This window comes from Amblyomma americanum, chromosome 2 (genome assembly GCF_052857255.1).
Source record: "Amblyomma americanum isolate KBUSLIRL-KWMA chromosome 2, ASM5285725v1, whole genome shotgun sequence".
NCBI classification, from domain to species: Eukaryota; Metazoa; Arthropoda; class Arachnida; order Ixodida; family Ixodidae; genus Amblyomma; species Amblyomma americanum.
This window is the reverse complement of record NC_135498.1, coordinates 88,421,146-88,565,324: the sequence shown is the minus strand read 5'-3', so window position 1 is coordinate 88,565,324 and position 144,179 is coordinate 88,421,146. Positions and strand designations below refer to the sequence as shown.

Below are 144,179 nucleotides of genomic sequence, written 5' to 3'. Positions count from 1 at the left end.
AGAACATCAATGACTATAGACACCATATCCTGGTTGCATGTTTTCTTCTTTGTAATAATACATAAGACAATAATATACATGAATCGCCATGTGGTATTTGCGTACAGCTGCTGATTAATTTACAATCCTATTTTTGCTTTCACACTATTTCATTTTCAGCTTCAAAAGGTGATCAATGACTGTGATGTCAAAGTTCAGTATTCGGTCGTTGCACTTTCTACAGGAGGTGCAGCGGCAGTATGGCATGGCGGACGAGGCAGTGATAGTGCTGCTGCTAAAGAGTACATCTGAACAGGGAATACCTTTTGTGAGAAATTTAGCGGATAGATAAGCAGCTGTAAATCAGTATCACAAGTAATAAACTACTTAAAGGTCAGTTGGTCAACATTATAGGCTTGAGCTAAATTGCCGTAGAGATGTGTATCAAATCGCTTTTCTTTGATTTTTTGCGGCGTGTTCCCAAGGAGCACTGAATTTTATTTGGAGCATGCTGGCGTTATACCAGGCACAGCAACTGCTAGTCTATCAGCAGCGTATGTTGGTCAAGCAAGTGGTAATAGAGGAGGCAATATATCTTATTGTTCCGAACGGCTGCTGAAGAATATTTCAAGTTTCTTGGGGCAGAATATTAACAATCATAATATTGCTTTTTTGACTAGTAACAGATATGTATGGCACCTTATGATCGAGTGACCCCATGCCAGTTCTCAAAACCACATTAGTAGGTTATGCAGGCATTTTGCTCATTCCTTGTAAGGAATGAAAATGTAAATGTAAAATTATTGCCATTCACTTTACATTTTTGTAATTGCGATGGAAACAAAGAGATGGGTTTTTGTTTGAGATGAGAATGAACTGCAAGTGTAAAACATCCGTACCAAACAACTGCGACCCGATAAGGTTGCCGTGAAACGCATGAAACTGAAGGAATAAGCTTCTTTTTTTTTCTGGCAATGTCGGTCACAAGAAATTACCACTGTTTCTTCCACAGGTGCATACTTTTAAAGCAGTGCACTGCCTTTGTGTAGTCGTGGTTGCCTAAAATTGATTCCCTGTGAATTGGAGTTGCTATGAAGGATGTAATGAACAAAATTGTCGACAGGAAAGCACTGAGAGGCAGCAGGCCTTCAAAAGCCGTGTTTGTATGCACCATGGAGACCGATCACCTGCTCGCTTTTGAAGCCAAAGCTACGACAGCATGAAAAGAAAACTGACTAGTAATTTTTAGCACATTCACAGTAGCAAGCAACGGCGCCATTCCGTACGCTTGTGCCCAGTGTCGCTGAATCATTGTGAACAAAGCTCCTGTATGGGAGCCGAACATCTCAAGCTCTTAATTAATTCATTTAAGGCCAGTGCTTGCATTCTTTCGTTTCCATCCCATCCGCGACCAAACGATTGTCACAGCTAGTGCTCTTCGAGTCACATTTTTGCTGTGCTGTGGGCACACAGTATGCAATGTAAGCCTGTTCTGGTTGTTTATACCCAATTTATAATCCTGTATGCTACTTGACATTTCTGCCTTTCAGTAAACAAGTCAAAATGAGGCCTATTGCATATGCCCCTTCCTATTGTTTTTCTAACACTGGCACACTACACGTTCGACGAAATAAATGTTAGTGTACCAGCCTTACTTCAAGCAAGTTAACACGCACTGGATTCTCATGAATTGCTCATTCCTCGCGAACATTACTGACATTTCGTAACGAAACTATAAAGTGTACTGATAGCAAAAACCTTTCTTGTTAAAGGGCATATGGGGTACTCATACAAGCTGTCATCTAAAAAGCTGTAGCTATCCCATCTTTCAGTACAAGCACAAGTTATAGTAAACGCACAAAACTGCAATATTTGAGCAATGCGAGCTCAAAAAAAAGTTTGGCTCATAACAGCATGAACAGCGGGTGACAAATGCCATAACAGGAGGACTGTCATCTCCAGATGTGAGTTGCAGGTAGTGTAGGGTCTGCTAAGGGGCGTGTTCAGAGTTCACTTAAGAGCTAAGAAGTTACATTATATTTCAATTCCTTATAGGCAACCTGTGATGAAGTCTGCTGCGTCGATTGCGCTGCTGCAACACAGCCTAGCAAGAGAGCATGCATTTTATAGTTGCAACCACGGTGCTTTTCCATGCCACCTGGCTACTGTTATAGGCATAAGCATGTGCGCTCTGTCGAAGCCGCATGTGATGTGTGTCAGCTAAGTGGGGTACGATGGGGGCACCTAGGCAAGGGATGTTATCAGCCAAATGTACACATTCATAATCATTCCTAATGTGGTGTTGCATTTGTCACTGCCAAAGCAGCTGACAGCAGCATTTTTGAGACGCACATTTGAACAATATATTTTTTTTTCACAAGAGGCATTATCTTACAAGGAAGGCCTGAAAACTCGTCTGCCACCAAGAACAATTGTTTGAAAAAAAAACGCACATTGGTGACACGGGCGTGACCAAATTCTACAAGGTGCCAACTGCACCTGTGAAGTGAAAAAGAACCACCGTGCGTTGCTTGTGTCTGTCGATAACGTGAACTGCACTAGCACAGCAGAAGCTGGAGGTTTGTTTTCAACCTGTGAAGCTCAAGGAGGTGAGATGCGAATGTGCAGAGCGACCATGTGAAACAGGCAGATTGCAGTGCTGCCTGGGCACTGCAGGCTGCCTATGAACACAACATTGACAAATGTTTAATCCTGGATGCACCCATTTCAAGTGTTTGTCAATGCACCTTGCAACTCTCAAGTCAGTTCTGAAAGAACTATTGAAGTCGCTTAACTTTCTGTTTTCATAAAGCAGCTAAAAGTTTTAGAATATTTATGGTATAGGTATTTGAAAGGATTCCTGAGCAATATTAATTAAAAGTAGGATTCGATTTTTACGCACCAAAACAGCATCACATAGTGCTTCACAGTTTCAAGCTTTGTGCTCAGCACTGTAATACACTACATCGTAGTGGTGCGAGTAGCTTCGTTATACAGTCATTGCTATATGGGCATCAAGTTAAGTACTCTCCTTTTACTACTTTTGCTCTTCTATGTTCACCTTCTCTGGCATGAGTTCCTTGCCATGTTAATTTCAATCATCTCATTGAATGAAACTTCAACATGAATGGGCCTCTGTGGTAATGCAGCAGCAAAGCCATTCCGTTGGACAAACCAGGTTACAGGTTTAATTTAACAGTACATCTTCCTGGGCTTACAAACTAAACATTTTGACAGATTTGCCTGTCTGGGAGGCAGTTAACAAAAAAAAGTCGCCATTGACCGCCTCACCACAGTGCGACAACGTGACTAACATCCTTAACCGCCCTCCCTCCTCCCCCACGCCTTTCACATCACAGCTTTCGTTCCTTTGATCCCCTCCATACTTAAAAGACGCTAGCTACTGCCCTCAGTCGGCCCTGATGAAGGAGCCGAGCCGGCTTCGAAACGTTGGGTTAAAATTAAAGTATTTGGTTGGAGATGTGCAGTTTATTAGTCTTCTGGGGCTAGTTAGTGGAGCATTGCCTAACAAAAGGCAAAAACAGCACTGAATTTAACACACCCCACAGAAAGACGGACAGGACGGGCGTTGGCTCCAACTTTGTTTACTGAAGGCCACATGCAGCATATATATAGCCCGAAGAAGGTGAACGCATGCACATTTCCCGGCATATGGCAAAAAAAATCATAAACACCACACAGACTGAAACTACTCATTATTGGGTAGTTTTAAACAATCTATGTTCACTTGCTCGCAGGGAGATAGAAGTGCTACTTACGCACTTGTCACCTCTCTCTTTGATAAAGAAGGCTTCAGCCAGTTCGTGAGCTAATCTATCTTTACTTCCAGCTAGAATTGATCTCCCCAAATTGTGGTTCAGTTTTTCCCATTTTTATCAATGCAAGAGTGGCAATAGACAGGTAGGTTTTCGAAAAAATATGATGCGTTCCCTAACGACCTGTTGTGTTCCCCAGCACGCTCGTTTACGCAGCGTCCAGTCTGGCCGACGTACACCTTGCCACATATAAGGAGGATCTCGTAGACTACTCCTGTGGCACACCTTATGTAGGGCTTCGAGTGTTTTTTTCCACAGCTGAATGTTTCTTTAGCACCGCTGCTAACCTTGAGGCACATCTTGACCAATTTGCAGGGGGCGGAGAAGACCATTGGAACTAAGTACGTGTTGCCAACTCATTTTAGAATGTGGGACACTTTGTGAATATATGGTATCACCACTGGTTTGGCTTTGCCGAAATCTTTCCGGCATTGCCTCTTTGCCCTACTCTTAAGTTTCTGCAGCAGTGCCTCGGTCATGGCAGCCAAGGCGTGGTTAGGAAACCCTGCTTTATACGCAGTCTATTTACCTCACCCTGGAAGCTTGCCCACATCATGTGAGAGCACGACTTGAGGAGTGCTGACTCCATGGAAAGGGTAGCAATAGCCCACTTAACAGTTTTTGACTGGGCCGAATCAAACGGTAAAAAATCCTTCTTGGCCCTAGAAAGGTAGCGGCAGTGTTTTCTGGCGCTACCCTCTCGATATCCCTGCTCTCTGTTTTTCTGCAAATCTTCCAATCTTCTTCCCTATTTCCTTTATTATCTTCTTCACTATTTCCTTTATTTCCGCTGGCCACAGCTCAGCCAGAACTTAACATAGTAGATAGAAATTGTTGCTGCAGTCATAGATATTTTGCTTCTGCTTTGTTTTTTAATAAAACCACAGCAACGACAAGAGACTTGACTTTATTTTCTTCAGACTCCATTTTAGCGTGTTACACGAGGGACTGGTATTGACAAGATACAGGACGTTGCAGCAGTCACCAAGTTTGATGGGTAGAATATAGCAGCAGTATGGTACGGCTATGGTAGTGGTATGAATTTTTCTTGCAGACTCAGTACGAAAATGCCAGTCTGCAGATAATTTTAAAGCACATCGAACAACAATAGGTGAAAACATTGAGAGCAACATAATCTACATTTACTCACTAAACATGCTGAAAGTAGTTCACTCCAAAAAATGCAGCACAGTTGTTATTAGAAGATATCATGCGTAATACAGCAACAGCCCCAACACTCGACATGCAATAAAATTTTGCTCGGTCCGGAGCCATGTCAGCATATGCAGTAACAAAAGAGCTGACGGGAGTGCTTTATGAGCATACGAGAAACTAGGAAAAGTAAATATTCCACATACATTGCTTAAAGCTGGTGGATAGTAAGCTAGAAAAGAAAAAGTAGACCACCTCATATAATGCTATCAACAATAAGCTACACCTGGTAAAGCAGATTCTCAGCGAATCAAAGTTGTGTCGGCACTAAAGAATGCTTTATTAAGCTTGTCTTAAGCCACCTTCACACCGGACATATGCACGTTACGCATAACTTCAGGCCACCGTGGTGGCGCAGTGGCTATGGTGCTCGGTTGCTGACCCGAAAGACACAGGTTCCATACTGGCCGCATAGGTCACATTTCGATGGAAGTGAAATGCTAGAAGTCGTTGCAGAGTGTGACGTTAGTGTATGTTAAAGAACCCCAGGTGCTTGAAATATCTGGAGTCCTTCACTACGCCGGCCCTCATACCCTGAGTCGCTGTGGGACTTTAAACCACAAACCACATAACTTCATGCTTATGAAACAAGGAAAGCCTGTTTGTGAATGAAGTTGCAAAAATGGTCATGGTAAAACATATTCATGCAGAAAGCTCCAGGGACTAAGAATGTCTCATTTCCTGCTTTGCACTGGTATTTTTCACCCCATAATTTCAATATATGCCTGTATTGCCCACATACAATCATAATGTATGTGTCTGTTAAGATATTTTTAATTTAAGAAACATACTCAGTGTGTGTGTGTTGTATGTGTGAAGTGATGTGCGTACGTGAATAAGCAGCTCTTGTCAGAGCTACCTGTAAATGAGAGGAGTATGGGCTGAAAGCAGTTCGCTTTTGAACTGCAAGCTGAATATTTGGGAAGTTTTTCTTGCAGCTTTTTTAGTACACTAACAATGGTGCTGCAGCATTTTTGTTGCCACACATTACAGATGTTAGTTTGCAGTACTCTTTGTTGGGTTTAAAAGATTGCCAGAAAGTCGCCACAACCTTGTGGTATCCTCCTCCACAGCGAGTCTGTTCTCATGTGTGTGTGCAGGCTTCAGGTGGTGAGGACAGTGCTTTCACTTCACTCCTGTGTGCAGGGCATCAGCACTTTAAACTGGGCAACTGTACTCGTGCTCGGTGCCTCCCTTGACTGCACAAAGAGAATGAGGCTAAGCAAAGGAAAGTCATTCTTTTTGATGCATTTGTTCATCTTCTTGCCTCAACTTGCACTTAGTGCTGGGTCAGCTCGCCACCTTGTTCGAATCAGCAAGGTGACATCGCTTTCACAGCACTGCAACCTGCCAGAGAGAAGCAAAAGAAAAAATTTATACCTCAAGGTCGGTATGATGTCTACGAAAATGTGAAATCTGCTAGCTTCGCTCGGCAGCTGCGTTCGATCTCGCTGGGCTGTAAATGCACCGCATGCGAGCAAGCGCCGCAGGACCGCATGATCACAATCGAGACGGAGCTCCAGAAGATCTAACCTTCAGCAGTCTCCTTTAAGCTCACCGTTGACACAGCCTGTCCCAGCCAAGCATGGATGCCAGCGCCGGGACAGTAGCGCCAGTAGAGCAAGAAGAACATTTACGATATTTGCGGGCATATGTTTGGGATGGGGACGGAAAAATATGGTCGTAAGAGAAGACAGGGTCAGCCTGCGTATCACCAAAAATAAAGTAAACGCACTGCACACCAATGAGTACGACAGGATCGCGCGACAACTATCGAGACAGAGTTTCGGCATAGCTCACCTTCGGTTTTCTTTTTTTTCAACCTGTACACCGCTCGTGCTGGTTTTGGGGCTGTGCCTTAGCGCGATACTCAGTCCTATGCACATTGCTTCCCGATGACACTATCGAAACCAGTCAGCCCGCCAGCTGCCCCGTCGGCCGACGTGAAGATGGCGCGACGAACGCAGACGATGTAAAAAGTGGATTGCTGTTGAGAAGTTTTAATGCAGCAGACCATTTTATTAGCAGTGCATTTCAGTTTATGCAATATGTGGTATGCTCGAACAAACGTAAGCGGCGTAATCGTTTTGTTTTGCTTGTGTTTTTGTGTTTAGTGACGTCACCGGAACTTCCGCTGCTGCACCTTCGGGCCTTTGGAAACACGCCTGCCCCGCAGCGGTGGCTCAGTGGTTAGGGCGCTCGACTACTGATCCGGAGTTCCCGGGTTCGAACCCGACCGCGGCGGCTGCGTTTTTATGGAGGAAAAACGCTAAGGCGCCCGTGTGCTGTGCGATGTCAGTGCACGTTAAAGATCCCCAGGTGGTCGAAATTATTCCGGAGCCCTCCACTACGGCACCTCTTCTTCCTTTCTTCTTTCACTCCCTCCTTTATCCCTTCCCTTACGGCGCGGTTCAGGTGTCCAACGATATATGAGACAGATACTGCGCCATTTCCTTTCCCCCAAAAACCAATTATTATTATTATTATAACACGCCTCGCCGGCAGCGCAGCGGGGGCAGTCGGCGGCGGCGCGGCGATGCCTCGGCGCACGCCTCTGCCGGTGACCTTACCGGCGAGCGGCTCCGTGGCTGGTCACGTGGTTGGTCACGTGATGCGAAACAGCTGCGGCTGCCGGCGGCGGCACGCCGGCAAAACCGAGCTGCAACAGCTGTGCGCATAGGTTCTTGCGCACCAAGACAATGTGAGGTTTCCATGATGCTGTTGCGCTGCAGGATTCCTCTCCTTAATTTATATTTATGCCGTTCTGGGTTCACGCCGTCGCATCTATGTGCGTCATGCGGGGACGTTGAATCCATAGATCATTTCATCATCTACTGCCGGCGGTTTGCACGTCAGAGAATCCAGTTTTTGCAAAATCCTCTCGCTCAATTAGGGCTGCCGTTTACTCTTCCCGTGCTCCTTTCGTTCGGTGCAACAGTCAAAGGGCATGCCATTAGGCAGGTGTGTCAGCTTCTTCACAAGTATATTATTGAAACCGGGAGACTTTTGTATTAACTTCTAGGTGCCTTTACTTTCCTCTCAAAATATTTTCTTTCTGACTTTAAAATTTAGTTATTCCACCCACACCGCTTTGTTTCCTTGATTTTCATTCCGATTTCCTCAAGATCTCTCAAAATTTGTGATTTTCTTTTTCTCTTAGATTGCGCTGTATTTATGAGCCGCTTGAGTTAAACCTGGATGAGTTTTTCTGGTTTTGATCTGAACCAATCCCTGGCCAATCCCCCACCGTGGGTATGTGCCATCGTATTTGAGGTAACAACAACAACGGAGCAGCGAAAGACTGACTTTGCAATTCAACTGAGCATGTTTCACTCGGCCAGCTGTAGCTATCGCGTCACTCCAGGTTTAACCACAGCTAAACCACCGGCAATGTTTCTCAGACGCGCACGAATGATAACGTATGATCAGCCTTGAGTAAGCGTGTCATGCGGGCGCCATCTTTGATCCATCACCTCAGTCATTTGGCAGCATTAAAGAGCGTCTGTCTCACCAACATTGAGTGCATGGGTTTCAAATTATAGTAGGCAAGATAATAGTTGGTCTTTAACCCAAGAAACGCACTCCAAAGCTTTATTTGGCTCAAAGATATCCGGCATATTTTCCGTCAACTCAATAAGACCAACTTCATGCAGGCAAAGCGCGTAAATTTACTGAAACAATTGAGAAGCTACAGCAAATTCGAGTTTGTTGCGTTCATTTAGAGGGTAGGCCACATTAATGGCGACGAAGGGCTTCACTTGCACGGATGTATTTATATACAGGCAAAACATATACAGCATAGTACAAATGTTTACAACACAAAGGCAGTGACTTGCTGAACATAACTAGGACCGCTCAGGTCGCCCGCTTCCTAACAGCATGTCGCTTCAGCCGACGCTGACACTCGAAGCGAGAGTCTGAGCGACTGCAGGGACCCTTACCGCTACTCCGTCATACTCTCAAATTGAACCTCTGTCCCCCAAGTTTTCGACACACGGCACAAGTATGCAGAAAAGGCGAGCAGCATATAATCACCCGACCGCGGCGGCTGCGTTTTTATGGAGGAAAAACGCTAAGGCGCCCGTGTGCTGTGCGATGTCAGTGCACGTTAAAGATCCCCAGGTGGTCGAAATTATTCCGGAGCCCTCCACTACGGCACCTATTCTTCCTTTCTTCTTTCACTCCCTCCTCCTTTATCCCTTCCCTTACGGCGCGGTTCAGGTGTCCAACGATATATGAGACAGATACTGCGCCATTTCCTTTCCCCCAAAACCAATTATTATTATTATATAATCACCATGCATTAACCTCCACCGCTGCACCAAATTTCTGCCCCCCAAACAAGCCAGAGAGCCACTCTAAAGGGACTTTCGCTGTGCAGGGTAGCTGGCTTCCTGTTTAAGGCACACCAATCGATGGTCTGCTGTTTATAGATATGTATCTAGTAAATGAATCACTGTTATAAAACTTTTTTGTTAACTAAACATCATCATAACCATCATGAGCCTGACCAAACCCACTGCAGAGCAAAGGCCTCTTCCATGTATCTACAATTAAATCTGTCCTTTGCCAGCTGCGCCCACCCTATGCCTGCAAACTTCCTAATCTCATCCGCCCACCTGATCTTCTGCCGCTCCTGCTACGCTCGCCTTCTCTTGGAATCCACTTCGTTATCCTTAAGAAACATCGGTTATCCTGCCTTCTTACTACATGCCTCGCCCAAGCCCATTTCTCCCTCTTGATTTCGACCAGGATATCATTAACACGCGTTTGTTCCCGCACCCACTCGGCCCACTTCCGGTCTCTTAACGTTACACCTATCATTTTGCTTTCCATGGCTCCCTGTTCTGTCCTTGACTTAAGCTGAACCCTTTTTGTTAGCCTCCACGTTTCTGCACTGTAGGTGAGTACCGGTAAGATGCAGCTGTTGTATATTTTTCTCTTGAGGGATATTGGTAACCTGCTATTCATGATCTGAGAGAACCTGCCATATGCGCTCCACCCCATTCTTATCCTTCTAGTTATTTCCCTCGCATGATCCGGACCAGCGGTCACTACCTGCCCTAAATAGACGTATTTCTATACCACTTCCAGCCCATCGTTGCCAATTGTGAATTGCTGTTTCCTTGCTAGGCTGTTGAACATTACTTCGGTTTTGTGCATGTTAATTCTTAGACCCACCGTACTGCTCTGTCTGTCTAACTCATTGATCATGATTTGCAGTGCATCTCCTGAGTGACTCAGCAAGGCAATGTCATCAGCGAATGCTAGATTATTTAGGTATTCTAGATTAACTCTTATCCCCAACTGTTCCCAATTCAGGCCTCGGGATACCTCCTGTAAACAGGCGGTGACTAGCATTGGCGAGATCTTGTCTCCTTTCCTGACGCCCTTCCTGATTGGAATTTTATTGCTGACTTTATGGAGGACTATCATAGCTGTACAGTTCCTATATATATATATATATATATATATATATATATATATATATATATATATATATATATATATATATATATATATATATATATATATATATATATATTGACATAAGGCTCATCTACACCCCGTTTCTGCAATCCCTGTATGACTGCTGAGGTTTCCACTGAGTCGAATGCTTTCTCCTAATCAATGAAGGCTATATATAGGTGTTGGTTATATTCTGCTCATTTCTATATCATCTTATTGATAGTGTGAATATGATCTATTGCGGAATATCTTTTACGAAAGCCTGCCTGATCATCTGGTTAATTAAAGTTTAAGGTTGCACTGACTCTATTAGAGATTACGTTAATAAATACCATGTAGGCTACATACAGGAAGCTGATCGGTCTGTAATTTTTCAAGCCCTTGGCGTCTCCTTTTATATGAATTAAGATTATATTTGCATTCTTCCAAGCTGTTGGTACGGTCGAGGTCATAAGGCAATGTGTATAAAGGGTTGTTAGTTTTTCTAGCAGAATCTCCCCTCCATCTTTCAACAGACGTGCTGTTACATGATCCTCGTGTTACACTTTTCCCCTTTGCATTGCTCTTAAGGCTTTCTTTATTTCCTCTTTCGCTACTGGCGGGATGACGCATTGCTGTGCGCTACTGTTTCTATCATTAACGTTCTGATTACATTGGCTACAGTATAGATGTGTGTAGAACTCTTCGGCTACCTTAACTATCTAATCCATATTGCTAATACCATTGCCCTCCTTGTCTCTTAACGCTTACATCTGGTCTTTACCTATGCCTAGTTTACTCTTCACTGCATTTAGGCTACCTCTGTTCTTTAGAGCATGCTCGATTCTCTCCATATTAAACTTCCTAATGTCGGCTACCTTGCGCTTATTTATTACCTTCGATAGCTCTGCTAGTTCTGTTCTGTCTGTAGGGTTAGGCGCCCTCATGCTTTGGCGCTTCTTAATCAGATCTTTCGTCTCCTGAGATAGCTTTCCGGTATCCTGTCGAACCGTCCTACTGCCTACTTCTACCGCGCACTCCGTAATGATATCTGTGAGATTATCGTTAACTGTATGAACATTAAGATCATCTTTCGTTAAAGCTCCACATTTGTTCTGCAGCGATATCCTCAATTCCTCTATTTTCCCTCTTACCGCTAGCTCGTTAATGGACTTCCTCTTCACTAGCTTCTTCCGTTCCCTCTTCAAGTCCAAGCTAATTCGAGACCTTACCATGCTGTGGTCGCTACAAGGCACCTTTCCGGGGGCCTCCACATCCTGAACGATGCCAGGTTGAGCGCATAGTAAGAAGTCGATTTCATTTTTAGTCTCACAATTGGGGCTCTTCAAGGTCCACTTCCTGTTCTCTCGTTTGCGGAAGAAGGTATCCATGATGCGTAAATTATTTCTATCTGCAAACCCTACTAATAGCTCTCCCCTGCTATTCCTAGAACCTATCCCATAGTCGCCTACTGCCTGGTCGCCAGCCTGCTTCTTGCCGACTTTCGCGTTGAAGTCGCCCATCAGTACAGTGTACTGTGTTTTCACTTTGTTCATTGCCGGTTCGACGTCTTCATAGAAGCTTTCAAGAGTCTGGTCATCATGACTAGATGTAAGCGCGTAGGCCTGCACCACCTCCAGCTTGTACCTCTTATTAACCCTAATTACGACAGCTGTGTCACGGATCTCCCGGAGAGCACTCGGACCGAAAGAATGGACTAGGCGACAGGTGTAGCCACACAGACGTACGTTTAATACACCCTACGCGACACAAATCCTAGCTCACAAAACTGACTAACAAAACTAACACTAAACTCAAAGACTCTCAATACACACGACCCGAGAACACTCCTACTAGCGTCTACTACTATCATTCTACTGTTAGTGGTCGGCGTTCGTGCTCACTGTTGGTTCGATGCGGATGCAGCGTTGCATGGGTCCAGTAGCCGGCGTCGAGGTGGCGTTCGAAGTGCTCAGGCTGGCGTCGCTGGCGGCGTCGTTGGCTGCGTCGTACAAGCACCCGGTCCAAGCGCACGTGGAGGTGGTGCCAGTGGTGTTGGTGTTGGCGGCACCACCCGGATGGGTGACAACAGCACTGGAGACACCCCTGGCCGTAGCAGGTGGTAGCGCCCTCCATTGACTCCCCGAAGCGGGCTCAGGAACTGCAGGAAGTCCACGGTGCGAAGCCGTAGAACTCGAGCTCACCGGAGCAGTAGCCGGCGTTGCTCTCTTCCAGCCGAGGCGTCCCTGACCCGCCGGAGCCTGGTTGGTTGGTTGGTTGGTTGGTTGGTTGGTCGATCGGTCGGTCGGTCTCAAACAAAGCTGGCACATACCCACTGCGGGGGAGTGGGTACATACCCACTGCGGGGGAGAAAAGTAATAAGAATAGTGTGTAGGCTGATAGATTGGACGACGCAAGGACAGCGGTCTTGTTAACTTGGAGATCGAAGACGGGACAATGGCTTAATGTGCATAATAGCATACAATGCCTGTAACGCTTCAATTTCGTACTGACTGAGAGCGGGAAAAAAAAAATTTGAATGGGAGTCGCTGCGTTTCTTGACAAAAATTTTGCACAGCAGAGCGTGCACTCCTGTCGCTTCGTCCAAGCAAAGAAGCGCCAATCGAAAGAACCGCAGAGGACACAGGAAAACCCAGTTAGTTCGTGATTTTGTAGCCTTGGCGTTAGTCCACGTAATCCTTGTCGTCGTCTTCTTCGTCTCTTCTCCACAAATCATTTCTTCCCACCTCAGCGAATACTTCTTCTTCATCTTCTTTATTATTCGGTTAATCCACGTCGTCCTTATTGCCATCCTCAACGTCTTCTTCAATCCTTTTTCGTTCATACTTTCATTTCAGACTCCCTATTATATGTGACAAGCTGCCAACCTTTCGTTAATACTATAGAGCTCCTCTACGTTGCCAGCTATATCCTGATTGATGAGGAATCCCACACCTAGTCCTCGTCTATCCGCTAATCCTCGATAGCACAGTATGTGTCCGTCCTTTTGTACTGTATACGCCTCACCTGTTCTCCTAACTTCAATAAGCCCTATGACATCCCATTTAATGCCCGCTAGTTCCTCGAACAGCACTGCTAGGCTAGCCTCACTAGATAAGGTTCTAGCGTTAGGCATTGCCAGGTTCAGATTACAATAGCGGCCTGTCCGGAGCCAGAGATTCTTAGCACCATCCGCTGCGTCACAAGTCTGACCGCCGCCGAGGTCAGTTGCTTCGCAGTCGCTGGCGACGGAGGGCCGGAGGTTAATTGGTCTGTTCATTGAAGGTTCTGGCCAAGTACTGCACCAGGGTGGCCAAATCCTGCTCTGGTGAGGGAGTGCGTTGTCGGTTCTGGTCACCGAGATCAGGCCGCACCCTAGGCCTGGATATGCAATTCTATCGACACGCGCAGTTTTTTTTTCAAGCCAGGTGGAGAATTGCGCGGCACCCGGATTCGAGCCCCGGACCCCTTGCACACGAGATGGATGCTGTACCTCTACGCTATCGCTACATCGTTGTTAACGAAACATATATCATTAAGTCATAACTCGCCAATGCTGGGCTCAAATGCGCCTTAGTACAGCATGAAAAATTTAAAGCCATATGAAATAGTAGAATAACACAAGAGAGTGCCAAGAATATCCGTGAAAGGCAATCTTCAAAATAGCTCTTTCAGTGCCAACGAATTCTAATGCGCCTTAGTACTGCATGAAAAATTTAAAGCCATATGAAATAGTAGAATAACACAAGAGAGTGCCAAGAAGATCCGTGAAAGGCAATCTTCAAAATAGCTCTTTCAGTGCCAACGAATTCTAAATTCGGCAGTTTGCGCAAGCTGGCCGACTGAGGATTCGCCAGGCTGTACCCATGAGGGAGGAAAAACACGTTTCTGTTCTGCAATTTCCGCGTTCACGTTGTGCACACTTTTCCCACTCTGGAAACAAATTCTACGGTCTGACGCGATTTGAACCAAATTCGATGAACGTTCTTCACTGGGGTTTATTTTCCAACATTTAGGGAAATACATCAGCTTTTCCCGCCATTTGGTTCGTCTACCCCACACAGTCAGCTTTAAGTAAATGGACAACTCGCAAGCAGAATTGATTGGTTCTTTCTGGCTGAAACGGAAGTAGCAGCCTTGAAATGGCATTTCAGTCTCCGTCGACTAAAGAGGAATGTGCATTTGCGGCAGCAATTGCGAACGTGCGAATTAGTGGAAATGCTCACATGACGGCCATCTAGTAGGTGAATTATTTTTTCATTTTTTTTGTTGATGCCCATCAATATTTATCACTGACAGCGCTGTCGCCAGTGACGACAAAGCTGATGGATAGAACACTACGCCAGTCGCCTGTTCTACCATCAAAGGCAAAAGTTGACTGTTGGTGCAGGGACAACACAACGGATGCCTTTACAAAATGCATCCCCAGGTTGTTGTCGGAAATGCAAAAAATGTTCGCTCTTTATTTCAAGAGTGCCCAAATCTCGCCAAATATTGAGGGTGCACAGAATACCAGATGACTCTTTTAGCATACATTGTGCGTCATCTAATGGCAGAAAATTGTATTAGTCATCGTTTGCTGACTTCCTTGAGGTTGAGTTGAGGTGTTGAATGCTACAGGTGGGGTTAGGCTTGCTTTATCTGCCGGCAATTGCTCCACCGTAGCGTCCCTTCTATATTAATAATGTCCTAAAGCCTGTCGCATCTACCCCGCTATGCGCACAGTCTCTTATAATAGCACACATTCTCTCCCGCAGCCACCATCTATGCACACAATGAATCCACACAGTCCACATCATAGTCCACTCCAGAAGTCACCATCTATGCACATATTCAGTCACAGTAGAACATAGGTCATTGCAGTGCCACACTCCATACACACATTCACTCACAGTATAATGTAGTCCACTCCGGAAGACACTATCTACGCACACATTCAATCACAGTAGGTCATAGTCCGTTCCTGCTGTCACTACTTAGAAACAAAATCCGTGTCCTGCAGAAATGTTAAAAGAAGGCATGCAGCCTCCCTTCTGCATGTCTGGTTTCCACTCGGGTAGACAATGTCCTGAACTGTACTGTGACGGGTTCCTGTCTTCTGGAAAGAAGCGAACATCACATACCTTTCCGCATTTTACTCTGGGCAGTATGTAATATAATGTTCGATATCCCCGCACACACCACATAAAGAACAGGGCGGAGACGATGCTATGCCCGTCTTATGCATCCAGGCAGGATTGCGAGCAGAGGCCGTGCGAATTCGATGTAGTAGAGTCGCCTGGGATCTTCTCAGTCCCTTGGTCACACATGGCTTGTGGGGCGCCCTCCACAGGGTACCGAAATGATCGAGCACCGTTTTCCTGTAGAGATTTTCCCATCTTGAGATACTTTTTTTTGATGGACTCCTTGAGAGAGCTTTATGGGCGAGATTGTCTGCCATCTCATTACCGTTGACTCCTATGTGAGAAGGCACCCATTGGAAATATAGAGTAAAACCTCTGCAGTGCAGATTCTGCACCAAGCGCAGAGAGCTTATAGACAAGGCATCGGTGGGGAATCCGCCCTCTAACCTCTGAAGGGAAGATTTTGAATCAGGATAACAACAGGTTGAGCCGGACAAGACCCCAACTTCCGTAAAGCCGCCTGAATAGCAACACTTTCAGCCGTTGTGGAGGATACGACAGCAGTAAAGCGTACGGACCACTTACAGTCCAAAGAAGGAATGTAAAAAGCCGCTTCGCTAGCTTGTTTGACCTTGTCCACAGAACCATCCATGAAAATTTGAAGATGGCGGCCATACTCTGTTTCCAAATGTTCAAGTACAAGCGAACGCGTTGCTGCCAAAGGAGACCTGCGCTTTGCGCTCACATGGGGAATGGTTACCTTACAGTCGAGGGTCGGAAAATACGAGGAGGGTTTCAACCATTTCCTTTGCCTTCGGACATTAAGGCCTAAAGAACTAAGAGTGTTGAGTGCCAAGTAACCCTTCGATTCATATCTCTTGCAAAGCCGCTGGAGAAGGGATCACCCAGCTACCGTCTCTCTTAGGCGGCCAAGATGCATTAGTAGTCTCTGAGAAGCGACAAGGCTAAGAGGCTTCGATAGAGACTCATGAAGTACTGCCTCATTCGCTACCGCCTGAGGAACGCCAATGGCTCTTCTTAGGCCCTTTCTGTGGACAACTTCGAGACGTTCAAGTTGTGATGCCGAGGGGGAAATTAAAAGTAATTGATACATTATGCGACTGACCACCAGCGCTTCATGAAGTTTGACCATTGAAGAAGGAAGGTATCCCCATTGCTCACGTGCAATTCTACGGATCACATTGAGACGCGAAGATATAGATGGAACAATCGCGTCTACAGCTTTTCGCCAGTGTAGATGGGAGTCAATAATGACGCCCAGGAAACGCGTGTGGTTGAATTGACGTATGCAAGAGTGACCGAGGTCTATCTTCAACCGCGCCTGACGTCTTCCTACACCTGGAAACATAACAAAGCCGGATTCTTCCGCTGACAGAGACAATCCCACACCTTGAATATAAGCTTGTGCCGAAAGTAAAGCCTGTTGAGCTATCAGGGCTAATCGCTTGTGTTCGTAGCCAGTAATCCAAATACAGATGTCGTCAGCATATATTGACATATGCACTTGCCTGCAACTTTTTTTCAACGATTCGGGAAGGCCAGCCATTACGACATTAAAGAGCGCGGGGGAAAGAACACTTCCTTGCGGCACACCTCGTGATAGAACCCTTTCGGTGCTTAACGTACTCCCTAACCGTACACGAACCGCGCGATCACTTATAAACTTGTAAATGAATCCTAACATATGGCCCTGTATTCCCATGCCTTGCAAACTGTTTAGAATTGAGCTCTGAAGCACGTTGTCGTAAGCGTTCGCAACGTCAAGAAAAACGGCTAAGGTGGAAAGGCCGAAAGCTCTCTGGTGTTCAATGCGACTCACCAAGTCTAAGACGCTATCTTGGGCACTAAGACCTCGGCGGAATCCTGTCATACATGTTGGCAGTGCCTTGCTGTCCTCAAGCCACCGCGATAAACGTTCATTTATCAGCTTCTCCATGAACTTAGCTACACAGGAGGTCAGTGGCACAGGGCGATACGAGGCAAGGTCTGTCATGTCTTTGCCAGGCTTCAGTACTGGAGCTACATGTGCCACCTCCCATGACGGAGGAACATCGCCAGTCTCCCAAACTGAACTGATGAATTTGAGGAGCTCCTTCCTGAATTGCTAGGGCAGATTATTCAGCATTTGGTGATGCCGTCGGGACCTGGTGCACACCGGCGCCGCAGGCCACTGAGCGCAGTCTAAAGCTCACGAAGCGTGAGCGGGACGTCCATCATAGACCTGGAGGAAGCAGGTGGTGTATATATATGTATTCCAGAATTTGCACGTACGAGTGCGTCTGCGATTTTCTCTGCCAAGCACGCAATAGGCTTCTACTTGCGTATTGCAAGAGCTTCAAAAGGCTTCGAAGGGCGAGATTCTCCAGCAAGGCAGCCAATAACTTGCCATATTCTCGTCATCGCTGAGAACACAGTCAAACTATCGCAGAATGAGGCCCATTGCGACCAGTACAGCTTGTTCGTGTGCCGTCTAATGGCAGAATTCAGCATATTTAGGGTCGTCTTCAGTTCCCTGTCGTCCTTCTTCTGCACGAGTTGGCGCTCCGCCCTTCTCGCTGCGCAAAGGTTCTTGAGTTTTAAATACGAGGCCGGGAAATGATCAGGTAACTTGACCGCCGTAGTTGCTGCTAGTTTACTAGAAATCATTTTGTCAACAACATCACCAGAAATAAGTTCTAGGTGCTCTCTTTACTTGTCCCAGTAGACCACATTGCTAATTTTAGGACCATGCATACGAAAGTCGGAAGCAAACACAAAAAGCGGATAGTGATCACTTCCCATGCGGTCAGGCGCTGTTGACCACCTCACGCGGACGTCAGTTGAGTGCAGTGTCAGGTCTATAGCTGTCGCTGAGGCTGGAGGCCGAAAGAAAGTGGGGCTTCCGTCATTGGCAACACAGAGGTTCAAACTGTCATTAACGTCTACTAGTTTGCGTCCACGAGAACCCGTGTTCCTGTCACCCCAGACAGCATGATGGGCGTTGAAATCACCGCAGATGATTCGAGGAGCTATGCAGCGGTCGCAGAGCTGCTGTAGAAACAAATCCAATGCTACTTTCTTTCACGGGGACACGTACACTGATGCAATATAAAAGGTTCGAGAGCCGAGCTGTATTCTCAAAGCCGCTACCTCAATGTCATCCGTGCAATGATCGGCAACGCATACAGAAAAATGTGCACTTTTCCTTCTTATGTAAAGCGTGGCACTTCCTGCAGGAAATGTCTTTATGCTGCAGTTTTTATGGGCGACATATCCAGTCAAACATCTCCCGTTTGGCAGGCCAGCTTCTGACAGGGCCAATACTGGAACACAAGTCTCTTTCAAGAATAGTTTTAGTTCAGCTAGCCGGCTTAAAATCCCAGTGCAGTTCCACTGCAATATAAACGGCACTTTTCGGTGCATATGAGATCCACGAGGTTTAACCCCATCTATAATAGATCGCAAGGAAGTTCGCTGCGAAGGTGGTAATTAGAGACTCAAAATAAAGCACCACCTGTGGGAAGTTCTTGAGGTTACTAGGCGCCATTGCTGGAACATGTGAAAGCAGGGCTCCGAACAAAACATGAAGGTCAAAGATACCTTGATTTTTGAGCTCCGTATTATGCGCAACGCACTCACAACATCGACAAAAGATGCCGTTTTTTGTCACTTGTGCATATGAGAGTCCCCCTTGCCGTCGAGTCTGGCTGTGATCCGGTCGCTCAGGAGCATGGAGAGTTTTTGCTGGAGGTCGAACAACCGACTCGCACGCAAGGGACCTTGGCGTCTTGCTGGACTCCGGTCTCTTAGGGACATTGTTGGGTAACGCAACAACATCAGACTGCAACACTGGGAACTCGTCTAATCCTCGGACAGGCGTCTCAGTCGGTTGGGTTTTGGGACCAGCAATAAAGGATATTCGACGGTGCAGTGCGATCACACGAAAGAGCCAGCCTCCGAAACTCACTGGATGATCACCACCGCAATTGGCGCAAGCAAAATTGGCCTTGCAGGTTTTAAAGCCGTGGTCGCCTCCCCACCGCTTACAGCGTCGATCCTTTGTGCAAACTTTGGCCACGTGCCCAAACCGTTGGCATCTAAAACACCGTGGAGGAGCTTCAGTTAAATGTCAACTGCGTGTTTTGTGAATCCCAGATCAATTTTTTCGGGGCGCTCTGAGCTGGGAGCGAATGTCAACACGATAGAGTTGGTAGGTTTCGCAGCCCCTTCTTTTCCTGGAGACTCCACACGACGCACAAGTCATTTCACGTGCAGTACACCTTGTGGTCTCAGATAATCAAGTAGGTCGCGTTCTGAATACCACTTTGGTACACCCTTAATAACACAGGTGTTCTTCATGTAGGAATAGGAAAACTGCACGTTAACTTTGATGCCAAAAATCTGAGAGCTCTGGAGGAGCTTGTCAACCTGCTCTTCCGTCGAGACATCCAGCTGAAGAGCCCTGTGCATGGTGAACCGACTACGAATCGGAGCTGATCCCAGCAGTGATTGAATGGCCGCGAAAGTAAGATGGGATTCCTCTCTCTTAAATCAACCCCTTTCTCTGTGGGCTCAACCATCACCGGGATCCCTACCGTTCGATGCTTGCGATGACTCAGCAACTTGAAGCCCTCGTTCTCTACGTCAGCCATATCGGCCACTGACTCGTCACCGTTTACAATCGTTGACTCATCCCCACTGAACGATGAGGTCTCGCTGGACGGGTGGTCGTCTCCATGTTCTGCTCGCTCCAAGCCTGAGAAGCCATGGCCGCCTCTTCCGAGCCAGCCTCCTTAGATTGGCGTGGTCCCTTTAGGCTTGCCGGCGCCGGAGCAGCCGTACTCTTCCCATAGGGACAGTACCACCTTGAAGATGCTGCCGTCCTCGAATATTCAAATAAAGCTAGGTAAATTAGGCAAAATTAGGTAAACAAACAGAGCTGAGGCGACAGTAGATCGAACAACGTCTTCGTCTTCCTCTTCCTCCTGCTGACTTTCTCATTTCTGACCTGTCGCTGTTTGGGAGCGTAACTCTTAAGCGCCCGTTCGTGGGTTAAGCCGCGTCGCCGCCGTCGGTGTAACCGAGCCAAACAATAAATAAATAAATAAACATTGTGGCGACTAGGATTTGAACCCAGGGTGGCCCTAACATATCAGCTTCGCTGGCCACTGCACGAGAGCACTAGGCTATCCCGGAATGTTTTTCTTTATTGCATGGAAATAGTACCAGGCCACCTTACCCCTGCATGACCCCTCCTTCCAAAACATCAAAAGTCTGGGAGGCACACACATGCATCCAGATAGAGGAGCCAGCTAGGCGGCTCTTGCAGGGCAGCATATACTCCCAGCGCCAAAGCGCATTGCTCACGAAACAAAGATTTCGACGACCTTGGTGACTCGGCGTGGCGGTTCATCATGCGGCCCTTCCAGAGACTGGATAGTCCCAGCAACATAAATAGATCATATGGCACAATACAGTTTTTCTCCACAGGCAAAAAACGAATACTGTAGGGTGTGAAGTCAATGTCCTTCTTAACTGTTCGTTGTAACATATCCCAGAACACAGCATCAATGCACAGAATAAAACAATGGTCGACTGTCTCTGGTGTACTGCACAGGTGGCAGTTCACCGACCATGGCGCAAGCCTCTCCTTAGCATGAAGCCATGCCTTCACAGGCAGCGTAGATTTGTGCAATTTAAAGAAGAATGTTTTTGCAACAGAAGAAACGCACATTCGCCAAACACGTTTCAAAACACTGGCGTCAAGGATCTCCAGAAAAGGTTGCCGATTCAACGGTACAGGGAGCAAATACTCTGTAAGTGCCTGAGTCATCTGCCTTCTGGAGAGGCTATAGAGGTAGTCTAAAGAAAAGCGCACAGTGAGGAAATTGGAGGCGTCAGCAACTTCCTTAAGGAATCCCCATAAAGGCCACTCATGAGTGTGCCCGTCGGTTAGAATAGGAAAGGCAAATGAGCACTGAGACGCCTAATAACCACGGCTACTAAAAAAGGGTGGTTTGAATATTTGGAAAAGAAAAAAACGCGAAACAGGCTAATGCACTAATAAGTGAACAAGGTCGATTCCACCAGACTATAGAAATAGGTTATCGCGACGCATGGGTTCCCATTGGGAACGCCATAGAATGTAGCAAATATTCTCTGCATCCCTGCACTTTCTTCCTCTCACAGTGAAGAACCTGCAACACATAGGCAAGTTTTGCAAATAAAAAAATGTTGCAGACTTGAATCCGAGCAAACACTGACAGTTGCCTACCCATCCAAGCCTGGGTTTGTTGCCTCATGAAGACTATCTGTGAATCCCAGTAGGCTCCACTGTTGAGAATTTGGTGAAGAGGAACCCATAAGTAGTGAAGGGTCCCGCAGTCCCAGCTTATGCCATCATAATGACTTGGCGTTGTACCGAAGTGGCCCAACCAAAAACCCCTTGGATTTATCTAGATTAAGAGCCGCACCTGATACCTCGCAAAACTGGTCAGTCAACTGTAATGCTTCAAGCACACTCTTTTGAAGCGAAAAGCTTAACCACGCTAGTCAACACCACGCATCGCGCGAGCCGGCGTATGTCGGAGCACGAGTGACGTCATGCATGGCGCAGGTGGCCACCGCCGACTCCGTCGCTTGACCTTTCGCCGCTGCCGCGCGTGGCGTCACGCGCGCCGCAGGTGGCCACTGCCGCGCGCTATGCGTCATCGTTTGACGTTCGCCGCAAGCGCGTGTTTATCGCGGAGGCCGATTATATAACCGCTTGCCAGGGAATAGGCGTGCGCATTCAACATGGAAGGAGAAGAGAGTGATACTACGGATACAAAAGTGCTACCACGGGAGTTGGCTGAAAAGGAGCGAATAAATGAAAGGCTGAAAGCTCAACGAGCGTCCGAGACACCCGAACAACGAGAAGAACGTCTCGCTAAACGACGCAGCAAAGCATAACCATAAGCTAAACCATAAGCATCACCGAACCTTTTCGCTTCGAGATATCCCGGCTTAACCTTAGCTAAGCCCCAGCCAATATTTTGTCTGAACAAAAGAGGGTGACATCATCTCCATAGGCTAAAATCTTAATTTCACATTGCGCCAGGGAGAAACAAATAGGCTATTGCGCAACTCATAATGCCACGTGTTAAACTGCGACACACTCTCGCCCTGTGCATTGCACATCTTCGTCTTCTTCAACTAATGTTACAATCGAACTAATCGTAACCAGACATGCCGACGACCCAGCAAAGAAAAATAAAGACCCTACAGAGAGTGAGACACCAACAGAGCTGCGTTGAAATTTCGTATTAGGGAGAATCGTAATCGTCCTTATAATTCTTTCCTCTTTCGCAAGAAAGCGTACGCATAGTCTTTGTCAAAAATATACAGCCCAAACGGGTTTGCTTCCAAGCCGTGTAGCGAGGCACATTTGACTGTCCTAAACTTGGGAGCGTTGAGGCGTTAAGTGCCTTCCTTCCGCCTTCGTCAGATTATGGTCCCTGAGAGAGTCCGCGCTGCAGGGCTCAAAAGCAGATCTTTTAGGCTGCATACTTTTGACAAAGATTGTCAACCAATAGAACAGCTGCTAATAATCGGTGCTTTGCCGCCGTATAGCTACAATTTGTCCGGTTTCCCCAGTTGTCGACGTCCTAAACGTAATGTACACAAAGTGCGCCAAGCAAGCACGTTATTCGGAGTATTACTGCAACTGTTCGCACATAAGTGATGCAAACGAGTGCGTAATTACCGTATAATTTCGTGTAAGGGCCATACCCCTGTTTTGGTCTAGATAACTGAGAAAAAATGAACTTCGAAGATGAGGCCCGTAAGCGAATATATATATATATATATATATATATATATATATATATATATATATATATATATATATATATATATATATATATATATATATATATATATATATATATATATATATATATATATATATATATATATATATTCGCTTACGGGCCTCACCTTCGAAGTTCACACCGGAATTTTCGGGAAAAAAAGTGCGGCCCTTTCGAGAGTTCACACGGTGTATGGAAAAAGCTAAGGATTTGAAACATAACCGAAAGCTGCCATTGAAAATGGGGTGGACTGTTGAGTGTCGATGGCCTTTTGTACCAAGCGGAAAACTTGCATTTTTACGGTTTTTTGGTAAACTGCAGGCTGCAAACATGTCATCGTTGAAGCTCTGTGTATCGAAGCCTAAATTTCACAGATGGCATTCACAAAACAACCTACACGCCCTTGCCTGGAGCAGGACATGGAACGATATCATTATTCTTCCATGACACCATAACAATAAGAACAAAACCTTATGGTGTGACGCACGAAGAAACTACGCGGCTAAAACAGGAGCCACACTGAGGTGCCCAGATAATTAGGCCATTAACCTTCTCTTTCATATCATTAAACCAATAGCTCCAACCTAAGATAAAACATCCCACCTTTGCTCTCGTTATCACCTCATCAAGCAGCAGACGAAACATTTTTTCTACATGCTTGACGCCATCAGAGGTGAGTCCCGACGATGAACTGAGAATGTGACGATGAATTCTAGGAAGTCGAGATTCGCAAAAATTGTTTACTGAAACTACTCCCGAAAGGAAGAAATCAATTTACCTCTCTTCCTACGTATGGGTAAAGCATGTTCTCTCCCGCTTATGAACAGCCTCAACCTTGGTGCCACCGTGGTGTACACCTTGGTGTACACAGTGTTATCAATAAACTCTTGAGCCCTCATTACAATGCCCACGTAGATGCAACCTAATTTTTCTTGAAGAAACCATGATCATGACGGCCACGTCGTGAAATTCAATGGGGCACTCAATAAATTTGCATGAACTATAATATCCCAGAAAAGAAATTCCTGTGAAGCCAGAGAGGGTTTCATCCGACAGCGCTCCTATTCCGTTCAAACTGTCGCCTGATGGCACGCAAAACGTGGTTTTCAGTTCAGGCCTGTCACCTAGTGTGAGTGAGTGTGTTCGTGCATCAGAACATATGACCTGCTAACATCAGAAAACAGGCCTTCTCGGCGACATAGTGAGGATTTTTTTGTCGCCAGCCATCACGAATAACGCGGGAATATTTGCCCTCTCCACCAGAATTACTGTGAGAATGGGCTGGTTGATTCTTTTTGATGTAACCGCTACGTGCTATAAGGTTCAGTGCTCTGACCGCCCAACTGGATATTTTTAAAATTGTTCACGTACCCAAATCGCGCAGTAATGAAACGAGGAACCTTGAAAAGGGAGCTTGTTGATGTGCGTTAGTGTGCTTGCCTAATGACCTCGCTGGGAAACATATAAAATAATAATAATAATAATTGGTTTTGGGGGGAAAGGAAATGGCGCAGTATCTGTCTCATATATCGTTGGACACCTGAACCGCGCCGTAAGGGAAGGGATAAAGGAGGGAGTGAAAGAAGAAAGGAAGAAGAGGTGCCGTAGTGGAGGGCTCCGGAATATTTTCGACCACCTGGGGATATTTAACGTGCACTGACATCGCACAGCACACGGGCGCCTTAGCGTTTTTCCTCCATAAAAACGCAGCCGCCGCGGTCGGGTTCGAACCCGGGAACTCCGGATCAGTAGTCGAGCGCCCTAACCACTGAGCCACCGCGGCGGGGTATAAAATAATGCCCTGCAGGAAATCTCGGTCACACTTCGCCAAACACCAACGGTTCCAGCAGATTCATGCCGACTTCGGCATGCGAGAGCAATGGGCCCACCAGACTCCCCGCTTCAGGCATGATGCTATAGCTCCGCGCTAGAGAAATTAAACACAAAAAATCCCTTCATTCCTGCATACTCGCTTCTAAACGGCTATATGGGCTATGAGCAGCAAAAGGAGAACGACGTTCCAGTGAAAAGTATAAGCCAGTTAGGAGAGACAGGAAAAGGGGCCCTAAATTTCCTACTCACTCTTCATTCCCACAGCAATACAGAAAGAAAAATTTTTTATAGCGATAAGTGTGGCATGTATAGTTAGCACTAGAAGCTGAAGAGTGCGCTGCAGGGGCTCAGTTCTCGGCAAGCGCGGCTCCGGTAGGCCGCTTATGATAACTAGTTGTAGCATAACGACCTTGGGGTGGCTTACAGCAATATTAATGCGTCTTAGAACACGCAGTTAGGAAAAAGTAAACCGAAGATAGTGGCTCGTGTGGAGTGTATGGTACGTATGCAGAGACAACGGAAGAGATTTTGCTCGAATGTTGCAGTTATCATTCAGATGATACAGTCGTGATCAGCAACCCTTTGGCCCTAAGTACAGGGGCAGTGAACGCACAGCGGGAAAGAATTCGCGGCAAAGGAACGTAAAAAAAATTGGAGGGACAGTTAAGCCCCGTCTTAATGATACAACATGCTAGAGTTAATAGGTTAGTGCCCATATGTGTGGAATTGGTCACTTCACACTTTGCATTCATAGATAGCTGGGAGTCCCCATACCACTCCTGGCGCAGTTGTGCAGAGGTTAAGCGATGCGTGACCACCCTGCGTTGGCAGGTGCTGCACAAGTGGCTCTTGAGCGAGCCAGGTTGCTTTTCCCAAGCAACCAATCATTAAATTAACTGCATCTGCCGCTGTGGTCCCTTTGTTCACAATCCGGTGGGCAAGTTTTGATGGCACTGCAAGTTCACGCGACCTAGGTGGCCCATCGCTAAAGTTTCGGGGGAGAAGCAAGCCCAAGTAACGCAATTCGTTATGACAATGTTATCTGAATGGTATCTGAGCTATGCATCTGAGCTAATGCATCTGAGCATCTGAGCTGCATCTAAATGTACCTGAGCTTACGTTTCTACAAACATTCCGCAACGTAAAGCTAACAATGTCATTACGTTTCTGCATTAAGAAGGTAACGTTTACACAATGTTAAATTTAATGTGCAGTTGCGTTGCAGGTAACGTGCAGCTGTAACGTTGTTACAGCGTAAGCACCATATTACGGGTGGCGATGGCGGTCATAATGGTTAGCGTAACCGCATCTTCAGCTCTTGCCCATTGTTACTGGTTCCTGGCGATGAACATCAGAAATCCAGCAACCATGTGCAAAAGCTGCTGAGCAGTTTCTTGCATAAGTGATTTGAGGAGTGTCAGATGCTAGCAGAAGGGAGTGCTTGTACGTGTAAAATGTAGGCAAGCTAAGCAACAGCAGCTACCATGAGCTCCGCTGATGATGTGCCACCGAATGAAATGGTTGCACAGCACAGTAGGGATGTGAGCTGAAAGCAATTATGGTAGCATACCGCTGCAGCTCGGCACGGAATTTACACAAGGCCCACCTGATTAAAGTGGTAAAGATGGCATGAAAGCCATGCAGCATTTATTGTCTGTTGGTCCAGATATACCCGCCCCTTGATCTATGCAGTGAGCAGGAGCATTAAGCCCATAAAGTCTTCAGAGTAACACTTGTCCTGCACAAATAGCAAAACACAAAAAAACTATCACTGATGCACTGAGAAGAAAATGCATATATGGCAGCTCTTCCCTGAAAAATGCCTAACAAGCTGCTGCAACATTTCGGCCACACTGAAACTATGCTAGCATAGCTGTTTGCAATATATTTTAGTACACTGAAAGAAAGTAGCAGTTCCAATTAAGAAGCTAGTCTCTTGATTAGCATTTTTTTTGTCCTGAAAAGAGTCTCATTTATGATTTGACTTGTGAGGTTTAACGTCCCAAAGTGACTCAGACTATGAGGGACGCCGTAGCGGAGAGCTCCAGATAATTTTGACCACCTGGACCCCATGTACTGTAAAACGTCAGTGCACAATATTTCACTGACATTGCATAGTAAATGGACCTCTAGCATTTTGCCTGCATCGAATTGCGACCGCCGCAGGCGGGATTTATCCCACATCTTTCAGGTCAGCAGCCGAACACTGTAACCACTGAGTTACAAATACACCAAAATGAGGAGGCAGATAAACACTGGTGTGTCAAGAAGGGTGCTGTGCGATGTCAGTGCACGTTAAAGATCCCCAGGTGGTCGAAATTATTCCGGAGCCCTCCACTACGGCACCTCTCTTCCTTTCTTCTCTCACTCCCTCCTTTATCCCTTCCCTTACGGCGCGGTTCAGGTGTCCAAAGATACATGAGACAGATACTGCGCCATTTCCTTTCCCCCCAAAACCAATTATAATATATATATATATATATATATATATATATATATATATATATATATATATATATAAGGAGGCACTTCACCACTGTAAATATATACAACAGGATAGGGGGTATTCAGATGTCACGGGCGCCATTTTGCTCTCCAGCACGTAGCTTCAGCGGTACAGGCCAGATCTGTTGAGGATAAGCCGACTAGACACGCGTAGCAGCCTTTAGGCATGCTCCGCGAGCAACTAATGATGGCCATTGTCATGTCGGTGAATACTCCTGTATACAGATGAAAGAGAAAACCTCAAATAATTAACTGCCTCAGGAACCTTTAATCTCGCTTTCTTCAGATAACCTTGTTTACACCATGCCAAAGCTACAAATGTTTGTTTTTCTTCGAATAATGCCTCAAGTTCCACAATTCTGCTTTGTTAAACAGATATTCCGGTAATAAACAAAGCTTATATTTGTTTGATCCTTTATCTCCAGCAGTTATTGAATAAATCACGGTCAGAACTGTGACGCACTGGAAGGCGCTAAGAAACTCTGGGCCTAGCTGTTTGAGCCGTGGCTGGACTAGCTGTACTGCTTACGGAGCTGTTACGCCTTAGATATCACAGCAGTCAGGACGACTGGTGAACCCTATGCATGCATTCTCATACAGAGGTCAGCCAAACGGCGGAGAATATGGTGTGGTTTTGAATGGTGAACTTACCACAATAATCAAGAAGTGAACAAGTGAAAAGCAAGAGGTAGGGTAACCAAAGAATATAAAACCTCGAGAAGAAAAAGATATAAAGAAAAACAAAGCTTGAAGCTCTCAAACCTCATAGTGAACATAGAAGGAGCAGCACCATCAAACCTAGCAAATAATTCGAAGCTAAGCAGCAGAAGAAAATATATCAAGGCCAGGATTGGGCAAACATAAAATCATGGAGGAAACCTAAAAACAGCAACAAGCAAAGATAGTATGCAGAAGCGAAATATAAGCAGTAGGAGACAGACAGCAAGTAAGCTCCGATTTGTTGATGGTGCTGTTAAGTATCTACGAATATGAATTGCAGTGTATGCTTGAGGACCTAAGCAGAGAAAGAACTGCGGGCATAAAAAGAGTAAGCAGAAACCACAAGTGAAGTCCAATAGTCTTTGAAAGGAACCAACAGCCTATGATGAGTAGAGGAACTTTAGAAGTGGTAAGGGAGCTCTATGTAAGCCAAGTAGAGTTTGTAAGCCAACTAGACCATGAGAAAGAAATTATCAGGAGATACAGAATTGCCTGTAGTGAACTCGATCGGCATTCCTGTGTTCTGAAGCAGCCTAATGATGTTGCTCAAAAGAAAAGCCACATCTTGAAACTTGGATGCTAACAATGAGGCTTGAGATTAAATGCAAGAAGAATAGTAGGCCACAGAGAAGAAAATGTTAGCAGTAAGACTGGACTATGGCAACACTGATTTCAGAAAAAGCCTGAATTTTCAATACTCTGGGAGAAATTAAAAAAACAAAATGGACCTGGGCAGGGCATACGATGCAGAGAATGAATCACCAATGGTCTCTTAGGGCAACAAGATGAACTTCATGATGAATTTTAATGGCACAAGGTTATCTGCACTTCTGTCAAACCACGCGTGTTTTGATATTTGAAAACATGCTGCTCTATTGCACTACTCCGCCAAAAGTTTAGACATGAACATCAAGATCCATGATCACTTTGCTAGTAATTCATGCCACCGGTGCTTGCCCATCAATTTTCAATGACCTGGACCACATTAATAGGAAGACCTGGGCGGCAAGCATTGCAGAGTTGTCAACTTTGAGTGCTACGAGAACAATTTGGCAGTAAATTTTCAGCACAAAAACAGTCTCGTAAAAAGGACACCATGGTCTGCTTAACATAGTAGTCAGGTTTGTATGTGCCCGCTGTACACTAAAAAAATGTACAAATCGACTATCCACTCATGCAGCAAGAAAGCTTAGAAAAAGCAAAGAAATAGAAAATGGGCTTACTGTGGTTAGTTCGCCCTTCCAACCCACACCACATTCTCCATCGTCTGGCAGACCTCTGTATGAGAATGTGTGCATATGCTTACTGTAGTGCATATTATTTAACTGTCCCAACAGGACAGAAGAGCTTGTCAAAGGTGTAGGTTGAATTAATGGAAATCACTTGGTCTATAAAATTTCTGCACATAATGCAGATACTGAGTGGTGAGCTAAACGGTCAGTTTAAAACCTAAAATGAACATGCTGCAATATGTACAAAAATGCCTTGTAAAAAATATATACAAAAAATAATTTATGTGCTCTCTTTTACATGACATCAGTTAATCGCATCATAGTGTTGGTAGTACTCAAAATGCATGTGCAGAACACATACATGCACTATTTTTGTTCATACCTTACAATGACCTGTTATGTGCTGGGCAAGATATAGCTAGTGACTAATGTTCTGTTGCAGCCTTTCTTCTGGTGCCATTTGAATCATGTGAAGTGCAGCTGAAAGAAGTTTCATACATAAGTATACTTCATGCAACACAACAAAAAGTGCACAGCCCCATGCTGAGTAGTGGTTTAAACAATAATTGTGAGCATTTTACTACTCTATTTAACATGTGATGCAAGTCAGTGATGCTGGAGGCATAAAACTATATATTGTGAGGTACCAAGAGCTAACGTGAGCAATCAAGATATGCTCCTGAATAAACTAAAGTTATTCTTAGGAGCATTCAGAGAAACATAATTTTGCAAAATGTCATTAGCCAGAATAGTATTTCATGAACCAGTTGCAAATGTAAAGAATTTGGCTTTAAGAACACGCTGTGCATTCTGTAATGCCAAAACAGTGGCATGCAAGCAATTTGAGTACTACACCCCTAGTTTTATGGCGGGTCGATAATGCCCAGTTTTCACTCAAGGTAGTGAAAAATATTTGCTATAACACAGACCTCTGCTTGCTGAAAGCAACAAATGAATGCCGAGTTTTTAAGGAAGGAAAGAAGTTACAAAGTTAATCCTGCAGGTTTTGAACTTCAGGCTAGTTATATGAAAATATCGATCCCTGATACGCAATGATTGAAGATTGAACAAATAGCATTTAAATTGTCATAGTAGAAACGCTCTTATTCGACGTTTGACTTTTCAAAAACCTGCTTTTCATGGCAGCTGCCAAGTAGCCCTGATAAAGTGAAACCAGTAATGACACACAACCGAGCCCTTGTAGGCAGAAAACGGCACATTTTCAAATTTATCCTCGTGATTAGCTTTAAATTAAGTGTTAAACAACACAAATCCCTTGATTTCCTTCATGACTTATCACTGGTGTATACATACGAAGATAACCGTACAAGATATGATGATCTGCACCTTGTAAGGTAATCCTAGGGCTTACTCGAAAGGTAACTCTCCATAAAAGAAGTGCATGGTAGAGAGAGAGTAGGCAGACGGTTCCTTGACACTCACAACACTCACAAATTGAACAAGGAAAGAGGAAAGCCTCAAGGTGCTTGCCGATTTTTCAACAAGAAGACTTGTCTTCACCTGTGAGCAACCTACCCAGGCGAAAGTTAGAATTTCTGAAATAGAGGGTTGTCCACTCTTAATGCGAACACGCGAGCACATGGCCATGCTTGCTATTTGAAGGACCACTGCATCCGACATTGCCGCACATCGAGGCGAAGTGACAGATGACATCACAATCATCAGCCTGACTATGCCCACTACAGGGCAAAGGTCTCTCCCATGTCTCTCCAATTAACCCAGCCCTTTGCCAGCTGCGTCCACTGTATGCCTGCAAACTTCTTAACCCCATCCGTCCACCTAACTTTCTGCCGCCCCCTGCTACGCTTGGCTTCTCTTGGAATCCACTCCTTTACCCTTAAGGACCAGTGGTTATCTTGCCTTCACATTACATGCCCTGTCGAAGCCCATTTCTTCCCCTTGATTTCAACTAGGATATCATTAACCCGCATTTGTTCCCTCATCTAATCTGCCCGCTTTCTGTCTCTTAATGTTACACCTATCATACTTCCATAGCTACCCATGTTGTCCTTGACCTGAGCTGAACCCGAAAGTTAGCCTCCACGTTTCTGGCCCGTAGAGGAGTACTAACACTACATTCAGGTTCATCTTCTCCTTTGCCATTTTGCAGCGATGAGTGGCTTTGTCACACGCAATGAACCTCTAAAGAGTGCGGCCACGCGCTCGCATGTTTGCATTAAAAATGCAAACATGCATATTCCAGTACTGGCGTAATTATTTAAAAAGTTCTCAAACGTGGTCAGAGGTTTTCCTATATTGCTGCTTTATCATTTCTTTCACCCTACTCCTCCAGCCCAACGCGTCATTTCATTCATCGTTATACTTTTACCTTATTCCCTGCACCTCCTACAATCACTTCTCAGGAACCCTTGGCTTCCACACTTCTCCCCCCCCCCCTTATTTCTGCCTTTTCTCTGAACCCGCCCTCATTTTCTCTTTTCCTTTAAATTTTTGGCAGGCAATTACCGTCAATGCTGCTTAAATGAGCTATGGCTTAAATGTTTAAAGTTTTTACTTTGAGGAACTGAAAGGGACGAAGTTGTTCTAACTCCCTTTTCCCTGGCATTGGACTGACTGGTGGCTCCACTCTAAATTTTAATCAGTTCTTGATGCACTTCTATGTCAAAGTGCTAAGAAGTAACTCACAGCATCTAGCATGATGTGCCACTTGTTTGCCATCCATCCATCCCTTGGCACTTCGAGGTTCCTGAACACATTGAGTACCAGTCAATATTTGCACTGTATATGAAGTTGCTCATGATGTGGTGCATCTTGACAGAAAGCATGAAACTAAGTGAATGGGATAAAGAAGTTTGCGAGGATAAGGTGGCCACTGTTGGCACATGACAAGGTTAACAGGGGAGGTATGGGAGAGGCCTTTGTCCTGCAGTGGACATAGGCTGCTGCTACCGATGATGATGACAAACACTGTAGTTTTGGCCCGGGGCATGCCAAGTGCAAGGGGCCATGACTCAGTGGCTTCAAAATGATGTACGAGGGTTTACTGGACAAAGAATAGGAATTTATAGACTGAATGACCCTTATGTGTCTGGGTGCATGCTCATGAACGGTGATTGCAGCTGTGGACGCAGCTGTCTACCGAAGTTTTGAGTCTATGTCGAGATAACACATTGGGTAACATACTCCCTGTGTTGCTACTGAAGGCAAAATTGTCAGCGAGCGGAGTTGCCTTGCTTTTCATTGTGGATACCTACTGCTCAAAGTAAACAAAACTAGGGTATGGGAGATACAGCATCTCACATTATGATTTGATCCAATGCAGTGAGAATGAAAGAGACTAGAGACTTGTCTTATTATGTGTGCACTCCTTACCTTACACCAGAGGCAAATAAATTTGTGAGCAGTTTACCTACTGCTTGCCACTCTGCTAGAAGAAATGAATCCAGGTCATAGAAAGTCTACAAACAGAAAATTGATGCTGCATGTGCATTTCTCTGAACTGTCCTGAAATATGTAGAAATAACCAATTTTTACTGCCTGATTACATATTGTAACCTTTGCAAGGAATATGAGGTTGATGAAGTCCATCAACCTCATATTCCTTGCAAAGGAAGAAAAAGTCAGGAATGGTAACTTTGGTACCTTGGTACCTGGACAAACAGCTGGCCCACTGGGCGTCCCCAGGGGCTCTGTTGCCAGGCGCCCCTAGCAACAGTAGCCACTTGTCCAGATCCAAAGGAACCACGCGAATCGTTAAAGGTTATGTGTAAGGAGAGCAGATGCATGAACACTAAACAGCTTTTCAGCGTTGTTGCAGTGGGATGAATGGTTCCATGCTTCTAGACTATATCTGGTAATAAACAAATCAGAAGACCACCTCGTGCGCAGAATCATCTCGAAGCACATCGCACAAGCAGTACCAAGATGGAAAGTTTTTGCTTAATTGAATCCAAAAGTTTACGCTGATTGACTAATGTTACTTCAAACAGAGACGGAAAGCGCATGCACGTCGTACTGATGTTATCGTGAACATAACATGCGACGATACGCAGGGTTACAATACAAAAAAAACACTGCCCGGTTAAATAAGGAGGAAAAACGCTTTCCATATTTGTGAACAAAATGCTCACCTCGTCACAAGTTCGCCAAACCGGCAATGTTGCCGTGTGGCGGCCACCAGTCACTCGCGATCCACAGAAACAAGAAATACAGTGCCGCTGACTTTCCCTGAGCAGTTTCAGACGATTAAACCTCGAACTGCTCGCACCGACAAACGTGCACTTCGACAGGTGTAAGCGCGCCATTTACAGAGTTACATAGAAGCACAGCCAATTCATAGCGCCATTCGCGTATTTGCGTCCATGCTCGCGTCGTTGACGTCGCAAAGGCGCGCTAAGTTATGTTTTTAAGCAAAGTTATGTATGTAATTTTACGGTAGCTTTTTAGCGTACCACCTCAATGCCAATGGTTTGATACATTAAATTTTTTCTTGAACGTTGCATGAACGTTGTTACCATCACGGCTGCAGCTTAGCCAGAGCAAAGTCGAAGCGCTGGCCAAGCCCACAGTCGGAACGCAGCATAGAGTTTCTTACTATTAACTAGAGGTAAAGCTGGCGGCGCTGCACCTGAAACTCCATGGGCGCGCAAAGCATCATGGGGCGATGAGATACTTGGTGCGGGACAGTAGGTTTTTTCAGGAACACAGAGTGGCGTTACTGAGATGCCCCATTCCGCATCCACGGCGCGCTCCGCGCGCAGATGACTTCGGCGTAAAAGTAGTGTGCAAAAGCCATGGTAGCGAAAACGCAACAACACGTGACGCCAATAAAAGGTTTTTGTTTTCCGAAATGCTGTGGAAAAGCGTTTTAAAATGTTAGAGCGACAACATTTTTTTTTTTCAAAAAACATTCTCTTTTAAAAGTGCGCCTGTTAAGCACGAAATATTGGCTTTTGTGGTCTGCAATGCTTGACCAATAGGATAGCAAGCCATCGCTTATTTTGAGCAAATTTTGCATTTGCATGCTTTTCTGTTCGTTTGTTACGATTTATAGACTGGATATTGAATGATAGTACATTCCTGATTATCGAACAACGTTTGTTTTTTCATTATTTTTTGGCCGAAAGTTGAAGTTCTGCAGTCGGCAGCTCTCCGCCCCACGATGCTTAGAGCGCCCATGGTTGTACAGGTGGTCTCGAGGAAGCTTCATTCAAACTCCCCTAGGCGGGGCGCCATCTTTCCCTCTAGTTAATAGTAAGAAACTCAATGGAACGCAGTGAACAGGGAGCAGCATGGGGAACAGGTGCTTTGGAGCAGTTTTTGTTCTGTGTTCGCTGCATGTGTCCAGTGCGTTGTATCGTCGTTAGTGTGTGCGTGTGTGTGGCCCGTACGCCGTATTGGATTTTACAACCGTACTTGGTGTCCCATGCGGCATCGATGCATAGTAGAACGACCGTGCAGAATGTGCGTTACAGTGCCAGTGGCCCTGCACGAAAGAGGAGACTTGAAGCCAACGGAAAAGCTGCTCTCCCTCGTGGGACTGCAAGAATCTGGCGTGGAACAGTTTACGCGTATTTCATAGGATGATTCCGTTTATCACGCCAAAAAAATCTGCACAGGCCAACAGCACTGATGAACTGCTGCTGCATTATAATATAAACACCTGTCTAATGTTTGATACAAGCTTGTTGGATGTGAACGTGCCCATGTGAGGTATTCGTCGTTGAGCAGGAGGTGGCACCAGTCGACACCTGAAGACGATTAGTGTTTGCCCACGCCCTGGCGCCTCGCATCCAACCGCATGCATGGGCGTTAATTATTTATATCTGAACTTCACACGTAGTTGATCTGTCGCAAATATTACAACCGCATCGTTCTAACGTGCCGTCTGAGGAACACCCTTTTTCATTTTATTATAGAGGGGGCGGGGGGGGGGGGGGGGAATGAGCGGCTGCTCAAATGTCATTCTTTATTATTTTGATCTTGAGGGTTGACCATACTCGCCTGTTGATTGCACTGTAAGCTACACATTCATTGGGCAGAAATTTATTTGCTATTGCGTTGGCACACGGTTAATGATTGTCATTGTACTGTGGGGCAATGTTCAAATAAAACACATCATTGTGCACTATCCTTGCAGGATGTCTAATGGGGTAATAAATTACTGAGCAGTGAGTATGCACTGTGATAAATGCGAGGAACGTTACTGAATTGCTTCACGCTTGGCATGTACTGTTGTCGTCAGTGGTTACGTATGCCTCGGCGCCTGCTGTTTTTCATTGTAGGGGTGATAGGCATGTCAAGCTCGACTTAGCAGCTTTAACAGCTCTCTACTTGTCAAATTGCAAAATAAACTGAACATAATGCGTGCTTGCTCAGGCTAGACTACATTTCATTTCAATTTTTTTTTTACTGTCAGGGCCAATTGGCATTACAGAGAGGAGTGGGCGCCTAACAAAAATACGTGCGTAATGGGCCGATTAATTAAGATCATTCTACCGAGCAGACTTGAAGGCGTCGGGTGCAGAGGTGAACATGACGGAGGCGGAGACAGTTGGAAATGTAGAAAAATAGAGATCTGCTCGAGTTGGTATACGACTTAAGCTGAACACTAGCCAAAAACTAAGGTGCAGAGGACTGAGACCAGAGTTAAAACTGTAGTTTAACACAGAAAAGCACCTTCAAGCAAGCAAAAATGAGCACACGCAAGTAGTTATGTGAACACAGAATATGGACTCCTTAAGGACAGAAGAAAAGCCAAGGCACATTGCTCACTGTGATGCTGCTTAAAAACTAGATGTCTAGTTTTCCCCTTCATATCTGCATGGTCCTTCCATTCCGAGCAACCGAGCAACTGAAGTGTCAACAAAAGGGAGCATCTCCAATCACTCTAATTACATTGGAGGTAGACATCTCCAGATGTCAGAGGCTTGGTGTCTCCTCACCTTACAGGCTAGCTAGTTTGGTCGATATAAACTCTACCGCATGTAAGAGGTATGTGGTAGCCTTGTAGGTGGAGTATTTCGTAAGTCTTGCAGCATGTTGTACAGTGCAGGTATTTTTAATTATTTACATTGCAGTGATACGTTAGCACAGGCTAGAAAGTTTGTAACTGAGGAGAAAAACAAGCTTCATGCCATGTCTTAGCCGCATTCTTAGTGCCATATAAAATACACTGCAAATAAGCAAACGCCTAATTTTTTGTTAGCTTTTTCTTTCTGAGCCTTGATCTTTTGCAAGTTGGCAAGGTGCTACGGTCTTCTGAGGCTGTCAGATGGCCCACATGTTTGTCAAAACTGCTGAGTACGGAAAGAATCGTGTCAATTAATGCAAGCGGAGTAAAAGAGGGACAGAAAATTCATGCTTTCAGAGTACTTTCCAAAAAAAAACTGCTATTATTTCGTACTCAGGATCCTGACACTGCATTCTGTCATTGACGATGCACATGATCCTTATCATTGCAGCAATTATTGCTGCTTGCTGCTTTTTGACAGCGCTTCATTTATCTGCAGGAAGAGCAGGCGTGACTGGGTGGTAATTGGTACCTACTGAATTAAACATTGCTGTGAGCAATATTTTATTGTGCCTTTGCTTTTCATATCCATGAAGGAGTTCGTGTTTTTTTATTGATGGTTGTGTAACAAAGATGTGACTACTGCATTGCACTGCGTTCTCAGATTTCTTTGCCAATGCTTTTTGTTTTCTCGGTGGTTAGTTTCCTTACTAAACAGCAACTGGAAGTTTCGCTTTGAACCTGTGCACTTTCTTCACGTTTGCACTCTATTTACAGCTGGTGTTCAATTTCAATTGGAAATGTTGTCTAACCGTTGTGAAACTGTGTCTAAACGTTTTCTAACTCTTGACCTCATTACGCTGCATTCCCCTTAGAAAGAAAATGTTGCTGTAACATTTTTATTAAACATTGCGTTATTATGTGTCTACCAACGTGGTAAAAACGTTTTTTATGAACACTTGTCAACGTTCATCTTTTAACGTTATACTGACGTAAGGCCTTTGTTAATTTACGTTGCGCACAATTAGTAACAATCACTAAAGTTGAAGCAACATTATGCGTTACTTGGGAGGAAGCGACATGGATAGGTGTTGCATGTTGGGTTTGGTGTCCTGAAGCCACACATGAACTATGGGGGACGGCGTAGTGGAGGGCTCCGGCTTAATTTCGACCTCTCGGGGATTTTTAACGTGCGCGTTCATCGCACAGCAAACGGGCGTTTTTGTCTTTCGCCGCCATTTAAATGCGGCCTCCGCGGGTGGGATTCAATCCCGCGACCTTCGTATCAGTATTTGAACACCACAGGCACTCAGCCACCTCGGCGGTTGCGAAGAGAATATCATAGGTGTCAAACTTGATGCAGCCTAACTGTTATAGGAATTCACAATATAACAAAGTGTGAATTTCTAGACAGTACTTCTGAGGTGCCGAATTTTTTCAATCAATAAAAATCAATACTGGCTCTCGTGACTTTCCCCACTGCCCATTTCAAGGGGGCACTCTTCCAATCCATACATCCGTCTCGCCGCCTCCAGTTCAAGATTTAGTTCCTCATGGCATCGGTCTTTGCTTTGCTGGGCTTTATAAATGCAAAAACCATGGTCACATGTAAGCCCGACCCGCGCCAGGACACGCTCAAGGAGCCCAGTTTAATTTACTTCGTTGCCGTCAGCTCTAAGTATGGGGCAGACCGGTAGAATGGAGTTAACAGAAGTATCAGAGGGCTCTTATGTAAACAGATCCGAAGCGCCCGCTCTATGAGGGTTCTATTTTTACCCGCCAGGTAGCGGCACAGGTCCGCTTTGATGAACTTCGGCGGTTTTCTATTCCATAGCCTCCTCTATTTTTTCGTGCCTGCTCAACCGCGAGGGACGCCGTTGTTAGGCACCGTACGCGCTAGTACGCGAAGCTGCCGACGAGTGGCGCGCGCAGCCCTGGATGGAGCAGACGACGCGGCAGGAGTAGCAAGCAGGGTAAAGCGCGGCGCGCCATTCTGCTACTGTGTATACTCCTCTCCTTTTAGTAAGAGTGATATGCGGGCACGATAGTTAAAGTGCTAAGTTGTTTCTGTTGAGCCATGCGCACATGTACTTTAATAAAAGCTGCTCATCAAGTAAATTATGAAAGCGGCGGCCGGGCACACATACCGAACGTTACTGCAGTACCGAGAATTCCTGTTTTCACCTTTATCGACGGTAATTATTTGTGTGCTTCTTTGTACAAAACACGTATTCTCAGCAAAAGTCGTATCTGATCGAATATATAAGCAGAAACATTAAAGAAGCAATTTTGTGAACGGTGAGTGAATGGAAAAGCTTTAACTGTCGTAGTTAGAATAAAACATACATGCACAAAAAAGTTTTCACAACTTTAAAATCTTTCTAGATAGAGGCTTTGATGTGAGCGGCTGCACTACGTCGTTCTTGTCAGTCACTGATAACGCATAGTTCGTAAAAACAGGCCGGAAAAACTTTTTGCAGATGAGTTTCAGAAGCTGGTTGTGGTGGCCATTGCAAGCAAGCTCACATTTCAGTGCTCCATGTTCTGCAAGAGCATCAACTGCATTGTTGACTGCAGCTTACAGGGGTTTTGATAAGAACCTTCTTTTGTTGAGCAACACCTCGACGTAGTTCTTGAGGGCGTACAGAACATACACAAACTGCGTTGACGGATAAAGGAGACCTCCTCTGTCCTGATGACGGATCAAAGTGTCACTGGGCGCAGATGAGGCTGGTTGCGTAAGAAGAGCATTGCAGTTGCTGCAATCAATTTTTTTAACACATCCATTAGGAGAAACCAGCGAGCATCGTGTCCGTAAACATGACTGTTGGACCCACAGCTGCAAAGCTCATGTCACACGTGTGTCCTGCTTGTTCCTCGAGGAGTTCGAGCGCAGCAGTGACCGGAAGTGAGAGGACCTGGACAGCCCTTGAAACATTCATTTTGGATGTTTGACGGAAAGACGTGCTTACGCATTAAAAACGAGCAAGTTTGCTCCCTTGTTGCACCTTATAGAGGGCTTCGAGGTGGGAGGAGGAAACCTCGCCGTCCTTACCGAGGTCACGGGAAAGGAATTGGGATCTCACGTTCTTAATTATTTGACATTGGTCGAATGCGAGAAACAACTTTCGTGTCGGATCTTGAAGGTGCTGTATGCAGTACGTGCGTGAAATTTCTATTACACAGCAGTTGAAAAGCAAGAACGTTGATTTTGTTATTATCGGCCACAATCCGTACAATCTTAAAGCCAATTCTTTCCACTTCTTTTAGGACGTACTTTATCAGGGAAAACAGCTTCTGGCCAGTGCAGTTTCTCTTGAAGAAATACCCCACAGGTACCCGGATGCGCACCGAAAGCCCTACTAGCACAAAACACAGGAGTTGGCTAAAACAGGATCACTACTGGCTCTGTCCTCCGTGCTGTTCCCCAGGTCTACTTCCCCCACAAATGAATCTCCCTGCTTGTTATATTGAAGCCTCTGCTGAATACGCATCTCATCAACTACTAACGAGCACACCTTGGCCTGCTCGGCTTTTAGGCCCGTTACCTCCGCCTCAAGGCGTTGCTTAACAAGGGATGTGAAGCCTACCTCGCCTGAATTGCCTCCGAGCAATCTTTGCAAAGTAGAGATGCATGGCAGTTTTAGGAGACCTTCTTTGCGAACGTGCTCATACGCCCGTGTTGACAGGTTCCTTAAAATTATGCAACGACGCACAACAAGCTCGGACCAGGTTGGGCTGATTTTTGAAAAGTTTTTGAATTGGTCGACCAGAAGGCTTGCACCTAAGTGCTTTTCACTCGCTGCTTTGACGACGCCCGCAAAAGCAGCAAGATGACAGTCCTCTTTCAGTTGCCTTAGTTCCTCCTTGTACTTGTCCACTGTTTGTTTCAGTCGCTCTATTGGTGTTTTCAAGTCCCGCTCTTTTCGTCGCCACTTCTGGGGTTCGACAACCGAAATAGAACTGCGGATGTCAGCCTGTGTCGCGTTGTTTTTTGCAGATCTCGGTGTTGAGGCTTCCGGCTCGACCACGTGCTCATTGTTACTGATTGAGTCATCTACGTTTGCAGAGCTTTCAAGTGCAGGATACGACGTAGTTGGTGGTGCAGACCGACCGACGACGTCGACGTTGTGACAAAGGCTACTCGCATCTGTCGGCTTGGAAGCAGCACGAACTAGGGCCGCGGGGCACGGAATGGACGCTTCCTGTTTTCGCACGGCAGCATCGCTGCGCGGTCTCTTCGCAGGTGATTGCGGATAGTCCAGAAAAACGCTTCGAGTCGCACCTTTTTTAAGCTTCCGGGTTTTGCATTCTTCCTTGTAGTCGCTTGAAAGGAAATGCTTCCTGCAGACGACCGAATACCGAGATGTGGTATTCGGCACTCAGTCCTTTCTGGAGGTAACTTTTAACCATTGTGCTCCTACTTCGTTGTCGCTTGGAATCTCGTGGAAGGAAATACCTTCGGTCTTCCGCTTTGCGTCAGACTTGCATCCCGACACACAGCAATAAGCCATAACACATATTAATTTAGGTTGAAAAAATGCCAACTAAGAAAGACACCAACCACGACGTTACAAAACAACCTACTCGGTTTCTTCGTCAGGTACTGTGGGCGAGTTGCAGAGAGCGCCCTTTCTTGGGTTAAGCCGCTCTCTCTCCCTTGGCGGCACGTGATGCAACCTGAGGAGCAACTGCGCAACACTGGATACCCTGGAACATGGTTAAAGCTGTGAGTCACGCTGTAGGACTATGGTGACGTTCACTGGGAAGCTGCAGAGCGCTGGTTTCGTCGAAGTTAATTGTGTGTCTTAGGAATGTTGTCTTAGAGAACTGCGCTTTCTCGCATAGTCGCCCACGTCGTTTTTTGTTGCTGAATTTTTTTCTTTTATATATTTTTGATTTTGCTGAAGTAGTTTGCGTTGCAGTCGGCGCAAGGAATTTTGTAGATAATGCCTTGGGCTTTTTTTCTCTGTGGCCTATTTTGGGAACACCTGGTAAGCAGGCGCAGCAGTGCTTGTAGACTTGGGCGCAACCTGGAGACCCCCTTTTCTCAGGATTCGAGAGATCGTTACGCTGGCATTTAGGCATAAGGCCGAGTGACGCATTTTATGTAGTGGCGTTGATTTCTCGGGGCAGTGAACACAGTGCATGTTCCCTCAGAGTCAGCAAGGAGTGTTCTGCGGTCGCGCTCCTTTCCCTGTTAATGAACAGGGCAAAACACTGCGAGGCATATGAACAAGGTTGACTTCGAGAGAACCATTGCAAAAATTTCAAAGAAGAAAACACACAAGAAAAAACTTGGTGTTAGGACATTCTTTATTATCTAGCAACGTTTATTCTTTCATTATTTTTGGCCAAACGTCGTGCTTCTGCACTCACTAGCTCTCCGCCCCATGATGCTTAGAGCGCCCATGGTGTCTCAGGTGGTCTCGAGGAAGCTCCGTGCAAACTCCCATAGGCGGGGCGCAAGTTTTCCCTCTAGTTAATAGTAAGAACCTCTGTGGTGAGCACGGAATCTGCATAAGTTAGAGCGTTATCTCCACTATTCGTGGGCTATTTCGCTGAGAGAACAATCCGGTTTTGCGACGCCGACATGCGTTAGTCGTCTGCGTAACACTAGGTCGCGCGCGAGCCGCAATCGCTTGAGATAACTCTGTTGGAGATAATACTCTTCGTCGTAATCAATCAAGGACACGCGTACCCATCACCGTTTCCATCGGTTTCCGCACTTACACCTAACGTGATAAGACGAATAAACGTTGCAGTCTTGACAGCAAAAGCTGCCTAGACCTGAACGGACGAGGGAACAGAAGCCGAGGAGAGGCGTCCTACAGGAGAGCGACCTGCATCCCAATAGCATCGTGTACCCGCCACGTGTCGTCAGCGCGCCGCCAACCACACACACTTCTGACCTGATAAGACACTTATATACTGCAACAGTTTTTTTTTTTGCATTTGCGCTAACTCCGACATTCATTTTATTGCACACACGACTTTATGTCAGCAGGGCTTCTTTTCTTTAGCCCAGTCTAACCTTTGTCATCTGTCGCCATTATCAGCCCGGCAACATCCTTTTTCTTTATTTTTTCTCTGCCCACACTAATATATGTCATCATTATCATCATCAGTCAGACTATGTCTATTGCAGGGAAAGGCCTCTCCCACGTCTCTCCACTTAACCCTGTCTTTTGTCCGCTGTGTCCACCCTATGCCTGCAAACTTCTTAATCCCGCCCGCCCACCTAACTCTGCCGCCCCCTGCTACGCTTGTCTTCTCTTCGAATCCACTCCGTTATCCTCAATGACCAGTGGCTATCTTGCCATCGCATTACATGTCCTGCCCAAGCCCGTTTCTTCCTATTGATTTCGACTAGGATGTAATTAAACCGTGTTTGTTCCCTCGCCCACTGTGCCCACTTCCGGTCTCTTAACGTTACACCTATCATTTTTCGTTACATAGCTCGCTGCATTGTCCTTAACTTAAGCTGAACCCTTTTCGTTAGCCTCCACGTTTCCGCCCCGTAGGTGAATACTGGTAAGATACAGCTGTTGTACACTTTTCTCTTGAGGGATATTGGTAAACTGCCATTCATGATTTGAGAGAACCTGCCATATTCGCTCCACCCCATTCTTATCCTTCTAATTACTTACGTCTCATGATCAACGCACATTCTGTGAACAAACCAATTAACTTTGACAGTAGCCGCCTGCAAACCTCTGATCAACGTCCGCAATTCGGTTTGTCCTGTAGTGTGTTGAACACCCAGCTTACGAACTGCTGTACAGACACCTTCAGTCCTCGATATCTCCGCTCCCTATACTAGCCACCGTTACCTTGCATATACGGGAAATGGCAGGTCAGTGGAGGATGCAGAGGAGGAAAAGCTTTTTTCAAGCATAGTGTGCTGCTTGTTATCCTGAGTGGAGCCCTCAGTCTATGGCTCCATGTGCGGCCGCGATCCTGGTAGGCCCGCTAGAGCAGCTGTCTCTGGTCTTTCGGGTTCGTACGGGTCAGAGCGGTGTCAGGAAGAAAGGCTCTCAGTCCATGGCCCCGTTGGCCACCGCTATCCTCTCGGCACGCCCGATGAACCGGCGCTGGTCGGTCGGCTCTGTGCTGGGCAGGGCATCCTCCCAAGAGGAAGGGGTTGGGCGCGAGGGTTATGGGTGGAACGCCGCCGGGTGGTGATTTGCACGCCCAGACGGGATGGTAGAGTGTAGGTCGGTGCGTAGTGGAAGAAGGAGAAGCATACTTCTTCGGCTGACCTCCAGTCCCTCGTGTTCCTAACCATTAACCAGCCGGCTCTTTTTGTGAACAAGAAAAGACCACGCTGAAGATCAGATACGGAGCTGCCATTATCTGTTTGTTCCCGTTACGTACCGGCGCGAACTAGCGTTATGCATGGCTTTGTGAACGCGCATAGTTTACGCAATGGACGATATAGCATCACTACAGCACTTGCCACAGCAGTGCATGGGCAGTTCCCGAGTATTTTATTGTGATTCAATTCCCATTTTTCTATTCTTTTCGCAGATCTGGGTCGGCGCTTCCCGCGCACAATCTTAAATGCACTCGCTTATATTGTTCATACCAGCAGGAACTCAGGCACACGTGGTTAATGGGAAAGATCATGTATGTGAGAACAATGCTACCCCTTGAAGATCCCAAGATCCCTTGGGGGATGGGTAAAACTGCCATCTAGCTACGAAATGCCGCTCCTAAAGTGCTTCCGGCATTATCGACAGCTTATGATATCAGGAGAGCTGCACCCTTCCTCACGTTTGAAATTGCTAAAGTGCCCCGCAAGGCTTGCCTAGTGTCGCTGTTACACAGGAAGTTGCCTGGAAAGTGTGGAAAGGCGCTGCCAGCTCTTCCTAGAATCGAAATAAAGGATGCAGCAGCTCTCACATAAAATCTCTGAGCCAGCATTCCTGCAACCGCAGCCCTCGTGGCTCAGTCGAGTGTTGCAACGACCGCAAAAGTGGTCGATAAGACGAGAACGATGACAGGACTCACTGTCAAGATCTTCTGCGTACAAAGTGCAGCTTTCGTGCGTCTCATGCATCGCACGCAGGTGCCAAGGCAGCATTTATATTCGTACGTTATCGCTGCATGTCTCGTGCATACATCGACAGCCGTTTCTAGATAACGCCGACACCAGACTGCCCGCCTCACAGTCCAGGGACAAATATATGCAATGCAAATAACTAATGCAAAGAAGACATGCCAGGGGTCTAGCCACATGCGACGTTTACCATTTAGTGCTCTCCTCAACCTGCCCCCCCCCCCCCCCCCGCCCAAAAAAAAACGAAGGCCCGATACCATTAAACTCCATGTTATGAATCCAGACAGCGCTTGCTTGCTTTCTTCCCTTCTTTCTTTTTTCTTTCTTTCGTCCTTTCTTTCTTGCTCCTTTCCCTTCTTTCTTCCTTCATTTCTTTCTTTCTCCTTTCTTTCTTTCTTCTTTCCTCTTTCTTTCTTTCTTCATTCCTTCCTTCGTTTCTTCCTTTATTTCTTGCTTCCTTACCTTCTTCCTTCCTTTCCTCCTTCCTTTCTTTCCTTCTTTCTTTCTTTGAGCGCCTAACTGGACAATTCATTAGAATTTCTTTAACATTAACACATCACCTTCCCTTCATGCGGGAAGGTGAATCTGCGCTGCGGCACATGTCTGGTCGTTTCTTCTCCTTCTTTCACCACACTTTCTGTCTGCTGTTCTGTCTGCACAAGGCAGTGAGGGCGGCCCCGTTGGTGCCACTCGACAAGCCGGTGCACTTGCATCTTCGTTTTTCTGTACAGCCACCGAGAACACCCTTAAGTGTTACGTTGCCATATATGGCATTCCTAAGCTGTAAGGATAGCGGTACGGGTAATCAAGCCGGCCAATTAGCTGCACGGCACTCTGCTTTCGCGTAAGTTGCATGACAGTAACAGAAATGATTCATAATGGAGACAAGTTTCGCAGCATGAATAAAACGCACACAGAAGACAAGAAACAAACACGACAGAACTGTGCTTGTTTGTTCCTTGTCTTCTGTGTGCGTTTTATTCATGCTGCGAAACTTGTCTCCATTATGAACTGCAACCAACTAGCCCAAACCACCGTGTTACTTCAACAGAAATGACCGTCGCGTTTGTCAAGCGTTTCCATGGAGGCAAGCTACGCGCACTACAAGTGGACCCTGTGTTGCTAATAGGCTGGTCGCCTTTCTTGCTCTGGTGGTCTTATGTGAGCGGAACGCCGCTTACGCTGCTCGCCTCAGCGCTTTCGCTTTCTGTGGAGGGAGAGCATCTTCAGTGCCTTGGTTCTGAGGCTGCTAGTAGAGCTCGTCTCGAACCACGGCGTGACTGCATGGCCGCTCACGAATGGGGCTGATTAGGCTTCTTTTCTTGCTTGGTGCAACTTTCAACATTCCTACGCCCTTTAAAAGGAGATAAAGCCGCGCTCACTGTACTCCACACTTTAATCCTGGTAACGTATTAATCTGCTTATAAAGAGGGCAAAACGCTTGTCTAGAACACGTCCTGGGAGTGTTACGGGCTCAGCACGCGGTATCTAGCGATAACATCTGGTTAAAAATGAAATGGATGTAAGCATGTGCAGTTAAACACAAAGAATTTTATTGTGATTTTTTCTTTCCTGGTCGCAGCAGCTTTCAGAGCTGCTGAACACTGAGTACGGTCGTTCCAGACAAGTGTTTTGCCCTCTGTACCTTGGTACAGTCGTCAGCACGCCTGCCCATAGCGTTAGAACGCTGCCCTGTCGTACAAAGGAAGGGAAATTTTTAAGCTGGTATATGGTTCTACGGAGAAAATGCTTGCGCGCTGGAGCGAAGCTGCACAGGCACAAAATTTTCCCTGGCATTTGCCCTGTATTAGCAATGGATGAGCCAATTAAAGGTTTCAGTTTGTTTATTCCCCAGCACGCCACTCCAGCGCTCTAGTCAGGCGTGCTGACGACTGTACAAGTGGAAGCAGTAATGGAAAATAGTGGCGCTTTAGACGTTCAATTTCGCTCCTCTGTAATTAAAACTGGAGTGTTTTCGAAGTGCGGTATACGCGGCTTTTGCTATATGCTGCTGACTTTGGCCTGTTTCCCCGAACGATAACGAAACCCAACGAGCTGTATTGTTGCGCTGCCGATCCGTCGGTCTTCCACGTATGGCATCTGCGTTTCCCGCCGATTTCGCTAACCTCGGCAGCATCCGGTACTGAGGCTGTCACTCTTGCTCTTGATAAATGCGTTCATAGGCAACCTTCACAATGAGATGTGAATGCCTCCTGTCTATCGGCGGACGCTGCGCGCGATAACGCTAGGTTCTGTCGGTTATTCCTGAAGATTTATGGGATGATAACGGCAACTTTAAGCACTGCGTTATACATAAATCTGAGCGCTTAAAACAGCGTCCGGCGTGGCGAGGGTGCTGAACTTCGCCGGGTTGACTTTGGAAAGTGCCTGTTCAGACATCGCCGGAAACTGATCATTTCACTTTGTTTCATTTTTTTTTAAGGAGAATAGTCTGGCTGCTAATGCCACGTTTGTTCGCTCGCATGTTTGTCTCATAACTGTGAAAACCAACTGCAGGGGTCAGTTTGTTGTCTTCCTTTATAGAGGTAAATTTTGGGCATTGAGCGATCGGAGAAAGCTGCAACTGCAGGGTCTTTTTCCTTATATAGCATACAAAAACAGCCCCTACTGCGCTAACAGTAGTGCCCTCTGTTTAAGTCAGCACCACTCAACTCCGTTTGGAAGGTCGGCTTTCACACACCACAATGCCATGTCCGCTAGAGGGACTACACTGAACCAAAGCTACACTAAGTAAATATTCCAGATATGTTATTCACTTGAGACATCTACATTTAGATTTAGAATACGAATAATTGAAATTGAATTGAATATTGCATAGTCTACTATTCCACGTAATATTCGAAATTATCGAATATTCAAACAAGCTTATTAATTTCAAACAGTGGTATAGACCAAGTATCAGTACATCGAGTAACAATATTTGCAGTCCAATGAGATGCAAGCTGTGCCAAGAACTTACTATCCAGTTCAACATATATGCAGTGTATGTCACGCTGTGGCGAATAACAGGGTCGTCAGTGAAATAAGCAATAAATCACAAGAAATGATCGTAGTCATGATCACCCCGGTCACGTCTACATACGACGAATGCTTAGCTCCCATTTATTGCCAATCAGCCACCTGAACTGCACTCGCCGCTGATGACGCTATCCCAGCGAATTTTCTTATCTGATTTCCCCGCCTGATTCGTTGCACCACCCCCCCCCCCCTCTCCAGGTTCGTTACTGTCCCCTCAGTATACACTGTCTCATCCAACAGTTAAGCCTGTTATACGTCAGTGGTGCAGGCAGAGGCTTATTACTTTTCAGTCATTTTAGGTTGCCCCAACCTAATATATGTCTCATCCACCAAAAACATCGTTAACATGATCTTCAAGTTGTTTATGCATGCAGCGTGCAGGGTGCCTCCGAAACTATCCTCAATTGCATACATATACATACAGTGCTCACATATAAGTTGGAGTACATTGTGGCTTTGCCCAGAAACGCCGTTCAATTGAAATTAAACAGGCTGCAGATAGCTAGGAAAGACTTCATCAAGGTCTTCCAAACCAGATCAAAGCGAGATGCGGCCTATATGCGGGACATGAGACCACCTGAATCCAGCAAATCGCTCAGATATGGCAGAGGAAACAGTAGACAGAGACCGACTAAGAAACTGCCAGACATTTCTCCATCGGAGTGGGGAGAAATGACTGCAAAAGAATTACGGGGGTGCTTAATTATCGTGTTGACATCAGAGTGCGTTAGAAATAGTTCTCCTCGAGTTTGCTCTTTTCTCTCCAACCTCTTACCTGCTATTCATATTTTCTTATAATCTTTGGCACTTAATTCTTTGACCATTAAAGGTTTTGGGCTCACTTTGCTGAACAAACTTACTCAGCAAATTCTCTGCGTGACTTGCTGAGTCATTAGTAATTAGTCATTAGCAGTCACGCTTAGTCATTCTCATTTCTGCTGAGTCATTCTTAGCCATTTTTAGTTTCCCTGAGTCATTTGTGGTCATATTTTGGGTGTTCTTCCTGAGGCAGCCACCTTCCGGCCTCTCCCTTCTCTCCCTTGCAAGCGGCAAGGGGATTTCCCTCTTTCCACTTCGCAACCTGCCAAACGAGGAACGTACCTTGCATGTACCACCCCAGGCAGGTGGTGGCAAGTGTACACAACACGACAGCGCCGGACACGTTTTCTTTATGGTAGGGTTTCTAACACCCCCCCCCCCCCCTCCATGTGAGTGCGAACACATGGCCCACCATGATCATTTGATCGCACTTTACGCACTCTTATAGCGCGCACCCTCCGGCTGGCACCGCAGCCACGGCTCGCGTCATGCGGGCCAGCTGACCACACGTAACGCGTATAACCAATTCAACAAAGGAAAGGCGCACAGAAAGCGCTTCCCCGGTCCTCGGGATTGCTGTAAGCTTCACAGTAAATGTAATGAAGGCACAGTAAATGAAATGGGCTTCGCTTACTATACCGCGTGCAGGGTTATTGCTCAGTTTTGCGCATTAAACGCAGAGACCGTAAACGTCGCATACTGAAAAATTCTGAACAAGCGCATTTTTGAAAGGAATACAGTAAATGAACTCAGTGTTTTTTTCAAATGTCGCAAGATTTCAACTATGACAATCAATATATATCTGCGGATCTCCTTTTGGCCGAAATTTTTTCGCTATTAACGTTTTTGCTATCGTCGGAAGCGTTCCAAAATGGCTTTCAACAACAGTCAAATACTGGATGCGAGCGGTGGACGAACTTTAAGAGAAAAATATTCGCCTATGCATCGGAAGACTAGACCGTTCATTACCTTCAGTACTTCCGTAACATTACCTTACAATATTTCATAGTTCCCTCGCAAGTAAAATTCATGTGCAAGAGAGCGAGAGAGAAAGAGAGAAAGAGGAACGGTTAATGAACATAGTTTTGGGGTGGACTCTGATTCCAGGAGCCCATTGAATTTTGCCGCGGCTCTTGCCCGCTTCACTGCAGCCATAGTTGGTCCTCCGAACGTGAGCTGGACAGCGCCGCCTCCCAGTCCTCAGTTGTTGGGTTATTGAATCTTGCTATAGCTGGGTTTTCTGGGATGCAAGAATCCTGTACTTGTTTATTTTTAGCCAATCTGTGCTGTGTCGTCGTCGTCGTTAGCTTCGGCTGCCGCGGACGTGAAAGCCATCGCTGCGACTGACTCTGCGCATGCGTCGACGTTGATCGCGAGCGTTTGCATCAACGTCCCGAGCGCGTGCTTCCTGTGCTGAGAAGGAGGAGGAGGCATAAGCTGTATTGAAGAAGAGGTTTTAGGCGCGGGTTGTAGTAGGGCTCTCCTCCAAGCGGTGGGCTCCTCTTCTAGGCCGGACGCTGCAGGTGGCCGACCGACGATGTCGTTCGGTGACCTCTTCGACCTGCTTCGTGACTCGGAGTTCAACCTCCGGGTCCGAGCTGAGCAACGCGGCCTCCCAATGCGATTGGGTACACAGCGCTGCAGGCTCTCCGATAGTTTGTCTTGATTACATGAACATAGGATGCGTGGTGTGTCTGCCTTTTGGTGCCCGCAGAGAGAACAGACGGGGCTGAACTCCTCTAGGAACCATTTAGAGTACATGTACGGATTAAACAAAGTGCCCGTTTCGAGCTGCCGCCAAACAACCTGTGTTGAACCTGCCTCACTTTTGCGGCGTCTCGCCTCCTGCCTACATGCAGCGCCCTAAGTACGTGAATGCGTAATTAAAGACTTTGACCACTGTCGGCCGTATTGACTCTGCCGCGCTTCCGTTTCTGGTACCTTTACTGCTCAGGAAAATGCAGACGTACGGGCGTAATCGCTTTCACACTGCCTGAAAACTCCGGAGGATATTTTCCCACCGGCATTTGGCGACGCGCGTGCCACGACCGCGCATCCCAGCCAGTGACGACGAAGATTGCACGAGGCACTGGTTGCGTGCACGTGTGGTCACGTGATCGCGGGAGAGCGCGCGTCCCGTCCGAAGACAGCGGAGGTATTGCGAGGCATGCGCGTTCTCGCACCCACAATGGCAATTTTCCTTCTCACTGTGGGACAGCGGCTATATATTGCTACCGCCAAACCGCCGCGGTGGTCGCGTTTCGATGCAGGAGAAACGCTAAGGCGCTCGTGTGGTGTGCGATGTCAGTGCACGTTAAAGATCCCCAGGTGGTCGAAATTATTCCGGAGCCCTCCACTAGGGTACCTCTTTCTACTTTCACTCCCACCTTCCACGATTTCCTCACTGCGAGGTTGAGACGTACACGGAGATGTGAGATAGTTGCTACGCATTTTTCTTCTCTCAAAAAACAATTTTCCATTTTCAACGTCATACCAACTGCTATCGCTGTAAAACTGACCAAGGCACGCGCTGTACACGGACACTCAAACAAGACCTCTCCCTTACCGCAAAGGAATATAGTCAGTAGCGGATGTCACAGCTGCCCGTGCAGTATAGTTTCCAAAACGCCCTAATACCAACAGTCAAGAACTTGTTAACGTCACCGACAAGACTGTACAATACTGCATTCGAGAAGGGATAACTGTCGTGTTCGAAGACAATCCCAACGAAGACAAGAACCTGGCGTAGCAGCACATGGCGCCTTTTAAGCTGAACGCAAACAGAGTCGTCCAGCCAACTATTTACAAATCCATGAAATCATCGTCATCATCAGCCTGACTACGCCCACTGCAGGGCAAAGGCATCTCCCATATCTCTCCAATTAACCCTGTCCTGTGCCAGCTGCGCCCGCCGTATCCCCGCAAAATTCCTAATCTCATCCGTCCACCTCATTTTCTGCCCCCCCCCCCCCCCCCTCCTTTTCCGTGCTATTCTTGCCATCTCTTGGAATCCATTCCGTTACTCTGAAGGACCATCGGTTATGTTGTCTTCGCATTTAATCAACTATAACAGCCGAAAGCTTAAGCCGGGAAAGCTGCATTGGAGAGCTTCAGATTAACTTAAATCCTACTGGATTGCCTCTCGTGCGTCCAAAGCTCGGTAGATAACGTTTTTGCCTTTTTAGTGCGTAACGAAATGTCCACTGCGACTGCTCATTGAACCCGCAGCTTGGCGCCCGACATCAGCACGTTATGTCCGGTGATCCACCGCGCCAGATGCCTTTCGATGGCCATATCCTATGAAATCCCTTCGTACGCTTACTCGAGTGGCCTCTTAATTGTGGGTTTCTGCGTTTTATCGTGCGAATGGGACTGCTCGACAAAAAGTGGCTGCTGCGTTTTTCATCTGCAAGAGGTGATCAAGAGAAAAGTTATCGACGCTCTATGTGAGGCTAATCATGCCAGCAGCCACACGTGCAACTTCAATTCATATCAACATTTTCTTTTGCCACTTATCGAGAAGCTTATGCGAAAAGTCGGGCTTACTCTCGCCTCATCTTTGATAGGCTCTTCAGATAACCTACTTTGCCCCCTTAAGTACCTCCGTGTCAAAGATCAAGTGAATCTTGTTCCATATGGCACGACAGTGAAGTAACCATAGTCGTAAAACGCCCCTTTTATCTGTTCACCTTTCTCCGTTCAGCACGTTGTCTCAGCATACAGGGATATCTCGCTACGCACATGGCCTTATTTCTCTATACAATTCTAGGTAACCTCCTGTGTTTCGACATGCACTCCATATACAGCCAAATTTTGCTGAAAAAGGCGCCAATTGTGAACTTTCCGCCAGGCGTTATCGCTTGTCACTCAAGATATTTGAAATATTGTCTCTGTTGAGCATTTTCTGTCAGCAACTCCCCCAGTGACGTAGCGACACAGTTTTTTTTCGTGTGCGTGGAGTTTTTTTTTTTCTGGGAAGGACAATAGAGGGAAGCCAGATAAAACGTCCAAGCTGAGAGAGTGTGCTCTGGTGTTCGAACTTTATAGCCTCATGGCTACATACGCGATCAGAAATGTTACACCAATCGGCTAGAAAGTTGGCATCTCCCTACTTCCCGAGCTGCTGGATGTGGCCACAGAAAACCTTGCAGTAACAATCCATTCGATTATAAAGCAATGCGCAGTCATCACTCAGAGGCGGTGCTAGGATGCTCCTGGTGGAGTGGTGCAAAAAAGGAAGGGCGGGCCGCGGTGGCTCAGTGGCTAGGGCGCTCGGATGCTGATCCGGAGTACCCGGGTTCGAAACCGACCGCGGCGGCACCGTTTCGATGAGGGCGAAACGATAAGGCGCCTGTGTGCTGTGCGATGTCAGTGAACTTTAAAGATCCCCCCGGTGGTCGAAATTATTCCGGTGGCCTCCACTACGGCATCTCTTTCTTCTTTCACTCCCTCCTTTATCGCTTCCCTTACGGCGCGGTTCAGGTGTCCGCTGAGATGTGATACAGACACTGCACCATTTCCTTCCCCAAAAACGAATTTTCATTCCATTGAATTTTTTTCTCAAGAGTAAGGCTTATTTGCATTTTCTCCTCATTAAGATAGAATACAAAAGAGCTCACTTATAACGGCCGCAGATATAACGCACGCCCACTTATTACGAACGCGTGTGGTGCTACCGTCAGAATATGCATTAGGACCATGGAAATTCGTCTCACATACAACGAACAACTGTAACTGCATCACTCGGTTATATAGCGAACCACGAGGCGCCGTAAACTCGTCCCCGAAGTTGAAAAACTCGCGCTCCCAACAAACGCGGAGACCGGAGAGCGTCTGTCAGCCCCCGCGACACTGCCCCGGCAAGAACATGACGACCGACGAAAGCAATAAAATGCCGGTATTGAACTGTAGTTAACCACGGGCTAAGCGCGCCCCGATCAAGATCAATCATCGCTCGAGTGAGCACCGGCTGGGCAGAGTGAAAATAAGAAGCGTGGTGGGCGCGACACAGGGTATAGCGTCGAGAGCGTAGCTATCGTCGTGGATCAAGTAACGGCAGCGATTTGGGAAGTTTGAATGCCTTGCTGGCCCCGCTGTGGTATGCGTAGCCTGACCAGCCGGTTCCAGCTTTCGTGCACGTGCAGTAAGCGCCAGATATTATAGATAGTGCAGCTGATACATTCTGTGCGCATGTCCGCTGAGCTATTTTCGTCGCTGCATGGGCACCTTAAGATAGATGACGCTTTCGAAAACGTGATATGACGCACGTATATTTGCGTCAACACGTCTTTGATGCATAGCTGGCCGGATGTCGCCTCGGATGACCACGTTCGTACGGATGACAACACCGCAGAGCCGTGCTATGACGTAGTTGTCGTACGCAAAGTAAGGGCATTCCCTTACCGCTGTAGGTATCTGATCAATGTGGCCGACCTGCCAGCAGCTGCCGTGGCCGCTTCAACTACGATTGCTTACAGCCCGTCCCTAAAGCAGATTGCTGCCGCAACGGTTTTGGTGACGAGAACATGACCGGCCTGTAGAGCCTCGAAAGCGCCACGGTATCGATCAACTTTGTATATAGGCGCAGGACGAAGTTTTTTAGAAATAAACGTCCGTTTTGCCGGACTTAATATTTGTGGCTGTAATACGGTGGTGGTGGTCGTGGTTTTATTAAAAATAATAGTAAAAAGGAAGGAAAAGATTTTTGCTAGCCCCGGCATCTGCCATCGATACTGAAGCACCTGAGCTGGGGCAGCGGACATAAAGGATAGAAGGCAGAATGGAGAAATGAAATGAAAGAGGTGAGGGGACAGGAAGAGAGGATAGGGGGAGAAGTAATATGTACGCACTATTTACACAATAAGAAATGTGTCAAGGTTTTGCGCGTGATTAGTTCATTTTAGAGGAATTAAATCACACACGCGCACAGCACTGTGTTGGTTACAACTGGAGTGGGGCGTCCAGTTATTAATCGTTCAAGGTAGAACTCGCGGAGCGTTCGGTCACTGCGTGTAACTACCTGACGGAGAACAGACGGAACGTCAAGCCCGTGAATACGATGAGTAAATTTTTTACGAGCATCGGATATAACGAACGCAATCGGCGCGAGCGTCAGGTTCGTTATAAGTGAGCTCGACTGTAAATAAAATGCGCAACGTGCGGTTGGCGGCCTTTCACCTACTTGCTCGCCAGTTAGCGGGCTTAATTAATGAGGACTGCCTTCTCACCAAACGTCCCCGTCATCTGAGTATGAAGGAAGCGCTCGGCACATATTTGGTATTGAGGGTGGTGGCCAGCACCCCTCGGCTCACCTCGGCGCCGTCATTGAACATATCACACGTTCGGCGGGCATGTTCAAAGTGTGAATAATTTCGACACGACTGTTCAATTTTTTTACCGTGTGACCTCGAAATGTAACCGAACAGCTGCGTTGCCCTATCTATGTCTGCTATAGATGGGCGTATGCACTCGCCGGAGCAGTTGGGGTGCGCTGTGGTATTCCTTTACTCTCTGTGCTTTATGTTGGCACGTGTCAGACCTCACCTCGCCTTCCATTCGACAATTTTTTCGCAGCATCTGAAACGAGAAAGGCCACATACTTGCAGTGCTAAATCGTTTGCTTCAAAAAAAGGTGCACATTGATTAAAACAGAGCGGCGATTTTCAGTTCATCTTTATAAACAAAACTTCTCCTTTGGAAAGAAAGAACGCAACGATTATTGCGCGTACTGTCCTGTGGGAAACCCGCTCATAACACTTATTAGGCCTTATATCGACAAGGCGCCACAACCACCTGAATGTACAGTCATGAGCAGTATTAGAGGGAACAAGGTTTCGGCATTCGTTTATTGATTACTCCATAATCTTGTGTGACAATAGCAGTTTTTTCCTGTTATCTAGCTAGTTCTCTTCCTGCCACATAAAATCCAAAAGTGATTATCAAATTTAGCGCAGAAAAACCGACATTCTCAATTTTAGGCTAAAAGTTTGTTCCCTCTCATTTCGCTCACGACTGTAACAATTAGATGCACTCAAGAAGTGCACAGCCGCGGAACCAACGGAAAACGCATGGCGAGGCGTACTTCTTCAGCGCATAGTGAAAGCTGGCGACTGAAAAAGGCAATCCAAACCATCAGCCATCGGGAACGAGAGTGCAGCGTCTGTAAATTGCCGCCGTTGAGCCTGCCGCCTGTCGGCAAGGTCGGCATTCAGCAGAAGCAACGGGTCTCACGGTGTGTGAGAACAACATCGGGCGGGCGTTTTCCAGAACGATCAGCGCAGCAGGTATTGCTCGATGTCGATAACGGCGCAGAAGCGTGACCTCTAAACATGCGAGATGGTTGGTTTTCCCAAATGCACTAAAGTGCATATTTCTGTTGCGCTTCGTTAATATTCAAATCAAACACAAACACAACAGAGAATTCTTGAGTAAGTTTAAGAGACAAGGCGCATTCTAAAGTCTCATATGTGAACGCACTGCCATAGAGGGCTTAAAAGGCTGAGGGGCAAAACAAGCACGGAAGAGGCAAGCGGAATGAATGATTGTGTGACGAGAACTACGCGCAGCCCTGAACAACCTTACCTTTTTCCGCAAGCCCCAAACGTATTTCGCGCAGTCACTGCGGGTCAGGAGTATGTGGCTAATAACAAGCGATATTGTTAATTCTGCTAAGGTATAAATTTCTTATTCTTTACCCAGGCCCCTGTGTACGTAGAAATATGAGGGCGAGCTGCACTCAAAGCCTAGGCATTATAATAGGTTTTGCACTGCTCCGGCTCTGGCTAAGAGAGAGAGAAAGTAATTTAATGAAAGGAAATGTGGAGAGAGGTTGGCCTGCGGTAAGCTCACCCTGGCTTGCTACTCTACACTGGGTAAAGGGCAAAGGGAAGCAAAAGAATAGTGAGGGTGCAAACAGGGGGTGATGATTCCATAATACAATGACATCACCGCTCCGGCTGATTTAGTTACGTCGCAAGGGGGCCGAATTCAACACGTGCACAACTTAGGAAGCCTGACTTTAGTTGCCTATTTCAGATACACCGATGATTATTTTGTTGTCGCATTTTTTTTAATTAAGGCTGACAAGACGCAGTATTTCGTGTTGACAGAATGTGCAAAAGCGCTCCCGCTGCTGACGCTCACTTGCGAGAACCTTGCGAGCTTACAGTTTCTGAACACGAACTAACGGTATGGCAGTCAGCATACGCACTTGCGGGCAGTACCGAACTAGGAGTTCAAAAGCGTTTTTTTTCAGCCCAATTAGAGCTCTGGAAGATCAAGAGACTGTTTTCATGCCTTGCTTCAGGAACGCTATTCAGAAATCGCATCAGACTTCCCGGGTTCGAACCCGACCGCGGCGGCTGCGTTTTTATGGAGGAAAAACGCTAAGGCGCCCGTGTTCTATGCGATGTCAGTGCACGTTAAAGATCTCCAGGTGGTCGAAATTATTCCGGAGCCCTCCACTACGGCACCTCTTTCTTCCTTTCTTTTTTCACTCCCTCCTTTATCCCTTCCCTTCCGGCGCGGTTCAGGTGTCCGCCGAGATGCGAGAGAGATACTGCGCCATTTCCTTTCTCTAAAAACCAATTATTATTATTATTATTATTATTATTATTATTATTATTATTATTATTATTATTATTATTATTATTATTATTATTATTATTATTATTATTATTATCAACATTCTCCGGACCCGCCCCGGTGGCTCACTGGTTAGGGCGCTCGACTGCTGATCCGGAGCACTCGGGTTCGAACCCGACCGCGGCGGCTGCGTTTCGATGGAGGCGAAACGCTAAGGCTCCCGTGTGCTTTGCGATGTCAGTGCACGTTAAAGATCCCCAGGTGGTCGAAATTATTTCGGAGGCCTGCACTGCAGCACCTCTTTCATCCTTTTTTCTTTCGCTCTCTCCTTTTTCCCTTCCCTTACGGCGCGGTTCAAATGTCCGCGAGATGTGAGACAGATACATTCGCCTTTTCATTTCCCAAAAGCCAATTTTCAATTTTCACCAGACTCCGAACAGCATTGATGCCCAGGTAAGGAGCATGCAGGCAAGAGGATATCCAGATCAGTTCCCATCAGCGACATCTCACTCACTTCAGAGATTTCGTAGTAAGAAGCGACCCCTTCGAAGTTAACACATGAGGAAGCAATCGGTGCGCGTAATTTGACAGAGAGGAGCTCTTTGTGCTCAGTCGCTATTTACCTCCATAATCCTTCTCACAAGCTCAATAGGGTCGAATTAATTTTGGAGTTAAGGTTGTTGTGTAATCTGCCCAGAAGCCCCAGGGCATTTCTAAAAAAGAATTGGCGGTGGATTATCTCTGGTTAAACCTGGAGTGACGCAATAGCTACAGCTGGCCGAGTGGAACCTGCTCAGTGGAACTGCAAAGTCAGTCTTTCGCCGCTCCGTTTCACTGGGCGTTCCTTTTTATCTTCGTCCCACTTGACACGGCGCATGCGCACTGCTGTGGCAGCTCGGTTTCGCCGGCGCGCCGCGCCGCGCCGCCGGCAGCAGCAACTGCTTCGCACCACGTGGCTGGTCACGTTACCAGCCACACGACCACGTGGCGGTGAAGGCTTGAAATGCTACCGTAATGTAGCTATCGCTACAAAAAGATCGTTGAAGTAGAAATGCACTGAATGCTGTGTGTGTAACGCTTGCAGGAAAACTTGTTGAATTCGTTAAATGTTTTGTACTGAATTCCCTCCAGTTATGTTGAGTGCTATACACAGGCCAAAGCGGGCGGTGCTTGAATGCAGGCCTTAGTGAGCATAAAAATGCTCTCCTGCATGTAAGCCACCGAGATCCTCCCTCCGAGCCTAGATGAAGTTGATCTCGTGTACCTTTGTTCAGTGGAACGCAGGCTCTAGAGGCACGAAGGTAAAACATAAATTCAGGAAGCGTTCACTGTGGCTTGCTAAGTTGTGTCAGCGTTCCACCATTATGACACAGTGTAAAATAGATCTACCCCGCCGCGGTGGCTCAGTGGTTAGGGCGCTCGACTACTGATCCGGAGTTCCCGGGTTCGAACCCGACCGCGGCGGCTGCGTTTTTATGGAGGAAAAACGCTAAGGCGCCCGTGTGCTGTGCGATGTCAGTGCACGTTAAAGATCCCCAGGTGGTCGAAATTATTCCGGAGCCCTCCACTACGGCACCTCATTCTTCCTTTCTTCTTTCACTCCCTCCTTTATCCCTTTCCTTACGGCGCGGTTCAGGTGTCCAACGTTATATCAGACAGATACTGCGCCATTTCCTTTCCACCCAAAAACCAATTATTATTATTATTACTAAAATAGATCATATACCTAAAAGGAGGGATTGGCTTTGCTGACTGCTCCCGGACGTCATATTTATGCCCGGTCTGTCTGTAAACCCCGAACAAAATTAGGTGTAAAATAGATCATATACCTAAAAGGAGGGATTGGCTTTCCTGACGGCTTCCGGACGTCATATTTATGCCCGGTTTGTCTGTAGAACCCCGAACAAAATTAGATATTAAATTTTTATCTTATCTGTTGTCGCTCGCACCAAGCTTCGTGTGCTTAGTTTCCTTGCGCTCTCCAAGCTGCTCGATTTTTCGCTACGAACCAACGCCTACCAGGCCACATTCTTGAACTTACAATGCCTATAGAGAGTGTCTGAGGAGATCATGTATCTGGAGCGAGCTTTATTTAGCTCATCTTTGGTTAAAGGCACGAAACACGCAGACACAAGGAAGGCAGACGGGACGATGCCTGTGCGTGTTTCGCGCCTTCAACCAAAGATCGACAATTACCAACTAGCATAGCAAGACGCTCTTTTATTTAGCTCGCGAAGGGGATGGCCCCGTCGCCATCATTTCAAACGACGGCGGTGATTGCACTCATTTTCTTTTTCTCTTTAGTTTATCGGCGTAAGCCTCAGTTGGTGGCGTAACCCTGGCTGCGCCAACTCTGTGCTAACGGAGGATGGAGGCTTCGCGGGGCTGATCCCGTGCAGCAGGTTGCTGCCTGGAAAGTTTACCTGAGACTTAGGCAACGACTTATGCGCAAGACACCGCCGCTTCTCTGTGAGTTGGGACATCACCGTCGAGCGTTTGCACCGCAAAGTATATGCAACACGGCGCAAACGGCCAACACCCCTGCGCCTAAGTTAGCAGTGGCTGCACGCTTGTATTCCTGCAGTTCGCGCAGCGTTCCGGTGTGACGCAGCGTCTGGCCGTGTCAAGGCTTTCTGATATTTGCGAAACGTCCTCTCTTTCACTCCGGTACGACGTTGACTGCGACGCAAAAATGGTGTCCTATGCTCTTACCTCACTTGGCACTGCCAGTCACATATTTTAATTTGCAATGCTTGTGAGCCACCCTGCCGATCAGGTATACAAGCCAGGGCGGTACCCTGGGAGGCGTTCACAAACCCCGCGCCAGAAGGTAACAGGCACACGGTGAGAGAGCAAGTCGCAACGCACACGCCCTGGAAACTGGATGCCGAGATGCTTGGCTTTTTTAGAGCACGCGTCTCGTGACAGCGAGATAGGTGCCTCGCGTACTACACAGGGTTTTACGCGTTATAGATTTCAAAAAATATGACTCAGGAATCTAAGAACCAGCAACGGTTAGCGACGGGTGAACCACACGGGCGCTGAACGAATGTACACTGTTGCCGCATTAAAAAAATGCAGGCACTGGTGTTAGTGGCCAGGGACATAACGGACAAACCTAAACCATATACTTGAACCGCCTGTCAGCGGCGGTGTGGCTGGAAAATGGCCTCAAGATATAAGGGCTAAACATAAACATGAGCTAACTTTTTCGTGTGTTCCTGTTTCAACGCGATAGCATTACAGTTGTCACACCAAAATACCGTCGATGTACAGACAAGATTCGCTGATTGGTCGAGAGAGGTCTTGCGACCTTGCGACGTCGTCAGAACCTGCCCTGACGGGCCACCCTGATTGGTCAAAAGAGGTCGCGTGACCTTGTGACGTAATCACATACTGCCCACCGGTTTGTGAGCAACCTATAGTTTCTGCACAGAAACGTAGACAAAGAACCAAAATAAAAAAATAAGAAGGAAAAAGATATAAGCAAACGACCCCTTCGTCACAGCACAGCGGTTACCAGCTACTGCAGCTAGCAGTAAAAAAACAAAAAAAGAAATAAGTTAACAAAAAAAGTAAATAAACAAGTCTAAATCACTCGTACGTCACTCCGGCCACAGCGCTAGACGCAATAACTCTGATGTTTCTCGAGTGACCCTACACAGCCCTTGCCTCGCTTTCGGCGGCATGGGGCGAAGGTGTTGCGTATAGAGGCGCTCTTTGTAGATGCCGCATGATGGGACCCTTTTCCGGATACTATTCGGACGTACCCAGGGCTATTACGCGATTTACGTTTCAGTGCCAGACCGACGCCCAAATGTACACGCCCCGCGGTTATCTTAGGATCCCTGTCTAATAACAATAATAATTTATTTTTGGTGAAAGGAAATGGCGCAGTATCTGTCTCATATATCGTTGGGCACGTGAACCGCGCCCTCGCCGACAACGAAGCATTATTTATTGTGGGGCGTTGTATACAATTCGAAGAGAACCTTGTCGTATGCATGGTGGATCATTACCTTCCGAAAGAAAGAAGATGCGACGCGTGGCAGTCATTACCGCTTTCCTCCAAAAACAAAGGAAAAAGACCGAAGTTCTGGTCTGGCGCGTGCCGTCCCTAGTAACATTACGCTGCACAGGAAGAACTTGTGCCTCGCAACTGAAGTATATGTAGACAGGTATCCTTTAAAATCCCACCGCTCCGAACAGAAGTAAAGGGTCGTGAGTATTAAACAGGGTTTTATCGGCAGAGCATCAAATTTTACAAGAACAGAACAGCAGTACGGGAACATACGCGAAAAACTGTCCGCTGCAAAGACCGTTCCAAACGGCACGCCTGAATCTGTGTAGGGAGGAAGATTTCAGCTGCTCAAAACATATGCGCTGATCGAGCAGTTTCCCGAGTGTATTTTAAACCCGGACGGCAGTAGTATTTTCTTACGGGCTGTAGTTGGTGCTGCATGATGATATGCAGGTCCTTCCTATACGCTGGTGTGACGCCCCCGCGTAGGCATATGTGCTCCGAGGGTATTGTACACAAGGCAGCCGGAAAAGAACACTGCCAGAAAACTGCCCAGGCAAGCGCAGCTAAACATGGAGGAAATTGGCATCCATTACGAGCGAGGGCCACGCCCTGACGATTACACGACTTTCCTCCGATTGTTCGTCTCCGACAAAAAGCCGCGTACTACGCAGACAGTCCCGTCTACAACGGTTGCGATGCGCCGGCTGTGCTCCAAGTCAGCTTCACATTCTGGCTATGAAAAAGACGGCATGCGTCGACTTGGGAGTGTAGTTAGAGTTCAGGCTGAGAAAGAGAGGGAGAGTAAATTTTATTGAGAAAGAGTATCGGTTGCCTTCTTAATCGAATCCTTTAATAGAATGCTTCATGCACTGCAGCTTACTCTCTTTCATTCCCACTTGGTGGTATTCGTGTTCAGGGTGTAGCGGTCCTTCTGAACGGCTGAACCGAACATCCCGGGTCCCGCAGGTGGGGGCTGGACAGCGCAGCTTCCAAAGAAGGAATAGGGCGGCTGTGGATAGGGGAGTAGGCGGGGGGAAGAGTGGGCACTCTCACACAGAGTGATACATGGTTTTGGCTCAGAGCCGCACGAGGGATTTAACTTCGGCGTAGTTCTAGCAATACAGACGTGTTTTCCAATAAATTTCAGCTGATTCGAACGTCCCCGCCCGAGGCCGTATACACTCGACCCCTCGACGCTTCGTTCCTTTAAACAACTTTGACCAATTAATACCATCAGGGCCTAGCGAAATGACGCATGGTGGCAGCCGTTAGTAACACCCGGGATCATCCCGTGAATACCTACATTATAGTCCCTGAGGGCACATATTCAACAGCTCATTCGGTTGAAAATTGGTTTTTTGAGGAAAGGAAATGACACAGTAACTGTTTCACATACCTCGGTGGACACCCGAAAAGCATCGTAAGGGAAGGAAGGAGTGTAAGAAGAAAGAGATGCCGTAGTGGAGGTCTCCGGAATAGTTTCGATTAGCTGGGGATCTTTAACGTGCACTGACATCGCGCAGCACACGGGCGCCTTTTTGCGCTCCGCCTTCGTCGAAATGCGGCCCTCGTCGCCATCTTGCCAGTCTTCCTGTTACATGCCACATGCAGTCATAGACAAATGTTTTCGTGATGCGGCTTCGAGGAAATATATTCCTGTGCTGAGGGGCTAAGCAGGTGAATAATAATAATAATAATTGGTTTTAGGGGAAAGGAAATGGCGCAGTATCTGTCTCATATATCTTTGGACACCTGAACCGCGCCGTAAGGAAAGGGATATAGGAGGGAGTGAAAGAAGAAAGGAAGAGAGAGGTGCCGTAGTGGAGGGCTCCGGAATAATTTCGACCACCTGGGGATCTTTAACGTGCACTGACATCGCACAGCCCACGGGCGCCTTAGCGTTTTTCCTCCATAAAAACGCAGCCGCCGCGGTCGGGTTCGAACCCGGGGACACTCTAAGCAGGTGAATAAAAAGCATTGAAGCATGTTGGGACATTCGTACCCTATCCCTTCAAGTACCAGCTGATGTTCTAGCGAGGGAATACAAAAAAAAAATTACCGGCTCCACTTTAAGAACTCTATTGCGAGAAATGCAAAATCATTGCAATTAAATTCCATTTTTATTGATTTGTAGTTGGTGGAGTTGTAAGTACAGTGCGCAGAACGTAGGTCCAGAACGACCGAACTGTTGTTCCGCAGCTCCCAAAGCCGCTGCACCCAGGAAGGCAAAAAATGACGATGAAACCCTACGAGTTTAACTGCATATGCTTACATCCAGACCACTCTTAACCAAATGTTATCGCTAGATATCGCATGTTTAGCCCGAAACACGCCCAGAGCGTGTTCTAGAAAAGCGTTTTGCCCTGTGTACTATAGTGCTGACCGGTACTATAGTTAGCGTTGCGTATTTTCCTTCCATTTATGACGTGACAACCTTTCGAGCAATCGCGAGCTCGCATGAATAATTTTTTTTTCCGCTAATCAGTAAATTTTTGTTCATGACTGGAACATAGTCCTCCAATTTTTTACGCACATCGCACCTTTCTGACATCACCGTCCACACCCGCCTAAAGTCCGCCCTCTGATGGAGCCTGCATCAAATTCCTGTGCTTCTCGCTATGCCCCGCATCAGAAAGGAACAACAGTTGTCAGAGCTAAATAGGGCACTGAAATGTATGCAGTACTACAATGGGCATCGACTGTAGGCCCAAAGAGGAGCCTCAATGAACACTAGTTACTCCGCACCTTCCGTAAAGTCGGCCGTAATCAATGTGCGTCTTACCTTCTTCCTTCGAGGGGTGCAACAACTTGATCTCAGTGCAGCCGTTGAGTAGATTAATAAGCCTTTAGCGATTCCCCCCCACCGCCCCCAATCTGGATTAGCATGTCAGGTTAACCACCAGGCACGTCTCCTGTTATCATTAAAATTTTGCTCTCTCCTCTGCAGTCGTCTATTTTCTACAAATCAAAAGCGGACCTCCAAAGCTTGCAAGCTGAGGTGGCAATCCGAGAGTATGCATAACCCAAAGATAGCCACGCGAGGATAAATTCTACTACATGTTCTCATCGCTGATCAGTCTGAGAAGTCGAGAAGCGTTTGTCCGGATTTCCTCGTCTTGAAAGTGGCTGACGTAATGTTAGCATGAACTTTTCCCTGAAACTATGCACGTCAAACCGTTCAGGAAGACCTGTCCGCATGAGCATTTCATTGGGGACAAATACAAGGCTGCATGCTTCACTGCTTGGAAATGATGGCAACAAATTTCCATTACGCGTTACTCTCCTACGTTTGCAGACCTCGGATCAACTCTGCATAACGCTGTACGCTAAGGTAGACGCACCCCCTGAAGAATCGCCCATTGCTGTTGCAAGCAGATATCACTGAACTTAGATATCACTGAACTTAGTGCTGTTAAGTCATCTAGCTTAACCAAGCAGCCACTTCCACCAAATGCACGGAAAAAGCACAGGCAATTAAAATTCGCACCAGCCGCAGTCGATGCGTACTGGCGAAATATAACAGAAAACGCCAGGAATGTCAAAAAAGAGTTTTATTTGATCTTCTTGGTAAACATACCGCACACAAATCTCTTCGGGTACAAAAGAAGGAATGAATGGCAACGCGACCAACAACACTTGTCTGTAGGTCAGCGCGAGAACAATTCAAAGGGCATAAAACCAATTCCCGAGAGACAGAAGTACAAAAAAAAAAATCTTCAAACAGCTAAATTTCAAATATTTAAATCACATGCCACATCTTTTTTGGGCCTTTCAAACGAGATTGTCAAAGATGAAGCGAAAAAAATCGCGACTCTTCCGCAACCTCAATTCAAGGAAAACTAATACAAAAAAAAAACAAGGCGGTAAGCACACACACGGACAGTCTTTGGGCACAAAAAAAAAAACGGAGCTTGCGAGAGAGAACGTGCTGGGACACCACAGGGCGCGAAGAGACTTCGCCCGTGGACCCCAGCTGGAATCCTCGCGGGTGGAAGCCCACCGCGGACCGCAGGGGAGCCGGAGGCACGGTGCCTGGTCTAGGAACAGTGGCCAAGGCCTCCGCGCCCCGGAACCGCGGCTCAAAGATCGAGGAGATCCATGCTCACTCCTTCAGGTACTTGCGGAGGGCGGTGACGCCTTCCAGGGAGCACGTCTGAACAGAAAGGGGGAGAGAAGAGAATAAGGGAAGCGATGAGCAGAGAAGAAAACATTGTGGTAAATGAGTAAGCTGTTCCCAGAGGCTTAGTTAGAAGGCCGCGGGAGCTACGAGTCTGCTAGAAGAATGCATCTAGGGCTTCAGCAAAAGAGTCTCTAGGCAAACTTGTACGGACCTTCTTGTGAACTGTAGCCTTAAAGAAGCTAAGAAATCAGGTGATACCGTCGCAAGTTTGCAATGGAAAATACAGAGCATTAGTTAAATTCTTTCACGCTGGATTGTTTTCCTGATCAAACTTGACTTACTATTGACAGATAGTTCTATCTGGCATTTCATCACAACTGTTGTTTAATTCTACTTTATGGCCTCGTAAAAATTAGCGTACGCATGCTGCGGTCAAATTACTACGTTCGCTTGTATGAAGCCCATGATCGAAGCCTGCAGCGTCCCTTCAGAAAGTGTCATGCTGGAATGCAAGAGTAGCCGCTACAACTCCCAGCGGGGAGCGTTCGAAGGCCCCTTACCACGTGGAGCTGGCCATCCTTGGACCTCCCGGACAATGGTGACCTCCTTGTCACCGAACTGCTTCTGGACGAGCTTGCGTCATCCAGCGTCACTAGAGACTGCAAGGGGTGAAAGGAGGAGGAAAGAAATGAGCACGTGTCGCTACACAAGCGCTACAGGGAAATCGCTTGAGGAAACTAAATCGTGGGCAAATGCTCTCTAGCAGTGGTGTAACCTAGACACGTCAGTCACGGCCAGGGTAGCGCGCACGCTATGGTACGTCAGCAATGAGTCACAGACACGTACGACTTTTACTTTCAGCTGTCAGTAACGCAGAGTCATAGTGGCAGCAAGGGTGCACTAGCATGCTGCTATAGCTCTTTACGAAACTATGCGCTTAGAGGTCGCTTGGTGGTCCGTAGTTTAGAGCGCTGTTTGGGCAAATCGAGAGGTAGCGGGTTCGACACCGACTTTCCTCAAAAGTTGCACACTTTACTATTGCCCTCTAGAAGGAGAAACATTTCGCTCCGATTTACGCGAACCGGGAAATCCAAAAACGTCGTAGATTCGGGAAGGAATCGTAATATTATACCAACCAGCCTGCGGGCGATACTCCATATCGAACAAAGACAAAAGGGAGCGGGGCTCCAGTAAGTGAAGGTCGCCAGAGGCCCTTTACGAGGAGAAAAGGACGCAGAGATTGCAAGGCGGCCGTCTTACGGCCCCGTGGCTAGTAAGCACATCTCAGATAGACGCTGAGCCGCGCACACTCGCAACGACAAAAAGGGCAAGGAAGCAAGCACGTGAAAGCAGACTCGTTATCACCGTACACTGCCCCGACTGCTCGAGAACCTCCCGCGAATGAACGCAATGATCGACAAGGGGGGCGATTAACCACTCGAGTGTACGCAGAAGCGGCAAAACAACCCGAAAGGCGAGTGGAAAGCAAAGACAATTGCAGGAGGGTCGCTGCGACGATGACAGATTAAGAGCGCCCGTGAAAGGGGCGTCACACACACACACACACCCTACAGACAGGCGCCCGGGATGGCGGAGTGTGCAGTTAAACAATGGCCATTGTGCTGACGGCGGATACTGAGAGAAGCAGCTATTATCGCCTACCGCCGCATACCTGTCCCTGCGAGGGTTCACCTTCGCTTTGGTGTAGACCCTCGCTTCCGTTCGTCGCCGAGGGGGCGCGGAGACGCGACGGCGTCCGGTAGAAGCAGAAAGTCGAGCGGCGTCATTTTATCGGCAGCAGCGGCCGTTGATCGCGCGCTCTTTCGCTATCAAGGAGGGAGAACGAACTGTCCACTCCAATTCAAGAGCCGCCGTACGCACTCCACGGCAAGCGGTTCAAGCGGTCGCCGTCACAGCGAGTGGCGCCCACCATAAAGACTGTTTCACATGCAAGCGACAAAGCGAGTTGAGCGATTGAGCGGCACGTCGCGCCGAAAATCTGTCAGCTCGTAGGAACCTTGTCGCTCTTGCCGCTCGACCCGCCGAGACTGCTCGGAGCAGATTTTTTAGTCGCGGCGGCAGAAATCGCGAGCGTTTTCGCTTGCATGTGAAACAGGCTTAAGACCCTGCACGTGGTGCTGGAGGCGGTTAGGCACGTACAGGTGTCTCAAAGGAAGGTCCAAGAACCTGCGGGTATGGTTTTGGCGAGAGCAGCAGCGATAGGTGACGTTAACGAGCAAACTGTTACGTGGCAGAGATACGCTGTGCATGATCCATAGCAATGGAGGGCTGGAATTAGGTCATCTTCAGCAGACGAGGATTTTCGCACTCCGCATCCATCAAAGAGCGGCGCTACCGATTCGGGGATCGCACCTGAGAACCGGAGAAGGGATAATTTGTCATGGTTTAAGGCCAGCTCGCGAATGTGCCCTGGCAAAGTAAGCCCCTTGCGCAGAGAGCCTCGACAGCTGGGAAACGGGAGCCACAGGCCAGACTACAAATGTGCACCTCACTCACAGATAGATTAAAGAGGGGCGAAGGTTTTCACGATCCTGCTGGCAACGCTACGGGTTCATGTGCAGAGACAACGTCGCCGGAAGGGGGGGGGGGGGGGGGGGCGTACAACGGCGACCTTCGGTACAAGTGGAATTCCGATTGCGTAGCCGTCTCGAAGAAAGCGCTCTCAGTGACAAAAACTGGCACACTCGAGTGGCGATAAGGCGAAGTCCTGGCCGGCAGCTACTTTCACCGGTTGCCCATCCGGGGACGAGGGATATCGGCCCGGTTATCGCTACTAACTGGCGCTTCCGAAGAGCGACGCTCGTACCGGCCAAGGAGTGCATTACAGGCACCTTAAACAAGTGTCGACGTTACCGAGCACTCGTCAGCGCCGATAACGGGAGGTCAAGAAAAAAAAATAAAAGGGAAAGTCCGCGCGACGATAAGAAGCGGAAAGTCGCCGTCGACACATGAAGTAGTTGCAGTTTCTGCGGGGGCGCATAACCGATTCGAGATGAAAAGGTAAAAAAAAGAACAAGAAAACGCGGCGTGTCAACTTGACCACCGCCCAGTGCACACACCGTACGCAAGCACTGGCGGTGACCCCAGATTGGCGAGTGCAGCGTCTTCCCGGAACAGATATGGAGCTGGGGCCGCGACAAAGCCAACGAAACCGCCCACCGATGAGATTTTTTTCTGCCGCCTTCTATCGGTCGCAGAAGCACAGTTCTGGGCGGGTAGCTTTCCAGTGGCACATTCCTTCATCCAGCTGCAACAACAGCGTTCAGCTGGAGGCGGGCTCCCCCACTCCAACAGCTCGGAAAGAAGGCGCCCAGCGCACACAAAGAAGGAAGAAAAAGGGCAGGGGGAGGGGGGTCAGACATTCCAGGACAAAGTTGCTACCGCGCCCCTGCCGCGTACACGTCAGCCGAGCAAAAAATTGCGCAAGGGCGAGACCCGCCACAGATTGAGGTTCAAAGGGCGAGTCGTGGAGAATAGGGTGCGACCATTGTGTTCGGCCCAGACGCGGCGGCGCCGACAGCCGTCGCGAGGGGGACAAGAGCCCCGATGAGTAACTGCGCCCGAACACGCGGGTCGAAGGGACGATGACATAACGACGACGAGGAGAGAGAGAAGACAGTAGCTGCAGACAGAGGAAGGAAGACAGCGCCAGCTCATGGCATCAGCGCTCGATAAAAAGGGGGACATGGGATGCGCGAGTCATTAGCGGCGCTTGTTCACCACCCACTCTCTTTCCAGTGCTTGTGGCTTCATTGAATCCCATTTCCGCTCGTCAAACTTAAAGACGAGACTTAACACGGCGAGGTTTTCCACACTCGGCGGGAGTGGGGAATGAGCGCATGACGGAACGGCTCTCACGAGTACCGGACGCTGCCGATAGCAGCGGACTTTGTGTCGATCACTTTTCGAGAGGTGCACCTCGACGGCACTTAGCCACGCGGCAACCAACACGCGAGTAGCGGAGAATGCCCCCAGTGTCCCCCCAACAAAGACGACACCGACAGTAAAACAGCGCAGTATGAACGTCTAAAAAAAATTAAAACACACTGAGTTCCGCACAGCTGTATCGTACGTTTTCAATGGACTGACCATAGGCGTGCGCACGGTGGAAGGGGTGAAAGGGGGGGGGGGGGGGGTTGGCCGCCACCCATAATCATGTAACAGGCACCAAGCCTGCCAATACCTTTACTCTGTCTGGCCTGTGCCGTCATCGTTTACAGTGCCATGGAGGTTTTTTGACGATACTGGCGGCCAAGGACACGTGATGTTGCGTTCCAAAAACTGTCCACTTGCCGGGTCACTTTGAGGCACTATTTTCAGGTTCTCTGTTGCAGTTAACAAAAAAAAAGATGTGTCGCATATTTTCGGTGGTTTAGAGAGAATGGAAATTCCGTCGGAAGCGCGTTGTTACACTTACGCGTCAGCGGCGCAGGGACTGCCTTCCTCTGCCGATGTTGCACATGGAAGCAGAAACTAACGCTGAATAACATTTTGTAAATTGTGCAATTCAATCCCATCGGAATAATTTTTTTTACAGCCATTCGTTATATGTGCGCTGCGGCGAAACTTTGCTCCCCCAAATGTAAAATCCTACGCACGCCTATGGGTCTGACTTCTTGTGCACAGCGCCAGTTCCCGCGAAACTCAAGTCACAGCTAGGCAAGGCTTTCGGCATTTTTTGCAGCGGAATATCGCAGCCGGCAGGAAAAAAACATTCGATACACAGGAAGCGGCCGAGGGGGCGGAAAACAAAAGAAATCAACGGGCCACGAGGCAGCCGGCGCGGAGGAAAGTGCTGACCATCGGCATTTGCCGCGCGTCCCGAGCCAACGAGGCCACGGACGATTGCGCTGTCCCGCGACCGACGCGGGCGAGCGCACGCAACGACCATTTACGCACAGACTCCAGATGACCACGTGCGCCGCCAAACAGTTGCGGCCTTTGTCCGGAGTGGACATCGATGGCCGGCAGTCGCTAAAATTTAATAAAGACTGCGCCACTAGAGCGAAGGAGTTGCCATGAAAGCGGCCGATCATGGCAGTCGCCTCTTTTGCCCCGGGCAATGCCGCGGGAGATACAAGACGGACGACGAAGGAATTGACGGAGGCAGGAAGAGATACCGAGAAGAGATGCTGACAGGCCCCGTCCGCCTGTAGCGATAGGCAGAGCATAGAGATGTATAGCAAAGTATAGAAACAGAGATTAAGCTCGCTGAAGCGTAACATACGTCAGGTGGTGCACGTATATACGTTTGTAGCCGTGCTTTCCTTTAGTCCCGTGGTTCTCCGGCAGTCACGAATGTGCTCCATGTTGAATGCTACTGGCGAACTATAACGAGCAGACGCGGACAGTGTGGGCGAGCTGCCACGGTTTTCGCGATATTCGCACGTGTGGAACAATGTGGACGTCACACTCGTCTGACGCGCTGTCGGGCCGCAAATTAACACCATTACGAGCTTCTCCGCTTTCTTCGGAAGTGCACGACCCTGCACAAGTGCCATAAAAGCAAATGGAACTCGCACAGTCCTCAACGGTTACTGCTGGCGCATGCGCACTGCAGAGATAAGCGACCCAAACGAAAACAGCTGCGTTTGTTCACTCTTTCCACGGCCTGCACTGTCCCTGTTCCAACAATCTCCAAATCTTGTGGCCTTTAAGAACTGAGATCAGAAGAAAAACAAGTGTGGAAAAACTGACCATTTCTTTAAAGAACTTTCGTTTGGACCTTCAAAGAGGCTACAGACGTCACCATAGTGATGAACATCAGCAAACAATATCGCAGTCCTCGAAAAGGCGGGAACCTATATGCAAGGTTAAACTGTAATAACACGGCTACTCAGATCATCTGCTGCACCGCATCTATACAGAGCTCTCGTCAACGAAAGTAATATTCGTAATGAACGATCAGCAGAGCACTGGGAAAGCGACGGTTTCGTAAAGCTAGAAGAATCAGAAAATACACATACATTTTCAGGCGAAACAGCGAGCGCTACCCATCTCTTCAAACGTTCCGTCGCAACTTCGCCGCTGATGCGGCTAATTAGTCTTAAAACGCACCACTGTGAAGCGCTTTTTAGATGATCGCGCAGCGCTTTGGGCAAGAAACGAGCTCGAACAACGCTGGCCATCCCGGCCGACTCTCGGATCAAGAAACTCTGAGGGAGGGGGGGGGGGGGGGGTCATTTAACTCGCCGGCGGACACACTCGCAGTGCGCCGCGCAGTCGTGCACCTGCGCAGTGATTCGGGAAGCGCTATAAATACGCAGCGCAGCGCCCGACGGCCAGGACGAGCCGCGGCCAGAAATACTGGCATTCGCGAGTGGAGCCCAACAGCGGCGCAAGCCTTACGCTGCGGAACCCGCGCTTTCACCCGACTGCTGCACAGATACTATGGACCCTTTAGCAAGCCGTGCTACCGTTACCACTTATGGAGTAACGGGAGCCCGCCCACTGCCAGCGAGCACGCGCTGATTGGTCCCGATGCGGCAGGCGCGCGCGCAGCTGCCTAGCACCCTACAGCTTCCGGATACATGGCGCCACCTGGCGCCCTCAAGCCTGTCTGCGCATGCGCACTGACAGCGCGCGTGATCCCGGTACTCCGATAACGGTGCAACACGACACACGGTGTGCTAACGGTGTCTACTGCCTCAGTTTCCGGAAGCGCTGCAATCAACACGGACACAAAGAGAGAGACGAGAAGGAGCGCTCGTCCTCGGCTGTCTGTCAGTGTTGATTGCAGCGCTTCCGGAAATGACGTAGACGCGAACTAACTAGCCCGATCCGTCACTCTTCCGAGCTGTCTTAATGTCTGGCGAGAATGAGAACTTGAATGAGAATGAGGAAAGAGCCCAGTTAGGCCAGGAGGGAAGAAGAGATAAATGAACAAAAACTGGCTACCCTTGTCCAGACGTCGGTATTCTTGTTCCAAGCTAAGAGCAGGACACGATAAACTGCACGATTTCGACAGAAGCGAGTTCCCGGAGCCTGAGGCAATGATGTGTTATCTTTTATAGTCTGGACAGCAGCTTCCACAGATCAGGAAAATGAGCACCGGTGCGCAGACTTTTGAAGGTATATGCGCGGACAGAGGTGCCTTCTCTGTTCTTACGCCTCAAAAAATTGAAGCAAGTCTGATGCACTGTGGGAGAATCCATTTACAAGCTGTCCACCCTGCGACCGCAGCCTGTGACGAAATACTTCGGCCCAATGCGGCTAACATTGTGTCAAGACAAGCACACTTCCAAGAGTCACTGCCGTTCCTCGCTTGTCATCTTGCGAAGTAATAGATACATTTAGCATAGCGCGTACCGCTACCGCTTCCAGTTTACACACGAGCCGCCAATGAGCATGCTCAAATCACCCCGAGGGCGACAGATGGCGCCACGTTCCCGTCAACAGCGCGTACGTCTGCCGCATCAGGGCCAATCAGCGCGCGTGCAGTGGCGGTACGCGCTACGCTAAATGTATCCAATATGCCACTTGTGGTGCGCGGAGAGTCTCTCCGCTGTGCTTTCGGCGCCCAATGGGCTTCGCACCGTCCCTAGCCAGAGCCGGAGGAAGGGGTCGCGCACCTTGACCTTGGTCCCGTCCATGCGGTCCTCCTCGAACTCCTTGCCGAGCGTGAACTTGAGCTCGGTCGTCTTGAGCATGGTGTGGGGTCTTGATGGACCAGTCGTCGCCCTCGGCCTTGATCTCAACAGTCGGCTTGGACGTTTGGCCCAGCTTGCGCCACGCCAGCCCCACGCCTGGCCAAGGAGCAAGAAGGGAAAACAAAATCAGTCAATTACGAATGCTCACTACACAGTTGCCACACACCTCACAAGACTGGCTCCACGAGCCACTTTGGCATGCATGAGCGAAGTTTTCAGCCCGCCATGTTACTGAGAGTGGGACGGAAGAGTTATATGCGTGTTGTGTTGTGTTTAATGGCGCATAAGCAACCAAGGCTATCATATGCCAAGCTCAAGGTATCAGGAATTGTTTTATGCAGATTTTTACAGATAAAATCTTATGGCGGTGTAGAAAGCTTGAAAAGGTATTTCCTTCTACCCAGTATGAAGAGCAAAAGCAAGATTTATAAATGGCTAACATTAAAAGTTGTAAAAGAGGTCGGGTAACCTCATCACCCGTCCTTGGCTGGGCAAATGCGTTCTCGCCCTAGACATATTGGAACACGCCGTTTATTGAAAGCCACTGCCGTCCCACCTCTCTCTTCTGTGTCCCACCGCGGGCACCAACGTACGCACGAATGGACAGGTTAACCCGAGTTCCTGTCTAACAACTCTCGTACTGATCTGTAACCGCATACACAAGAAAATGTTTCATGAAAATGGTGTCTACGTTAAGTTTAATCACCGCCCCAAGGTCACCTTAATTCCCAGTTCAGACGATGTCCTGAAAACGTTTCAGAAGCTATCATTCGAAGACGTAAAGTAACGGAAGATATGGCAGGTCGGTGGGGTTTTTGTGGGTCGCTCCCGATGCCAATCGGCTTCCCTTTGCGTGCACAAAGGAATGAGTCAGCGCACAAAGGCGCTTCGAAGCGAGTCCGCAATCGGGGCCGAATGGACAAGCTCATCCCACACCCAGGATCCGCCTCTAACACCGGCCGTTAACTTTGCCACCAAAGCGGGCGCCACAGTGCGGCAGTCCCTCCATCATGATTTCTGTTTTGTTTTGCTCTGAACACGCCACGTGTTCCGGGGCGCTATTCATATATACGTGGAAAAAAAGACGGAGGAAAACAACCATTGCAAAATAAAGAAAAAGTAGCCACGTGTTCCGGGGCGCTATTCATATATACGCGGAAAAAAACCGGAGGAAAACGACCATTTTACAATAAAGAAAAAGTAGCCGCTTGACATAACGTCGCATGGTGAGAGAGTTAATACATTACGCTAGCTTTCCTTTTTTCGTGGCAAGTCTCGTTCACTTTGTACCCAAACCGGCATTCGCCGCTGTGACAGACTTGTCTGAAGGCGCGCAAACCGCAGCCACAGAGGCCACGTGCGTTCTAAACAGAACTGAGCTATCCCTACATTATAATTAGTTCGAATTAAGGCATACAAAAATATAACTAATCTCCAGAGTGCAGATGTTCGGAAAACGAGCGACACGGAGTCCAACATGTTCCGCAGTTGTGGGCAGCACGAGTCGCATAAGCCCCCCCCCCCCCCCCCCCCCCCCCCCCCCCCCCTTCCCGTCACAGCTGTCACGTTATGAAGACACATGTACAGCGGGAAAAGTCGGCTGTCGAGGGCTACATGAGGTGCACCCTTAATAATGATAGCGCCTACACGTGGTCACTCAGACATTCTCCGCAGGCGCTACCGAATGAATGCCAGACCAGTCACTGAACCAGCACACCGACCATGGCTTTCCACCGAGGTTCTTGCAGTGCTAAGAAAAACGCTGCTCAATATGTTCGAGCAGGCCAACGAGCACGACGTAAGCATGTAACCTCGTTACAACGAAACTGTTTATAACAAAATAATGGATATAACGAAGGAATGACTGTTCCCCTTGGAACCTCTAAACACGGGCTATAATGAAGCTACGGCTACAACGAAGAGGCCCCTTCAACTTCGTTATAACGAGGCTCAACTCTAGTTAAAGTTAAGGCGTAATGGGGCTTCATGGCAACGAGTCTTTGCAGTATGACCGCCGCAATGGAAGCCGCGGGTACATCCCTCCCCACCCCCATGTTTGCGAAGCAAATGATAAAAGAAGGACGTTCCGCGCTTCACGACAGCCGAAAATAAAAGTCCAGTATCTCAGTTCTCCGGAGCAGCTCGGCCACTTGACTCAGATGGCGGACAGCAAAAGAGAAGGCAACAACCGCAGGACCAGCGCCGTCGGCAGCAAAAACACAGCGCGAACCGCTAATCTCCGCGGCCAAAGATAGAGCGTCTCGCGAAGCAGGAGAAGGGAGGAGAGGTGACAACGGGAAGAGCAAACATGGAAGCCGGAGTATCTCGCTATCAGCGCGTGCTCCTGTGTACATCCTCCCCCGCCTCCGGACAAGACAAACAGCTCGTGCCGCCGCTCATCAGCATGCGGCGCGAAGGCCACGGAGGCGACGAGACGGGGAACCACCTCCTCCCCGATAAGGGGACGCGAGCACGTCGCCGAGGCGCACTTTGGAGCTGCCCCTCACTCTCGCCGCGGAGTAACCGAATATCTCTGCCGCCGCCGGATTCTGGGCTCGAAGCACGTGCTTGCGGCGGTGACGGCAGCGGCATGCAGGACGGCTCACGTACGCGCTTCCAGAAAAGAAAGGGGAGGCGTCGGCGTAGGGGAGTCGCGATCGTCTCCCGTAGCAGCAGGCGCGTGACGAGAAAAGAGCCGGCGCCGAACGGAAGGAGCCCGTGGCTGTCCGACCGCCTCCGGTCGCACGGGAAAGGACAAGTCCACCGGATGCGAAAGGACGTTGCTAACAGGGCCTCCGCGTGGCCGCTGCGGGTACACGTGCACTCCGTGGGGACGCAGTCCAGAGTGCGCAGCAAGGAGGTGCACCGGTGTCGTTTGATGCGGGTGAATCTGAAGCGCGCTATAGGTAGCACATTACGCACAAAGCCGGACGGTGCACTGACTGGTCCGTCTAACTATAGCACGAGGCTCAAATGGACAGGATGCGCAGCCATCTTGTAAAGAAGCGTTGCAATAGCAGGGCCAGCACTGCAGAACGGATGTACAAGACAGACCTGGCGACGAATATGACGCCTCACTGATGAAAAAAAAAAAAAGGAACATCGGAATACAGGGGTAACTGCACAGAAGTGTCCCTAAACGGACTACGTCAGCCCCCCTACCATCCACCACCCCCCATTCGAAACCGAACAGCCTTCAGCGATTTTAACTAGTGTAACTTTTTCTTTGTTTATCACGCCGAGAGTGTTCTTGCAATGTGCTTACTCTAACAATAGAGAGTGCGCTACCGCTATCACGGACCCGGCATGCGTCGGTCTGAGGACAGGCGCACGCAAACTGTTTGAAAATTGGAATTTACTCCCACTATGAAAATTGGAATTTACTCCCACTAGCACTCTCTTCGAGTGTGCTTGCGCTTCGACGTGACTCCCTTCGAGGATGGTTAAGAAGCATGCCAAGGCCCTATAAGGTAATTTATTCATGAGAAACCGAGAAAGAGTGAAAGCGACGAAACAAACAAGCCTGGGCCCCGGAAATCACGCAGACGGCACAATGGGGGGGGGGGGGGGGGGGGGGGGCGGCATTTAAGAACTGCAGGTGCACACACGCACGCTCGACGGGACACGAACTGGAGTTTCCTCGTTTGCAAAACTGTTCTCCAAGCGAGGCAGGGACGCCATTGTGGCGCCGATGATGAGCACAGGAAAAGCGAGGTCGTTGATACGCTATCGCACGCTGTACCGGCGACACCCAAGGCCCGTTTAATAACGCCCAGACCCCACAGAGCACGCCACGCGACAGCATGCGCCACATCCGGCGAACAACACCGCGACAGCGCAAGAGCAGCGCAAAAAAAAAAAAAAGAAAAGAGAACAGTCGACAGCGCGCAGCTGCACAAAGCCGGCGCAGCTGCTTCGGCTCCGCTATAATTAACGAACGCTGGCAAACAGCGCCGAACGAAAACACTATATACGGGTATGTACGAAGGGCGCGCGCGACTAAGCGGCAGAGCCCCGATCGGAAGGGCTCGCGACGGGGGTGCCTCGTGTAGGGAAATCCAGCGACTGCAGCGCACAGCTGCAGGTGGATTTTCTGCCGGTCACGTAAGAAGCTGCAAAGACGAGATATGAGAGCGAATTGCGTCTGCTATTAATAAGTAATGGATCACAACGTGAACACGTGACCCCGGAACTGTGACGTCAATGGGTGTCATTGTTGCGCCGCCATTAAAATTCGGCCGATGCAGCCGGATCGAACCCACAACCACGCACACCATAGCCGCTGAGCCAGTGCAGCGGGCAAGCGTGTAACCCGACTGTCGAGTGCTTTCAAACACGTCCGCCGAACCTTGCGCAGCACAGCGCTTGCTCTGCGCCCGGGTGCGGAGGCCGCTAGTTATCACAGCCACGTGAACAGAGCAGTGAGGGTTCACGTGCAGCCTCCGTGATACGCTGGAGTGCTGGAAAGTGAAAGTAAATAGAAGCGCCTTCAGGAGGAAAAAGCTCTTGTTTCCCGACAGTTATCAGACAACCAGGACAAGGCGTTAAGATTGGGGGAAGGTGGCTATAATCTGCCACACTGAAATCTGAACCCTCGGCGGAAGCAGAGACGAAAGAGCTGCAGGTCTATGAAGAACGCGGAAAAGGAGGCTGAAGAGGCCTCAGCGTCGGCGACACGCGGTCGAGCGAAACAGCTCCGCTCGTGCAACCTAGACGGCTGTGAAACACGAACGACCGAAAATTAAGGAACACCTCATTTTCTCATCCCGCTGAACGTTTCGATTCACAGGTATATACACAGTTGAACCTCGCTATAACGAAGTTGAAGGGGTACGGCGAATACTTCGTTATAGCCGTAGTTTCGTTATAGCCCGTGTTGACAGAGCTTTCCAAGGGGGAATCGTCATTCCTTCGCTATATCCATCATTTCGGTACAAATCGCTTCATCATAACGATGTGCAACCGTAATTCACGATACCCCCGTATACTCGAGGTTGCTCACCAAAGCATCAACTGGTGCACGACCGAACATCAGATGGGCGACTGTATCAAGTAGTACCGGGAAATTATTTCACTATAGTGCGAGTCCCTTGCATACCCCAGAAGGGAAGGGGTAGACGGCGGCCAGGTGAGTGTGTTTACTGCTGACAGGCACAGTAACCAGTCGAGAGGCGGAGAAAGGGGGGGGGGGGGGGGGGGGGCGGGGCGTCGCTCACAAGCGGGCAATGCAGAGACAGAGGACAATGAGCATTGTGTGCGCAGTCAGCCGTTCATGCAATGCCGCCGACGCCAACAGTGCTGCAAACAGACGCCGCGTCGGGGCTTGCTTACGAGCGTGTGTCTACTACTGCTACGGCAAAACCTGTGCAGTGACTACCCTGGATGCATGCCCGACCTGTAGCGTTGGAAACGCAGAGCCCTACGGTACCGAATCGATTGTGTAATTTTAATGCAGCAAGGACATCTTGACCAAATACTTCGTGCATTCGGTGTTAATGAGGCAATACCATGGAGGTGTTGCTTGTAAAGAAATCTACTATTTACAGACACTGATGCGCAGTTCCAGGAGTCTAAAAACAATAAAAGGAGAAGACGTGGGGGTGGACTGCTAGCCCAGTAGCCTGATTTTCACCCTTACTTTTGCAAGGTGCCACGGTTTAGCCGTGATCTTGGCACTGGAGGACAGGCTGATGCTGGTAATGACGTTGAACGCGATTTAAAGTGTTAGCCGTTGATAAGAGATAAAAACTAAAACTGCCTCACTAAAAAAAGGATAAAACAATAAAAACTAAACATTGCATGATGACTTCAAAAGCTGGTGTGCTGTAAGATGGCTCGTGTACATTTCTGGAAAACGTTTTCTGCTGTTCTCTATTGACTCGGTAGGCCGCTGGGCCGGAGCTCCCGGGTTCGAACGCGGCCGCGGCGGCCGAGTTTCGATGGAGGCGAAGCGAAAAAGGCGCCCGTGTGCTGTGAGATGACAGTGCACGTTAAAGAACGTACCCCAGGTGGTCGAAATTATTCCCGTGTCCTCCAGTGCTGCACCTCTTTGTTCCTTTCTTATTTCACTCCCACCTTCCTCCCTTTCCTTACGGCGCGGTTCGGGTGTCCGCCGAGATGTGAGACAGTTACCGCGCCATTTATTTTCCTCGAAAACTAATTTTCCAATTTTCATTTTATTTCTCCAGTAGAAGTTTCGCGAGTCCGTCAAGCGCAGAGAGCAAAGCTCCACTCTTTGAACGCTGACGTACTGGTACGTCATTAAGAAGTTCCAGAACGGAACAGTACGGCGGTCAGTGCGGTGAACGGTCGCGTTGCGGCTGTTCGAGGTGAGACCGGTTGCAAGGAAGGCAGCCCGAGTGAAGAGTAAAGACAACGAGCTGCACTGCGCCCAATGCAGTCCTCAAACGAAAGGCACGCTCCAGCTTCCAACAACTGCCGCAGTAATGTGTAACTAGACGCTGACGCCGCAGGCTAAGGACAGACGCGTACAAGGTAGCGTAGATCAGTTCGCGCGAGTTTGTCGGATTAGGCACGCGCCTGGTACGGGACGTAAAACGAGCGGAGAGTGTCCTTGAGAAAATAAATTTCAAGACCGTTTTTATGGAGGGAAAACTCTAAGGCGCCCGTGTGCTGTGCGATGTCAGTGCACGTTAAAGAACGTACCCCAGGTGGTCGAAATTATTCCGGAGCCCTCCACTACGGCACCCCTTTCTTCCTTTCTTCTTTCACTCCCTCCTTTACCCCTTCCCTTACGGCGCGGTTCAGGTGTCCAAAGATATATGAGACAGATACTGCGCCATTTCCTCCCCCCCCCAAAAAAAACAATTATTATTTAGACCGCCGCGCGTACGTTGTTGCGTTGTACAGCTGTGCTTGCTGCGTGCATGGTGTCAGTATAGTTCGCGATAAAATGTTCCTAAAATGGGTGAAGGAACTGAAAGAGTGGCTAGACAGCGTGTCTAATAAAAGAAACGATTCAGAAGTAACGGAGGCGCATCTACTACCGAAGATGCACGAGCTTACAAGCGAATTAAGGGAGAGCTTGGGTGCGCTGCAGTACATGGTCCGATATCAGAGCACGGAAGTGGGGTGGGGGCAGCTGTCGCACGGGAAGCAACACGATACGAAACAGGGGATTCCAATAAAACTGTGCTGCTAGACAAAAGACGAATAATGAACTTCAGTGATTAATTGGACAATGTCCGTCTACGTTAAGGCCAGCGGAACAGCAAGGCGGCGAGCCTTTGTGAATTGCGCGCCGAGCGTTGCGAAACGGCTATTTCGAAACGGGTTCGCGTGTCTGAGACACACAGAACGGCGGTGAAATTGATACAGATTGTATACGGGAACGTGGCCCTATATATACGCCGCGCAGCGGGAGTTGACGTCGAAAACGTCACGCTGATTGACGGTCGCCTATAGCCAATATAAGGCAACAACTTCGTAGAGTTCGCGAAGTATCGCGGAAAGGACTAAATTCGCGTGGCGCTGGTTTGGTCAGTGTGGCCTGCCTGCTGCTGCTGCTGCTCTGAATGGGGAGGGGGAAAAAAGCGAAATACGACAGCGCAAACGAGGACAGAAAGTGAGAAACAGATCTTCCGCCCTCTCCCAGGTGGCTGTAAACGACAGCTATATACCGAGCCCACTCCGCAAGGGAGCTGTCGTTCCGGGGTCTACGTGGCGTTAACTGTTGACGTCACGCTGGCAGGCTGAAGACAGCTACACTCCAAGCATAACGGAGTAAAAAGGAAGTAAGCTGTCGTCTAGCGCACACCCTTTTATAAAAGGGAGTGCGCTAAAGGACAGCTCACCCTTTTTTACATCATTACTTTTTTTTTTGTATAGGCATATTTGCGTTCAGTGCACGCAGAAAGCGAACGACGTCGAGTGCAAAAGGCTGTGCGCGCATGCCAAGGAGGAACCGCAATTTGAAATAAAAAACGAAACAGAAGAAGGCGCACTTAAACTTCATCTCAAAAGTTGTTCGCAGCACTGTGAAAGGTAGAGCTCTGTCGTCCGATCAGGGCCGAGGAAGACAACAAATAGTCCCTCAAAATATTTGAGCAGTGTCGTGACATTTCTTTTTTTCAAAACGCCGTTGCAGTAATTGAAAAGCTAGTTCGTGGATGGTGTTTTGAAAGTACAGCGAGCGTTTCATACTCTGGTTGAAGTTGCAGAACCAGTCCGCACGAACACCGCACTGCGGAGGATTGCAGCTGGACAGTGGTGCTCTTTCCATCCAATGGATGGAGCCACCAGTGGCGGGGGTAAGGGACAGTAGGAACATGTTTCGCAGGGCACGCCGTCCTGGTCGGTTCAGATCGCCGCAGCCTTCACAGCGCTCCAACCAACTCGTGAGATGGAGTACGTAGCTAAAAGAGCGACGCAGATTGCCATTAACGCCGCCCTTTCGCGCGCCGGGGCCAAAGGCCCGGCGTAACAAACAGCAGCTGCCGAAGAGTCAGGCCAGGTGCGTCTGGCACTTGTCGCGGTGGGGAAAAAAATAAGACAGACAGACAGCCGGTATGGACGCCTACCGGCGGAACAGAAGAACTAAGACTGGCCGCGCTGCAGCTGCGCAACATGAAGGGGGGGGGGGGGGGGGGGGGCAAAACTGGGGAAAGGAGAGTACGCGACGAAATGCGTATGCGTGTGTGCGCGCGAACGGTGCTTGCTCCCGCCACGATTTTTGGTGCTGCTGCTAGAGCGGCAGCGACGCAGCTGCAGAGAAGAGTCGACGAAGACGACGCCGAGCTCCGGCGTGACTTACTAAAGGCGCGCTCACACTGGCGGGAAGCTTCCCGCGCCGGCACAGCGTCAACGTCGACGCTGCCTCGCAGCTCCTCGGAATGACGCTCACACTACGCGCGTTTTCTCGCTGCGGTTGTCTTGGAATGTGGAGAGAGGAGGCGCTGAGGGAGGACCCGAACGAGCAGAAAGAGAAGGGGATAGTCACGTGACACTAGAGAAGACTGGAAAGCGCACCCTGCTAGCTCCCCTCCCGTCGCCCTGGCAAAGCAGCCGCCGAGTGCCCCGGCCGGCCGGCCGGCCGGCCGGACGCGCGCAGCCTCCGCCGCCGCCGAAGGGGTCACTGAGCTGGGACCGACGTCACGGTTCACGGTCGGCGCCCATTGGCTGTCCTTAATCACCGGCACGGGAAAAATAGGTACCGAACCCATCGCTCCGCGGGACGGGAGAGCAGGCTGTCCGCGGGAGAAAAACCGGCTTGGGCGGGAAGCGGCACGCGGGAAACGCCCGGCGTTGCGCGTTTTCCCGCTAATGTGAGCGCCCCTTAACGCGCTCAATATGAGTTGCAACGCGGCGTCATCGACCGGAGCTGGCTCCCTCGTCTGCATCCTCCAACAATCGCTCGGAATTCTGGGAAGAACTGCCATTCCAGGAAACGACCACACTCCCTCTCAGGAAACAGCTTGGTATAACTGAAATGCATTCTGTTTGACTGCGGTATTCTACTGCACCCCAACGACCATCGATAAGGTCGTTATATATTTCCTGTTATTGGCCCAATTAAGAATTGGACGAAATATTTGAAACTGAATTCAATTTCATGCGGAATTCGCTTGCATTAATTTGAATTCAGTTTCAAATATTTCGTCTTGAATTCTTAATTGGGCCAATAACAGGAAATATATAACGAACTTATCGATGGTAGTTGGGATGCAGTAGAATACCGCAGTCAAACAGAATGCATTTCAGTTATACTAAGCTGTTTCCTGAGAGGGAGTGCGGTCGTTTCCTGGAATGGCAGTTCTTCCCAGAATTCCGAGCGATTGTTGGAGGATGTAGACGAGGGAGCCAGCGCCGGTCGATGACGCCGCGTTGCAACTCATATTGAGCGCGTTAGTACACGCGGGGCCGAGGGCAGCGTCCTACATTTCCGAGGCTGGAGTCGGATGAATGAGGGCCAAGCGATCGCGGCGATATTTGATGAAACGCCTCGCCGCTACAGTCTAGAGAGGGAAATGAAGCGTACTCTCATCACGCGCAAGTCCCTCCAGCCCTGTAGGAACAACGAAGAAACGCCTGAAATCCGGGAAGCTCGGAGCACTTATGGAAGAGGCAACAAACACGTGGTGTAGTTGAGAAGAACGAGGCTCAAGTGTAAGAGGAGGCGATGAATTGGGAGGGCGTGAGGGTTAAAGCAGTGGGGGGAGAAGTTGACTGGCGGTAGGGAAAGTGAGAATACTACGATTCGCACACACACTCTGACCACTACTGCATGGCAAAGATGTCCTATAGACATTCCTCTCTTCCCCAAGACAGTTACCTCTGAACAAGTGCAGCTGCATATATCTTTTTCTCACGCGGCCACTCCTTTTTGTCAGTTCTTCAATATCTTCGGCGACGCGACAGCTATTTCAGAAGCCCGCTGGCCGTCGCGATATTTAAAGGCTGTACTATATATAGAATAACGCAACTAAACCACCAAACGCCTGGCGTCCGCGTTCCCGTCTCCAGGCAGAGCAAACTTGCTCTGCACAACCATCTCGCATGCGTTCTTCAAAGTTGAAGCCGCAGCTGCCAAAAGTTCCACATTCGTCACTGATTACGACAAGGGCTATCACAAGAAGCTGAAAGCCGGCCCCTAACAGTCTCCTTGCGTTGGCCTGGTGGCGGTGCGAAGTAAAGGTGACTGTGCGACCGGTGGTCAGATATGCGGTCTGAAAGCACAAAGGTACCAATACAGCGACACTGCAGGGATGTCGATAATGTGTGGGCACACGTGGCGACGACAATGTACATCCGCCCGCGCTAACGACCGTTGCGCAGCCGCAGGCTTGTCTGAATAAAGCGGAGCTCATGCTAGGCGAGTGATAATCCTGAATGGGCGGAAGCCGTGAAACGGCGAAGTATCGCCTGCCAGCTGCGCCGGAAAGGGATCGTAAATGCCAGACGTGTGTGATCCGGGACAGTCGAACCATACAACAGAATGTGCAGTTACATAGCGAAACATTTTTGCCGCTTGCTGCACCGCTCGACATGGGAACCACAAAAAAAAAATTAAACGGGAAGGAGGGCATGGCAGTCTCTTAAATCAGCACTTCCGGCCTAAAGTTGCCATGAAAAGCTATAGTCACTGGCACCCGACGAAATGGATGCCTTCCTCCGGGAGGGACAGCTATACGGGCCCGTTATTTCGTCCCACGTGAGAGGCACAGCTTCGAAAAACGATCATCACGGCGATCGCAAATCATCCCGAAGTCCCGGTGCACGAGCGTTTGTGCGTGATAAACCTCCACCGAAACGCTCGCCGCAACCGCGGGTCGAACCAGCGACATCGCGAGAGCTCACTACCGGCGCCACATCCAGTTCCTGTCCTATGCCACAGCCATGGTCGCCACGCCCTCTTTGGCTATGGCACGACTCCTTTCATTCGCTAACCTGATACTAAACCGCTCCTTCCTGCAACGCTTAGCATGAGCAAGCTGCGACAAGCTTTAGCTCTAACGCCCCCATAGAAGTTCACGTATTCTAAATATCGGAACTTCGGACCACGCCAACCCGCCGCGGTGGCTCAGTGGTTAGGGCGCTCGGCTACTGATCCGGAGTTCCCGGGTTCGAACCCGACAGTGGCGGCTGCGTTTTTATGGAGGAAAAATGCTAAGGCGCCCGTGTGCTGTGCGATGTCAGTGACGTTAAAGATCCCCAAATGGTCGAAATTATACCGCAGACCTCCACTACGGCACCTCTTCTTCCTTTCGTCTTTCACTCCCTCCTTTATCCCTTCCCTTACGGCGCGGTTCAGGTGTCCAACGGTATATGAGACAGATACTGCGCCATTTACTTTCCGCCAAAACCAATTATTATTCGGACCACGCCAACAACGACAACCAGTTTTTCGGCTCAAAATTAGTCGATATAGCTGGCGCTAGACTCAGAAATAAGGAAAAGGGAAGAATTTATGCGCGCTGCGAAGCGCATTCCTCTGCAACTTGGTTACTTCTCAAGCAGTGTAGATCGAAGTAAACCTACCAACTCGCTCACGTATTGATACTTGTCAAGTTGTCCCTGCTGAAATAGTGAAAAAAAAAAGACAGCTAACCACGAGGTTATCGGCCCGAACCTACAGCCTTGACGTAAACCATACATCCAGGCACTGAAAGCAGGACTTGCAACAGACACCAGGTAAAGGCGCAGACAAAGTTAGTCTCCGGGCAAAGAGAGAGAAAAAAGCTTGAAATATGCGGCGCGCCGAGACAAAGTAGGAAAAAGGCGGCGATAATTAGAACCGAAGCGCGAGAAGCAGTTGCGACACTGCATAAAAACCGGTCTCGCCCGATAGCTCGAACGTTAAACGTATTCAGCCAATTCAACCCAACGACGGTGACCGCAAAGTCCTATTCAAGGTCTGCGCGCAGCCACGTCTTCGGGCCGTGGATCAGATTGGTTTCGTAACGCTGTGGTATACCTCATATTTGTCAGCCACAAGTTCAAACACCTGCCGCGGACGTACAGGAAAACAGCCACAAAGGCGCGACTTTCCTTTCCCGTTCCATTGCAACACCCGCTCCAGGAGCCGCATGGGCGAGGCCTGCCTTCTAGGATCACCGACAAGTGCCCAGCCCACTGGGACGGCATCTACTGCGCCGACGCCATTCAGCGCGAAGGGCGCCCTCTGTGCCAGACCTCTTTGATCATACCTCCAGCCACACTAGCCGAGTAACTGCGCCTAGGTTCCACTAGGGTCCCTAGCAATATTTCTAGGGACCTTAGTTCCACGTATCGGCATTCTGATTGGGCCAAAGTTTGTAAGTTAGCTAGCAGATTGTCGCGCAACTTGCGGTGTTCGGAAGAATCATCCAAAGCTGCTCAAATCGTGCACGTGGTGAAAAAACAAGAGCTGATGAACGCGCCACCAGCAGCTGCCCGCTCGGCTCGTAGACGGCGCCACAATCCGCGAACCACCAGAGGGCCTGTCCGGATTTTTCATTTGGTGTTTTCGTAACGGGCAGGATTAAACTGTGCCGACCGTAAGTTCCACTATAAAATTCCTGCTCTACCCATGCGTGGTGGCCAAAGCGAAGGGACCATTAGAGAGGAGTCTGGAAGCGGAAAGGGAGGTCAGAGATCCCGGGCAGACAGCCGGCGTCGCGCAGGCTGTACGCAGGCCGCCGCCTCGTCAGCCAACGCGAGAGAGATACAAGCCGAGGAAGAGAGAGACTGCCTGCGCCTCTCGGCGCTGGTGTAATTCGCGTTTCCGCCTCTGCTCAATTAGGCGGCGGCGGCAGCGGGGGTCCGCTGTGGTGCCCGGTTGCACAAGGGGACCCCGTTGGTGCCTCGCCAGTCGCAGACATAGAAGAGGCCTGCTCCAGACGCTCAGGCAAAAATAAAAACAAAATGGGGGCACGTCAAGGGGCGCTGCATGCTGCGACTCTGGGCGAGGAGTGTCCGCGTATGGAGTACGAAAGAATCACGAGACACTGCCGCAAGAATTCGGAGAGAGTACGCAGCCCCCAGCGCGCGCTCGTCACGAGCGTGTCGTCGGAAGTTACGGCACTGCCATTCATGGGACGGCTCCTCCGGCTGCCTGCCTGCGTCGCAGCGCTCAAAACGGATGGAAAGGGCGCAGGGCCAGATAGGAGGGTACGCCCGACGCCGCAGACTGGGAGTGGGGAGCAGGTCGGCGCGGAAAGCGCGCTTCCTGCACACGCATCCAGCGAGAGAGGAAGGTCGGAGGCGATGGACGAAGCGTGCGCCGATTGACGCCGCGGCACCCTTTCGCCTTGCCCGAAGACGAGACAGGTGGTGGCCGTGAGCAGCCTTTCAGCGCTACGGCTACCGCCCCCCCCCCCCCCCCTCGACAGACCAAGACCTGGAGGGCAGACAGCACCCGGCTCGCGCGCCCAAGGGGAAAGGCGCCCGGCGGGGCAACGACCCCGTCGGTGTTCAAAGGGAGAGGTCACGCGGGGTCATGGGGCGAACGAGCGCGCAGCCGACGCGATAGATGAGAAAGGTGAGTGACGAGTCTGATGGGCCGCTTTTGCTCAATCGAGTCTCCGCGGGGTGGCGAGACGCTCTGCCCCTCCAAGGGACGCCAGTGTCGAAACCGAGCGATGTGGTAACGGCAGTTCGTCGAACGTAACTGGATAAAGTTGAAGGCAACGCAAGCTTAGTTTCGGAGCATGCCAGGAAGAGGAGGGAGCGTTTCGTGAGTCACGTTCTGCCGACGCGCATGCGGCAAGTATGCAGCACTCCTGCGCAAACGAGCGCGACGGGAGGTTAAGAGACACTGACGTCGACTCGCGCATTTACGACACCGATGAGGTTGACGCTGTGCCAACTACTGTAGTACGATAAGTCGCGTCGCACCAAATGAGGCTGCTGCTGCGCCGAATGAAAGCAGAACAGATTCGCGTATCGTTTAAAAGCGAACACGCCTGCCAAAGTAACCGGCTGGGAGAAGAATGGTGTAGTACGACGTCACTAGTTGGCGGAGAAATTTGACCGTGTTCAAAAGCTGCATTGACAACACAATGGATTCAAGTTTTCTTCGTTAAATCCGGTATTTTGTTTTAAGGAGGTTCAGTCGCACGCCCTTTCATGACGTCCGAGAAATAACGCCATTGCCCGAATGTAGCTTCGTGGTCCATTACTTCTAAGACGCGTTTTCAGCAGCGGCAGAGTGGTTTTTAAAGGTGGCTCCGAGAGCAGTGTTGCGCAGTCGTATCCATGACCATGACCCATGACAGGGTGGTCATCACAGCAATGAGTGAGTGAAGCGCGCCCACTGCCAAGTGTGACAGACGGCAAAGACAGTGCGGTTTGTTCAGCCTGTCAGCTGCTGTAGTCAGCATGTCAGCTCGACTAAGCGAAAACGCACTGCATCATCATCATCTGCCTAACTTCGTCCATTCCAGGAGAAAAGCTGGTCTATGGTTTATGGGGTTTAACGTCCCAAAACGACTCGGGCTATGAGGGACGCCGTAGTGAAGGGCTCCGGAAATTGCTGCCACCAACAGGGGTTCTTTAACGTGCACCGACATCGCACAGTACACGGGCCTCAAAAATTTTGCCTCCATCGAAATTCGACCGCCGTGGCCGGGATCGAACCCACGTCTTTCGGGTCAGCAGCCGAGCGCCATAACCACTGAGCCACCGCGGCGGCTAGGAGAAAGACATTCCCACTGACCTCCAATTAACCCTTTTCCTAAGCCAGCTGAGGACACCTTATCCGCGCAAACTTCCTAACCTCCTCCGCGAACCCGACCCGTCTATGGCGCCCCCTGTCACATTTGTATCCGCTCTTGACATATATGCTCTATCAGCCTAAGCTATGGGATCATCAGTCATCTTGAACTCGCATTACATGCGTGCCCTACACAAGCCCATGCTGGTGCGTAATACGCGCCTGAATAGCGGAAGTCGTTACACATCTGCGCTACAGTGGCGCCGCCTGTCAGTGGAAACATATATGTGTCGCGCCGTTAGCCAATTACTAAGTCCTGCTTCCATGCGTGACCAAGGGAACTGCGTCGCGCCATAGACGGATTCGCAATGTCACTGCCGAGCGTATCAGCGTTAGGTGACTCGTTCGCAGTGTGAACGCACGCAGGAAGGCGTTGCGAAAACTGGCGCCAGTTTTTCCTACGCGGTACGACCGGCGCCCTGCTGAACCGCTGCTCATCCCAAACGGAACGCACGCATCAAGCGAACGCTACCGTGGCGTATACGGAACGGCCTGCATTTGCAATCTGGCCACGCGAGCTGCTTCTCCGAAACCTGTTCAAAACCCGTCGATGGAATTCAGAGCGCGAACATTTCCCTAAGGTGATGATGGATACACTTTCTCCGGTCAGGGACCAGACTGCGTCTGTAGTCTGACATCATGCTGCGTTGCACGGAGACGGGAAATTGACACAGAACGCTGTCATACCCGTTTGCCGTCGTGTGACAAAAAAATGCATCTCATCTAGTGCAACGCGTTCTCCCAGACAGAAATGGTGCCAGCGCAAATGCCGGTCACGCCTATAAGCGGAGCAATGCTAACTGCATGTAGCGTTTTGCTGCGCCAGAGAGGGAAACGTTACTGGAAACGGGCGCAACGCTCGACACTCGGCAGCGCCAGAGATGTCTTCCGAGCGCAGATTTTTCGCGGAGGAAATGTCTGGCTCCGAGTACGCAATTCTTCGAGGATGTTTTTGTTCTTTTTTTTTCCTACACACGACGACGTTGCGCGCATATCCGAGAAACCGCGAAACGAAAACTCGTTTTGCCTCCCACCTCGGTTCTGAAATCTCCACCGATATGGTTCTGTCAAGACACGCAGAAAATAAAACGCCACGCACACAAGTGGCGACATGGAGCGACGGTAACGACTCAGTTGGAAGCTGAAAGCGCTGCAGTCAGCGCCGCGCGACTCAAAAAACACACGCTGCAACAAATAACTGCCCGTGGTTGACTGATGCTCCGTACCCTCAAGATGAACTTCACAAGCGTTATCGCACGTTGGGATGTCCTTACATACCGGGATTCGCACGTCGCCAGTTATTTAAAACGCCAATGTGGCAGAACCTTCTCGCTCTTAAAGGACGGGCTCAACTGACTGCACGGGGACCAACATAATGGACACAGGAGCGGTCAAAGCAAGTCCGTTTCAGGGCCTCGACACGCCTCTCCTCTCAATGTACAGACGCGGGCGGCCATCGTCAGTTCGGAGAGGGAGTTAGGACGTAGATCTACATGGAGCGGCAGTGAGTGATCCCCCCTTTCCACTAAAAAAAAATATCATGGGGCGTTTGGTACAAATCCGTACTCATGCGCAGTCACGAGTGTTGCAGCACGTAACGCCCCTCCAACGCTTTCCCTACAAGCTGATGGGAAATAAAACGCAGCACGTGGTACAAGTTGCTGATGTCTGCATGGCTAGCGAGGAAAGAAGCCGATAAGGGAAGCATGTGAAAACAAGGCATATGCACTCGTTAGATACTTGTCCTTAGCTGTACAATCCCCCGCTCCCGATCTCCCCACCTCAGCAAAGTACAGGTCTGGATACGCCCCTGAGTGCATGACGCCATGCTCTTTATAATTCCGTTATGCTCAACAACCACATCTTTAACCCTCGATCTCATAAAAAGAGCTTACAGCAATTAACAGGAGGGTGGGGGATCGGGGGCTGCGAACAGATAGGGGCTTGAATAGCGTAATTTCATGTGGTCGGGTCGCTCCCCAATGAACTACACCGTGGCTATACAGCAGTTTTATTTATTTTTTTTTTCGAAAGCGAACGCGATCCCTGCGGAGCGTTCCGAACCGGCAGTCACGGGTGGCCGCATCAAAGGCGTGGTGAGAAAGTGCCGGGAAAAGACAGCGTGCGTGCCCGAGATGACCGAGAGAACCGGTATATAAAAGAGAACGGTTCGCTTGGGCGAGCGGAACAGGTTCGCGCCTAATTTTGTTGCGTTGCTAGCTTTCCTGGAGGCGGAGAACAATACGCCGAGGGAGCTCGCCAGCGTTCCGGACGGCGCAACACAAACGCCGGCAAACGAGCGCGACCAATGAGCCTCAGGAGAGCCAGCCAAGCGCCTAGGAAGTCGATACATGCGATGGATGCGGCGGCAGCGGCGAGATCGCGTGACACGCTTTCCACCGCCGGCTCTCGCGTCATCGAAGACGGCGAATGGAAAGATGAAAAGACGCAGCGCGGCCGAACGCCGGCAACAGAGAGCCGCTTAGAAAGACGCATGACCAACGCGATTTTACGCGCAGGCGACGACGTGCGGAAGTGGATGCAACCGAAACGAAGCCATGCGCGAGCGCTCGGAGCCGAATGGCCGAAATTCGGCTTCCCAGCCGAGCACGGCATGGCCCCACCGGCACCCGCGAGCCAGGACCACGTGAGACGCCGGCATGCAAGGTGGCGTGATTTTTTGGGGGCAGCGCCGCTATTCGAAATGTGGCGGTGCCGGTGATCGACGATTGCGGCCGGTAAAATAAAATAAAGTGCGCACCAAGTCGCCGGTCGCGATTTTTCGAAGTTCGTTGGGAGTGTGCACGAACGCGGTAGATTAGAGGTGATCCGTAAAGGAGAGGGGAAAAAAAAATCTCACCGAGCTGCTTGAGGAACTCGTCGAAGTTCTCGCTCTCGTTGAGCTTCCACTTGCCGAGGAATGCTGCTGCCATGGCTTCTGTGAAGGTTCGGCCGGAGGAAGGGGCGTGGGACGCTGGAGGCTGACGAGCTACTGCCGGATCTCGACGCTGAGCGAGCTACAGTGCCCTTTTGACGACGGCCCGCGACGCTCGCACTTGCTCACCACTAGACGGCGGAGGGGAAGGAAAGAGCAGCACCACGCAGCGTCGGAGTGCGCACGCGGGCAAATTGAAAGGGGAGAGACGGAGTGCGGGACAAATCACGCACTCACACGAAGCGGGAGAGATAGTGCGAAAAGCCCGTCCTTTCCCTTTTGTTTCCGCCTAATCTTCTCTCTTCATGCAGACTCCTGAGATGACGGACTTTCTCTTACGCAACGCTTCATGCCGTTTCTGCGCTTCAAAAATGTTTTTAACAGATTATTCTGTCACCTATCGACAGGAAAGAAAACTATTTTTTCACAAACTTATTCGCAATATTGGTTTTAAAATGACAGTTGTAAGCCCCTAGATGACCTCACCAAACAATAACCTTTAAATCGTTGTAACAAAAAAGACGAATTTAAATATCATAATTGGTGATTTTATGAGGAAAAGTGGTCATCAGGTGAGCCCCATTTAAACAATTTGAGATTCATTAGTACAGAACTGTGAGCATGATGTAGTCAGGAAGAAAATTGAGGTGTGATTTTGTTAAAGTCTGATGCTTGCACTGTTTCCCGTGTGTTTGTCCATCACCTTTTCTACTGTAGTGGTTTGCCCTGTAGCCACCGATAAACGTGGTCTATGTGTGCTGTGCTCAGAAGTCGGAGGAGCAAGGTGCGACGGTGCGACTGCCTGATAACGTGGTCATCGTCAGTTCATGAGAACTGCTAAAAAATCGTGTGAGAACAACATTGATGAGAACGACGAATCATCAAAGAAAAAAAACTTGTGGTTAACGAGTGCAGAAAACTGGGCAAGTTGGAGTGGATTCATCTTTAAGCTGCGCGAAACATAGGACGTAATGGAAGAAACAAGGGACGAGACGTTGTGTACTGGTGTACTGAGTTATGGCAAAGCGTAAAAAATGTGTGGTGGGAACTAACCCCGTGTTCTCAGGGCAGTGGGCCCCGCTAAGCTGCTCTGGCACGTTAAAATTGGTACTGAGTAGGCCTTAATAAATATATTAATAAGAAACTCTATATAAATATCCAAGATTGGTGATACCGATGGGCTAAAATAGCTAGCCGCGCCGGTACTACCTCCCTACGTCCTACCTTTAACAAAAATTTCGCGTTTTTTTTCTTCGTTAGTTGGAATATATTTTTTATCCATTTTATTTCTGCTGCTCTTACTTGCAATATTTTGTGATATTTTATTAGTGTCTAGCCAGCAGCTTTTTTTTTCCCCCGTCAGTGGTTGCGAGGGCTCCACCGTCGGTGCGTACTGTTGTATGTTTACTGTTTCCAAGAGCGCGGAAAGGGTTCGGTGCGTAGCTTCCGTGGTCCTGTCTGTGGTGTGCCGCGGAAAATCGCCCACGGTAAGCCCCGAGTTTTGCGCGACAACCTTCTCAGCGCCCGTAGGTGCGTTATTTAGGTTGACGTTCTCGGTGTCTAGTTCGAAGTGCTACTGTTTCGCAGTGGCGAGCTCCTTGGCACACTAGGCCTAACAGGCTTGGAGCAGCGGTGATGGGCTCAAAATGTTCTTGCAGAGTTTCTTATTGCATTGAGCTTACAACGCTGGCGCGGTTAGCGTATCTAATCGTGAACACCCTGTTTCTCTTTTCTAGTGATGACACGCAACTCGCCGTCGAAGGCGGACCGATCGCCTCCCAGTGCCTACGGCAGGACGGTAGGCCTCACTCCTAACGCAGCCGTTTACTGCGATTGTTGTCTGCTTGCGTTTTCTGACTTTTCGCGTGTCAAAAACTGCATGTTGTGATGTGTGATCCTCTTTACCTGCCGAGAAGAAGCGCTTGTATAGACCACTGCGCAGGTAGCTGTAATGCCAGCAGCATCGTTTCAAACCCTAGCTCAAGTTGCTGCTGTTTACTAATTACGTAGCGAAAAGTTGAACCGTAAAAAAAAAAAAAGAAATAGAAGAGACTAGGCATGTCGACACGCATGAGTTTTAGCAAAAAAGGCGGTCTCAATTTTCGGAGCGGCTTTTGCTACGCTCAGGATGGTGCAATTTGCACCGCTTAGCCGCCTTAAAGTGGGGTTACGACCCATGCATATATACATTTTTTTTTTACTGATTGCTTTCAACTTGTGTTGTTTTGAATGAAAGAATGGTGGGCAGGATGTTTGTAAAGTGCAAAAAAAAAAAGCCTCCCGTGATGTTCTCTCCCGCGGTATTAACACGTGTTGTATGACCATTGCTACCCAAGAAACATCTTGAGATTGGCACCGTCATACTGTCGACCACAGGCGGATGACTCCTCCCAGCCTAGCGGGGCGAAGGTACGTAATGCTGCTCACGGTAAACAGTATCATGTCATTCATATCTTGATAGCTTTGTTTTGCAGATTCTCTGTCTCGCGTTGCCGTAGTCAAGGCTCGCTCTCTTTCAATCTTTTCCCCATTCTCGCTTTACATTCTCTAAGCAGTCCCTTCTTGCAAAGTCAGCAGTGCGGGCACAGTGTAGATTAGATTTCTTTCTAAAGCTTTCCTCAGAGTAGTCACAGGCCAACAACCGCGTTTCAGAGGCCTCAGCAACACAGCCAGAGTTGACTAAGCACTGCCTGTGTACCAGACAGCTTTGTTGCTATATCCACAAATGCCACCCAGTAGTCCAGTCTTTCTCGGCCACACAATCCGTCGCAGGTGTATTTCATCGAGAAAGTTGTGCACACATTGAACTTTCACGAAAAGAAAAACATTTTTTTTAGAAACAGAGCACAGATTTATATGTATATAAAGAGGCCGAGGAAATCTCTGCCAGCATTATGCCTGTGCAAACTCCTGGCACTTAGTCTCGCTCAGGTGCCGTTGTCATTGTTAGCATTGACAGAAATAAGAAATGTACACGCTGTCTAGCAGGGGCTAGTTGTCACGATGCTTATAGGCTGTTGTAGCAGTAAATGAAAGAGTTTAGTTTATTCCAAGCATTAATGAAACAATATTCTGGTGGGCTTGCAGAATGTCATACTCTGTGGCTCACTGTATAGATTCATATACTGTGAACTGAGCTACCTTGGTGGTCTTTAAGCATGCCATATCTTGTGGAAATATTTAAGCCATTTACGACACAGCTTCCTTTCCGGTAAACAAACTCGCATCTGTAGGTGAGCTGCTCCTGAAAATGGAACTTTGGTGACATAAATACTCTAAAGGCATTCTGCATGAAATTGCAGTCGTACCATGACACCAGCCCTTAATTTTGTGTGTGTGTAGTCTTTTTCTCAGTAACTTGTTTAAAAAATCTCATCATCAATTATGGAAAACTCAATTTTCAACACAAAGCAAATATAGGAACGAACACATCCAAGAACCCCTGCCAGAAGTTATTCGCAGTCATTTGAAATCCCAGACGTTTAAGAGCTAGTATTTAGCCATTCAAACAAGGTGTGACATGGCTGACATTTTCTTGGGCGGGGGGGTTCTTAAGGGGGGGTAGCTATCAAAAGGGTTGAACTTGAATTGACAATGCAGCAAGCTACAGAATGGAAAATGATGGGTATATTATGAAGAGACCAGAGTGGGTTAGGGAAGAAACAACTTGATTATATCTTAGTTGTAGTAACAGAATAAGTGGGCATTGGTGGGGCATGTAACGCGAAGGCAAGATAACAAGTGGTCTTCAAGGGTAACGGGCTGGATTCTGAGAGACTGCAAGCGTAGCAGCGGGCAGCAGAAAATCGGGTGGATAGATGAGATTAGGAAGTTTGTGGGGATAAGGGGGCTGTAGCAGGCACAGGATTAATTTAGAAGAGGCCTTTGTCCTGCTGTGGACGTAGTTAGGCTGATGACGGTTACTATGATGGTGATGATGTTGTACATGAATGGCTGGCATGGATGCATTTGCTGTTCTTCAGAGAGCCATTTAGGGAAAAAGACACTTTTCAGTTCAAAGCGCATTGCCTTATAGACCTTTGCTATAAGAGCTCCCTGAACTCTCATGTGCACTTGGCACTAGCACAGTGGAAGCGACAGCGTAGCCGATTTTACAGTCCCGAGAGGAGGTGTTTCGACAACTCCCTTGCCCGTTGCAGAGGTTTATACTAGCAGGATTTAGGCTCCTTTCTGCTGTAACAGTGTGAAGTGCAGACCTCAAGCTTAGTGCCTATCCCATGATGGCATTCTTTCTCATTCTATCATGCAGCTCTCTTCTGCTTAGAACTTGGGGAGGTACCCCTTAAGCTTCAGATGTGGTTAATTAAGGGTTGCTATTTGCCAAGATGTAGCACTGCTACTATCGCAGAACATTTTTACCCTTGTCACACAGCGTGCTGGCACGGGGACCCATTGTGACACACGCCCGCCTTTATCCCCCATGTTAGATGTCTCTCTTTCTCAGGATGGCGACAGTTCCTCGCGGCGCGGTCGGAAGGGCGGCAGCAGCCGCCGAAGCAGCTCAAGGAGCCGCAGCCGTTCCCGGAGCCCCAGCCATAGCCGAGACCACCGTGGTGGCAGCAGCAGCTCAAGGAGCAGCCGCAGCCACCGGTCCCACAGGCGTCATGGCCGGAGCCGTAGTCGGGAACGTTCGCGCCGGGACCGAAGCAAGTCAGGTTCACGGAGCCACCGGAGGAGCCGCAGCGGGAGCAGGGGCAGCGGCCGGGAGAGCCACAAGCGGTCTTCGCCGACCGAGAGGATGGATTCGGGCGGTGCCAAAGCTCCCTCTTCATCAGCCACTAGCCTGGCTTCAAAGACAGTAGCAGCGACAGCAGGTGAGGTTTGCATTGTGAAGAAAGTCATGTTGTGTTCTCCGGTTTCTGGTGCTGGTTATGGTATCTGGGTGTTGTGCCTTGCTAGAGTCAAAAGCAAGTACAGGTAGCCGCAACACGGAAGGGAGCACATAGTCCTGATGTTGATGATGATGAATTTTTATGGCGCAAGGGCAGCTTTGGCCAAAGAGCGCCATGGCACAAGGTAGTTTTCATTGCACAAGGTGGGGTCAAAGACCCACATCCTAAGCATTTCAGCCTAAAGAAGCAGAGCACCAGACCAGACCAGGGGAAAGCTTGTACCCATTTGTATCACCGGTGGGTACCCGGCGGCACTGGGGATCGAACCCTGCACCTCCCACATGCAAGGCACCTCCTGCATGCAAGTCCTCTCACATAACCAATGATCATAAAAAGCTGAAAGCTCCATTTCCAGAGAACTGACTGTCCTGTAAACATTTTATCGTTATGAGTTCTTTGGTTGTGCATATGTGTCATGTGTCAGCTGCATGATCTTTTGTAGCAAGAGCTACACTGGGCCACCAGTCGAGCATTTCGCTGTGCATGGGAGAGGCCAGTTGTGTGCATGCGCCCTTACCATGGCAACCGGACAGGAGCAAGGCGCGGCGAGTGCTTCGTTGTCGCCGCAGCCGCGTGCCCACTGCACCGCCGGAGCCAAGCGTGACGTCACTCGGATGAGCAGTTGTCCGCGTGCACCGATACCATGGTAACCAGAGAGACCCCACAGCTGCGTTGCCGCACGCCGCTCTCACACGAACCGCGCTTCGCATGCGCAGCATTGCGTATAAAAGACGGAGATGTAAAGGGTGCCCCTATCACAACGTTTGACAGGCTCGCAGAGAAGGAGAGTCCAGCCGCTGCTAAACGGCGGTATAGACAAGAGAAGGGTTTTCTGGCGGCTTAGTTGGTGCTTCTCATTGAAGATTAAACTGCGTGAAAAAACGGGGACAGAGACAAGAAACACACTCCGTGTTTCTTGTACACACACACGCTGCGCTCTGTGTGTGTGTGAGTACGTGTTTCTTGTCTTTGTCCCCGTCCTTTCGCGCAGTTTAGTCATGAAAGACAAGAGAAGATTAACTCTTCTGATCCTGAGGTTATCGCCTGGCAGTTGGCTTGAACCAAATAAGAAAGCTGGAGTCTGTGTACGCGAAGCAAGGTATCACCGCTGTCAGACATCTCCCTTCAATCGCGGTGAATAGTGGCGAAGCCTGCTGTGTTCGCCTTCTGGAGAGCGGCATTATCATCCAATGAGTCTACGTGGCACCGGGAACATCTGTCAAGCGGACGATTGATGTGGTTGCCAAGTGTATACCAGCCCATGGCACGGTTTCACAGTTTTGTGTGACTGGGTGATTTCAATAGGAAACGGGGCTATCTTAGTGTATTTGTGATTGGGCGAAACATAGAGAATTTGCAGCTGTGTCTGTTCTGATGCCAGGCCAGACTTGCAGCAATACGTTTAATCCAAGAGATACTGCCTGTTACACACTACGGTATTTATGCTTGCATATTGGTTGATCTATGGAAGCTCCAAGCCACCAGTGGAAGCGAGGTGACCGGCACAGCATAGTACACGCTGAAGTCGCAGCAACGCTGTGAGAAGCTCCTCATTGGAGAGGCTGCTTTCCCCAATATCTAAGGCACCTTCTGACGATGCTGAAATTGCGTGATGTTGCTCGTTTAAGGGGGGACACTGGTTCTGAGGCTGTTTGTGTTGTTTTTTGGCCAATTTTAATAAAAATGTACAGCCTGACAAATTTTTTAATGCTGATCTCAAATATGCCATTGGTTTTCTTGTAGGCCAGTTAGTTTTCAAGATAATTAATAATCAACTTCCATTGTTTGAGGCCTAAATGGTAAAACAATGAGTTGGTAAAAACTGAATTTTAAGGAATAGTTACATAGCTAGAAGAGTAAAGAATGAAGTGTTGGGAGCAGTTTTTTGATATGTTAATTATTACTCATTTTACAGCATTATGAATTTCAGTATACAAAGTGTGTGCGTCAGGTGGAAGTAAACTAATCAAAATAATTAAATTTTGAACCCAAAAACAAAAAATCTGCTCTCAACACTTCACAGAGCATACATTCAGCTTCCTATTGCAAAAAGAATTTCGGCTCTACATGCTTCGGGTGCAAAGATATCGAGGCCGCAAAACTGCCAGTAGTCAACAAATTATGTTTTGAGAAAAGTGCAAAAAACAAACAGAGAACAATTTAACCAATATTTACAAGTGCAACACACATATTTACAACACAGAATGGCTAGAAGCCCCCAGGGATGTAGTCCCTTTGCTTTCCATTGTCCAAGTGCCGCTTCTTGAAAGCACCTTGGACATTTTCAGCCGCAGCATGTTTCCGGGCAGACTTGTGTTCCCGACGCTCATCTTTTTCCGTCATCCTTTTACTGGCTTTTGCACTAGTATTGAGACCAAGTTCTCTCAAAATTATTTTAGATGTTCTCTCGCTGCCTGCATTGAAGCGCATTACTGCCTCGGCCACGGCAGCTTGTACAGTGTACAAAGATGCGTGGCGCTCCTTGGGTGCCAGGGCCCATATCAGAGAGTGCAGACTCTCGTTGCTATTCTGCGTCTTGCCCCTGTGGCAGCGCTCAAGGAGCTTCCTTTCTGATAACCGCTCGTAAATGGGAAGCAATGCCTTGCACACATGAGGTGGAAGGTTGTGGCGGTGCTTTGGTGCAGGCTCCCCTCGTGATGCCGCTACATTGTGCTGGCACCAGGAGTTTGGCCCTGATGGGCACAAACTGGGATCTGACGTCTCATCATTAGAGGTAATATGACGGTATGTCGCCATCACAGCTTTGTGCATTGAGTCCACGTCCCCTTTATGAGACTTGAGTGCCCAAGCATAATAGGAGCTCAACTTGGTGATCATGCTTCCGGTTAGTTTACCCTTGCCTCCAAGGTTTTCTGTCCCTTTCTGCTTGGCAATCAAATTTCGCAGGGCTGTCCCCATGCGCTTCTTGACGTGATTTATGCAGTCCTCCTTTTCCACTTTGACGTAGCCATATACATCTGCTTCTTGCAGTGCAAGGAAAGCACGGCTGTCGCCATCTGACAGCATAGTGGTGTAGCGAAGGCCATTCTTTTTGAGAGACCTCTCGAAAAGTATAAAGGCTGCTTCGACCTCCATTTCCCCCGCTTTTTTTTCTGTGTTTTTTTGGCAGAGGTGGTCAGCCCTCCAGGCTTGGTAGGATGGTTCATCAGGTTTCGGGCCTCGTTCGCAGCCGGCACAAAAATTGCAGAGCACAACATAGTCGAGCACAAGTCCGGTGAACAGTTCTATGACTGTGCCCACACCTATGTGAGATGTGTGGCCCCGTGTCATCCATGTGCCGTCATAAGAAACAGCGATGTTGCCGGGGTTTCCGAACCGCAATTCACTGTAAAGCTCTCGAACCGATCGCGCACAGTCAGCGGTCATTTCTTGGGCTGCTCGAGTTGCAGCAGGCGTCAACTTTTTTTTTATGTAATCTTGCCATGTTTTCGTATGAAGGCCGCGATGAGAAATATTCATTGTTGAAAAAATATCGTTCAGGGCCGTTTGCTGGTTTCCAGTGCTCTGCATTGCACGGGCAGTAAGCACATTCACTACGAAGGGGTTCACCTTCCTATCGGCACAGGCCCGCGGTGAGCTCCAAGAAGAGGAAGTGTCCCCGCAGTTCACGCACTTGAGAACAAGTTTAACGGCGAGCCCATATTCCCGCTCACCTTTTTCGACGCTAATATCACCGCCGCACGTACTGCACTTAGCGAGCCTTAGCAGATCGTTTAGCGACGCCAGGCTAACGATCGTGAAGCACGCCTCATCAAGCGGACGGTCCGCCGCGCTGCTGTCATCGCGAAAACAGTCCGACTTCCGCTTCGTTGCTGGAGTTGACGCGAGTTCTCCGAGTTTTTTCTTGGTTCTGATGACGTCTCGCGGCACATCTGAGGGCCGCAGCATCACAGTATCATGGCGTATGCGGCCGCTGGCAGTAGCTGTCTCTCGGGCCGAGGAACGCGTTAGGCCTACTTCGACCTCGGTACTGTCGTCGACTCGATCGTTCGGCGCATAACTTCCGTCGTTCTCAGCACAGACAGCTGGAGCAGGGGGTCTCTTGAGGTTATTAATCAAGGACTTTTTCCTCTTCTTGCCGAACTTCTGCCGCGAATGAAACTTGCGCGCTGATCCAGGCATCGCAGTGCGTTCTCGCCTCTGCTCGATACAAAGAAAGCGCCGCGTCTCCCCGCGGCTTGGCCGCGCAGAGCAGACGATGCCAGCCAGCTCCACCAATCGGAAGGCGACCTGCTGTCACGTGCGCCCAGGCAGCCAATAGGCTCGCGAAAGGCACCTTTTCTTTTTTGTTATTTGCTAGGCAACCAATGGACGAAAGGAAGCAGCAGTGGCGGGAAATTGAAGACGAAAGACGGCTCTTTCAAACGAGACCAAGATGGCTGCGGTGCCGCGCATGAAACGAGAGCTATGCGGCGCGGAACACAGCTGTTTCGGAGCCGATTTCAGCGCAAATTCGGGCAACGTAGATTATGTAAATTTATATTATGACTAAAATACTGATCTTAGAGGTGAAAAACTTGGCAGATAGGTAGATAGATAGCCGTCGATTTCGAAAATACCGGTTTCGAAAATTTGACTTTTTCGCGAATTTTTGGCCCGAAAGACCCGTGTCCCCCCATAAGTTCTGATCAGAATGCCCACATTCGGGAGGCATTGCAGAGTACAGCTGTGTGACGAGAGAAGTTTTGTTCTTGCCACAGTTCTGTACACAGTGCGTGGTGTATGCGATGATGGCCCAGTGGCAGGGCTGTGTTCTTATCATTGTGTGTGCCTTATCAGAGTCTCTTGCGCAGCTGCCTTGAAAAAGAGGGGGGGATGGAAACTCTTGGGTAGCAGCAGTGATTGGAGACCTTCCTAGTTTCCATAGGCTTACGGGTGCTCCGAACGGAAGACATTCTGCAGTAGCGTCAATTTGCATTGTTCTCCCTTCCTTATCTGAGTTTGGAGAGCATGATTTTGAAAAACGCGTTAATCTATACACAGGTGAACAGGGTATGCCAATGTCAGTACTAACCTGTGGGGCTGTATCCTGGGTAATAACGAAAAGGCCTAGTTTAGGGCCCACAAGTGAACATTTTAAAGTAATGGTAGGGGGCAGAATAATAAGGTCGGGATAGCAGCATTGATGGGGAGCTTGCTGAAATCCAGAGGAGGGAGGGGACAGGAGCAGGACATGTGATGCACAGAATGCACGGAACCGGAAAACACTGCAAGGAAGCCAAGGGTTACATGAAAGCCAGTTTGAGAACCCCTGTTGTAAACAAACGGGACTTGTCCAGGTTTTTATTTTCGCTCGTTTCGTTTCACCAGGTGCTGCGGCAGTGTCCCAAGCGCCTGCCACTTTGGGCGTGGCTGCCCCATCTGTGCCCACGGCCGTGCAGCCACCCGGCGTGTCTCCTGCCCTGGCAGCGGCACGAGCTGCCGCCGTGCGCTCGGGCCTTATGCCTGCCGAGGCACTCAACGCCCCACCACCGCAGCTACCCTCCTCGCTGCCAAGGTATCGTGTGCCACTGCCATGTTTTCTAAATGCCAAGCTATCCTATACCTTCTTCTTCTGTGGCAGTTATGTGTTGCCATAATTTGATTTTCGCCTGTGCAACGTGTGGGACTAAGGGCTTCGCATCAGTAAGACTGCGCTTCTGCAGCACCACTATGCTGGCCCATGGCAGTGTCATTGTTTGGTATGTTGTGGGAGGTGGTGAGCTTCTACACAGCCTGAACAGTAGCAGACTGATTTTTTCGGGCTCCAATAGCTCAGACTTTATTGAGGAACTGTCACACACATGTACATGCAGCACTGGACTGTTGGCAGTCACCTATTGACCTCCTTTTCGTTGCAGTATTTACCCGATTGTAAGTCGGCCTGTTTTTGAAATTTGAAAATACAAAGTGCGGGGGTTCGACTTAGTCGAAACAAAACCGGGCAATGTCAATAAAAGCAAGAAAAACGATATATCAGGGATGCTACGGCAGGGTTACAAGTTTTTGTTTGCTGTACGGCTCCAAGTAAAGCATTCAGTTATTCTAAGTGCTTCTTAGGAAGAATTTTTCATTTTTTGCTTTTACTGTGCACAACGCACTCACAGGAGTATTCATAGTTGATGGAAGGGCTGCTGTTTATATTGTAGAGGCTGCCCTGCACTGACCACTCTTTCTTTAACGCTGCTTGGAGTCAGTGCATTTGACTTGACTGCCGGCCACGTGCTTCACCATGAGCTCTCCAGCTTTGAAAACTATTCGGGGCTCATTCACTGCAGCGTTTAAGAGGGCGGCCATCATTTACGCTGAAGGAAGCTAGCAACTGCGCAGCGGGCTGCTGGTTTCAACGTTTCTTAAGGTGTTTGTGCGGGAGTGGCAGAGGCAGCAATACAAAATTTTCAACTGTGACACCAAGTGAAGAGGTTTCTGCAGGCCGAAGTTGGAATGCTTTTTGGACCTGGAGGCACAGTTTGCAGCATATGTCACTGCAATACGTGATCAGTCCCTGCAAGTAACATGCGAAATGATCACACAACAAGTCCGAGTCTTCGCTGTGGAAGCTGGGATGCCCTGAACAGACCTCAAAGCCAGCAGGCCTTGGGCTTCGAAATTTGTCGAGAGGGCTGCCTTCTCTCTCCATCGGCGTACTAGTGCATGCCAGAAGCTGCCTGCTGCTTACGAGAAGAAATGGTTCGCCTTCCATAGGCACTACCTCAAACTCCGCAACTTGCGACAATACTTGCTCAGCCAAATCGGCAATGCCGGTCAGACTCCTGTCTACTTTGACGCGACGAGCAACACGACAGTGCATGTGAAGTCAGCTAGCAAGGTCAAACTTCTCACGACAGGAAATGAAAAACTTCGGTTCACTGTCATGCTTGGCAGATGGCACAAAACTCCGCTTTGCATAGTCTTCAAAAGAAAGACGATGCCATCAGAGATATTTCCAAAAGGTGTGGTTGTATGAATGAATGAGAAGGGCTTTACGGCGCATGAAACGGTGATTGATTGGTACAGTCTGGTGTGGCTTCGGCTGTGGCGTCCCTCAAAGATCGAATTCCGAACTTCCTCATATTGGACTCATTTTGACGTCATCTTACAGCTAAAGTGATAGCGGAGCTGCAAAGAACATACGGGCATGCTAGTGATTTCTGGCAGTCTTGACGGGGCAGCTGCAGCCTGTGGACATTGGCATAAACAAGCCTTTCAAGGCCCTGCAATAGGAGTGTGAATAAGTGTGGCTGGCAGCCGAAGGGTGCAGGGCGTGTGAAAAGAGCACCTTTGGTGGCTGTGTGCAGTTGGGTGATTTCCGTTTGGGCGGCTGTTCCACAAGGTGTTGTGTTGCGGTCTTTTGCGACGTGCGGGCTTTCGCTGGAGGACGATGTGCTGTGGGACCGCAGCAGTGATGATGACAGCATTACTGAGGATGATGGCACAAGTGGGGACGAATAGTCCATCTAGGCAATAAACTTTCGTTGTGGAGTGTGTCTGCCAGTTTGTTTTGTTTTTTTTTTCCCCCGGACATGTGATTTGGGAGAGGAGTGACAACTTACAATTGTGTAAGTACGGTAATTAAGCTCTTCCTTGAGAATATTTCTCGAAGTTTATTGAGCCGTGGCAATATTCACAGCCAATGTTTGGGACTTCTTTGGAGACCAAAAGTTTGATTCTTTGTTTTGTGTGTGTGATGCTTCCTTGTGTCCAGCATAGACACAAATCTGCCTGGTGGCTCATTTTGAGCTAGAATCACGCTGAAACAGCACATTTTCAATAAAGTAAGCTCCCATTCCGTTGCCAAGCACATGGCGATCTTGGTATCATATGAAAGGAGAGGTTTTAATCTTAAGGGGAGATGCTACCCGGAAGAACTTTTTAGTTTCTGTCACAGCTCAATGAAACTTGCACCATTTAAAGAGTTTGAGCTGCTCTTTTTAAATATGCTCTTAGTTTTTTGACAGCTCATTTGGTTCATTTCTTGCACACCATACAATGCTAGAAACAATGCATGTTTGTGCACACTTCGGTGATTACAGGAAGCACGACAGAAAACTAAAAAGTAGCTCATATTGCCCCCAATGAATAGTAGAATTCAATAAAGCATAAAAATAATGTTCCATTACTGTTCTCTTCTATAAAAAATTTCAAATGTGATGTTTCAGTTTTACCATTCCCAACAAAGAAACTTGAAATTATCTTACTGAATATGTTTGGTAAAAGCTTTGAAAGTAGTTTCTTCAAATTCAGGACATGCTAAAGCATAACCATGCCAATTTTCATTGTGATTGGACTACAAAAAGTGCTCAAAGTTTAGTGCACAAACTCTAAAAATGGGGAAAAATGAGGAGCAGAGAAAAACTCGTTTGAAAGTTAAAAAACATGTTTAATAGTGTACTAGTCATTCAATATTGATGAAATTTGCGCAGAATGTCAGCAAGGCTCTCAGATGAGGGCACAAAGCTAGAAGGCACCAACCCCATACGTTGGCCGCTCACAGTCCTGCGAGCCAACTCCTCCAGATGGGCCCTCTTCGTTGCGTTGCGGCAATGGGCCCTAGCCTCTGCAGTTGCCTTTGTGGACATGCTTGAAATACGCCTCTTGTCCATCTCGTTGCTTAGAGAAAGCAGTGCTTTTGATAGGAGAATGCCAAGCTTCCTGTAGCACCTCCTCGAAGCTTGTGTGCCCTTTATTGAACCAAAGGACGGCAATTGCTGTCGCTGTCTCAACTGCAGTTCTTGTCCCGAATTTCGTCTTGGGGCACAGCAGCCAGACTGCTGTTGAGCGACTCGGCTGCATTTTGTGTTTGTCCTTTCACACAGCGCTGCAGCAGCTTCTCATCAGTCAATCTCTTATAGATCGGCAGCACAGCCTTGCCTTGGGAAACACTCGGGATGGGAGTATGGACTGGTGCTGGCTGACCAAAAGCTAGTGCCCGCTTGTGCTTGCACCAAGACATCTCTCCGCCTGGGCAGAATTTGTGGCTGCTGGCACCATCCCTTGAACAGGAATGGAAGGACGCCCAGACAGCACAGCACACATCCCTTACATTTCCTCTGTTGCTGGTGATATCAACTTGGAAATAGCAATCGTTCCATCTTTCAGCTTCTGTCCTCTATGGAACTTTGCCTTCCAGAGCGCAGTGCCAAGTCTCTCTGCGACGTGGTTTGTGCAGTCTTCTTTTTGCACAGGAACACTCCCGTAGATATCCAGCTCTGCCACGGCAGCATAGGCTTTGCTGTCCCCGTCCGACAGGAACGTTTTATACAGTGGAACCCCGTTCATACGTTTTTCAGCGGACCGGGGGGAAAAAAATGCAATAATGAGGAAATCTCCGAAAATGAATGAAAAAGTGCAGTTTCAACTATAGACAATTTATTTCCACAGAGTGCGCTTAGGACTAAAAAAAGTCCAGAATGGTGGCTTGCCGTTTTTGCCACTAGCCTGCTTTGCTTTCGGGCCGAAGAGCGTGGCATTCCCCTCTATCTCGGCACGCTTCGAGACGGTGCTGTTAAGCGTCGAGGGTGGGAGACCAAGGTCCTTGGCAATGTCGACTCTCTTCTGCGCTGGCTGCCTGTCGACTGTGTGGTTAATGCGTCCAGCTTTTCCTCAAGGGAAAGCGCCTTCTGCTTGCGCGACGCCGTCTAAGCACAAGTTCGACGTTCACGAGGCTTAATGCACAATGACGATAGCATGATAGAAGAGGAGCCGACCTGTTCAACAACCATGCGGCGGCCGCAAAAGTGAGAGCATTTTTCACGAACGGCCACCTAGTGGCAGCCTCTCGAACTGGCGTGCGGCTTCTTGCAGCCAGTTCCATAGCTAAGCCCGGCCAAAACTCGCCAAAAGTCAAAATGGCGGTTGCAGCGCGTTGCCTACTTCAGCCCAGGCGTGTTCGGGGTGCTAAGTTGTGACGTATCATGCGAGAACGTTTTCACAGCTACTACGCAACAACGGGGTTCCTTAATACATTGGATCCTATGGAAGCTATGCCGGGACCGGATGAAAACGACGTAGCAGCCAGGAAAACGCAGCAGTGAGGAACGTAAGAGCGGGGTTCTACTGTACTGGAGAGGTGTGGCATACAGGTCTGTCCTCTTCCAGATTCTTAGGGCACCCTCGGTCTCCATCGCGTGTGCCGAGCAGGGTGCGTTTTTCTCACACACAGGTGTGCGAAAAGTCTGCCAGATTTGTAGTTCTTCATCCTCCAGTGCCTTGTGCCTGCCACAGCTGAAGCAGTAGTTGGAAAGAACTTCAAAGTCTAGGCGCAGCCCTGTCAGAAGAGAGGTGGCTGTGCCCACACCATTGTGGCTTTTGTGGCCTCTCTTCTGCCACGTCCCGTCGAACATGACTGCGACGTTTGTGGATCCTGCCTTCGCTGCATTCAGCTGTCTGGCTTGTTCAAGGTTTTCGGCGGCAGCTTTCGGGACGCCAGCATGCACTTTTTTGCCAATAGCATCAAAGGCCCTGTGGTGCACCGGTTTCTCAAAACCCATAATCACACAAAACCGCAAAAGCTGTTCATGTCCGACGCCTATCGCGACCACAGACTTCACGTTCACGGCGAAGGTATCCCGTGCACTGCCGCGGGCGGATGCCTCATCACTGCCGTCGCACGATCGAGATACGCGACTCGAAGAATATGTTGATGAAACAATGGTTGTCGGACGCGCATCGTTTTGGCAGTAGAGTTCCAAAAACGCTGCGAGTCCTTTCTGTTTTGCGGCCGATTCTCTGGCAGGGAGATGCATCGTCTGCAGGCGGGGCACGCCGCACCACTGACGAGGTCATGCAGCATGCTGATCTCACTGATAAATGTGCTTCTGCACTCGTTTTCATGCTTGTTACGGTCGTCGAACATCTGTAACTTTCCTTCAGATGCACTTACAAAGTCATCAATGCTCCGCAAGAAGCTTGAATGAAGCTCCTGCTGCATTTGTATGAATTTTAACTTATTCCTTTTACATAAGCATAGTTGGAAATGTTTCATTTCTTTTTCATTTTCTGAAAACAACAATTTTGACGCATTTGCAATAGTGCCGGGATATCATCTCTGGTTCTAGCTGGGCTAGCTTAGTAATTTTTTTGTTGGAAAGATAAACTCACAGGGTGTGTAATAAGACTAAAACAAGACCTATTGCCAATTAGTATAATTTAAAACAATACAATTTGTCTGAGCTATCATATTGAATTTTTCCGTGTAAAGTTTAATGTTCCATATCTTGTCCAAATGGCTCTAAACCATTCACATTACCTTATTGCACACAGTGGACATTCTAGAGCATGCCTGTATGCTAAACTTCACCGTGGCCTTTACTGTTACATAATTGCCAGCAAGTTTCAAGCAAAGATAGCATAATATTCTGAGAACAACTTGTTTCACAGGAAAACTGCATATTGGAAATCAGCATACTGAAATGCGCATAAACTGGGTAAATTTCATTGATATCCATCAAGAAATAATAAAAATAGTTTTAAGAGGGGTGTCCCCTCTTAAAATCACGTGACGTTTTCCAGTAAATTGACTCAGCATCCTATACTATAGTGGTTGATCCATGCCGGTCATAGGGCATGTGTCCTGTCATCCGTATTTTCAATGCATTATGTGAAGGATTTGCCAAGGCTGCGCTAATTTGTCACATCATTGTTGCAGCGTAAAAAAGGGACGCATAGTGCTTTAAAAACGTTTTTTTTTTTTAAATAATTTCCCAATCATTTCTGGCTGTGATACTTTTTTATGTGAAAGAGGAACGATTAAATGTTTCTCGAATGTTCAAAACACGAGTTTGACTTGTTAAAATCTCAGTTTTTTTACTTGCATCTTCTTTTAATGTGAAGTTATTCATCAGTAGTTATTTTTCTCACAAAAATTAGAACAATTATTTTAATTTTCTTGTGAAATATTTAGCCCACAATTAAAATGTAATTGCAATTTTGAAATTTGCACAAGAAACTGGACAAGCATGCCAAGTTGCATCACTTTTTGTTGGAAAGTAAGGAAGGTAATTTAAGACCCAGTGTCCTTTAAGGGGGGACGCGGCTTTCAACTCGCGGAAAATGGTCAAAAAAGCGATTTTTTTGAAATATTTATTTTCTGCTTTTACAAGTCATATTTTGTGTGATTACAAATTTTCATCGTCGTTAACCATCAAGAAGTGCGCCAAATCATTGTTTTGATGGTCAAGGGTGGCGGAAAATTTCTTCCAAGTAGCGAAAAAACGGCGCTTTTCTCAAGCCCCGATCTCTCGGCAACCGCCCAACGTAGCGCGGCCATCTTGGTCTCTGTGGAAAGCGCGTTCCTCCGACTTCAAATTTCCCGCTTCAGCGTTCTCCTCAGAGCGGAAACAAACGCATAAAAAGCAAAAGTTTCACGGTCGCGCGGTGATTTTCGATTGGCTCCGCACGTCACGTGACAGCAGCGCGCTGCGCAATTGGTCTCCTTGGCGGGTGCGTCGTCTGCTACGTGTGCCTCTCGACTCTGCGGCTCCGCTGCTCGTCGTGTACGATGGGGTTTAGTCATTTGAGCAGAGAACCTCGGCTCGCTGTGACTGTCTCTTGCGCAGAGCTTAGTTTCGAATATGGATTACGCGGTCATGGGTCGGCGACCTCTGAAGTACAAGACGGCGCGTGCCTATGGCACCCGTAAGCGAAAATCGCCGATGGTGAAGAAGAAGTCGTCTGCTTCAATTACTTCTGATGTGCAGCGCACTGACGAAGTTACGGGCTCGCAGGCGAGTACTTCGAGCGCGGCTACGACTGTTTATGGCGCCGTTCCAGAGCCGCTGCCGAGCACTTCACACGCGGACGAAACATCGTGTGCGAGCACAGGGGACTCTTCTGAACTTTCTACTTCGCGCTCTGCATCGCCGGAAACATCAAGTGATGAAGGCACCGCGCATGTCGCGGGTCCTCTTGGCACTTCACGCGACGACGCCACGCCGTCCACGAGCACCAGGCGCACCATTCAGGCGCACCTGGGGCCACGTTTTGTGTCGCCAGAAGCATCGCAGGAAGCCGCCGCAAAAGTGCAAGCAAAGCTGAGTGCCGTGCCCGCGACCGCGCGGAAAATGGAACTGACGGGTGATGGCGAGGCGCTTGCTACTACAGAACAAACGGATGAGTTTGTTGTTGTGCAAGTCACGGCCCTAAACGCGCTTCTCGAGAATGCCAAGTGCCAGCAGTGCTCTCAGCCAGGACTTTCGGTTCAGCTGGGAACAAGGTTTGGATTGGCAGCACAATTGGAGCTAACATGCGCTTTGTGCGGTACCGTCGCAAAGGAGTGGTCATCACCGCGGAAAGAAGGCCTGTTGCCAAAAGATAAAAACGCATCTTTGACTGCAACAGACAGCTCTCAACGAAGCGGTTTGCAAGTTCAATGCAGGGACCCGCCGTGCTTACACAGAGTACTGTTCGACACTTGGGCTGCAAACTGGCCAACATGCTGTTCGCAGAGCAGCGGAAAAGGACGCCTTGCGGAAAAGAAAGGCAGCGAAAGCACTTCAATCTCGAGGCAAGGCATCCAAGAAGCCCCGTGTTAAAAAGGACACAAAAGACTACAACCCCGGTGCCTTTTGATGAGGGAAATACAAGGTGCAACTTCGGAAGCCATTTTCTGAAAACTTTTTTTTTTGTCATTTGCTCTGATTGTTCCGCTGATTTCTTCGCGACCGCTGGGGCTATTTTGATACGGTTTTTTTCGCTGCATTCCTTGAGAAATGTTTCAGGTCGTGACATTCTTGGTTTTCTGGCATCCCGTTTGCTGACTTACTGATTCGACTAGTTGTTCACTGTTTAGGTGCCCATTGTAATGTCTGCTCATAAAGTATTAAAACTAAAATCTTTTACATTGTAAATAAAAAAAAATCTAAGAATGTCACGACCTCATCCATTCATTTTGGAATGCAACACACTTTGAAGAAGTCTTCTATCTTATTTTGTAAGTCGCTCAAGCCTGGTACAAGATGAAAAGGAGGAATATTTTTTTAATAAAAAAGTTGTTGAGATATCAGTTCGAAATTTTTATGGTGATATCACAGAAACATTACCAGTAACCCTGCCAATTTTTATCAGAATCCATGAAGAAATAGGAAAGTTGATCCCAAATGCCACGTCCCCCCTTAGCTGAGTTCGTCTTCTTGGCAGTCTACTGTACTGTGATCTTTTCCTTGTTCTGAAATCATGGTGGTGATTTTGATTCTCTAACTGCAGCTACTACAACCCAACGGCAGTGAATCCCCTGAAGTACTCCGAGCAGATGCAGAAGCGCAAGCTCCTCTGGAAGAAACCCCAGGAGGAGGCCAGCACAGAAGCAGCAGAGCCACCGAGCAAGGTAAGCACTGCTCTGGACAAGCTTGTGCCAATTGCATAGCAGAACAGCACACTGGGCCCAGCGAGAGTTGGAAGCTGAAAGGGGGCAGCTTGCTGGGAAGAACACAGGTCGTCATAACTGGTTCGAAGGAACAAGCATTTATTGCTGTAAACTTGATGTCAGTGCACGTTAAAGAACCCCAGGTGGTCGAAATTTAAGAGCCCTTCACTACGGTGTCCGTCATAGCCAAAGTCGCTTTGGGACGTTAAACACCCATAAACCAAAACCGTGATTTAGGGATTAAATGTCTTTTTCTTTCTCCACCCAATCCAAACTCGTGATGTAGGTATTGTAAAGGACTGTGTGATCACTATTTGGAAATTATTGATGTAGCCCGGCTCCAAAGCTCTGCGCACAAGATCCATCTTGACATCATCGCTAGCAGTTTGTGGGTGAAAGCGACCGGCGGCAGCAGTGCGTGTATTTTATTTTCGACCTTTCCTAATTTACGTTTGGCGGCGACAGTAGCCTATTTTATATTAGAACACTATAATCTATCGATACAGGACAACTTAAGTCTGTTTTCCGTATCACTTTAAGGGGGGGAACGGCTCTTAGAGGCGAAAAAAATTGCGAAAAAATCGATTTTTCAAAAATGTAATTTTCGAAATCTGCAGCTGTTTCTCTACCACCCTGTGAATTTTCTAATCTCTAGAGCCAATATTTGGGCTGTAAAAGGAGTATAAAACTTCGATCCGAGCTCGCTCTTGGCAAATTTTCGCGCAATAACGGGGCTTTTTCCGAGACATGCTATTATCGTTTCACTGCAGCGATCGCGGCCATCTTGGTCTCGTTTGGAAGAGCTGCTTTTCGTTTTAAATTTCGCGCAGTTCCTGCTCCTTTATGCTTATTGGATGAGGGAGAAAATGCCGCCAAAAAGCAGTCGCAACGCGCGATGCTATTCGCTAGTCGGTGCACGTGACTGAAAGCTGCTATCTGATTGGCTGAAGGGCCTCGTGTCGTCTGCTGGAAGCGTCTGTTGAGCCCAAGCGGTAGCCATTTTGTCAAGGTGTGTTCGCTGGTGCATCTCGCGACGATGTCAACGCCGGCGCCAAAGTTCAGCACGACTCACAGATATGGAAAAAAGAGGAAAAATTCGCTCATTAACAACCTCAAGAAGAGCGCCACGGTCACCTCGAGCACCGCGGACACCACAGGCACCGTGGGTATGCCTCCGCCAGCGGATCGGGAGGTGCCGACCGAGCTAGGCCTAACGGCGCCGCCGGTCGCGGAAGCCTCATCGGGCAGCGGCCGTGTTCGTCGCGATACCCGAATGCTGCAACCTTCCGAGATAGAAGAAAGGGACAAAAAAGCCCAGGAGAAACTTCATGAGATGGCATCAGCGGCAGCAACAGAGCGAAAGGCAGCATTCTTCGGTGCAATGGGAGACGCCGCAACTGCCCCACCCGGCGACACCTTCTCCATCGTCAGCTTGCGCTTGGTGAACGAGAAAATCTTCAGCGCTCACTCAAAAAGCGCCATTTTAATAACTCTGGTCAGACAGACTACCTTCCAGGAGGTTATTAAGTGTCTGCTGATGCCAGTATATGAATAAATTTGAAGTACTTTGCCATAAACACCACTTCGTTTGTTTTTGCTGTTTTTCTCAAAATGGAAATTTTGGACTCGTAGCATGTCCCAAACTAGCATATCTCAGCAGCTATGGCAGATAGAACCATAATTCTTTTTTTAGCAAGTAGCCATATGTGTAGTCTACACAATGTTGGGAGTAGAATTTGTAATTAAGGTTCAGAAATTTTTTAATTTGCTCTAGTTTCTGATTGCAAGTTAGGCACTATTTGTACCTTGAGTTTCAATGTCTTTAAAAACTACTTATGATCGTAAAATTAAAAAACTGTTTCCAACATTGTATTCATTTCTGTTTCTAGAACCCAACCAAGTGCAATTTATAAACTTTCTAATGTGTTTTTTCTCTTAATTGTTCTTATTAGTGAGAAGGGTGTAATTAAGTGTATCTCAATAACTACTGATCCTATCATGAAACCAATGACATTTTTGGAATCAGCATGAAAAACTAGTCATGGGTGTGCAATTTGATTAAATTTGGTGCAGAAACAAAAATTTTTCTTTAAGAGGAGCCTCCCCCCTTAAAGGGGGAAGAAGGTCTTGAAACAAATATTTATTAATGAAGTCACAGTTATGAAATCTTCAGGGAACATGTATTTTTGTGCACTGATTCCAGATATGTCATATACAAGAGAACCTCTGTGATACGAATCTCACAGGGTCGGGAAAAAATGCGTATCATCCGAAATTTTGTATCATCCAAACGAACAAAATTCATATGCAGAAGCATAGAAAATGCATTCACGCGGATCTGTTTACGGCTGACGGGATTTTTTTCAGGGCCGTACGGCCACGCCACGCCACTCTCATTGCATACCGAAGGATTAGCAATCGCATTTCAGCAATGTGAGGGCCACGCACCGCCGCTCATTGCTCGCGGTGTGTCCCGCACAATTAGCGATCACGATTTGGGCGATGTGAGGGCCGCAATCCGCACTTACTGCTCGTGGTGCGTACTGCGCGATTAGTGATCGCGATTTCGACGATGTGTGGGTCGCACACCGTGCTGCTCACGGTACGTACCGCGTGATTAGCGATCACGGTTTCTCCAATGCGAGGGTTGCGCACCGCCGCTAACTGCTCGCAATGCGTACTGCTTGATTAGCGATCGCGATTTCGGTGATGTGAGGGCCGCGCTTAGTGCTCGAGGGTGCAATCGCTGCTCGCGTGTTCGTATTACGCGTGTGGCACGGGAGAGAGCTCGGAACATCCGGAATTCCGCATGTTGTGCACAATGCCCTCCGGCTGGGGAATTTTACAAATTCGTATCAACCGTGTTCGTATCACCGAGAGTCTACTGTAGTTTTATGCAAAGCAAGTCTTTGCACACTTATGTATTGCAGTGAAACCCACTTATAACAACGTATGGGATATAACAATGGTCAGTCGCATCACCGTCGGCTTTACCATGTGTTGTATGGTAAAATAAACCGCTTATAGCAATGCTGTCATAGCACATTATAGGCTACAGCAGTTAAATCTGGTCAGTGAAAGGCAACCTTGAAACAAACTAAAACATGGAGACGCTGCAACTGCAGCAGCCAAATCACGCCTACAGCACTAAACGCGCACACGTATGGAGGCAACTGACGGACCAAGCCTGCGCAGCGACACAGAGAAAGCGAAACAACCCGTGAAACGCACTCGAAGACACCAGGCGTGCCGAGGATCCTTGCATGTTGCGGCGATGCAGGGAGGAGAAGTGACAGATGCGTTCAACCTTGCAACCAAGCAGAGAAGAAAGCTCATTATCAATGTTTCTGTGAGATGGGCCGCCCGTAAAGAACGAGGCGGTGTTTGTTTTTTTTTTAGTTCTGCGCGACGGCTGGCAGCGAGAAAGGCGAGAGCACGTGCGTTGTGCCATCTTGCTCTGTTCTTCGGTAAAATCGCGGATTACGCTTGCCCTGAAGACAGGCGTAACTTTGTCAGGCGAGCTGCTGGCACTGTTGGGTTGCTGCGCCGGCCACATGCGCCATGCATACTCTCAATGAGCCGGTGCGGTGCACACGTGTTGCTAGCGGGGTTTTCCCTGTTTGCATTCACCATTCCCTCAGTTCTGCAAGCTCCTTGGATTTCCCGTGAAAAATTACTTCTGCATGTGGAGCATATACATCACTGCTAGTTACGGCCGGCAAGGATACCAGCAAGAGTGCGACCCGAGCTTACGACAGAGGGACCTCACGCGGAAGCTTCGCCGTCAGCGTAAAGGCTGTTGTAACAGCCCGTTCCGTCGGAATTGGGTATGAGCAGCTTATGGTGCAGGAAGTTTCTAGTGACATTGGCCATTTTTTGTGGACAATTTTTCTCATTTGTGTGAAATTTTAATTAGAAAATAAGCCTCATTTTGTAAATACTCATGTAATTTAACTTAATAATAATAATTGGTTTTTGGGGAAAGGAAATGGCGCAGTATCTGTGTACTGCCTCACATATCGGCGGACACACCTGAACCCTGTCGTAAGGGAAGGGATAAAAGAGGGAGTGAAAGAAGGGAAGAAAGTGGTGACGTAGTGGAGGTCTCATTCCCACCACCTGGGGATCTTTAACGTGCACTGACATCACACAGCACACGGGCGCCTTAGCGTTTTTCCTCCATAAAAACTCAGCCGCCGCGGTCGGGTTCGAACCCGGGAACTCCGGATCAGTAGTCGAGCGCCCTAACCACTGAGCCACTGCAGCAGGTGCAATTTAACTTCAAAAAACATTTTTCTGAAAATCGAATTCTGGGCAGCTTTTTGAGTTTGCCCACCTTGTTTTTGGTACTTCTGATGCTCAGATCTGCATGAAATTTTGTGCATATTTTCTCTGAGGTGTTAGGAGTGTTGTTATCTTCTTAGTACATCAGTATTGATCATATTTACCAACAAATTCTAAGTTACACTCATTGGCGCCTTGACAATGTAGACTTGCCAGGTTCCAATTTTTCGCCTGTATTATCATATTTTGTATGCATTTCATAAATGGTTTTTGACATTCTACAGTCTATGTATGGATAAAAATGAACCATCAAGGTCTATAATTGTGGAGGTTTAGTGTGAGAAAAAGTAGTGGCAAAAATATGTACATTTTGCACTTTGTCATTGCACAGAATAAAAACTGCAACTCACAATAAAAATGATTGAAGATTTGAAATCGGCCTAAGAAAACTGTTAATAGCTGGAGTTTCATTGTTCTAGGTCACATGTTTAAGAAAAAGTGTCTTCGATAGCATCTCTTCTTAAAACATCACTTTCTCGTGTGCACAGTCACAATTTCTGTGCCGCAGGAGTCTCGGAGAAGATAGCGCAGCATTAATGCATTTGCCCCGGGACTGTTTCTACCACTACCTATTGCCTTATTTTAGCCAAAACAGCGTGAAAAAAAAGTGATTCCGGACTTCAAGCAAAGTGAATCTTTTTTTTTTTTAATTCACAGTGAAAAGTGCAACTAACTCAAATGATAGTGGGCCATAGGCAGTTGATGCCACCAGCCAACCAAAAGTTGGCATTTTGGTCATGTGTTTTGAAGAACAAATTTAGGAGCATGCATATTGCATAAATTTGTTCCTTTCTTTCACTTGGGAGGTGTTTACTCATGGCTGGCAATGAAGAAATTGCGTAAGCCAGAGTAAGCCTTTTGAGTGAGACCAAAGTACCATATTTATCCGCATAATTTGTGCATTTTTTTCTTTACTTTAGGGCTTCAAAAGAGGGGTTCGCAAATTTCGCTAAAGGATCCTAAAAACTCTACAGTGGTCGCTGGTAGCACACAATATAGATCGTGTGTTCCTGCCTGTACATCGACCCCCCACTCGCACCCCTCTGGCCAAGAAAGGTTGACTCAAATTGCAGGAATCATGCTCTGCCCCATATTTTGCATTTCCCCGAGAGATGGCATTACGGCACGTGTGCAGCTCAAAGCAATAAGCACTCAATGATACGATATATCGCAAAGCCGGCAGTCAGAGGCAAATGGATATGAGGCAGTAAGCCGGCATCCTCGCATGCGGCCCGGCTGACTAGAGGCAAACCAAAGAGCAAATTTTGGGTAGTTTCAGATTCCATTGTGTGCCGGCGGTTATGGGAAGTTTGCTCTTGCAGCTGTCCATCTGGGAAAGCGAACGGCAGCGCGAGCGAGCCTGGTTAGTGGCACGCAATTCTTCCCCTCAACACTTGCACCTTTCACAGCTACGCACAGAGACGCGGCCACACCGATCTTCGTAAGCCTGCCTTGCATGCATCCACGTGCACACTGGTGTGGCACAGCAGGGAGTGTGAAATGTGTGGGTAAAAGTTTGTTTTTTTTTAAACCGGGTGGCAAATTAGGGCTGCACACATTACGCAAGTAAATACGGTAATACTGGTGGAGCTTGCACATTTCTCAAATTTAGAGCAACCGATGTTTAAAGGCGATTTGTCTGCAATTCAAAGGGTCATGCCATTGCTTTAGCACAATGTAACCTTGGAATTCAGATATTTTTCAGATAAAATTTGCAGGCAACTGTGACAAGATCTTAGTATTTCGAAAATGGAAAGTTCAAAACCGTTATTTTATTTCATCCAAAAAAAAGGCACAAATTATGCAGATAAATATGGTACTTTGGTCTTACTCAAAAGGCTTACTCTGGATTATGCAATTTCTTCATTGCCAGCCATGAATAAACACCTCCCAAGTGAAATAAAGGAACAAATTTATGCAAAATGCATGCTCCTAAATTTGTTCTTGAAAACACCTGACCAAAATGGCAACTTTTGGTTGGCTGGTGGCATCAACTGCCTATGGCCCACTATCATTTGAGTTAGTTGCACTTTTCATTGTAAACAGCAGGGTGCGTTGTATATCACTTGTGGCACACTTCTTTTGGTTAAACACCATTGTGCAACAATTTCTGTGCTGAGTCGTGCAAATTTCAGTCCATAAGTAGATGTAGGTGTTCATTGCACTGTTGTTCTGAAGGAAAAGTACACAAGACAGGTCTGGAAAGTACAGTATATATTTCAAGAATGGAAACAGTAGTTTTTAAGACCTTTTGCTTCAATGCTACAGCCAAAAGAAACATTTTTTCTTACCCTCATATGAAAATTCATCTGTTTTCTTGTGGGTCATTTCACTCTTGTTCACAGCCGAGCTCCACCTGCGCCAAGGTCTGGGAAGGGATGACCTTCGCCCAGGATGACGACGGCAAAGTGACGGCCAAGTTCCGAAAGCTCATGGGCATCCGGGGCGACCCGCCACCACCGGCCGAGAAACCCAACCCTGCTGCCAACTCTCTCCTCCAGCAGCAGGAGAAGCTCTTCCAAGATCTAGACCAGCAGTACGAAGCAGCCCGCGTCTCAACACACACACACCGAGGCGTCGGCCTTGGGTACAGCTCCCAGATGGCCACCTTCTTTCAGCCGGCCAACCTGCACACCAGCGGCAAGTGAATGGAGGAGCAAGCAAAGTGGAGTGCGGGAGGTGATTCCCACATAAATGGACTTGTACGGATGGCTGACAGCCGCGGATGCAGGAGAAGCACCTTGTTCTGTTCAGGCACACGTTTGGTGTCCTCGGATGTGCATGAGGGCAGCAGAACTTGTCATCACTAAAGTGCCACTTGTGTGCTGTGGTTGCTGGCTACTCGCAGCTTTGTTCAGCATGCGATTGAAAGTGAAGCTTTGCCTGTAAGGTAGCAACAGTGACTCTAATGGGGGCTTTGTTTTTAGGCACCGTGATTACAACCAAAGAGGATTTTATTTCTGCTGGCAAGGCATCTGGTCAGTTTCAAAGAAGACTCATGCCAGCCATGTCCGTGGGAGGATGTAATTGGTAACAGATGGATGGAAGCAAAGTAAAGGGCAGATAATGTTATCAGTCTCAGTAAACTGATTACTGCCTCTCGAGAGCGGTTTGCCAACTCAGCAAGTTGTACTGCATTATTTCGTTTGTCGGAAGGGTGACCACTGTAATGGTGTCCTACCAATAGCAGCAGTATGCTGCTCAAAAGTAATGCTGTTCTCTGTTTTGTGCCATATATGGAGCATTGCATCTGCACACTATTGCCCAAATTGTTGGCTCATTCAGTGATTGCCAGCCTTGCTGCTGGTGCTGGGTTTGGTTGTACCTCAAGGACCTACTTGCTGATGAATTGAAAAGAAAGACCACTGCTTGCCTAGTGGACTTGGGAGACTGTGGTCACTTACAATCTGGCATTTTTGCCAAAGGGATTGATCCCGTGTCAATACAAGCAGTTTGTCCTGGCTTTTTTTTTTTATTGGTGCGCTTCTTAATTTCTGGCAGATTTGCCATGTTTGCTGCATTCGGACTCTGAAGGGAACAAAAGTGTCTGAGACATCTGTCTGAGCATTGGTACTACGGTCGTGCGAACATCGTTCACATGTGGTACCTTGCTGCCATGGGAATGGACTGTCATCTTTTCAGTTGTAAATACATTGTGCGTGCATGTCACTTTTTTTTTTCCCTTATTTTGTTTTCTCCTCCTTAGAATAGCGTTTGAAAAGCGCAATAAACTTTTCCATTGAGTTTTGAATCACTGGTCTACCGTGCTTCTTGTGTTGGGTGCACAACTGCAAAATCTGCTCGCTGCTGCATCGTGCCTGCACCTATTGGTGTCTGCAGGCCCTTTCTCTGATTCGTGCAACATTACAGTTGAACAAAGGTCGCCATAGTGAATTCTGCAGACAAGGTGTGTAAATGAGGTAGTGTGTAGAAGTTATATAAGAAGTACTGTTCAGTTTCATGTAGAGACTTGTAAAAAGTCCACATAACTGTATAGTGTCCACCAATTGTGGTCTAGCCTGCCTGTCCGAGGCATATCGGCACTGAAGCTGTTTCTCAACTAGTGGAGCACATCGCAAATGTGGTGATGCATTGTAGCGCAAACGCTTGTTCGTAACTGTTGCATTGCTGATGGTGGGCAGAAAAAGCCCTGCCTTTGTCCAGATGTCGGGAATGCGGGTACCACCTCGTCCCAGGTAATACTATGGGGTGGTGGTGTAGAAATGCAGGAATTGGTGTACAATCATTGTTAAAGACTTGGGATTGTGATGCTTCTATATTCCACTCTCATTCACTGTGTAGCATGTCTGCCCTGTAGCTGGCCACAGGAAACAAATGTGTGGGCTTCTTGGTTTGTTTCGAACGATATCTGTATATACCGTATTTACGCGCATAATTTGCGCACTCTTTATTCAGAAATTGGGGCTTGAAGAAGGGGGTGCGCAAATTACGCGGAGATTTCGCGAGCGCGATTTAAAACTCCACAAAGGTCATAACGCGCAATATAGGTGTAGCGTATGTTGCTGCGTATACGTCAGCACAAGGACCCACGCCCCACGCTGGCCGCCCCCCGAAAAAAAAGTTCACTCTAAATGAAAAGCCGCGCGGTAATGCTGGCACGAGTGAAGAGGAGGCGCGTAGTACGGCTCGTACACGGGCTATTTAGCGGCCGCCACTCTTCCAAAGCAAACCGTCAAAAGGCCTTGCGGCTTTTCGAATGAGAAGAGAATCGAAAGCGGGCGCCGTTGCCGACGAGACCGAGCGGTGAAGAGAACGCGCTTCGATGGCTAACAGCCTCCCCTTGCTTTCTTATGTTTGTCAGCAGACAGCTCCAGCAAGGCGGCGAAGAACTTTGCGACGCTTCCAATTCGTAAAGTGAGCAATGCGAGTCCGAAATGAACTCTTCCTGCGCATCGCCGCGACGCCTTGATGGAACCGTTCATTTCTGCCGAAGGGGGCGCACGCGCGCTCTAGGGGCTTTACTGCAGGCGGCGCAGCGTAGCTTTAGGAGAGTGGGTAAATAGAACCGCCACTTTCTGTCGCTGGCGTAGCCGCAAAGTAACGAACTGTGTCGGGACTTAGTTACGCTGCTCTGAACCAACTACATTTCAATGACTGCAGTGGTGCCGCAGGCAAGCTTTGTGCTGCGTGAAGCATGCCGGCCTTTAAGTGCACTTGCGTTCAGGCCTGGGGGAATCCGAAACATTGCTAGTTTGTAGTCTGGATTGGCGCGCTGTGCAGGAAGCAGTTTTCGCGGAGCAACTTAGGAAGAAGAGCAGTGACAAGTCACGCTGAAATTAAGAAGCACCGACTGGCCGCGACCGGAGGCAGGACACCCACTGCAGCATCATTTTCGACACCGCCGGCTGCCGTTTTGATCAATGCCGGGACAGCGGCGTTGGATTCAGCGCAGCCTTCAACTGCTTCATATACGACTACGGACATCCAGCCCGAGCGTACAGCAAAGAATATTCTTTCAGCTCAGGTGACGTGGTGCCTCAATGCTTGAATGACGCACGCATCATTAATTCCGTACGTGCTGCCGCAGCGTCGGCTTCCCTGTTCGCGTTGATGTTCCCGTCATCAGCTACGGCTAAGCAAATGAAGTGAAACTTGGCAACGGCAAGGTGAGATATAAACTACTATCTATGGCCACGCACCTTTCTTCAAAGAGAACCTCGGTATAGTGAGCCAATCCTCTCACCGCGTCGTGGCTTTTGACAAATCGTAGTTGGTTCGTGTTTGATCGGACGCAGAGCATAGCGTGAATTGGATTGAAAAACTTCTATTTCCATAAGAAAAAACGTTTCTCCCCGCCTCCGACACGCAGGCCTGCGTGGGAGACGGAGAGTTGCGCGTCCGCGGTTAGCTAGAGGCCTGTTGGCTGGCAGTCCTTGAAAGGTAGCGGCCTCTTCCGCCAAATGGATGGTGGTGAGCTGGAGCTCAAAGTCCGGGCTTGTCTGGGTCTCCCAGGCTTCTCTACTATCAATATTTTTGCGCGCCCCGGGAGAATTTGGGCACTTCCAAATTATGTGGTCGAGAGTCCCACTCGCCCCACAGTGTGTGCATCGATCATGCGATCTCAGCTCTGGGTACACGTGGTAAGCCCATGCCAGGTTCATAAATGTATTGTAGCCGCCTCCACGCGACAGCTTCTCTTTTGTTTAATTTTGGGTCTGATGGTGACACCAGCCTACGACCCAATTTGTAATGGTCAACAATTTCCCCGTAATTGTGCAGGCGCTCCTCTTTCCCCGATGTCCGCGCTCGATTGCGGTCGCGCCCCCGTGAACACTCCACCATGGAGGTGCAAGTGCAGGGAGAGATTCTTCACCCCCGCGACTATTACCCAAGGGACTGGACTCACATCCTTAGGGTGCCTGCCCGCTCCAAGGACCGCTGTACGTCAACAAGCCAGGAAACCGCAGTGTCTGCAAGCGCTGCCGCCATGTCACCTGCTGCAGGCCCTGACAAGTCGCACCTGCAAGCAACGCGCGCAGCGTTCGCAGCAGCAGCCGCCGCTCCCGGCTGCTGCCGAGGGCATATAGACACTTGCACGAACTGCCGCGTCCCAGGCCACTAGGCGGATGTGTGTGTCCACTCAAGATCTCATAAATGTCCCCGCTGCGGAAAATCCCATCCCAAAGAAGATGTGCCCTCATGTACCCCTAGCTGCATTCTCTGTGGAGGCCCACATATGACCAGAACTGGGAACTGCAAAGCACGGGCCCGTAAACTAGCGTCCCTGAGGAACGCTCTCTCTCCTCTGTCTGAATCGCGGCTGTCTCGCCGTGATCAGCGAAGCACAGCCAACGGACGCAGCTCGACGGCTTCCCGGTCAAGTTCCAGAAACTGACAGAACAGCAGCAAAAACTCCTCACGTCTCACTTGGACAGACCACGTTTCCGGCAACGCCACCCGTCATCCCCCGCCACCCCAGTCCTCCCAAGAAGATTCGAGAGACCAGGAACTCCGGGCCTTGCGCGACGAGGTAAGCAGTCTCTCCTCCCTTTTAAGCAGCCCCACCCCTTCTCTGTCTACTCAACCCGCACCTCCTCTCGTTAATCCGACCTCCCCATCCACAGACACTTCGAGCACCCCTCCTGTAAAGAAGCAGTGCACCTCAGACGCCGCACCATTTCCCATACCCATAGAAATAGACGCTAAATTCGCTGCACTGGATGCCAAATTTGACCACAAACTAAATGAGCTAGACACCCGCCTTGAGGCCAGATTCAATCACCTTGCAGCCACCCTCACTGAAAAACTTGAGCAGCGCATGGACGCTATGTTTACCAAGATGATGGAGCTCATGGAACATAACCTTACCCATCGCTTCACCCAAATTCAGACCACCTCCACTCCTGCCCCCCTACCTCCGCAAGCACAATAATAATAATAATAATTGGTTTTTGGGGAAAGGAAATGGCGCAGTATCTGTCTCATATATCGTTGGACACCTGAACCGCGCCGTAAGGGAAGGGATAAGGGAGGGAGTGAAAGAAGAAAGTAAGAATGAGGTGCCGTAGTGGAGGGCTCCGGAATAATTTCGACCACCTGGGGATCTTTAACGTGCACTGACATCGCATAGCACACGGGCGCCTTAGCGTTTTTCCTCCATAAAAACGCAGCCGCCGCGGTCGGGTTCGAACCCGGGAACTCCGGATCAGTAGTCGAGCGCCCTAACCACTGAGCCACCGCGGCGGGTGCAAGCACAAACCCCCTTTGCTAAACAACGCATACCAATTGACACCCGTCTCACTCCCCTCCTCAACCCCCTACTCTCCAATATGGCGGGGCGGAACACTAACTCTCTCCCTATTTTAACTTGGAACTGCCGCGGTTTCCGGGCCAAGCGCGCACCTCTGCAACATCTTCCCACCCTCACGCCCACTCCCCATATACTTCTCCAGGAGACTGCACACCGGGCAACCTTCCCCAGCTACACGTCTACACACTCAGACACCCCTAGCAAACCCAGGGCGTCCACTCTCATCCACCGCAGCCTCACCTATAAAACTCATCACATCAAGTCTGAGACACCCTGCGTGATCATTGAACTTATACATAACACACATACACTTCCTTAAATCTTTATAGCAAATATATACCACCCCCCGTCCCAGCCGATGGCCTCGTTAGAATCCCTTCTGCGAGAGCTACACCACTTAGCAGGGAAACATCCTCTACTAATTGGTGGAGACTTCAACAGTCAGCATACTGACAGGGGATACACAACCAGGACACATCGAGGTCGCAGGCTGTGGCAGCTCCTGGAGAATCTCCAAGTCACTGTTCACAACACGTTTCAGATGCCCACGCGGATCGGCAACAGTGTCAGCATGGACACCAGTCCGGCCCTGACGCTGAGCCGCTACATCCGCGGAGTTGCCTGGAACAGAACTCAACATACGTGGGCAGTGATCATTTCATTATACAGATCACTGTCCGGTACAAACCACCCCACCCAGACACTCCCATCACAGACATCGACGCCTGGATGCAATCACTGAAGCATGACGTTCACCACAACACGCATTACATTGAAACGACCACCGAAAACCCTACCCTGGACACATACCTAATCCACCTCTGGGAGGCTTATCACAGCCTCCTGGAATGCTGGAAAGGCAATAAATATAACAAGACACTTAAAAAGCGGCTGGCCGCGCTGACACAAATCCAACAACACTCGGAAGAGCTCTGCCAATCCAACTGGGGACAGATATGTGACGACATCGCCGGAAACCTCTCCAGCAAACGCGCATGGCAACTCCTCCGACACCTCATCGACCCCACAAACACCAAATCATCAACACAACACCACGTGACACGCCTCACACACCAACATATTGGCGATCCCGAGGCCCTCATAAACACACTTCAGAACACATACACTTCTCCGGGTGCCCCCCCACCTCTACTCACCTACACAAGATCAGCCAATCCAACGCTCGACACTCGATCACTGAGACGGAAGTCAGAGCGGCCCTCCTGACTCTCCGAACCAACTCCGCACCTGGTGCAGACCAAATCACAAACTCCATGCTCCATAATCTGGACGACCAATCGATCACCCAAAGTATGCAATACTTCAAACAGTGCTGGAGGGAGGGTATCCTCCCGTAGTCCTGGTGCCACGCGAAGGTAATATTCATACCCAAACCCAACAAAACACGCCCTATTTCGCTAACCTCATGCCTCGGAAAGCTACTCGAGCATGTTGTGTTAGTGAGACTCACAACGCACATGGCGGACAACAATCTATACCCGCACAGCATGATGGGATTCCGTCCCCATCTGTCCGCACAGGACACCATGCTGCAACTCACACATGACATTTTCGACCCGCTTCTGCCTGTTCACACAAAGGCAATCTTAGCTTTGGATCTCTCCAAAGCTTTTGATCGCATCGATCAGGCGGTCATGACTGCCCTATCTCCATTGAATGTGGGTGCGCGCACGTACACCTACATTCAAGCATTCCTCACTGACCGCACGGCTGAAATACATTTTGGCCCTTTCTCTTCCCCCTCCTACACGCTTCAGAGTACCGGAACCCCTCAAGGGTCCGTCCTCTCCCCTTCCTCTTTAACATCACCCTCATCCCCCTCACCCAAAAATTGGCAACTATTCCCCACCTTGAGCACACTCTTTATGCCGACGACATCGCACTGTGGACCATCCACGGCAGTGACGGCGACATTGAGAACACCTTACAGGAAGCAGCCACCCTCACTCAAACTTATACACAGAACATCGGACTGTCTTGTTCCCCAGAGAAGTCCGAAGCTCGAACTGCTCCTCATCCGGCCTAAGAACCAACGCTCCCCCCGCTCCCCCATTGCCATCGAACTGAACGGGCACACGGTACCGGAGGCACCCTCCGCGTATTAGGCCTGCATACCCAGAACGATGGCAAAAACACCACCACCCTCAAGAAACTCAAGCAGATTGCAGGCGCGATATCTTATCTAATCCGCAGAGTTTCGGGCCATCATAGAGGCATGAAGGAGCGCGACCTCTGACGCCTCATTCATGCCTTCGTCCTCAGCCGTGTGCTCTACGCTACCCCACACCTAGAACTATCCAAACACGCCATAAATGCTTTCGATGCCTTGATCCGCAAGGCATTCAAAGTAGCACTTCATCTTCCCCTCAACACCCCCACAGACAGATTACTAGGCCTGGGCCTCCACAACACGATCGGGGAACTCGTGGAGACCCATCGACAGGCCCAATACATAAGGCTTACACAAACCTCCACAGGCCGGTATATCCTGGACTCCCTCGGAATCAGAATACCGGCCAACGACCCAACCCTCCTCCCCATTCCTCGATCCCTTTACCGAGAGCTGATCATCAACCCACTGCCAAAAAATATGCACCCTTCCCGCCATGAGCAGCGCCGCAGAGCCCGCGCGAAGGCACTCCACCGTGTGTACGGCTCCGAGCCGGACGCCGTATGGGTGGACACCGCCTGCACGAGTGACGAAGCAAACGCAGCCGTGGTGAACTCTTCAGCCTCCATCCTCACACTACCTCTGCCTCCAGACACCGCCCCAGAGGCTGCAGAGGAAGCCGCCATCGCAATTGCCAACACCCTCACGGAAGCCCAGTACATTTTAACAGACTCTAAAACTGCAATTATAAATTTTGCGCGAGGCCGAGTCCACGTACCTGCTTTTGGCATATTGGGCTCGCCTGATGCACCCCCACCCCGCCATGTAGAGCTTATGTAGGGTGCCTGCGCACTCCAGGAATCCCGGAAACGAGGCCGCCAACCTTTTAGCCCGAGGTTCTTTAAACCGGGCTCAGGTGGCCTCGGATCGGGGATTCGCGTGGGAGCGAATGCACTCGTTCAGCGAGATGACGCAGGCCTACAGAGCCTCGCGCCAGCTCTACCCCGCCCCACCCCTCCCTAGACAACAAACACGCAACACTCTGGTGCAAACTACAGACACACACACTCCCCTCACCCCTGACCCTAGCCAACTATCATCCCTCCTTCACCACACCTGCCTGCACCATGTGCCCAGAACCTTTCGCCTCTTCCCTCCACATCCTCTCCCTCTGCCCGGCGGACGCTCCCCCGCGTTGCCTACACGACCTCAAGACCTGGGAGGACTGGGAAACCCTGCTGCGCTCGAAGGACCCGGCCGTGCAGACAATCGCCACCGGCCGGGCTGCCAGTGCTATGGACCTTAGGGACATAAACACTTGAGTGCAGTGTGGTCGTGCGGGTACCGGGGGCGTGCCCCGATTTCCTCTCCAACAATCTCTCTCCTCTTTCCCCGAGTGCGTAGGGGGCTCTACGGCTACCCGGAAATAGAGAACTCGGGCTAGAGCGTAGAAACGCGGAACCTGACGACATGCTTTCGTGGGCACACGCGCGAGCTAAGATTTGGTTTGCGAGCATTTAAAAGTGCCACAGATGTGGACTCTTACCATTGAAATTTCCTTCAGGTATCAGTGGACAGGCCAAACGTAAACATGAAATTTCTCCGCGAGTTCAAAGAACTGTGTGAATCGAGTGATGGCCGCCGAATTATCGACGTGGGAAGCTCAGCAGGGCTCTAATGTAGTGAACGACGCGTTCAAAGCTGCGTGGACACGCGGCAAAGAGGTGAAAAATCGCGTAGCTTCTGCAGGCTGCGTACAACTTGTTCAAATGCTTACCCCCTTTGCCAACAGTAACCGAGCAACCGGTTTTTCCTTCTCAGCAGTATAGTGGAGCCTTTACGGCGCTCCTAAAGACAGAAAGGTGTCAAAACGTGAGGGCAAAAGTTCACCTTGCCTTACACAGATTGTAATGGAGCGCCTAAGGATGACCGGAGCAGGAGCTGATTGGGGCTATGCGGTCCTACGATGCTTCTTAGCCTCAGTGCAAGCAGTGCTGAAAATTTTGGCAGGAACATAGATTGGCTGGATGCAGAGTTACTGAAGAAATTTTCCAGTGACTCTAGCTGGATGCCGCTTGGGGAGGCTTATATCTGCGGTTCAAACAATGAACTGCTCAATTTTGCCAAGATGATTCTCTCTCTTTTGCACGGAAATGCGTCGGTCAGGCAGGGATTTTCTATCAAGTTTTTTCATGTTGAAAATGAGAACAATCTCATTTCGCCGTACAAATAATCTTTCATGCCATGTCGTTGGCAAGAGGAGTTTCCAGTGTACATCTGACCAAAATGATTCTTTAAATGGTTTGTGGGGCGAATGCGCGGTTGAAAGAGGAGCTAGACAGGGTGAGAAAAAAAAGGACCGATGCACTTGGGAATAAATCGGAAGTGAAGCATGCCGCCGCTTCTGTTAAGGAGCTTTTGCTCAAAAAACAACGTTTTGGCTGACGCCGATATGCAGGTGTTCCTTATTCAATTAATTCACAATAAACTCTCTAAAGCAGTGAAACACAAGGTTGAGGCATTGTGCACGAGCTGAGAGTTCGTCCAGATGATCGAGGTTAACTTTACAGCGTTCCTTTACGATTCATCGCTCTTATTTAAGTAATCTATAGCTATGCTTATTTATAGCTATGTTTCTTGCAGAGGATCTCACTTGTAGCCAACTCAGACTCAGACTTGTGGCAATGTGCCTTTCTTCTGTACTTTTTCTTTGTCACCCTGTAACAGCTCGAAAACGCTTACAATATTGCAAATAAAGAAGGTTTGTACCCCATACCAATGAGGATACTATCACTAGAAAAAAATCTCATTCAATAAAAATAATAATAATTGGTTTTTAGGGAAAGGAAATGGTGCAGTATCTGTCTCATATATCGTTGGACACCTGAACCACGCCGTAAGGCACGGGATAAGGGAGGGAGTGAAAGAAGAAAGGAAGATGTGCCGTAGTGGAGGGCTCCGGAATAATTTCGACCACCTGGGGATCTTTAACGTGCACTGACATCGCACAGCACACGAGCGCCTTAGCGTTTTCCCCCCATAAAAACGCAGCTGCCGCGGTCGGGTTCGAACCTGTGAACTCCGGATCAGTAGTCAAAAATATTTGGTTCGGTCTTCTTTTATTATGTATATTTGAAAACGTTTGACTCGATTTTGAATGGGTTTACCATTTTTTTTTAATATCAATTTGCTGTAACCTCTCCCCCTTCTGTTCTCGTTGAATGAGATAAACACTACTAGTTGCTATTGGAATTGGATTTGCAGACAAAATATTGATCGTGATCCGGTGCTATTTAGTCATTTTTATTTTTTAACATCGTTTTTTGCGAGTGGCAGCATAAGGCGGCATTATGTCAGCCTGTCTTGACATTATACGGAGTTCTGTGTCGCTCGGAGAGTTTTACAAATATTCCCAGGGGAAACCTGGAAAACTCGGAGAATTTGCAAGCGTCGGCTTGGTAGACACCCTCGACACTCGTTAAAGCTTTTCTTGTCAGCTAAACAAGAAGCGAAGCTTGAGATGAAATTATAAGCTCAAGATTTTTTATGCCTTTGGCTTGTTTGATAGAGTCAAACATTAGTAGTAAGCTGACATTCACTGTTGTGACTGGTCAGCGCAATAGTTCAGGGTGTCACAGACTATGGCCAGTGTTGTATCAACCAATAGTGTAGTTGGCAGCCACCTTAACCTTGGGTGTACGTCTATTGCTTGGCTGAACAATGCACGGGCAACTATTTGGAACAGCTGCAGCAGACTTGCCGCTGTATAGCCTGATGCATGTTGAAGCAGTGCATGCCTGCATCTGCTCTGGATGTTCCCAAACCACAGTTTAAGTTTCAGCAACTGCTAGCTCATCTGTGGTTGCCAGTTAAACTGAGGGACACCGGGGCCAACAAAACTGATAAATCCAGGCGCTCACAGACAACGACACAGAGAGGGGGGGGGGGGGGGGGGGGGGGGGGGGGGGGACAGCGCTTACTCGCAACTACAAGAATTTTTATTCAGAGGCTTCTATATATTTATATATATACTACAAAAACCAAAACAAACCCAGAGTAATCGCACGCCACATGCCGACCGATGAGCAGGTAAAAAATTAACACGCGGTTTTCAGCAGCTTTTTCGACAAACTTATCTCCCCATCAGACAAGCCAACTGAACGGTCACTAACACATGTATGCCCCGTTTCGGCGATATGATAGGCTTCAACTATCTCCCGCGTTACACGATCTCGGTGACGAAAAAGAACACATGTTTTGGAAAAAAGGGGAGAACATTTCTTCTTGCGCTTGCTGCAGTCACGACAATGAAGAACCATATTGTTTGAAGTGTAACCTTTTTGCAAATCTCCGGCATGCTCGATCAGCCGCACATTCAAACAACGACCACTCTGGCCTATGTTTGGTCGTCTGCAAGGCAGGCCGCCAACCTAACTGATCCCATACGAGAAAAAAAAAAGAATGGTTACAAACTTAGAAACAAAAATCGCACACTAAAACAGAAACTAACAGTAGCGAGCCCCATTAAATTCCAAAGTAGAAGGTTTGAAACATCGACTCAGCAGCACAGCGCCAGCACATTATCAGTTCTATTCACACATCTTCATTGAAAAAAAAGAAAAAGGAATCACTTACCGCATCAACATACGTCCGCTATAGTTTTGCATATTTTACCACTATAACACCGCTATGCTTATACGTTCGTTCCGTGCTGCGGTGTTAAGGCATAATATGTGATTTTCCGTGAAGGAAGAAGGTGCAGGAGGCCAAGGAGAGGTTATTTAGAAGGATATAAAAGTGAAATTATATTTGCATCTGCTTGCATTACGGAACAGGAATATACAGAAGTAGTCTGAGATTCGAAAGAGAAAGACACCGATCAAAAGCTTCGACGGTGTTATACAGGATTTTCTGGCTTCGTTCTTTTTTCATCAGATCACCATGTGTCCTTGTTATGAACCGCCTGAATCACATTCTCTCGCCTGTGCCGACTGCTCGAGTTTCTGTTCAGACACCGGGTAATGTAAAGCAGGATCCCTTCACTCGACTGCAAGGCAAGAGCCGTGACGTCAGCGCCGGCAGCCAACATGAACACGAAGCAGTCTTGCTTGGGGCCATCTGCGCTGCGACGAATTGGATTGCGACCTGTTGGACTGAACTTATTTGTTTGCGGAAGCAGACAAGGCTACCGCGGGTCAACGGGAGTTGTGCTTTGCGCGCTCCCGAGAGTTCGAGCCGACCGGCAGGCAGCTACGGCTGCTACTCCAACGGGGAAAGGGAGAGTGGCGTGCCGTGACAGCAGCACTCCTTCCGGGAAGATCAGAGGGGTGCGTCTTCCTGTAGGCTCAGGCTGAACGGACATTACGGCGCAGCACCAAAAGGCTAAGAGCGAACTGCGGCATCCGCTTCTTCAACTGAAGTCCCTAGATCAGTTTTTTTTTTTAGAAAAGCTCATGAAGGGACTTTAGTTCAAGCAGGGGAAACCGAATACCAAGCGTAACTGCATGAACCCTGCAGTGGTGTGCTCCAACTGTTCTTTAGAAGCGGCACTCGTCGAAGTAAGCCGCGGGAACTTCAAAAAGTCTCGAGCTCAAAATTTCGACCTCACTGATTGACGACTTCACTCAACCTCAAACTCACGCGTGAGGTTGAGGTCTGATTCGCTGACCTCACTCATAAAATTTCGAGCCGTCGCCGACCTCATCTCAACCTCATCTCACGACTTGAGGTTGAGGTTGAGGTCGAAACCTCATGTGGTTGCCCACCTCTGGTACTGACAGGCGTAGAAGTGCGAGCGCGGCAGTTTTAGCAACTGTGCGCGAAGCCTGGGTGAAGATAATTAAAGAACAATCAATCTTTTTGGCCGCACATTTTATTCGAAACCTGTCATTGCAAGAGTAATTCGCGGTTCTTTTCTATTCACTGAGCTCTTGGTGGTTTCAAGTTGGGACCCGACCCTTCTAATGCGCTACTCTAGTGGTAGCAGCAATCGGGCTAAGAGGGTCACATTAGCTAGCGGTCTAGAAATGCGAAAATAATGCAAGACATTAAGCATGCGACAGAGCATGTTCTGAAGCATTATTCTGAAAGTTTCAAAGAAATTGAAGGTGGCCTTTTTTTAATAATTATAAAAATTTGGCAACATACGTTTCTTGCTCGGAAGAGTGCACTTTCATACATGAAGGATTCCTACCAGGCATTCCAAAATGAGCACGGATACTCAAAGTTTAAGGTTTCTAAGTTTAGAATTTGGGGCGATATACCCCTCCATATTTTAAACATTTTTCAAAATGTGCCGTGTTTAGCTTTTTTCTTTTTACGCGACGCTTACCCTGGGAGACAAAAATATACCCGTCGCCTCAATACGCTGTACGTGTAGTGTAGACAGAAAGGTATCTGTACAACAGGATGCAAACAGTTTCTTTTTCTAGCGGTCCAAAGTTTGGGTGTCGCGAAGTGCGGGAAACCGGCCTTTCCACGAAGTTTGTTTTTCTGATTCTCTTTCGGAAAGGAAGTTTAAAAAAAGAAAGCTCTGTTATGTTGTTCCAGATGCACTTCCTTTATTACAGGGTGTCCCAGCTAACTTTAGCCAAGGTTTAAAAATATGCCGCGCAGTCTAAGACGAGGCGATCAAGTGCATTTTGCTGGCTATTGTATGGAGCAACTCAAACTATTTTTGTATAGTGCTTAATTGCATATTTAGTCTAGATTAATTAACCAACTTCGCAAGCAATGAAGATAGGCGAAAAAGTCCAACGAGGAACTTACAGAACGGTCCGCAAAACGTCCAATTGAACAGTTTATAACTTTCTATCTATTACGTATCGGCTTTTTTTTTTCTCGCTCTCTGCAGATGCCCGCGAAATAAATAAAAAATACCGCGTGACATGTCCACTTACGCGCCGCGACTGCAGTGCTCTTTGCGCTTTTTTGTGCGCGGTTGTTGGGGTCCACCCATGACCAGCGCGACGTCCTTCCGCATTGCTTTGCTGGGGCCGAACCGGCCACCATTTGCCATTGTGAGATGTTTGGGGGTTGATTTGGTGCTCGCAGAAGATAGCCGGTCCCCCCACTCCAAAGACCAGCCCATCTCTCCTCGGCAAGAGATTGCTACCACTGGTCGATCGAGATTTTCCTGAACGCGGAGGAGTTAATAGGATTGGCGCCAGCAGGTCTCGAGATTTGCCACCGAGACAGCAACTCTCGCCATGTGTCATCGTGGGGCTATTACCGCGCTTCGCCCGGTCGTGGCGTGGGACCAAACGGGGAGCAGGATTCTGAGAGAATCCCCTTTCAGCAGTCCCCGACCAATCTGGTTTCCCGGGATCCGAACGAGCAAGAGCTCCAGCGTGGGAATAATTCCCTTTCGGAAGTCTCCAATGCCGCCGCAGCCGTTCGTCCACAGGCCTCGCTAATGGCACTACCATACTATGACTTATCTCCCGACCTGGTGCTTTGGCTTTGCACGTCGTATTCTTATGGGTCACCGACCGGGGAAGTTTGGCGGGCCGGCTAACGTCACCTACCGCGGCCCGGCCGGACTCCGACAGCGTCCCCCTCTCACTCGGACTCAACATATGCCAGGGGCGTGTCCATGTGTGTGGAGGTGTCCGTTTGTGCGTGCGAGTGAAATTTTTTGGCCAGTCCTACCACGGCGAGGGCGTCCCCAACATGGGGAATTTAGGGAAGAAGTGTATCAAACTGGCGCAGTTGAAGCAGCAGACTTCTGAACTCGCATGCTTGCAAATATGTAACTAAAACCAAGTCTTCTTTCTCCACTAACGAACTCCTTCACTCAGCGGCACTCCAGTTCGAATCGGAGCGGGCGTCGTCTTGACCGAGGTTGCGTCGGGAAGCCACACCGATCCCGACCTTCAAGAACGCCAATGTGCAAGCAGAGGCTGAAGAGCGTAAAGCCCAAGCCGGAATGCAAAATCGCTAGCAGAGGCTTGAAGAGTGTAGACTACAGCCCCCGTTAAGGCTCGCAGAAGCTGGTGGGGGTAATCGAGAACCCGTACCGGGGCCCACAGCAGCAGTTAGGTGCTGAGGTCCCGCCTTTCGAGGATCGCAGGGATGACTTGGATGCATACCTCAAGCGATTTGAGCGTATCGCAGAAGGGCACAGCTGGCCCAAGGAAAAATAGGCTACAACACTGAGTATGTCTTTGACTGGGGAGGATCTCCATGTGAGGATCTCCGGTCGATTGTCTCCGGCGGATTCAATGGAATATGATAAAGCAAAACTAGCCCTGCTCCAGCATTTTCGAAGCAGAGGGTTATCGCGAAAGTTTTCGTGAAAGTAAACCGCTTTATAAAGAAACAGCAAGCAATACGCAGCACGCTTGCTCAATCTTTTTGATCGATGGGTCGAGATGTCAGGAACGGGACAACGTACAATGATTTACGTGACTTGGTGGTGGCCGAACAGTTCATGAGGAACTGTCATAGTCGTCTGGCGATTTTCTTTCGAGAAAGAGAGCGCAAGACGCTGGACAAAATGGCTGAGGCAGCAGACAACTTTCTAGAGGCCCAGCGGCAAAGAAACTTGTCTTCGTTCAAAGAATCGTTCGAGGTGGGCATCCCGAGAGAGAAGGATGTTCCATCAAGTAGGCAGTTAGGAAGGTGCCTCGTTTGTAACCGACCTGGACATAAGGCCGCCGACTGTCGGTCTAAGCAAAAACAGCTTTATTGCATTTATTGCCGAAAAACAGGACATGATGCAAGTTCCTGCTCAATGAAGCACGCAAACCAGAAGCAATCAATCGTCTTGTTGTGTTCAGCCAGAGAGTGTTGCTCCTGAAACGGTGTCCACAACAGCAGATAGGCTTGAGTCAGCTGAGGATAAGGTGGTGGTCGAACTTGTCTGGAAAAACCCTGCAGACACACAACCCGTGCCTGTCCTAGAAGGAGAGCTCCGAGGCCTGCCCGCACGTGTTTTACGGGACACGGAGAGCAATACGGTGGTTGTGCGGAGGGCCCTAGTTCATGACTCAGCTCTCACTGGCTCAACATCTACGGTGTTCCTTGTTGGTGGCAGTAGTCTGGAAGCTCCCGAGGCAGTAGATTATATCGCTTCCCCTTATTTCACTGGCACGGCCCTGGTGAAGTGCATGAAGACACCGTTGTACGATGTCATAATTGGAAATATACCAGAGGCCCGTGAGCCGTCAAATCCAGACATTAATTGGAAGAAATCGGAAGACGCTGCTAAATTATGTCCTGGCATAGTCAATAATGAGGCCGCCAGTGAAAGTAGTGAGGGCGAGGGCCCAAACGTAGGGTTGGGCGAAAGGGAAGTTTCTGGACGAAGGAGGGAAAGTACTGCTTTACGCGTTGATCCCATGAGGTTCACCAAGGAAATGCTAGAAGCACAGAAAAGAGACCATGAGTCATTGAAGGCGTGTTGTGTGAAAGTAGGAAAGGTGTTCCGCGGCAAGCAGGGCACTTCGCACTCGTATTCTGTTGAAAAGAATTTACTGTACCGCCTCTATCATCTCGCTTCTGGCAGAGAGGTTCGACAGGTAGTACTCCCAAAGTCTTGTAAATCAAAGGTGTTAAGCCTTGCCCACGATAGCCCATTGGCGGGGCATCGGGGCATTAAGAAGACTACAGATCGAGTTCTGGAAGAATTTTACTGGCCGGGTGTGCAGGAGGAAATTCAGAGGTATGTCAGGTCGTGTGACACTCGGCAAAGGACGTGTCCGAGCCCGAAAGGCAAAGTAGGGAGGGCTCCGTTGGGACGCATGCCTCTTACCGACACTCCAGTTGATCGGGTCGCTGTCGATATTGTCGGTCCGCTGTCGCCCACATCGGTGAAAGAAAATAGATATATTCTCACTCTCGTCGATTTCGTCACGCGGGATCCCGGCGCCGTGGTTCTGCCAAAGATAGATTCAGCGGACCGTGGAAGATAGTTTAGTGGAGATGTTTTCACGAATAGGTCTTCCGAGAGAGATCCTTTGTGACCAGGGCTCCTGTTTCACATCCGAAATGATGAGAGAGCTCAATGATCTCTTGGCGGTGAAACATCTCAGCACGACCCCTTACCATCCAATGTGCAATAGGATGACGGAGAAATTTAACGGCACACTCAAGCAGATGCTGCGGAAGCTCAGTCAGGAGCAGCCCAAAACATGGGATCGTTATATCGCTCCACTTCTGTTTGCATACAGAGATGTGCCGCAGGCGAGTCTGGGGGCTTTCTCCATTTGAGATGATATTTGGACGTCACGAGCGAGGACCGCTCGCAGTTCTCAGAGAGAGCCCTGGACCAGGGAAGAGCTGGGAGAAGACACGAAGACGACCTATGGGTATGTTCTCGATCTAAGAGAACGTCTCGAGCAAACTGTGAGACCGGCACATCAAAATTTGTTGCGTGCCCAACAGCCTCACAAGAAATACTATGGCAGGAACAGCAAAAAGAGGCATTTAAGGGTTGGGGATCGCGCCCTCATTCTTTTTCCGAGCAGCCACAGCTGCTAATGCAGTGGAAAGGTCGATTGGTGGTTTGTGGAAAGAATAACGACGTGGATTAGTGGATCGACTTGGGCCACAGTAAGAAGCTTTCCCACATCAATATGCTCAAACGGTACGAAGAGCGTGCGTCCCATGAGACCGCACAGGCGTCATCTTTCGTCGTAATCGAAGAAGGTGACTCAGAAAAACAACTGCCTACCCTTAGCATGGACCACGGTCTCCACTAAGCTCGATGACGACAAACAGCAGGAGATTCGAAGCTTACTTGACACGTATACAGAAATCTTTTCTGAGATTGCCGGAAAGACTAATCTTGTGGAGTGTCAACTCAGGCTCTCGACTTTTGAAGTCGTGAATACCCTGCAATACCCGTTGCCTTTTGCCATGAAGGACGTCGTTGAAAAGGAGATAGAAAAGATGATCAAATTAGGGGTCATTGAACGTTAAAAATCTTTGTCTGATCTCGTTCTGATTAAAAAGAAAGACAACGCCTATCGGACTTGCATCGACTTTCGACGCATCAATGATGTTCTTGTGTCTGATGCAGAGCCCATTCCAAGAACAGATGTTATATTTACCGAGGTTGGAACCAAGGTGGACTTTTCGAAATTTGACCTGGCTGAAGGCTACTGGCAAGTACCCTTAGAGGAAGCATCGAGACCAAAAACAGCGTTCTCTACCCAGTCCGGTCACTATCAGTTCATCTATATGCCCTTCGGCATTAAGACAGCATCGACTATCATTACGCGCCTGATGCGCATTCTATTACAAGGCTTAGACAATGTCGTTCATTACATCGACGATGCTCTCGTAGCAACCTCTGCCTGGGAAGAACATCTTTGGACTTTAAACATGCTATTTAGCAAGGTATGCGAGGCCGGCCTCATGATCAAGCCGCAGAAAAGTGAAATCGGAGCCACTAACACCTCCTTTCTTGGACACCAGCTTGGAGAGGGGACCATCCGATCGTTGGAAACGGTGTTGGAAAAGCTTGTGAACGTACCGCTTCCAAAGACGAAGAAGCAAGTGCGTTCCTTCTTAGGGCTTGCCGGATACTACCGCGATTTCATCCCTGGCTATGCCGATAAAGTCCAACCGCCCGTGGAGTTGACACGCAAAAATGAACGCAACCTTGTCGCTTGGACACTACAGCGGCAAGCCGCATTTGACGAGCTCAAGAACGCGTTGACTTCCAAGCCCGCATTAAGACCTCCAATTCTCAGTAAGCAGTTCGTACTTCGCACGGATGCTTCCGAGGTCAGCGTAGGCGCCGTTCTCCTGCGGGAGCATGATGGAATCCTCCACCCGCTATCATATGCGAGTCGACAGTTGTTACCTCGCGAATCTCGCTACTCAGCGATTGAACGCAGGTGTTTGGCGATAGTCTGGGCTGTTGAAAATTCGACAGTTTCTTGTACGGGACGTTCTTCATCATTCAGACTGACCACCAACCCTTGCAATATTTAACAAAGGCTAAGCACTTCAACAGCAGGGTACTGCGTTGGAGCCTAACATTACAAGAGTATACCTTTCGTGTAGAGTACATCAAGGGCTCCGAAAACGTAGGCGCCGATTGCATGAGTCGTTTGTAAATCACCGGAGGGTGATGCCCAATGTACAGTGCTACTATCCCGTGTGTTTGCAATGGTTACCTGTGCAAATGTAGTCTAGGATCGAGTGTCTAAGGGTTGTTTTTTAATTTTATTCATTTTCCGGTTATGAGTTCAGTGTGTAAATTTCAACCTTTATGGTACGGGCGTGTGCAAAGTGTGTGTCCAATGATGTGTAAGGTTTTTATATTTTCTCTTGTGCCATATGTAGAATGTTGGGCCCCATGTTCTCTCTGGGTGCGTCACTATGCGCCTCCATGTGTCACGGTGTAAAGTGCCTTCGATGACTTCAACGGCGTCTAACTTGTCCGTTTACCACGTAAACATTAGTGTTGTGTGCACCAACAGCAGTTTTTTCTATGTCGAAAAAACTTTTTCGAGGGGTGGGGGGGGGGGGGGGGGGCATGTGTGAGGTGCACAAAAGATCCTCGGAGGATTTGTGAACGCGATGCGTCGACAGTGGTGCTTCGGACAGCGGAGCGCTGCACGTGCCAGCCCAGCGTTGCGCGTGCGCGCGTGCGAAGGGTGTGTGCGAGGCGGCGGCGACAAAGAGCGTGGCGAGTACGAAGAGCGGAGAGCTGACGTGTCAGAAAACAGAGGTGTTAAGGGAGACAGAGCAGCGGAGATCGTGTAATACAAGCGTGGAGGTGGCAGCCGTCGGATATTGGGTCTGTGCTGCCGTGACCTCCCTTGGATCACCGACGCAAGCCTACTGCGTTCCTTGCAAGCGTGGAGGTGGCAGCCGATGAGGGTCCGTGCTGCCAAAAGGCGCTCTTGGATAGCCTACTTGAAGCCTCCGGCGTTTTGTGACGCCGTAGACGGGACCTCGCTACGATTTTCCTGCCGCTGCCAAGTTCTTCGGGCTGTTGACTGAAGACCACCGGCGTCTTCCTGCAGTTTTCTCCGCTCCCAATACCAGCTGCCTCCCTTCCGCCGCTTCCGTCGACGCAACGCCAGCGACACGTGGCAATTCATCAACCAGCGTCCGCCCCGTCTACAACGCGTCCCCGCTTCACCTGTGATGCTCAGTACTTGAACTCTTTCCTTTTATTCCGAAGTGTTGTACGCGTGCTGAGTATGTGTTTTTCTTGTTTTCGTGTCCGTTTCTTATTGGCCCCTTTTCCTTTAATTTATAAATAAGGCTTTGTTTTGTTTAATATATTTGTTGTCTCGTTCGAACCAGCACGCGATAGCGTTCCCATTCGGAAAGTTGGGGACGAGCTTCCGATTCGCGACAGAGGGACTCCGTAGTGAAGCTCTCCGGAAATTTCGACCACCTATGGTTTTTTACGAGCACTGACATCGCACAGTACACGGGTCTCTAGGATTTCGCCTCCATCGAAATTCGGCCGTCGCGGCCGGGATCGAACCCGCGTCTTTCGGGTCCGCAACCGTACGCCATAACTGCTGAGCCACCGCGGCCACAGAAGTTGATCTGTCGTTACGACAGGAGGCTCCGGATTACTACATGAAAATCTTGTTGTCACTACTAGAATTTCTCTTGTCACGTCCCAAAACACTACAGGAAAATCTGTTCTAACAACAGAACAGAAAATTTTCTGCTGTGTTTTTCGATAGGGCCTGGCTCCAGCACGTAACTTCTTTGACGATGTGGAACGACTCGGGCTGAGTTGGCGCAGTCTGAGGGTCAGGGGTGCCGCTCGGAGGTGCGTAAGTACTGCCGTCATTCCTTGTAACCGGCGTAAGGCGAAACATCCGTTGGTGTTTTTCTCCCTTGCTCCAAGCCGGGGTCGACTTTCTTTAATCCAAAGGGTCAAAACTGTGCTGTGCTGTTAATGAGTTGTGCGACCTCAGTCACCCAGAGGTCACCATGCTACCGCGGCCTGACTCGCAACGAACACAGCGATGAAGCGGCTTAATCTTCATAGACAACAGTCATGACCTCCATGATTTTTTATGGGCGGCTACATCCAGGGCTGGTGTACCCAACACTACCTGTCTCAGGAAACGCCGAACCTTCCATGATTCCAAGCGGCCGCTCTTACGATTCCTGCAAATATGCGTCCAAACTATTTAATAATCTCGCCGGTGAGAGCTGCATGAATGTGTTGAGACCCATCTCATTGTGACCGCTTGCTGCGCCTCAGAAAGCCGCTCTGCTTGCACCGCATCGCGGATGCCACGGCCACCGGAATCTCCGGTTTGCACGCGGCGGAACCTCTCTACGCGCGGCTCGGCGGTGCGCCCTTGAGATGCGTGCGGATAGAACGACAAAGAGTGGGGACGAAAGCGAAAGGAAAGAGGCAGATAGAAAGGAGAAAACAAAAGGTAACCCGGGGGGAGCGAGTTCGAACGCGAGGGAATGGGACGTGAATCAACGAGACCGGGCCAAACTGGGCCAGACCCGCACCGATGTGGGTCGGGGAGGCCGCGGCTAAGCAACCACTCCGGCGGGTCATCGACCTCGGCGATGCCACACTCCCGGCCTGGCGGCGAATGGCTCCGTCGAAGCCGGTGGGCGTGGAGGAGACGATGACCGAAGTCGCCCCTACGCGGCGCCACTGCAGCGGCTGAGTGGGGTGGGATGGGCACCGATGGTCGCCGCAAGCGCGGAACTTGACAACAGTGTTTCGGAAGCCTCGAGTAGATCTCAGAAGCCGAGATAACAAGATACAAACAAGATAACGACATTTAGCTCCTTTGTGGCTTAAAGTTCGAAGCTTAATAGTGGCTTGACTACAGGTCACAGGAATACATTGACCCTTTCGAATGGACGGTACTGGCCGTCACTATTGTGGAAGATGGCGAGACATTGTGGGAAGAAAACAGCTCTAATAACAGAGGCGGACGCAGCAGTGAACAGGACGAGCGCTAAATTTAGGCTCATGCTTATTAGAAAATAACCCAGCAGAAATATGTACGCTGTGTATGCTTTGGTCGTATCTTTTAAGACAGTTCAACATATCAACAAACCACAAGCGCATGCACCGTACCCCGAAGGCTGGTGTGGCGTTTTCTAATAAACACAGGTTGAAAGTTGCCGTTGATCACGCGTATAGCTATGGTACCTGTCTTCCATTTCACGTTGGCTTGTTTATATATAGGTTGTGACGTATGCCTATGTCTTTTGACAGAGAAATAAAACTATAATGTTTATCCTGCAGTGACACGCAGATCTAAGCATGGTGTGGCTGAACATTGCATGAGGACCAACATTGGTGATGCTTACGCTTTGAGACCCGTTTCCGACATTGTCTCCTCTCTCTCCACGAGGACCAGGTTTAGTCTTTCGACGCGTACTACCGCGCACTGCGGTAGCGGCATCACTTCGGGAGGGTGCATGCCGACGCGAATGACTTCATGGTTTGGTCAAGGTTGCTTTCGGCTTAAAACACGTGTATGCCGGAAATGGCTTTCCATCAGCCCACAGAGAGCTGCATGTTCAATCAATGGTTACTTCTCCCTCCTTGCGTTATCTGCGGATAAAAGGCTACTCCTTTACTCCAAGCGTATGCGGTACATAAAGATGGTGCTTGAGTGACGAGCCTTTCAATTTCTGCATTGTTCTGTAACTGTGCTGACGGGAACGAATGCCGTTAGTCGGACGATTAGTAAGCAGTCGTTTTTCCATAGGGTCTTGATTCTTTCTGTGTGGCAAATACAATGAACGAAGTTGGCTTACGGCTCAATCAGCAGTCCACCAGCCTCGTAATGGAAATGTCCACAGTTCGATTCTCGGCCCGACCATGATGCAACTGCTTACAAGCTTTCTCAGAAAACGTGCACTCAACAACACTTGCTGACTGCAGCAATAAGTATTTCTTTCCTAAAAGTTTTCCACTAGTGATACTAATCAGTGATACTACTCAGGTTCACTCCATCGTCACCATTATCATCAGCCCGACTTCGCCCGCTGCAGAATAAAGGACTCTCACTCACCTCCAATTAACCATGCCCTGTGCTAGCTGTGGCCACCTCATCCCCACAAACTTCCTAACATCACTCCCCGCCTGGCTCTCGACACCTCCAGCTACGTTTGCGTTTTTTTGGGATGCACTCATTCATCTTAAGCCGCCATCGATGGTCTACTCTCGGCATTACATTCTCAGTCCATGCTTCCAAGTAATACTGTAACGAAACGGACGTGCCTGGCAGATGCGGTCGCAATGTGCACGTATAAGGATTCTGTATCTTCCGAGCATCATCCTGATGACAGAGACGCATTCCGAATGAAACCCATTTTATAAGTTGCCGGTCCCTTTCTGACACTGCTGCCTCGAAATGGGCTGTCCTTTGTGGGCGCCTTCCTTTCAAATCCTGCTCTCAGGAAGCGAAAATTCGAGCTTCGTGGAGGAACATCGACACGAAATTGGCTACCCACCTTAGCTTCCGCAGCAGGTCAATGACCGAGTAACCATTCTAATTAGGTTCGATCGTTACGACTTGGCACTTAGTAAGCCGTGATCTGATCTCAGTGATTGCTTATGAATACGCGGTTTCTGGTCAAGTAGGCTCACATAATTCCTGTGTGCCATGCATATATGTCACAGACCTAGGCAAGCCGCCAGACTGAGGAGAGCAGTCTCTGGTGTTAGCACTCGTTGATAGTAGCAGCAGTAGAACATCCTTATTCATCTGAAAGTGCGAGAAAGTGAATCACGGAATATTTGGATTAAAGTTCATGGTGAGCTCTCTACCAGACTCGACACCAGGTGGCTACACAGCACAGCGTTGTAGCGACCTCTTCGGTCCTGCCCGTCGCACGGAGTTCTACCTCTGGGTCCGAGTTGGACAGCGCATCCTCCCACTGCTCGAGGTTGGAGAGCCGCAAATGCTCCTTGTGTTTGGCCGCGGGTCATTCGAAAATAATCTTATTGAGAGTGGGTTTGGGTGCCCCGGACTTAACGCAGTCCGGTCTGAATTCGTCCGAAGTGAATTTCGAATAAATATACGGATTAATAAAGGCTCCAGTTTGTAATTGCCTCCAGACTGATCCTTGCCTTTTGTTGATCCATGGGTGTTGAACCTCCCGATATTAAACTGTCAAACTGCACGCTATTTCAATGAGGAAATGCCTTTCGTCATGTTAAGAGAGAGCAACAGCTGATATCTATGCCGCAGAAAATTTGAATCTGCCGGTTGCTGTGCAATTAAAATCAAAATATAATCAATTCTGCTTGCTATTTGAGGCATTCATTTATCTGTGGGGCAATGCAAAATTACCTAGCTATTATGCCGTGCCTCTCTTGACCGACATAAGTTTTAGCACTCACTTCCAACTCTTCTCTCTTTATGGCTATAAGACACTCCTAAAATATTAGACAACGCATAATATTTCTCTTGATTTAATCACTCTCATCTTTGTTGTGAGGCTATCGACTTCGTACTACTATATTACATAATATAGAAACCCTGAAGGTCAATGCCAGCGAGAGCGGCGCAGGCGACGACCAAAAGTAGTCAGCCTTTTTGAGGCGCAACACCGTGCCCCATTTGGTATGCCCTTCAGACAGACAGCTCTCCCGCTCAGGTCTATGCCCTGCCCCGAGCAGCGGTGTTCGAGGCGTCCGCCCCCAGATGCGTGCCTCAACGAGTGCGTGCCGTGTTCGAAGAGCGACGCCGCGCGCGAACGCGACGTCGTCCGCACGGGGCTACAGCGGAGGCCAGGGGCGGCCGATGCCCTCCATCAAGATTATCCGGGGCAACCTCATTCCCACGGGGGTCAGCGCTCACAGCGCCGTCACCGGGCCACGCAGGGGGCACGCTTGCCTCCGGTGTCGCGCCTTGCCCTACATCCGCCGCTGAGGTCAACGGCAGCCACCGGGCGCCGGTACATGCGATATCAAACGGCCGCCGATATGGCCGCGGCATACGTATATGTCGGGCTGTGTGCTGGAGTGTGACCGAGCGAAGAGGTCGCGCGTTCGATTCCTAATAGAGACTGGTTCAGTTCCTTCAGGAAAACATGCGATAACGAGCTACGTCGGTGCTTTTATCAACGATCTTTTATCAATGGTGCTTTTATCAATATCAATGTACGTAGAAATGAGATTATTACTTTTCGAGTTGATAGGCCGCAATCACCGCCACGGTTCCGGTGGCCAAAGAATGGCCGACAAAGGAAGGGTGCAATGGGTGAGGCAGGTCAAGCTCTACGGTTATCTGTGAGTCTGAACTCAGATTGCCTGTGACGAGCGCGACAGCCGTCAATGTTTTTCGCTTGCAGATCTGTTTTTAGGCAGTCTGAGTGACTTGAGTTGGGGTTCTTATAAGCTACCGGTAGATTAGCTTTGCGATTCTCCAGCCGGTGAGTCCTCAATCGTAGCCACACTAAGATGTTAATTAAGATTGAGAATTAGAGGCACAGATCTGTGACTTGGCAGATCTACGTCGCCATGCGCACAGTCCCCACAATGGTCATCAACTGCAGCTGTCATCACTTGGAATCCAGGTCAGAGTCTCGAAGTAATTTTAGAAGACAAGAAGCGTCCATCCCATATGACAGGTTTCCGCATGGTAAACCTATGCCTTGAAGTGAACCGTGTGACGCTCCTGCCCTCTTGAGGGGAGTGAGTCGGACAAAGCTCTCCGCGCTGCAATCTGGGCAGCTCATAAGATATTGTTCTACATGAGCGCACACACGAAATGAAAAACACAGCGGAAATGATGCGAGACCATGGAGTCTTATGCATCCACGCTCGGGTACGAGCAAAACCCGCGAATGCGGTGTAATAAAGTGACTTGAGGATTTTTTAGTCTCTTGATCGTACATAGCTGGTTGGGCGGACCCGACAGGGATTGAAGATGACTGAGCACCGTTTCTCTGAAAGACCTCTTGAAACCTTGGGGGGCTTCATGGGTTCCCAGACAACGCTTAATGGGCGAGGCTGTCCACCACGTCGTTTCCCGGCCAAGACACCTATCCCTGAGGTTACCCACACTGGAAACGTGTAGAGAAGCCTTTGCTGCACAGATTATGTGCCAAGCGTAGATGGCTAAGAGACAACCCTTCAGAGGGGAACCCATGCTCTAATCCTTGAAGGGCAGACTTGGAATCCTCAGGAGGAGAACAGGTTGAGCTGAACATGGCCTTAGCTTCCGCGATGCAGCCGCAATGGCAGCGCCTTCAGCCGTAGTGGAGGACACGACTCGAGTGAGGCGGACAGACCATGGCAGTGTTCGCACATGAAATATAAAACCCTGCGCCACAGCTGCGCTGGGCGAGCATATTGTGTTTAAAATTATTAGAGTACGAGTGAACGCATTTCCGCCAAAGGAGTGCTCCGCTTGGCGCGAACGCGAGGAATGGTCAACTTACAGTTGAGGCTCTCAAGTGACCAAGATTGGTTTAAACTTTGGCTACGTCTCCGAAAGCTAAGACCTAGGGCGGTGAGAGTATGTTAAATGCGAAGTTAG

General features: G+C 48.8%; 3 protein-coding genes and 1 long non-coding RNA gene across 5 annotated transcripts; 1 reads left to right on the top strand and 3 right to left on the bottom strand.

The window, feature by feature from the left end:
• Positions 1–4,706: 4,706 nt before the first annotated feature.
• Positions 4,707–6,977, bottom strand: LOC144118782 (uncharacterized). The gene is made up of 2 exons (XR_013312140.1): positions 6,828–6,977; positions 4,707–6,374 (listed from the first exon to the last, which is right to left on the bottom strand). It is a non-coding gene; the product is annotated as an uncharacterized LOC144118782 (long non-coding RNA).
• Positions 6,978–65,126: 58,149 nt separating this feature from the next.
• Positions 65,127–91,334, bottom strand: fabp (fatty acid binding protein). Its single transcript, XM_077654871.1, is given in 7 exon segments — positions 65,127–65,412; positions 65,940–65,960; positions 65,962–66,017; positions 66,020–66,038; positions 72,972–73,055; positions 73,057–73,145; positions 91,121–91,334. Coding segments are annotated over 7 exon segments (393 nt in total). The 5' UTR covers positions 91,194–91,334; the 3' UTR covers positions 65,127–65,361.
• Positions 91,335–92,568: 1,234 nt separating this feature from the next.
• On the top strand, positions 92,569–118,565 carry LOC144121582 (uncharacterized). 2 transcript variants are annotated; one of them, XM_077654870.1, is made up of 6 exons: positions 92,569–92,682; positions 92,932–92,993; positions 95,661–96,030; positions 101,440–101,626; positions 110,311–110,431; positions 117,160–118,565. In XM_077654870.1, the coding sequence occupies exons 2-6, from the start codon at positions 92,934–92,936 to the stop codon at positions 117,460–117,462; spliced, it is 1,041 nt and encodes a 346-aa protein (XP_077510996.1). In that variant the 5' UTR covers positions 92,569–92,682; positions 92,932–92,933; the 3' UTR covers positions 117,463–118,565. The 2 variants fall into 2 exon arrangements, with proteins under 2 accessions (XP_077510996.1, XP_077510995.1); XM_077654869.1 differs by having other exon boundaries at positions 92,571–92,725.
• Positions 97,735–100,582, bottom strand: LOC144121581 (uncharacterized). The gene has a single exon (XM_077654868.1). It carries the CDS (start codon positions 100,249–100,251, stop codon positions 98,317–98,319), a length of 1,935 nt encoding a protein of 644 aa, XP_077510994.1. The 5' UTR covers positions 100,252–100,582; the 3' UTR covers positions 97,735–98,316.
• Positions 118,566–144,179: the final 25,614 nt, after the last annotated feature.

Coding starts and splice junctions, on each gene's coding strand:
- LOC144121582 (XM_077654869.1), top strand. CDS start 92,596: ATGTTTACTGTTTCCAAGAGCGCGGAAAGGGTTCGGTGCGTAGCTTCC. Junction 101,627..110,310: donor CTACCCTCCTCGCTGCCAAG/GTATCGTGTGCC, acceptor CTCTAACTGCAG/CTACTACAACCCAACGGCAG. Junction 110,432..117,159: donor CAGCAGAGCCACCGAGCAAG/GTAAGCACTGCT, acceptor TCTTGTTCACAG/CCGAGCTCCACCTGCGCCAA.
- LOC144121581 (XM_077654868.1), bottom strand. CDS start 100,251: ATGCCTGGATCAGCGCGCAAGTTTCATTCGCGGCAGAAGTTCGGCAAG.